The sequence below is a fragment of the Piliocolobus tephrosceles genome, chromosome 17 (genome assembly GCF_002776525.5).
Source record: "Piliocolobus tephrosceles isolate RC106 chromosome 17, ASM277652v3, whole genome shotgun sequence".
Lineage (NCBI taxonomy): Eukaryota > Metazoa > Chordata > Mammalia > Primates > Cercopithecidae > Piliocolobus > Piliocolobus tephrosceles.
In genome coordinates, this window is record NC_045450.1 from 3277613 (window position 1) to 3406748 (window position 129136).

At 45.4% G+C, this 129136-nt stretch overlaps 7 protein-coding genes and 1 pseudogene across 31 annotated transcripts; 3 read left to right on the forward strand and 5 right to left on the reverse strand.

Annotated features, from left to right (window-relative positions):
* Window positions 1-2628: 2628 nt before the first annotated feature.
* ZNF263 (zinc finger protein 263) lies at window positions 2629-12226 on the forward strand. 2 transcript variants are annotated; one of them, XM_023225756.2, is made up of 6 exons: window positions 2629-4708; window positions 5543-5723; window positions 6160-6233; window positions 6503-6629; window positions 9223-9339; window positions 10161-12226. In XM_023225756.2, the coding sequence occupies exons 1-6, from the start codon at window positions 4322-4324 to the stop codon at window positions 11327-11329; spliced, it is 2055 nt and encodes a 684-aa protein (XP_023081524.1). In that variant the 5' UTR covers window positions 2629-4321; the 3' UTR covers window positions 11330-12226. The 2 variants fall into 2 exon arrangements, with proteins under 2 accessions (XP_023081524.1, XP_023081525.1); XM_023225757.1 differs by lacking the exon at window positions 9223-9339 and having other exon boundaries at window positions 2852-4708.
* Window positions 12227-19175: 6949 nt separating this feature from the next.
* TIGD7 (tigger transposable element derived 7) lies at window positions 19176-25646 on the reverse strand. Of its 5 annotated transcripts, XM_031934476.1 has the most exons (3): window positions 25222-25459; window positions 24785-24952; window positions 19176-22334 (listed from the first exon to the last, which is right to left on the reverse strand). In XM_031934476.1, exon 3 carries the CDS (start codon window positions 20956-20958, stop codon window positions 19309-19311), a length of 1650 nt encoding a protein of 549 aa, XP_031790336.1. In that variant the 5' UTR covers window positions 20959-22334; window positions 24785-24952; window positions 25222-25459; the 3' UTR covers window positions 19176-19308. The 5 variants fall into 5 exon arrangements, with proteins under 5 accessions (XP_031790336.1, XP_023081528.1, XP_023081529.1 ...); XM_023225760.2 differs by lacking the exon at window positions 24785-24952 and having other exon boundaries at window positions 25222-25646; XM_023225761.2 differs by lacking the exon at window positions 24785-24952 and having other exon boundaries at window positions 19176-20971; window positions 25002-25459.
* ZNF75A (zinc finger protein 75a) lies at window positions 25406-38603 on the forward strand. Of its 11 annotated transcripts, none has more exons than XM_023225765.3 (8): window positions 25406-25649; window positions 28326-28849; window positions 31678-31873; window positions 32603-32694; window positions 32989-33115; window positions 34178-34358; window positions 36932-37042; window positions 37210-37454. In XM_023225765.3, the coding sequence occupies exons 2-7, from the start codon at window positions 28442-28444 to the stop codon at window positions 36954-36956; spliced, it is 1029 nt and encodes a 342-aa protein (XP_023081533.1). In that variant the 5' UTR covers window positions 25406-25649; window positions 28326-28441; the 3' UTR covers window positions 36957-37042; window positions 37210-37454. The 11 variants fall into 11 exon arrangements, with proteins under 11 accessions (XP_023081533.1, XP_023081537.1, XP_023081534.1 ...); XM_023225769.3 differs by having other exon boundaries at window positions 34267-34358; XM_023225766.2 differs by having other exon boundaries at window positions 37267-37408.
* Window positions 38604-44420: 5817 nt separating this feature from the next.
* On the reverse strand, window positions 44421-45128 carry LOC111551690 (annotated as a pseudogene).
* Window positions 45129-52059: 6931 nt separating this feature from the next.
* On the reverse strand, window positions 52060-53741 carry MTRNR2L4 (MT-RNR2 like 4). The gene has a single exon (XM_023225755.2). It carries the CDS (start codon window positions 52991-52993, stop codon window positions 52907-52909), a length of 87 nt encoding a protein of 28 aa, XP_023081523.1. The 5' UTR covers window positions 52994-53741; the 3' UTR covers window positions 52060-52906.
* Window positions 53742-56689: 2948 nt separating this feature from the next.
* Window positions 56690-74543, reverse strand: ZSCAN32 (zinc finger and SCAN domain containing 32). 9 transcript variants are annotated; one of them, XM_023225746.1, is made up of 7 exons: window positions 74423-74543; window positions 70696-71246; window positions 67020-67185; window positions 63679-63773; window positions 63270-63393; window positions 59071-59553; window positions 56690-58317 (listed from the first exon to the last, which is right to left on the reverse strand). In XM_023225746.1, the coding sequence occupies exons 2-7, from the start codon at window positions 71056-71058 to the stop codon at window positions 57458-57460; spliced, it is 2091 nt and encodes a 696-aa protein (XP_023081514.1). In that variant the 5' UTR covers window positions 71059-71246; window positions 74423-74543; the 3' UTR covers window positions 56690-57457. The 9 variants fall into 9 exon arrangements, with proteins under 9 accessions (XP_023081514.1, XP_023081519.1, XP_023081517.1 ...); XM_023225751.2 differs by having other exon boundaries at window positions 63270-63441; window positions 74423-74477; XM_023225747.1 differs by having other exon boundaries at window positions 57458-58317; window positions 70696-71149; window positions 74423-74534.
* Window positions 74544-74561: 18 nt separating this feature from the next.
* On the forward strand, window positions 74562-82463 carry ZNF174 (zinc finger protein 174). 2 transcript variants are annotated; one of them, XM_023225743.1, is made up of 4 exons: window positions 74629-74746; window positions 75210-75882; window positions 77555-77777; window positions 81422-82463. In XM_023225743.1, the coding sequence occupies exons 2-4, from the start codon at window positions 75481-75483 to the stop codon at window positions 82018-82020; spliced, it is 1224 nt and encodes a 407-aa protein (XP_023081511.1). In that variant the 5' UTR covers window positions 74629-74746; window positions 75210-75480; the 3' UTR covers window positions 82021-82463. The 2 variants fall into 2 exon arrangements, with proteins under 2 accessions (XP_023081512.1, XP_023081511.1); XM_023225744.2 differs by lacking the exon at window positions 81422-82463 and adding an exon at window positions 78035-78173 and having other exon boundaries at window positions 74562-75882; window positions 77555-77774.
* A 24733-nt stretch (window positions 82464-107196) lies between these two features.
* Window positions 107197-116877, reverse strand: ZNF597 (zinc finger protein 597). Its single transcript, XM_023225742.2, has 4 exons — window positions 116597-116877; window positions 116359-116444; window positions 114479-114605; window positions 107197-111316 (listed from the first exon to the last, which is right to left on the reverse strand). Exons 2-4 carry the CDS (start codon window positions 116389-116391, stop codon window positions 110202-110204), a joined length of 1275 nt encoding a protein of 424 aa, XP_023081510.1. The 5' UTR covers window positions 116392-116444; window positions 116597-116877; the 3' UTR covers window positions 107197-110201.
* Window positions 116878-129136: the final 12259 nt, after the last annotated feature.

Here is a 129136-nt window from a genome sequence, read left to right on the forward strand (position 1 = left end):
GGGCTTGCGAGCTGCAGCCCGGAGACCCGCCATTAGAGTCTGGCGATAAATGAGCAGTCCTCCCCTACCTTCTGCCGTGTTGTAATCCCATCTGGGTCGGGTCAAAGGAAAAGCCGCCTTGATGAGGTCAGGATTTGCAGTTGGCTGGCCATCATCTCCTGGAACCAGCTTCCTGGCCTCAACCTGGATCCTTTCCTACTCCTCCGTTGTGAACAGGATTCAGAGGAGCTGTTGACAGTCATCCCAGGTTGGCTGGTGAGTAAACATGACACTATCTAACAATGAGGTTAGATCTTTGGGATTATCTGAGAACCGAGCATTTTGGGACTTCCAATTGTACAAATCACTGGTGGAAAAAGGCCAATAGATGAGATGGGGGAGCCCGGTATCATCGAGCGATCCTATCTCTCTGAGGGGCAGGGCCACAGTAGAGTCGGGGAGTCGGGAAGCTTGGTCACGCTGCACGCGGCCTCAGGTTTGGCCAGCCGGCCCCCCCGGGTTACTTTCGCTTTCGGCTGCTTCTGCTTCTCGGTCCCCGTGTTCCTCCACGGAGGCACCCTGGGGGACCGGGGCCTGTGGGATGGGGTGCGGATATGGAAGTGTGGGTTCTAACGATAGGGGGTCCTGACTATCTGGCAGCACAGGGGCCAGGGGAGCAGAGGGGGTCCTTTGTCTTGCGGGTCGCGTTACTAGGACCTTGCAGGGCTCAGGAATGAACGGGGTCAACCGGGGCGGTGGGTTCTCCACGAGATCCTGCCACACTAGAATATAAGGAATTTGATCGGGATGCCCTGACCGCCCTGGAAGATCTTAGCTTTTACCTCAGTAATATCTTAGCTTTTACCTCAGTAATAGTGGAGAGACAGAAAGTCCCTTCGGAGGGCCACCCTACGCCGAAGGTGGGCCACTCCGAGCGACTGAGAGTAACTAGCTTTCCTTTTTTTAGTTGTACACCTAGGTTGCATCCGCGAGCCTTCACATCTTTGAAATTGTTAACAAGGAGGGAGAGCGGCATGCTCTGGGCGCTGCCCATTTTTGGACTGTTCCTACAAGGAGAAGGAGAGATGAAAATGAATGTTAAGCAGAGGGGAGTATCTGACAGGTTCGGTGCTGGAAGGGAAGAAGAGGTTTTATGTTTCTTTTTGGACTTAACACTTAACAATAACAGACAGACAGTGGTAAACGATGAGCATTCACGAGCGCGTGTCGGACTTAACTCTTCGGACCTGAGTCAGACGGGGCGACCAAGTGTGGAGGCCCCCAGATGGGCACCGGGGGACGTCTCCCACCAGTCCTGGGTGGCTGTCTTTTAGCGTGTCCGCCCAGACCGTGCCACCTACAATACAGGCTAATTCAGATCACAGATTTCGCGAAATTTCAGGAAGACAGCAAGAGACAGAGACAGAGACAAAGACAAAGCCGGCTTACTTACAGATTAAGATCCGTTGACTTGGAGGTCTGGTGGGCTTGGGGGAAATCCCGGACGAGCCCCCATTTGTTATGCCCAGACTGTTTATTCCCCGGAGAAGACCACCAGAGTCCAGAGTCAAAGCCAAGCAGCAAGGATCTTTATTACAGGTTCGAACCTGGAACTCTCACGCACACCCGTGAAACGAGCGGAGCGGGAGAGCTCCCCAACTGGGCTCAGGACAGTGTTATATAGTCTGGGGTAAACAGGCACAGAGTCATTATACAAATCAGATGTATGATTGGCTGATATTTGAACAAGGCGACTTGGCTGATTATGATTGGTTCCCGCCATTTCTAGTATTTCAGTTAATTTTGAAATTCCGATGACGTTTATCAGGGGCTTGCAGGGCAGGGGCAGGGCTTGTTTTCGCAAACCCCGAGGCGGGAAAGCAGTCCTACAGAAGCAGAACAAAGGCAGTTAATCATATTGTGACAGGTTTCACAACAGGTTTTGCAACATGAATGTACCTTACTTAAACGTGTCTTGTGACCTTGCCATGCCACAGAAAGAAAAACAGGAACTTATAAAATCTTTACAAAATGTTTGTGAGAGCAGAACAAAGGTTTAGCAATAGGGTGGGCACACACTTTTATGCCCTTTCAGTATTCCCTCAAAATAGATGAGGAAACTGAGGTTTGGTGAGATTACATAATTTGCCTGAGATTACATAGTAAATGTCAGAAAAAAGTGGTTTTGAGGCTACAGTCTAGAATCTATGTCTCTTGAAACAGGAATGTCTAATGATTGTGCCAGTGCACTTCAGCCTGGGCAACAGAGCAAGACCCTATCTCAAAAACAAAAAAACAGGAATGCCTAAAACCACCAGAATGGTCCTAGGGAGCAGACAAGATTTTCCAAACTGGACCTTGAGTGCTATGGGGTCGCTGGCTCTGCATTTGCCACGACAGCCTGTGGATCTGTCATCTTCCCTGGAATAAAATAAGAAAAAAAAAAAGGCGGGGCGTGATGGTTTACGCCTGTAATCCTAGCACAGTGGGAGGCTGAGGCGGGCAAATCACTCGAGGTCAGGAATTCAAGACCAGCCTGGCCAACATGGTGAAACCCCGTCTCTACTAAAAATACAAAAATTAGCCGGGCGTAGTGGCGGACACCTGTAATCCTGGCTACTCAGGAGGCTGAGGCAGGAGAATCGCTTGAACCCAGGAGGGGGAGGTTGCAGTGAGCTGAGACTGTGCCATTGAACTCCAGCCTGGACAACAAGAGCAAAACTCCGTCTCGGAAAAAAAAAAATGATGAAATAAAATAAAATAAAATATCAGTACTCTTTTCACCTAGTCATCCCAAAGCGACCTCTTCAATCCCATATTACCCTCTACTATCATGGTAACCTCACCTTTGGTGACAGACTAGCTGTGTGACCCCAGGCAAATGACTTATCTCAGTGCCACCACCTGTTGGAAGGGGCTGGTAATAGCATCTGCTTCATACAAACGTGTTTTCAGGATCGATCTACATATAAGCGCTCAACACACGGTAACTGGTTGTCAGATTCAATCCCAGGACGCTTCCATTTGCGGACCTCACGGCCCGGAGGACCTGGGCCGCCTCACAACTGGGCAGCCCCGCTCACCGACACACACACAAAACGCCCACAAGGCGCCCAATAGGGAATCGGCCCTGCGGCCCTCCTGCCACTCGCCCCCAACTATCAAAGTCCAAGGCGGAGCTGGAGGCAGATCCCGCCCTTGCTGGGCTGGGCAAGAGACTGAAACTTGGAGAATGGACCGCAGGCGCCGCACGTCTGGGGCAGGTTTAAAATCCGGTCTAAAATCGGAAGCAGGTGCTGCGAGCCCGGCCCTGAGCACTACTCTGGGACGTCCAGCCGCAGAAGAGAGCCCAAAGCCCAGCAGGGGGTCTCCGAGGGACTCGGGGCTTCAGAATCGCCCAGCTCTTGGGCCCTCGCCCAGGGCGCACGCGCAGTCGCGAGGCCGCGCCGAGGACTGCATCTCCCAGCAGGCCCCGCGCCGCAGGCCACGCAGCGTCACTAAATGGGCGGGCGGCTACCTCCCTAGCCTCCCCGAGATGCCGAGGAGGCCGCAGGGGCGAGTGGCACCATCTTTAGCCAGCCCAGAGTAGCCGAAGCGGGTGGGGCCTGGCTTGGGGAAGGATTCATCGGGGGAAGCTTATTAACAGTTCAGATTTCCAGGCCTCGCCCCGACACGGACGCACTGGAGAGCGCGTGGCCCTGGGATCAGCGTTTTCCCAAGCCCTCCGGAGTAATTCTAACCCAGGGTGCCCGCCAGTCACAACCGCCTTGGGCTTATTTTCTTCGCCTGGATCCAGCGCCCCTGCCCCCAGCCACTCCCAGAATCTCAGGACGCGCCCCGTGGCCACGCTTCTCGTCTCCAATTGGTCCCTCGCTCGTCCCGCCCCCGCTGGCAAATCTTCCCTTCTCATTGGTAGATGGTGAGTGTGTGGCGAAACCTGACCCAGTGGGCGCTGTAGTTCGCCAAACGTGACCCGGAAGTTGGTCACGAGCAGGCGCCGTGGGCTTGTGGACGCCTAACTCCCGCGCTGAGACTTCCGGCGTGGGAGCAGAGGTCTGAGTGCTGCGTGGGTCCCCTGTGGGGTGAGAAGCGCGGCGCTCGGTTCCTGTCTCGGGGAAGTCCTGGCACGGACGGGTACGCGGCCGGCGTGGCGGCGCCTGGGACCGACTGAGGCCTAGGCGCCAGAGCCGGCCGCGCCTGGGCTGGAGCGGGGCTTCTTGGCGTGGACTGGGAGCCTCCGGCCCTGGGCTGCAGCCGGCGCCGTCTATCCTTACACGGATTCAGGGCGCCTTCGTAGGCGGGCACGGCTGGTTTCGGGCTAAGGCGCTCTGGAGACCCGACGATGGCGTCGGGCCCGAGCTCCCAGGAACGGGAAGGGCTCCTCATAGTGAAGCTGGAGGAGGACTGCGCCTGGAGCCAGGAGCTGCCCCCGCCTGACCCAGGGCCGAGCCCTGAGGCCTCCCACTTGCGCTTCAGACGGTTCCGCTTCCAAGAGGCAGCTGGTCCTCGCGAAGCCCTCAGCCGGCTCCAAGAGCTTTGCCATGGGTGGCTTCGGCCTGAGATGCGCACGAAAGAGCAGATCTTGGAGCTGCTGGTGCTGGAGCAGTTCCTGACCATCCTGCCCCAGGAAATCCAGAGCAGGGTGCAGGAGCTGCATCCGGAGAGCGGCGAAGAAGCGGTGACCCTTGTGGAGGATATGCAGAGAGAGCTTGGGAGACTGAGACAACAGGTGAGAGAGAGAGAGAGCTGTTTTATCTGTGGTTTTGTTTAGCCCCGAGGACTGGGACATTGCGCCCCCGGTCGAATTCAAGTAAATTGCCCTGAGTAGACCTTACATGGGGAAGAACACTCATCCTCCAGATTTTCCCCAAATGAACAGAAAGCAGTGAAGAGTGCCCTTTTCCACGCGGAGGCAGTGTCCCTGCAACAGTTAGTGTTAGCCGTGGAGTTAGATCGCCAGCATTAAAATCCTCAATCTGCTAGTACTAGCTTTGTTACTTTGGCAAGTTACTTGATGTATTTCGGCCTGTTTTCCTATTCGTAAAATGAGAATATTAACATACTTTATAGGGCTTAGAGGGAGAGCAGCGTGTGAAGTTGTGATAACACTACTAGCTTATAATGAGTGCTTAGTACTTGTTAGCTGTTGTTATGTTAGGGTCTACGGTCTGGTCTTCTGCAAAGCTGGGCCTCCGTTAATTGTGAACTTTGAAAGATAATTTGGCACCGAGGCCCTGAGGTCATTGGCCCCCAGGGCTACCCCAATTTAGCTTATCCTGTAGTGAGGAATAGAAGCACCTAGGAAAGGTGGGGAGAGCAGAAGGGAGTGAGGTGTATCTTAAGAGCTGTGTGGGGAAGGTGTGCTCTGGGAGTGGGCCCTTTCCCTAATCCCTCCCCCTGCACATGGGATCAAAAAAGCCTTTAGTGTGAACCATTTTTCTGTTGCCTGGGCCCTAAGGGATGGCCTGAGTTCTCTGTTGAAGGCTTGCTCTCAGTATCCTGTACTAATTTCCCTTCCCCTTGGGCCCTGTTGTGATGATGAGTGATGTGGGTTGGTTCCCAGGTCACAAACCATGGGCGGGGAACAGAAGTGCTTTTGGAGGAGCCTTTGCCTCTGGAAACAGCACGAGAGTCACCGAGCTTCAAGCTGGAGCCAATGGAGACTGAGCGAAGCCCTGGCCCCAGGCTGCAGGAGCTGCTAGGCCCCAGCCCCCAAAGGGACCCCCAGGCTGTAAAGGAGAGGGGTGAGGCACAGTTATCTGGGCAGGTGGGAGGGAGGAGGGGCTTGGGGGTTGCCCCCGACACAAGCAGGATGTCGCACTGGTGCGAAGGAGAAGGAATTTCTGGTTGAGGTTCACACATGTGGAATGAAAGATCTGCAGTTGGTGGTGTGGGTTCTCCTGGGGCTGGGGGAAGGGAAGGGAGTCTCAGAGCCCTTTTTTATGCAGAACAGAGGCGATTTAGAACCACTTGAATGATGAGGGGTTTGGAGTGCTACTCTTGGTATTCCTTCCCTCTAACCCTGTCATTTTGGATAGCAGTTTATTAGGCCTCTGGGCAGTTTAGTGTCATCCCCAAAAGCAGAGACTGGGTGTTGGGGAATGGATACTGTGTTTTAATAATCCTTGGGTTGCCAAGAGTTAGGAATGCCATTCTCATTATAATTTCTGTCACCTTCAGCATTATCTGCTCCCTGGCTTTCTATTTTTCCTCCTGAAGGGAACGTGGAAGACAAGGAGATGACTGGGCCCCAGGTGATGTGGAAGTTTCCATTGTCTTCCCCCAGCACCCTTCCTCTGCTGAGTGTTGGGGGCGGGGGGTTCTCCACATGGAAGGTCCTTTCTCCCTTACCACAGTGTCTCCCCCACTGCTTTGGCTCTTTCACACCTCACTTGTAGACCTGACACCCTTCTTCCCCTATGACATGTGCTTGGCATCCCTGAATTTTGCCCCTTTAACCCATGATTCTGCTTGAATTGTTCTTGGTGCATCAGGGGCTAAAGGAGATCTTGTGCTGTTTCAGTTGCCTGAGAGCTTAGAGGACGTGGCAATGTACATCTCCCAGGAGGAGTGGGGGCATCAGGATCCTAGTAAGAGGGCCCTCTCCAGGGACACGGTGCAGGAGAGTTATGAGAATGTGGACTCACTGGGTAAGGACTTCTTTTCCAGGGATGATGACTGCGCCATTTCTGACAAGGGTTCTGCCCCTTATTCATTCACCTCCTGGACACAGACTCTGAGTTTTGCCAAGAAGCCTCCACAGGAGACTTCCCTTTGTCTAAAGTTCCCTGTATGAGAGTCATGTATCTGCCAAGTGGCACAGTTGGCACAGGCAGCCCTGGACTGGAATCCCAGCTGCCAGAGCCTAAGGCGAGTCTGAGCCATATGGACTTCCCAGGGCAGAGCAAATCCAATGCAGTGACAGCCTGCCAGCGTCACACACATGCAGTGTCCCAGGATGCTGGGGGGGGCTCTAAATGGTTAATTCCTTGCAATTTTGAGATGCTTATTCTTCTGAGCTTGCCAGTGTTTCCTGTGCTCCATTACTGTTTTTGGGCTCATCCCCAAAGACAAAAATTTAGGGGTAGTGGGATCAACATTCCAGCCTATCGTCTCTCACAGACCATAAAAATTCAGAAAGCGGGGAGGGTCTTGTGGAAATTTGGAAACAATGTATAGCTCTAAATCATAAATTAGGATGCACCTATGTCTTGTACTGTTACTCAGAGTTTTAAAATTATGCCTGCGGAATATGACACACTGACATATGGTTGGATTTAGGTGGAGGATATGCTGGTATGTATGCACAGTTCCCTCAACTTTTCTGTATGTATGAGAAATTCTTTTAATGAAAAGTTGGGGGAAGTCTTAAGACTGTGTGTACATTATGATTATACCTATGTTGAAACACAGCAGTAGAAGGACTCACTGCAGGCTGGGAATGGTGGCGCCTGTAATCCCAGCACTTAGAGAGGCTGAGATGGAAGGAGTGCTTGATCCCAGGAGTTCAAGACCAGCCTGGGCAATATAGGGAGACCCTGTATCTTTAAAAAAAAAAAAAAAAAAGTATCCTGGTGTGGTAGTGTACACTTTTGTAGTCCCAGTTACTCAGGAGGCTGAGGGGAAAATCACCTGAGCCCCGTAGGTCAAGACCGCAGTGAACTATGATGATGCCACTGCACCTCAGCCTAGGTGAGAGTGAGACTCAGTTTCAAAACAAACAAAAAAGACACACTGCACATTGTTTCCATATATCAGGTTTGCCTAAAAAGTATCACGATTATACATTTGTTGACACTAATTCTGCAAACACAGTCTCGGCTCACCATAACCTCTGCCTCCCAGGTTCAAGTGATTCTCCTGCCTCAGCCTCCCAAGTAGCTGGGATTATAGGCATGCGCCACCATGCCTGGCTAATTTTTTGTATTTTTAGTGGAGACAGTTTCTCCATGCTGGTCAGGCTGGTCTTGAACTCCTGACCTCAGGTGATCCACCCACCTCGGCCTCCCAAAGTGCTGGGATTACAGGCGTGAGCCACCGTACCCGGCCTTTTATTTTATTTTTTTCTGCTGTGATGTCCAAAGTTGAACATGGCCCTTTTAGTGAGAGATTGCTAAATAGCAGAAGATCAGATTACAGCTTGTTGGAATTAAACTTCTGTTGGAGTCCCTGTTTGCTGGAGGTGGAGGTTTTTGTTTTTCTTTTTGGCACAGCACAGAAATGGCACTTGTAGGTTTTAATCTCATGGTCCTCTTAGAGCCCTGGGTCCTTTTCTGATAGTCTGTTATATTTTGTTTCCTTGGAGTTGCCCAGTCAAATTAGTTCTATTTTGTATTTATATGTAGAGACAAGGTTCTTTTATGATATTAAATGGATTATTCAAGGAACTGACCATGTTCATTTTATAGTTCTTTTAATTACAGTAGTGTACATTCTCATTGCAAAAAATCATTCCAGCCGGGCGCGGTGGCTCATGCCTGTAATCCCAGCACTTTGGGAGGCTGAGGCGGGCGGATCACGAGGTCAGGAGATTGAGACCAGCCTGGTTAACACGGTGAAACCCTGTCTCTACTAAAAATACAAAAAATTAGCCGAGCTTGATAGCAGGCGCCTGTATTCCTAGCTACTCAGGAGGCTGAGGCAGGAGAATGGCGTGAACCCAGAAGGCGGAGCTTGCAGTGAGCCAAGATCGTGCCACTGCACTCCAGCCCAGTTGACAGAGCGAGACTGTGTCTCAAAAAAAGAAAAAAAAAAATTTGGCCGGGCTCGGTGGCTCACGCCTGTAATTTCAGCATTTTGGGAGGCTGAGGCAGGCAGATCACTTGAAGTCAGGAGTTCGAGACCAGCATGGCCAACATGGTGAAACTCCGTCTCTACTAAAAATACAAAAATTAGTTGTGTGTGGTGGTGCACGCCTGTAATCCCAGCTACTTGGGAGGCTGAGGCATGAGAATTGCTTGAACCCGGGAGGCAGAGGTTGCAGTGAGCCGAGATGATGCCACTGCACTCCCGCTTGGGCGACAGAGTGAGACTCTGTCTCAAAAAAAATTGTCTCCCTCCCCTAATTTCTTTCTCTAGAGGTATCCACTGGGGACAGTTTGTGTATATTCCAAGCAACTGCTGTCAGATTTATGGAGCATTCTGTATCTATCCACTGAGAGCAGGGAACAAGACTATCTTTGTTTCCCTACCCTGGTAGAGGAAAGTGGCAATACAGAAATCTGTTTCTTTGATTGTGAACAGAGTCTCACATTCCGAGTCAGGACGTCCCAGGCACCCAGGTGGGACAAGGAGGAAAGCTATGGGATCCCAGTGTCCAGAGCTGCAAGGAGGGCCTGAGCCCCAGAGGCCCAGCTCCAGGTAAGGAATGAAGACGAGTGGCCTGCCCAGCAAGCAGCAAGGTTCTCACAGTTAAGAGTGAGGCATGATTTTGTTTTGTTTTGTTTTGTATGGAGTTGCATTTTTGTTGCCCAGGCTGGAGTGCAGTGGTGCGATCTTGGCTCACCACAACCGCCGCTTCCCGGGTTCAAGCGATTCTCCTGCCTCAGCCTCCCAAGTAGCTGGGATTACAGGCGTGCACCACCACGCCCTGCTAATTTTTTGTATTTTTAGTAAAGTTGGGGTTTCTCCATGTTGGTCAGGCTGGTCTCCAACTCCTGACCTCAGGTGATCCACGCGCCTCAGCCTCCGAAAGTGCTGGGATTACAAGCGCAAGCCACTGTGCCCAGCAGAGTGAGACATTTGAGGATTTGGGTGCAGGGCCAGCCCACCACAGCTGCCAGAGAGGTACATTATGTCCTTTCCCCCCTGCCGTTCTCCATCCCAGTGAGGCAAGTAAGGATCCCAGGGTGCAGAGTTCAAGGAGGCCCTTACACTTGAGCTCACTTGTCCCACCCTAGTTTCAGCCCTGCTCCATCCCACCAATTCCTGAGGGGCAGAAGCGAGAGGCTCAGCTGGAAAGGAAAATTGTACGACTGGTCTCGGCTCTGATTTCTTGACCAGTGGCCCCACCCTTTATCCTGATGCTTCTCCAGAGTGTTTTACCTTTAGGAGAAGATGGGAGACTGAGGTAGAAGCAGCCCTTCTGGGCTGCTGACCTAACAGGCAGCAGCAGACAGGTGGGATTTTCTTTTCTCCAGCATAGAAATAATATACGGGTTTGGTTTCTCTCTTTCTACCAGGAGAAGAGAAATTTGAGAACCTGGAAGAAGGTGTTCCGTCTGTGTCCTCTGAGAACACCCACCCTCAGGTGCTGCTTCCTGACCAGGCCAGAGGAGAGGTGCCCTGGAGTCCTGAGCTGGGAAGACTTCGTGACCGGCAGCAAGGGGATTGGGCACCTCCCCCAGAGGGTGGAATGGAGCAGGCCTTGGCAGGAGCCTCAAATGCCAGAGAATTGGGGCGACCGAAGGAACTGCAGCCGAAGAAACTCCATTTATGTCCCTTGTGTGGCAAAAATTTCTCTAACAACTCAAACCTAATTAGGCATCAGAGAATCCATGCAGCTGAAAGGCTGTGTATGGGTGTGGACTGCAGTGAAATCTTTGGTGGGAACCCCCGTTTCCTGTCACTACACAGAGCACACCTGGGAGAGGAGGCCCACAAGTGCCTTGAATGTGGGAAATGCTTCAGTCAGAACACCCATCTGACTCGCCACCAGCGCACCCACACGGGTGAGAAGCCCTATCAGTGCAACATTTGCGGAAAATGTTTCTCCTGCAACTCCAACCTCCACAGGCACCAAAGAACACACACAGGGGAGAAGCCCTACAAGTGCCCTGAGTGTGGGGAGATCTTTGCTCACAGTTCCAACCTCCTTCGGCACCAGAGAATTCACACCGGAGAGCGACCTTATAAGTGTCCCGAGTGTGGGAAAAGTTTCTCTCGGAGTTCACACCTCGTCATTCACGAAAGAACTCATGAGAGAGAGAGACTTTACCCCTTCTCTGAGTGTGGGGGAGCCGTGAGTGATAGCACCCCCTTTCTTACAAACCATGGAACCCACAAGGCAGAGAAGAAGCTCTTTGAATGTTTGACTTGTGGGAAAAGCTTCCGGCAGGGCATGCACCTCACCAGACATCAGAGAACACACACAGGAGAGAAACCGTATAAATGTACCCTTTGTGGGGAAAACTTCTCTCATAGATCCAACTTGATCAGGCACCAGAGAATCCACACAGGAGAAAAACCCTATACCTGTCATGAGTGTGGAGACAGTTTTTCACACAGCTCCAATCGGATTCGCCACCTGAGAACACATACAGGAGAGAGACCCTATAAATGTTCTGAATGTGGAGAAAGCTTCTCTCGGAGTTCCCGTCTTATGAGTCATCAGAGAACTCACACGGGTTAGTAACAGTGGGGTTTCTCTTTGCCCCAGGTGAGGTCGCATATTCAGAGGAGCCTGTTGGCAAGAGCTGGTATTCCCTGCCCAGCCAACCAAATGACCTCTGCATTCTTCAGGTAATTGGGGCTCATTGAGAGGGAGGTGCAGAGGCAGCAGAGGATTGGCATAAAACTGAAAAGGAATTCCGTCTGCATGAGAGAGAATAGCAAGTCTCTGAGGTGACCTCAGGGTGGAATTATCTGTTAAGTCCACACTGCCCCAGGGTGCTCCTGCCCTCTTGGTCTTTTTAGCCAAGGTGTGATTTGGGCACCTGACTGTCCAGTTTACCTTAACAACTTTGGGAATCCATGTGATGATTTTGATACTTCTTCTTCATTTGGGACATTCAGCAGGAACATTTGGGTTTCTGGGGCCCCTGAGACCAAAGAAGAGGGGCCAAGTGCCCTGGGAAATCAGCTGAAGGTCAACAAAAGACTGGTTGTGAGTGGCAGCTGTCCTGAAGGCCCCAGTTGGGAAGCCTTTGGCAGTCCAGATCAAGCCACCAAGTGCCCTACGACGGCCTAACAGGAGTGTGCCCATTGGCAGATCACATATGTAAATGTGGCCTCAGACAAAAAGGAACCAGAGGACCAAGGGCAATAATAAGGTGGAATTTGCAGGTCAGCCCAGGAATTGGCAGAGGAAGTGGGTGTCTGATAACCCTTTGTGGAGAATGAGATTTCCCCACCCATGTGAGAAAAATAAACAGCTCTGGAGTCTTGTTCCTGACTCCAGAGGAACAAGAGCTTCCAGGAAAGAGATTCCCTGGAAAATTGAAAACGTGGATCCTAGGGGGGAAATTAGGGATTGTGTCTTTCCCTGTTGAAAATGTTTGGATAGGAATAAATATCTTCAGGAAACATACATGTATGTGAGTCTTCATTGAAAGCCTCTGTCTGGAACCCCAAGTGTTGATCTGTCTCTCCTCTGCCTTGGGCAGAGGCCCTGCTTTCTCATAGACTTACTGGGTTGGTCAGGAAGATTCTGACAAGGCAGCAGACGGAGAGGCAGGTGAGGGCCTGGCAACCTCCAGGCTGGGACTGCCATATGGTAACAAAGGATCAAGCCAAATGGCTGCTGGGGTGATGCTGTCATAGGGTCTCTAGAAAGTATTCATTCCTTCTGCAGTCTGTAGCAGTAAAAATGTTTCCAATTCTTTGTTTAGAATGTTTCCATTCTTGTTCCGTAGCTGAGGAAGATCTGACTCTTGGAGGACAGGGTATTTTGGTCTTGCAGCTGGTTTCCAGGGTGGAAGCTAAGATGGTCCCAGTATAAATTTTGAGTTATTGATTATTAATGGTGGGAAGATATAGGGGATGGCAACATTATTAAGGGAAAACATTTATTTTTTGGTAGAGACGGGGTCTCACTATTTGCCTAGGCTGGTCTTGAGTTACTGAGCTCAAGCACTCTTCCCATCTTGGCCTCAAAGTGCTGGGATTACTAGCATTACCTTTTAGAATGGCATATCAGAAATAGCAATTCTAGTAATGCGTATCTGTGGGAAACGAGGGAGTATTCTAAGAGCAGGAAATCAGATGCCAGGAAAACACCTCAGGATACGGCCCTGGAGGAAGATATCCAGCTGTTCTTTGGGTGAAAAAGATGAACAAACAGTCCTTTGGCAATAGGTTGACGGATATAGCAACTTGAAGTCATGGAAACAGCACTCCATTGCTCCTCCTCTCAGCCCTGCCTTAGTTTAGTAGGAGTTTTTCTTTGGTTGTCTGAGCCGGTTTTTAAATATCTATTTCTCATTTCTGTAACTTCCTCTTAATCAGCTTGTTCACAGGAGAGGGGCAATGGTGGTGTGGGGGTTGAGGGCAGGGAAGTGGAGGCTTAGGATTAGAGAGATCAGTGTAGGATCAACAGTGGTGGGAGCAGGAACACACTCTAGTGGAGCAGTGCAGGGTCAGCCAGGCTGCTGATGCCATGAACTGGGTGGAATGTAAAGCTGGTGTTCCTACAAAGCACTCTGGTTAAGATGGCAGTTTATGTGGACAGACTGGAAAGTGCCCCTTCCATCTACTCCCCCTCCCTTGGTAACATCACCCACACAGATCTTATGATGTGGTCCAACTGATGCTTCTCATACTTGGAACACTGCAGCTTGAAGCTAGAAAATGACTCGCAGGTATTTGCCCTAAAAAGGCGTTCCAGTGGAACCCTTCACTCAATCTTCAGTCTAGTTCCCCTTCCAGCAAACTTCACATGTGTAGCTGTTCTTGGCTTGTTTTAATGAGATGGCATCACAGAAAATAAATACATAAAGCAACACCATGCCTGGCATGTAAGAAATTTGTGCCAACTGTCGACAGATGATCCAAAAGATTTCCTTCTAAGCACGTAACACTGAGGTCACTAAGAACACACTGGCAGGAATTTCAGGGACTGATGACATCTCCTTCCCTTGTACTCATGTTTCAGAGAGCAGGTCTGATTCCCTTACTGCAGGCCCCCATGAAGTCTGATACGGTTTGACTCTGTGTCCCAAATCTCATCTCTAATTGTTATCCCCACGTCTCAAGGGAGGGACCTGGTGGGAAGTGCTTGGATCATGGGGACGGTTTTCCCCCATGCTATTCTCGTGATACTGAATTCTCCCGAGAGCTGATGGTTTTTAAAATGTGGCAGTTCCCCCTTCACTTGCGTGCTTGCTTCCCCTTTGCCTTCCGCCATGATTGTAAGTTTCTTAAGGCCTCCCCAGCCACACAGAACTGAGTCAATTAAACCTCTTGTTTATAAATTACGCAGTCTCTGTATCTTCATAGCAGTTTGAGAACTAGGTCACTGCAAGAGATGTCCAAGTTAGTGCTTTTTCATACATACTTTTTTACATTAATACTTTACCCACTAGCGGTCTTGTAAAAGAAGCCAAAACAGAGTTTGAGTGGCATTTATGTCAAAGGGAGACTAGCCCTGGGACAATAAGGACCTCTAGCCCCTAAGTCCAAATGGGTACAAAGGGGTCTTGGGAGATGTGGAGTGACCCTGAGCAGGAGCCACACATCCTTAGCAAAGGTATCACATGAAACCAGCAGGAAGACTGGTGGGTGAGAAGCAGTGCCACATCTAAGCAGTGTGAAAAGGCCTGGCAGGGTCAGGCTGGGGAACAATACCGACAAAGCCAGAGGTGGGACAGACTGGAAGAAGTGTTTTAAAAGCACTGAATTTTTCAGAAAAACCCATCAGAAGTCACTTTAAGAGTTTTGATTGCTGTAATGAAAGAACTTTTGGGTCTCAGCACCATAATCTGAAATTTGAGGGCTTAGACGCAGCACTTTTTGTTTTGTTTGAGATGGAGTCTTGCTCTGTCCCCCAGGCTGGAGTGCAGTGGCACAATCTCCGCTCACCACAAGCTTCGCCTCCGGGTTCACACCATTCTGCTTCAGCCTCCCGAGTAGCTGGGACTACAGGTGCCTGCCACCACACCCCGCTGTTTTTGTACTTTTAGTAGACATGGGGGGTTTCACCGTGTTAGCCAGGATGGTCTTGATCTCCTGACTTCGTGATCCGCCCACCTCGGCCTCCCAAAGTGCTGGGATTACAGGCGTGAGCCACCTCGCCCGGCCTAGACTCAGCACTTTTTAAAGAAGAGTTTACTGTAGATTCACTACATTAACCGATACAATTTAGGAATGTGCAAAATCATCACTGCTTTAAAACTTGTAATTGTTGTAAATGTTTCACATGCATTTGAAACAACTAAGTATTTGAAGTGTCTTAATGTGTGTTACAGGAAAACCAACTAGCACATTTCTTAGCACTAGGAGACTTAATTTTGGGGGTCAGGAACTCAGGAATAGGTAGATGAATTCAAGCAAAATGCATTTATTTATTTGAAATATTTTCTTTTACTCTTCAGTCTAGCTTGCGAGCATTCCCAATTAAAAATTGACTTCTGTTCTTGAAAGGGCAGTTAATATTTCCTTCTCATCATACACTTACATTTAATAAGAGCAGCTAAACCTTGCCTGAGTGGTACGGTGAAGAGGCACTGGGATGATCTAGGTGAAGTTCAACAACGACAAAATGGTTGAGGAAAAACGACTCAGATCACAAAAAAATTATGATTTTCCAGTTAATGTTACTGTTCTCAATTAGCTACAGAGACACCTAAAATGTCTCAAAAGATTCCGTCAGAAATCTGGTGGCTCTCAAGCATCCCCAACCTGCTCCAAGGAGAGTAGTATTTCTCCAGGCAGCGAGAAAGGGAAAGAAAAACATTAAGGAGTATCGTTCTGAAGTCCAGGCTATGCTTTTGGACATCATGAGGAATTGCTTGCCCTCCATTCCGTCCAGGGTGGCCAGTTCCCTACTCCTGAGGTGCTGCTGCCCTTGAGGGAGTTCTCGGCTCTGCTGGGCTTCCCGGGAGGAGCCCAGCCCCAGCACCCGGTACAAGGGTGAGTGCCTGGGCTTCTTGGAGGAGTTCCAATCCCCAGGAGTGATTTGCAGAACCAGAGACTCCCTTTTCAGGCTTGGGCAAAGCAGACGACTCCTGTTCCGCATCGGCCCACACGCGGCCGGGCCCACGAGCCTCCTCCAACCGCCGCCCCGGGCCTTCCGGGCTGCCGCTCCCCTCAGCTTCGGCTGTGCCCCCAGAGGCGAAGGCCGCCCTGCGCCCGGTCCCAGCCTTTCCCTCCCCTCTGGCCGGTCCTCCTCCCGCGGACGTCCCGGGACCTGTGCCCAGACCCCTGGGGCCACGATCACGCCCCTCCCCTTCCTTCCCGCGTTCCCGCCCGGGTGGTGTACGGTGGTTCCCGGCCGCACGCACAGCCGCAGGGGTTTCCTCTCCTAGACTTGAGGCGGTGGCGCACCTGCAACCTCTAAAACTCCCGTCCGCCCTCGCGGTCTAGTGGGAGGCTCGGAGGGCCCAGCAAGGCGATGGGAAAGCCGAGCGGGCGCCGGAAAAGCGCGGGGCCGCCCTAGGGGCTGGGCCTTTCTTTAAACAGTGGGAGGCCCACAAAGCGTCTAAAGCCCGAGGCTCCTCTTTTTGTTTGAGTTCGCTCTCTTCTGGTACAGGGTCGGGAAAGAATGGAGAGGGGACAGAAAAGGAAGGCAGGGCAACTGAAGAGGCAGAGTCGAGGGAGAGGGTCAAGGGGGCCTGGACTAGGGCAGGGCAGGGAGGAGGAAGAGTAGAGACGAGAGATCCAGGAAGTGTAGCGGTCAAGACGACGTGGGCCGAGACCCGTCTAAAATCGTAGGATGTCCCCCAAGGACCCTGGCCTTGACCTGTCTTTCCTGCTCTTCTCCGCCAGAGGCCGCCAAGGCAATAGTCCAGGGACATTTCAGCTTGCCTGGGACATCGCAGAGACTGAGCCCCTGCCTCACAAATTTAAAGCCCATCACAAAAGTCACGCACCGTCCTCTCAAGACACCTCCCCTGCTATCCAAGTCTCAAAGGCCCTCCCTATGCTCACTTTGGCTCCCGCCCTTACACATCCCATGGTGGTTTGTTCTCATTTTCTTGGTTATTCAGAGCTGAATCTCCAACAACATGCTTATTGTCTAGTACATGAAACAGTTAACAGCAAGTTTCCAGAATCAATGAGTACTTTTGAAAACTGGGGTGACTTTCGGTCACTCTAGGAATTTATTATCACTAAAAAGAATGATGATGTTTGATGCAAAGACCCAAACTAAAAGGAACTAGAGAACTGCCCAGAGTCCTCATCTGCCATTCCCCTCCACTTCCACAATCCATCCTGTCCCAGGCTTGTAAGGTCTTTCAAAAGAGGCAAAACAACAAGCAAAGAGTAATTACTGTCCTCGCCCGCACCCAACCCCAGCGTGCGGTCATTATGGGCTAATCTGAAAAAAAGAAAAAGTCAAGCTGCTTGATGTGAAAGGTCTCCCACCTTCCACCAGGCTGCAGACTGAATAAGCCAAGGAAGCACAAATCAAGCCAAACTGAATGTAAAAAGGATGATCCCAGTGGCAATGTGGATACATTTTGTCTGTAAGTTCTGGGTAATAAGACAAAAAAGAGATAACTACTGAATTTTCAAGGTGAAAATATCAGCAATCACTACTAATAAAAAAGGATCCCACTTACAGCAACAACAAACCTACCTAGGAACAATAAAAAATATGAGAACTCCATTAAATGAAAACTGCACTTACAATTTGAAAGGAGAAAAAAGGAATGTAAATTCTTCCCAATTTTACTTAATTTATGAATAAATTCCCAGAGGGAGTTGGTATCTGGAGGAGGCTTGAATAAATTTTATGCTGAAGTTGACTCAGGATAGTAAGAATAGCTTGTATATTTTCAAACATGGAAAGTGGGCATTTACTTTCTATTAAAATTCACAGGTTGGGCGCAGTGGCTCATGCCTGTAATCCCAGCACTTTGGGAGGCTGAGGCAGGCGGATCGCGAGGTCAGGAGTTCAAGACCAACCTGACCAACATGGTGAAACCTCATCTCTACTAAAAATACAAAAAATAGTCGGCTGTGGTGTCGCATGCCTGTAATCCCAGCTACTCAGGAGGCTGAGACAGGAGCACTGCTTGAACCCGGGAGGCGGGGGTTGCAGTGAGCCGAGATCGTGCACTGCACTCCAGCTTAAGCAACAGAGTGAGACTCCATCTTAAAAAACAAAGAAAAAAGAAAAAAAAAAGAAAAATTCACATTAACCAGTAATGAAAACAGGAAGATACTACAGCAAGAGTAGACACCAGTAGTACTGTATTTAGTCACTAATTTTATACTATAATTGCCTAGTATTCACCAGTGTAATAGAATATGCATCTCGGAAACAGATTCTTGAATATATGAGAAAGGAAACACTGAAAGCCAATAACTAATTATCCAAAGCAAGCTTATTATTTGCAAATATCAACTCACCTGACATCTTATATTATACTAAATAGGGAACAGCCATAAAGATACCATTCTTTTGGTTACAAAATTAGCAAAAACTAACAGCATAACAATATTCAATGTTGGGATTGGTGCATACGGAGAAGTACTTTCAAAATAATGGCGGGAATGTGAAAGCAATTTAACAGTGTGTATCGAAGTTTTTTCAAAAGTTCATTCTCTTTGACCTGGTAGTTCAACTGATATGTTACATCCCCTGGTGGAGTATTAAAAAACCATCAAATGTGAGGTTAAGAGATTTTAATGACCTAAGGGAAACTCGAAGAAATAGTGCAGCATGAATGATGGTTAAAAGCCTGAGATTTGGCATTAAATAGAATTTAAGTCTCATCTCTGCTATTTACTAGTTTATGTGACCTTTGTTACTTAATCTCTCTAAATCTGTTTCCTTATGTATTTGAAAAGGGAAGGCATTATGAAGACTAACATATATATACAATCCTATATACTCAATAAATGCTAACTTATTAACAAACCATAAAATATGTTAAGACAGTAAGAGGTAGGGTTTTATTTACAATGTAATCTGCCTATTTAAAAAATATATGGTATACACCAAAGTGCTGAGGATATTGTTAGTCAATAGAATTGAGTGCTTTTTATCTTTTTTATATATCCCTATAATCAGCATGCTACTTTCACAATAAGAGGAAAACAAACACTAAATAGGTAGTAAAAGAGTTAAGAAAGCAGAGTGTGTTTTATCATTAAATTGAAAACCTAATCTAGCCTTATCTTACAGCTAACTAGAACTAGTCAGCACAGTTTCCTTGTGGTAGGCTATGATTACAAACTAATGCTTTTCGCAAAGGCATTCCACCTTAGATAATCTGGGACAATACTTCATTATTCAGATCCTTGTGTAAAATTTTAAAAAATGAATTTATGAAACAAATTTATTTAAATAAACTTAAAGAAACACAAATGTGTTATTTTCAAATTGTAAATTTTATAACCATTATATAAATGGGCACTGATATACAAAATAATGTCAGTTGCTAAAACATGACAATTCACAGCAGGCCTACATCATATAATGGCAGAAATCTTTAAACACAAAATCTAATGATTAGAACCAGAAGTTGAAGGCCCACTGAAGGAGTCCTTAATATTATGAGGCCTAGGTTTCAAAAAGCTACCAGTTCTAGAATGGATTTTACTCTGGAACTGTTTCTTGACTATTTCTTGTTGCATCTCTTTCAGCGTGAAGTGGAATCTCTGAAACTCAGGTGTGGCATCAACAAAGTCAAGAAGGTAGTCCAAACTCTCTCTTACAGCAGATAATTTAAATTCAGCAGTCTGCTTCTCTGTTTCTCCTCCTTTTTGAACAACTTCCTTTGTTATTCCACCTTTGGTTTTTAGGAGACAACCCTTTTGTTCATCTCCATTTAACCACACCCTATCATCATCCAACTTAGTTTCCAACTCCCCACATTTTTCAAGAATTTCTCTATAATCCCCATCTTCTAAGCCTTGAAAATCATATTCAGGTTCCTTTTTGTAAAGAAGATTTTCCCATGCGTTTGCTATGGTTATTTGTTTTACTTCATCCCAACTTTTTGCCCAGTTAAAAATTGCACTTTTTATATTGTAGATTTTAATTTTGGAAACTCCTTTATCTCCTTTCTCTTGCTCATCATCACTTTCTTCAAATATTACAAGACTCTCTTCAAGTTGCTTCCATCTATACAGTCGTTTGCAACTCAAGATCACACCTTGATTCATTGGCTGAATCAAGGTTGAAGTGTCATGGGGAAAGAACATACATTTTATTCGACCATCCTCACTGGTTAGTGATTCAGAGGAAGGATGAGCCGGGCAACTGTCCAGAAGTAACAATGCCCTGATGTCCTCTTCATGAAATCTTAGAACATTAAGTTGAAAATGTCGGACCTCAGGAACAAAGTTTTGAAAAAACCATTCTGAAAACAATTCTCTGGTGAACGAAACATCTTTACTGGGTTTATATATCACAGGCAATGTACTTGTGTCCTCTTTCACACTTTTGGGCAGTTTTGATTTTCCAATAATGATTGACTTTAATTTATGAGTTCCATCTGCATTTGCACATAAAAGGGCAGACAACCTTTCTTTGTTTATTTTCTTCCCTGGTAGGCAGATATCCTTCCTACTTGCCTGATAATTTTCTGGCATTGACTTCCAAAAGAGGTCTGTTTCATCCCCACTGTATAGCTGAGCTAGACACAGTTTCTCCTCTTTGATTATCGTGGACAGTTTCTGTCGAAATGGTTCAACATTTTCAGAAACTGAACTTAGGACTTGTTCCCCACATCCTTTTCGGTTCCCAATTGCATGCCGATTTCGAAATCTAAAAAGCCAACCAGTGCTAGCTTTGAAATCTGTTCGCCCAAAACACTGTGCGAATCTCTCTGCAGCAGCCTGAAGCTCCACGCCTCTTACCAGAACGCCAGCTGAGCGTTTCTGTTGGTACCACATGTAGACCGCATCATCTACATCACCATATTTGGCTCCGGTTGTCCTCTTTCTCTTCTCAGCCCCTACTAATGGCATGTCCTGCTTTAGTACAAAGTCTAGAATTAACTTCTTATTTTTTTTAATGTCATAAAATGTTGACTTACTGATTCCAAATTCATCCATTACACTTTTAAGTGATCGTCCAGCTTCAATTCTACTTAGAACCTTCATTTTCTCCTCCAGATTCAGTGTTGTATATTTCCCTCTCTTATTCATACTGAATTTAACTCTGAACAACCAACAGGAAAAAACAAAGGGAAAAGCCTTAATGAACTGGCAAAAAAAAACCCCACATTTTTAAAACAAAACAGCTCAAAGCCCCAGAAGGCATGGGCACTGTATTGGAGGATAATGGACTGAAGGGGATAACCATGGCTGAAGAGTTAGTCTAGACGTGGAGGTCTTACGTACTCAGAAAGCTGCCAGTTCCAAAGCCCTGTCTGGCTCTTGCTCCTGCAAGTCATGAGTGATCATTTTTCGGAATGCCACCTACTTCTCCTCTTTTGACAGATGTAACAGCCTCGGTCAGGAATGACAAGAATACCTGCATACTTTCCCTAACTCAATACAGGAAAAGGGACAATATCAAGAGAGGAGGGATTGAACAAGATGTGCTCACAAGAAAGGACCCAGGTGGAATAAGTTTCAATAAAAACTGAGGCTTGAGAAGGGAGTGTGAAAGACCCAAAGGCAATGACAGTAATCTTGTGTGTAGCAGAGATGCAATGTGGCTTCTCCCCTTCCAAAAAGACCTGATTTTACCTCACTGCCCAAAAAGAGAATGGTGCTCATATTGCTTTGTATACTGTGCTCACTGGGCAGCAGTTCATCTATCTGGATAAGGGCTACAAGGACCCTGCCATTGGGATGTATGGAGAGTTGGAATTTAGAACAGTTGTACCGAATCTTGAAGTGAAGAGGAAAGTAAGTAGTTTTTGTTGTACGTATGAATGAAATCCAACTTTTATTGCATTCAATATAGTATTCTCAAGCACCGTGCTTTAACTTGAGTGTCTCTTGTGTTTGCCAAGGTAATATATAAGTATGTAAATAATTCGTTACTGGCACTTTACCATTCTCAGATCTTCTTTCTTGGGAACATCTGATGTATTCTCAAGTGCTATTTTTCACTGAAACTGTTCTCTGAGAACAAGTTGCAGAATCACAGTAATTCTTAGAGACGAGCCCAAAAGTTTTACAAATATTTCATCATAGTTAAAACATTTTAAAGATATGTCCTTTCATTTGCTTTCCTAAATTTACATTGTAAGTAATTACTTTTCATATTTGAGAGTTTGATTTCTCTTCAGTGTTTATTTTACTAAATTTGAACCAAGACTCAACTTTTCCACAGAAGAAATCTAAAAGGTTTCTCTGCTGCTGTTTCTGATCAATTGTTTCTTATAAATCCTGCTGGCAAATCTTCTGTCCCTCTAGGCCCTCAAATACTCTTTTCGCGTCCTCCTGGTGCTCCCCAAAGCCATTCCAGGTCCTTAGAAATGTCTTAGTCTAGATTAATTTCCTGGTTCTCATTCCAGATACACAACCTCATGGGAAGAAACAAAAACTGCCACTTTTATCCACTCCAGGTGCTATGAAGAAAGAAAAGTATGTCAGAGAAATAAGGGAAATGGCTGGTATCTCACTTATTCTTCCTCTTATTTAGGGCAGAATCTGGCCCATTCATTCCCCAACTACATAGAATTCTCTCTCTCTCTCTCTCTCTCCTTTTTGAGACAGAGTCTTGCTCTGTCACCCAGGCTGGAGTGCGATGCCACTGTCTCAGCTCACTGCAACCTCCGCCTCCCGGTTTCAAACAATTCTCCTGCCTCAGCTTCCTGAGTAGCTGGGACTACAAGTGTGTGCCACCACACCCGGGTACTTTTTGTATTTTTTTGGTAAAGACAGGGTTTCACTATGTTGGCCAGGCTGGTCTTGAACTCCTGAACTGGTGATCTGCCCGCCTCAGCCTCCCAAAGTTTTGGGATTACAAGCGTGAGCCACCACGCCTAGCCCATAGAAATCTCTTGTCTCTCATCTAATAACCCAGAAGAGTCAGACTACTGGTTTTCCTCTAACATTCATTGCAAGAAATGCCAACTATGAGTGATGAAGCATGGAGAAGATTACAAGAGAATATGGTAGTAATTAGGGCGTGGAGCCAATGGCAGGCTAAGATCAAGCAACTTTCTAAATGAGGCAACTATAAGGCAATTAGTAAGTGATAACTCAGAGATAAATCCTGGTTTACTTCTTTCACTTGTAAGTGGAAAAATAAAGTATCTGCTAGCCAATAGCAGCACCATTAAATCCAGCCAGTCACCTAGCAAAAATATTTAGTTCACTATGGCAGTTGTGTGGGTGTCTCAGAATTAGTGTATTTGCTTTCAATGCTTCTCAGCTGTACCGTCGTCTTTTTTTTTTTTTTTTTTTTTTGAGATGGTGTCTGGCTCTGTCGCCCAGGCTGGAGTGCAGTGGCGCAATCTCAGCTGACTGCAACCTCTGCCTCCAGGGTTAAAGCCATTCTCGTGCCTAAGCCTCCCAAGTAGCTGGGACTACAGGCATGCACCGCCATGCTCTGCTAATTTTTGTATTTTTAGTAGAGACAAGGTTTTGCCATGTTGGCCAGGCTGGGCTCGAACTCCTGACCTCAAGTGATCCACCCACACAGGCCTCCCAAAGAGCTGGGATTACAGGTGTGAGCCACTGCGCCCAGCTATGGTCATCATTTCTGAAACAGTGCCCAAGCAAGGGGAGGTGAATGAAACCAAAAGGAAAGGCTCAAGGAACATCTGTGGGCTTCAAAGGATAAGCCACTACGGCAGCCAGCAAACCTCACATAAGGAAAATCATCAGTGGCCCTCATTCACTATTCACAATTTGTGCCTTGCATGCCTCTTTTTCCCATGAATCCCTTTTCCATTTTCTTCTCCCTTTAACCAACTTCCTAACTATGTTATGAATCAGGCCTGTCAGTGATATCCAAGGGCACTGCTTAGCACTGCTAGCAGAACTTCACTTATTCAACTTAATAAATTCTAATTATATATTCAGCATTGGGCCAGGTGATGAGAATCTTAATGCTGAGGGCGTTACTGTCCACTGGTTCTGACAGACTAAGAACAATACTTACTTCTGAAGAAATGAAGTCCCAACCTGGCTGAGATATTAAGGAAATGAACCACTTAGACACATATTCAAGTGACTTAGGCAGATACTTATTATTAAATCTGTTTATCTTTCTCTCTCACTTAAAAAGGATCAAGATCTATGCCTAAGATGAGTTACATCCCATCCCATCCAAAAGCAAAAATAGCATAATGACCTGACAATGGCCTCTCATCTTCATTCTCACCTTAAACTTACCTTAGATGAACTGCCCTAGAAACAAGCTCGGTCAAAAACGCTCAAATGGTGCTCCAGGATTTACTTTCTTAAATGCACTCTTTTCATTCCCATTCAAAGGACTCCAGTATAAGTTCTACATAAACTCATTTTCTAACTTTTAAAACTCTTCCTCTAAATGCAGCCCAACTGAGTAAAAACGTACTCAAGATCCCACACTCTAATAGTTTCCAGCTTTTAAAGCCTTTACTCCCACCCTTCCCTCTGCCTGGAAAGTGTCTCCATTCCCTGCTGTGGACAAAATCCCTGTGGACAAAAGGTCTTTTATAATTTTCCCCAACCCCAAATCAACTTTGATTTTCTTGGAGTTCTCACAGAATTCAGTTTATGTCCCATTCTTACTTTGTGTTAGTGATATTCATGACATTGCCTCAGTCCTTTCAAAAGACTGCTTAAGGGCAAAGACGTCTTACTCAGATCTGTAACATTGGCTACACACAGATGACTTAATAAATAGTCCCTTGACTGGTACAGGCTGACGTTACAAAAACTGGCAATTCGGGAACCACTCATACTGGACTTATTAAATAATCCCTCAACTGGTACAGACTGATTAATTCAGAGATCACCGAACACCCAAAACACTTAGATTCTTATAACTGTGATTCAGTAAACACGTGTGGAATGCCTGTCTTACCCAGGTGACTATGTTACGCGCTGCATGAGACACGAGATGAAAACAAGCTTCCCATTTTTCAGGGAAGAACACTGGAGTGGAAAACGCAGAGGATATCACAACAGGAGAGCTATTTCCGATTAGCCGCCGCCACTGCTGAGTATGTGACCCTGAGGAAGGGTCGTTTCTCTGTCAAGGAGAGATAGAAAAAGTACCTATTTCACAGGTTCAAACCTACCTCACAAGAAAAAATAGTTGTGGGGAATGCGTCACGAGACCTAGAAAACGGTACAAAACCTTCGGGGGACCGTTGTTTCTGAGCTAGCGAGTGGCCCGACCCGGACAAAATGCCTCTACGTCGAGGAGGCTACGACGAACCCAGCAACAGCTCGAGCACTGCCGGCCGGGCCGCCGGAAGCCCGAGGACGCGGCGCCCGCAGCTGGGCGGCGACCCTTACCCGGCGAGGGTCCCGGGCCCCGACGGCCACACAGAACAGACGTGGCAGTGCGACGCCTCCCCCACTGGGGACACCAGACGGCGACAGCCACGCGGTAAGCCGGTGCAAGGCCCTCTAGGCTTCCGCGGGTCTGGAGACTCGGTGGCGTTAACCCTTCCCCACCTCCGGGGCCGGCAGCAGTTTCTCTGGCGATGAAGTAGGCCGGTCTCGGACGCCTTAGCCAGAGGGCGGGCCTGCGCGCGCCCTCGGAAAGCGTCACTTCCACTTCCGGCCGGCTCTCGGGCTCTGAGCCTGGACAGGGCAGCGGTAGGGCAGCACCGCGGTGGGACGGCGGTTGCGCGCCTCAGATCGGCAACTATCCGCGCGGCGGCTTCCGTTTGAGCGTCAGAAAGCGAGGAGCGGCCTCCACGGAAGCCAGGCTGGCCGAGGTAACCGAGAAGCGGCTTCCCCTATGGCTTAAACCCTGAAGCCGCTGGAGCGGCGGCGGCCGCAGGGAGGCAGACATTTTCCGTAGGCGGCGGCCGCGGCGCTTCCGGGCCGCGCGGCTGGATCCTGAGGCAGGGCCACCGTCGGGGTCGAGAAAGCATTCTCTCCCTGCTTTTCGCAGCTATAGTCTGGAGGCGCGGCTGAAGCTTGCTGGGACACTGCCCGCTTGCCTAGTGCCCGGGGGCACGCGTGTCGCAGACACAAGCTGTGGCGAATCCGAGTGCTGGCGGGCAGCAGTGTCTGCAGCTGCGCCCTCAGACCCTTTACCGCCTCCGCTGGCATTTCCGTGTCCGGCCGATGTTACGCGGTCGGTTGAGCCTCAGGGCTAGCAGCTTCTGCTGATGCTAAAACACAGAAAGTGTCTCTGTGCTTCCGGAGCCGGGGTGGGCAGCAGGGAGCTGGCCACTTCTTTGAATACCGGTGGCATCCTGGCCAGAATTTCGGTGACGTTTCTGCTGGCTTACTTCAGGAAAAGTGAGGCTCACGGCTCTCCTCAGCCCCACTTAGAAGTCTAAATGACCTTTGGAGAAATGTAAAGTCAGCAAAAGTTTCACTTTCATCGTCACCAACTCCTATTGGAGTTCATATTTCGTAAACATCAGCGACAAAAAGAAAATACGGCTTGATATTTTGTAAATAAAATATCCTTTCTTACAACGTGATATTTTGTAAACACAGACCAGCTGTGATTTTCTCCAGATCAAGTAAGCACACTTAAAAATTAGTATAGGCTGGGCGCGTTGGCTCCCGCCTGTAATCCCAGCAATTTGGGAGGCCGAGGTGGGTGGATTACGAGGTCAGGAGTTCGAGACTAGCCTGGCCAAGATGGTGAAACCCTGTCTCTACTAAAAATACAAAAATTACTCGGGCATGGTGGCGCGTTCCTGAAATCCCAGTTACTCGGGAGGCTGAGGCAGGAGAATGACTTGAACCCGGGAGGTGGAAGTTGCAGTGAGCTGAGATAATGCCACTACACTCCAGCCTGGGTGACAGGGTGAGACTTCATCTCAAAAAAAAAAAAAAAAATATGAATCATCTGCGTGGCACCATTTATGTGTCTTGCAAAGAAGAATGATGAGCATCTTGTTGCTTACTTGGGAGACATGGTCTGAAAATAGGTTACTTTTTTACCTTCCTTCTGTAGTACTCCCTCCCCCCACTTTATCTAGGTTTCACTTACCCGCTGTCAACTGCGGTACAAAAAGTATTAAATGGAAAACTCGAGAAATAAACAGTTCCTAAGTTTTAAATAACTTTTTTTTTTTTTTTTTTTTTGAGGTGGAGTCTTGCTTTGCTGCCTGGGCTGGAGTGCCCTGGCGCGGTCTCAGCTGACTGCAGCCTCCGCCTCCCGGATTCAAACAGTTCTCCTGCCTCACTCTGCTGGGTATCTGGGACTACAGGCACGCACCACCACACCTGGCTAATTTTTGTATTTTCAGTAGAGAAGGTTTCACCATGTTGGCCAGGCTGGTCTTGAAGTCCTGATCTCAGGTGATCCACCCACGTTGGGCCTCGCAAAGTGCTGGGATTACAGGCATGAGTGACGGTGCCCCGCCAGTTTTAAGTAACTTATTACAGTGTTTTATTGTTAATCTCTTATTGTACCTCATTTATAAATTAAACTATCATAGCCATGTATACATAGAGAAAATAGTATAATGCAGTTAGATGCTGTTGGGGGCTTTAGGTATTCACAGAATGTACTGGAACTTACCCCCCTTGGATAAGGGGGTACTGCTGTATTTTGATCTCACTGTGTCAGCTCTTTTGCCAGTATTCCTACAATGGAAAATCTAAAATGTTGTTTTTTAAGGTGCCTTTATTTTTAGTTTTTAAATTAGAGAGACGAAGTCTTGCTCTAACTCCCAGGCTGGAGTGCAGTGATGGGGTCATGGCTTACTGCAACCTTGAATTCCTAGGCTCACGTGACTCTCCCACCTCAGCCTCCTGAACTAGAACTACTAGTGTGCTCTACCATCCTGGCTATTTTTTTTTTTTTTTTTTTAATTTTGTGTTTTGTAGAGACGGGGTCTTGCTATGTTGCTCAGGCTGGTCTGAAACTCCTGGCTCAAGTGATCCTCCCACCTCGGTCTCCAAAAGTGCTGGGAATACAGGCATGAGCCACTGCATCTGGCCTAGAATGTTTTTAAAGTGAAGGCTTCTGTCTTCACAAGAGGATGAAGGGTCATAAAAGTTGTATTCCCCTTACTAAAGAAAGACTGGAATGATCTGTTAAAATTTAAGAGAATCTCAGAATGTTTTCCTAATCTTATTTTCTCCTATTCTTTTCTTATGGGGAAGATGGGATAGGAGGCACACCAGTTAAATCCTTGGAAAATCCCAAAATACCTTTCAGCCAGTGGGTGCCAATTTTCTTACCCACCAACCTTTCCTAAATTGTTTTGCTTTTTATAAAAAAGACAGTTGTCCACTGACATTTGTCTTCTTTGTGCTGTGCTTGAGCTGAATAATAGAAAAGGAGAAAAACAAAGGACCTGCTAGTTGATTTTGAAGGGAAGACAGGACATCTTTTCTGTTCTTTTTTCTCTCATAAGTAGCAAGTGATGAGGGTCATGTGAGTTTCTTACTGCTATGTACTTTTTTTTTCTTGTCTTTAGTGCTTTTAGGAAGAAGATCCTTTTATTGCTTTTGTAGAAGACCAGACGGGATCTCATTTGTCAAACGTGGTACCAATTGGGTGTCTTAACACAGGAACAGAACTTCCTAGAGCAGAATGATGATGGTAGATCTGAAAGTGGCTGCGTACTTGGACCCTCAGATCAGGGCTTTGTGGGAGACCAAGGAACCTGCAAGAGAGAGCTCCGGTCAGAGTGAAAAATCTCCTCAAATGGACAGTCTCGATCCTAAGAGCTCTTGCTGGCACTTCCGGAACTTCACCTATGATGAAGCAGCTGGACCTCGTGAGGCTGTCAGCAAACTTCAAGAATTATGTCATCTATGGCTGAGGCCAGAGATCCACTCAAAAGAGCAGATACTGGAACTGCTGGTGCTAGAGCAGTTCCTGACTGTTCTGCCCAGGGAGACACAGACCCAGATGCAGAAGCACCATCCACAGAGCATTGAGGAGGCTGTGGCTCTGGTAGAACACTTGCAGAGGGAATCTGGTCAAACATGGAATGGGGTGAGAAGAAAGATTCCTGGCATGTACAGTGAAATAGGATGCAGGTGGATATAGTAGCGATGGTGGCAGTTAGTTGAGAAATTAGATGGATTAGGTCACTTTTTTTTTTTAGGACAGTTAAGGTGGGACTTGAAACTACAGACCCACAGAAAAGTTCACAGGTTTCAGAGATTGTGGCAGATACTTCCCTGGTCTTAGAGAAAGAGAGTTGCTTTTGCCCTCTTTGGAGCCAGGGTGAATTGAGGGTGATGGGCCTAGTCTGGCTTGGCCAAGGATACAGGACTTAAGTACTTAGAAACAGAATAAAAGGTAATAAAGAGTCAGGGAGGCCGGGTGCAATGGCTCACATCTATAATCCCAGCACTTTGGGAGGCAGAGGCGGGTGGATCACCTGAGGTCAGGAGTTCAAGACCAGCCTGGACAACGTGGTGGAACCCTCTCTCTACAAAAATAAACAAATTAGCTGGGCATGACGACGGGTGCCGGTAATCTCAGCTATCCTGGAGGCTGAGGAGGGAGAATCATTTGAACCTGGGAGGTTGCAGTGAGCCGAGATCATGCCATTGCACTCCAGCCTGGGTGACACAGCAAGACTCCATCTCATGGAAAAAAAAAAGGGGGGGCCGGGCACAGTGGCTCACACCTGTAATTCCAGCACTTTGAGAGGCCGAGGCAGGCAGATCCCCTGAGCCCAGCCTGGGCAACATGGTGAAACCCCGTCTCTACAAAAAACATCAAAATTAACCAGGCATGGTGGCACACACCTGTGGTCCCAGTTACTTGGGAGGCTGAGTTAGGAGAATCACCTGAGCCCAGGAGGTGGAGGTTGCAGTGAGCTGAGATCGCACCACTGCACTCCCTTGGGTGACAGAGTGAGACCCTGTCTTAAAAAAAAAGGGCAGATCCACAAGGAGAACACAGGAAAACAAGGACATTTAAAGAAAAGGAGAAATTGCCAGGTTCGGTGGCTCATGCCTGTATTTTGAACACTTTAGGGGTCAAGGTGGGAGGATCGCTTGAGACCAGTCTTGGGAACATAGTGTGACCTTGTTGCTGTGAAAAAAAAAGAAGCCAGGCTAATGGCACATGCCTGTAGTCCCAGTTTCACAAGAGGCTGAGGTGAGAGGATTGCTTGACCCAGAAGTTTGAGGCTGCAGTGAGTTGTTATTGCAGCATTGTACTCTGGCCTGGGCAACAGAGTGAGACCTTGTCTGTTAAAAAAAAATGTTTTAGGCCGGGCACGGAGGCTCACACCTGTAATCCCAGCACTTTGGGAGGCTGAGGTGGATGGATCACAAGGTCAGGAATTTGAAACCAGCCTGACTAACATGCTGAAACCCCGTCTCTACAAAAATTACATAAACTAGCTGGGCGTGGTGGCATGTGCCTGTAATGCCAGCTACTCAGAAGGCTGAGGCAGGAAAATGGCTTGAACCCAGGAGGCAGAGGTTGCAGTGAGCAGAGATCGCACCACTGCATTCCAGCCTGGGCAACTGAGCAAGACTCCATCTCAAAAAAAAAATGTTTTTAAATATTAGGAAAAATCCAGCCTGGGCAACATGGTGAAGCTCTGTCTCTACAAAAAAATACAAAAATTAGCTGGGCGTGGTGTCGTGTGCCTGTAGTCGCAGCTACTCGGGAGGCTGAGGTGGGAGACTGCAGTGAGCCATGACTGCATGGGTGTACCTCAGCCTGGGTGACAGAGTGAGACCCTGTCTCAAAAAAAAAAATAATAATAACTAGGGGAAGACTGCAAAAGAAAAGAAAACAGAAAAAAGGGAAACCAAGATTTGGAAAAAAGAAAAATCCGAACAGAATAGCCAAGGAGAAGAAATGCACTGATGGGTAATGTCCTCCCTACGGTAGATGAAAGCCTCTACTGCCTTCCCTTAAGGGTTGTTCCTTGGCTCTGCTGACAAGTAGGGAGCCAGGGTATGACCTTGGTGGGTGGCGACACATCTGCTGACCTCAGGTCTGCTGGGAAGAATACAGGGCAGGACCTATGTTCGGTGTCAAAATCATCTGGAGGTAGGTTGGAGCCACTCTTTGCCCTTTTTTCTCCATTCTGTCCCAATTCTCTGAAAACCTGTGGCTATAGGGATAATCAGGCTGACAGGAAAACTTTTAAATTCATTTCTTTGAATTTTAGTGAAAAGTAGAAGATAGAAAACCACAATTGTGGGTTTGAAGTCAAGAGAAAAGGCCTGACAAGACAGCATTAGAATGAGTGGCCTGCCCGGCCGGGCATAATAACTCACACCTGTAATCCCAGCACTTTTGGGAGGCTGAGGTGGGCAGATCACCTGAGGTCGGGAGTTCAAGAGCAGCTTGACCAATATGGAGAAACCCCATCTCTACTAAAAATGCAAAAATTAGCCGGGCATGGTGGTGCATACCTGTAATCCCAGCTACTCGGAAGGCTGAGGCAGGAGAATCGCTTCAACCTAGGAGGCAGAGGTTGTAGTGAGCCGAAATTATGCCACTGCCCTCTAGCCTGGGCAGCGAGCAAAACTCATCACAAAACAAACAAAAAAAAGATGAATGGCCTGCCCAACCCTGCCAGTGGCCTGACCTAGACCATATACAGAGGAGTAGAAGCGCTGTGTTGAAGGGCTGGCAGGAACCACGGTTTGTTTCCTTTTACCCTAGTTTTCTCGTATTTGTGTATAGACATTTGTGGAACATTGGTGGCCCAGTATCTTTAAGCCTTTGTCATTTTTTTTAAGTGTCTTATACTACCGACAATGTGGGCTGTATAACTTGCTCTGCCTCCATCCCCACAAACCAAAAGTAAGTTCTGTAGTAACAAGGATGGGAATTATTTCTAGGTTGCAGTCCATGAGCTGGGAAAGGAGGCAGTGCTCTTGGGAGAAACAGCAGAGGCCTCAAGTTTCAGGCTGAAGTCAGCAGAGTCCCAACCAGTGGACGTATCCCAAGATGAAGAATTTTGGAATACATACCAGGGTCTGCAAGAACAGCTCAGCAGGAATACTCATAAAGAGACTGAGCCCGTGTATGAGAGGGGTAAGGAGCTTCATGATAATTTCCTTCTCCTGGGAGCTGTGATAATGGTTGATTCACCCAAAATGTCATGGGCATTTTTTGAATACCGTGCTCTGTGGATTTGTAAAACCAGCTTTGATAGCAACTATGATGTCCTTCCAGACAGCAGTAGAAATGCCAACTGTGGATGAAAGTGGGAGTTGGCCTAGGGAACAGAAATAGCTAAACCACAGAACTCTTCTTGGTAATAATAGCATGAACTCTGTTCCTTAGAAAAGTGGAGAGGAAGGAAAGAAATGGAGTGGGAAGGCTTGGGGGTCACCTCATCCTCATAAAATACAGAAGGAATTGGGATCAGATGGGCTATTAGTGGCAGAATGTGAAAACAATTGTGTACCAGGAAAAACATAATAAAAGACAAAAAACTTCATCTCCTACCATACGGTGGAGTCCCTTAGTACTTCATTTTAAGATATCAAATTTTGGCCTAACTCAGAAAAATACGAGAGGAAAAAGGGATTTCCCTTTTATTTCTCTGATGAAGACTGAGGAAATGGTTAATTGGGGAACTGGTTCTAGGGGCTGGTGGACATTTGGTTCTTATTTATGAAGAGACTGCTTCAGGCATCACACGCACCACACATGTGTAAAGGTGTCCTATCTGTACTTAAGTCAGGATCAGTATTTTAGAAATGAGCTCAGGATTTTATAGATAAAAGAGATTTCTTCTGGCTCTTTTTCCCCCCACAGCTGTGCCTACTCAACAGATTATAGCCTTTCCTGAGCAAACACACACCAAAGACTGGACAGTGACACCTGAGCACATCTTGCCTGAGTCCCAGGTGAGCTGTGCTTTCCAGCTGTTTAGGGCTGTCTTTCTCTGCTACACACGATTCATACTGTCCAGGAGGGGTTCAGAGGTGTGTTAGTCCCGGGTGTTCTCTGGGCAACTGGGTACCTCCCAGGCTGTGGGCTGACCCCTTGGCTCCTTTTTTTTCTGCCTTCTCACTTAAAAAAAAAAAAACATGTTCTGTTAATTCCTTTATCGCCTGGCCTGCCGTGCAGTTCACAGTCAGGTGGCTAGGCTGCTTCTGTATAGTGGCAGGTTCTGAGCTGAAGTCCATTCTCTTCTTTAGAGCTTGTTGACATTTGAAGAAGTGGCCATGTATTTTTCCCAGGAAGAATGGGAGTTATTGGATCCCACTCAGAAGGCCCTCTACAATGATGTAATGCAGGAAAACTATGAGACTGTCATCTCTCTAGGTAAAGATTTTCCCTTCCCTTTATGTAGTTAAGTACTCTATTCTTGGCTTACTGAGAAGGAACCCCAGTGAGGGGTGTCTCACTGTTCCAGGAGCTGGTTGATTCTCAACTAGATGGTGTAGGGGAGGGTGTAGGTAGTGTATCCAGATCACCTGGGGAGCTTTTTCCAAATGTACGTGCTGATTGCTTATCCTACATGGAGTTCTTAATCCCTTCCCTCTCTCTTCCACCAAACTTCCTCTTCCATGTCTTTCTTATCTCAGTAAGGGGCACAACCATTATCCAGTTGCTCAAGGCATACAAAGTAACAGTCCTCCTTTGTTCTGATCTTGTCATCATACCCCACTGTTAATTCAATAGCAAGTTTTCTTAGCTTTACTTTGACATATCCTGACTCCAACCATGTCTCAGCTTCTTGCACTGTTAGCATCCTGGTGTAAGCCAGTGTCATCTTGAACCAGGCGTACATACATGAGTGAGTAGCTTTTTAACAGGTGCCCCTGCATCTCCTTGTGCCTTTACACAGTCTGTTTTCTATACAGAAGCTAGATTGATCTTTTAAAAACCTAATCAGATCATGACATTTCCTTGCCTCAAGAGCTTGTGGTCACTTACATTCAGAAAAAAAAAAGTCTGATATTACCAGGGCTCCAGAACACTCTGCAGTCTGGTTCCTGCTCACCTGTCTCCCCTCATCTGCTACTCAAGCCCTTGCTCAGTCCTTATCAGCCACTTAGCTGGTCTCCTTGCTGTTAACTGAATTTGTCAAGTTCATTTTTACCCTCTTGTTTAATTTTATTTGGCACACTGGGCTTCCTGAGTACTTCATTTTCAAAATGAGTACTTCTAAGTTTTGCTCAAGTCAGAACAATTTATATCATGCAAGGGGGAAAAAAACCATATATATATATGTACATATCTCTTTTTATTAACTTTCCTCATGAAAACCGAGGATAATCATCTGGGGAACCGGTTCTAGGGGCTGGTAGACACTTGGTTCTAATTTACAAAGAACCAAGTGGTTACCATATATACCCTTAAAAAGGTGTCCTATCTTTCCAGAAAGAATCAGGATCTTCTGTATTTTAGAAATGAGCTACGGATGTTCACAGAAACAAGAGAAATGCCCTCTGGCTCTTTTCCACCCACAGCTTTGCCTGCTCAACAGATTTTGGTCTTTCCTGAGCAGACAAACACCAAAGACTGGACAGTGGCACCTGAGCTCCTCTTGCCTCAATCCCAGGTGAGCTGTGCTTTCCAGCAGTGTAGGGCTACCTGAGCATGACCTTATCTGGCTTTCCCTGCTGCCCAAGACCCATACTGCCCAGCATGTGCCCGGAGGCATGTTAGCCCCAGAGGTTCTACCCTGGACAACTAGGCTTGGCCCAGAGGGAACTGGGTACCTCCTAGGCTGTTTGCTGACCCCTTGGCTCCTTTTTTCTACCTTCTCCCCTGCCTTTTTTTTTTTTTTTTATTTTTTTCCTCCTTAAATCGTGTTGTTAATTTCTTTAGCGCCTGGCCTACCATGCAGTTCATACCCAGTTAGGCTGCTTCTGCAGTGGCAAGTTCGGAGCTGAAGTCCATTCTCTTCTTTAGAACTTGTTGACATTTGAAGAAGTGGCCATATATTTTTCCCAGGAAGAATGGGAGTTACTGTAATACACTCAGAAGGCCCTCTACAATGATGTAATGCAGGAAAACTATGAGACTGTCATCTCTCTAGGTAAAGATTCTCCCTTCTTTTTGTGTAGAAGTTGAGTAATCTGTTCCCAGCTGACTGAGAATGAACCCCTGTGAGAGGGTCTCACTGTTCCAGGAGCTGGTTGATTCTCAACTAGACAGTGTAGGGGACGGTGTAGGTAGTATATCCAGATCACCTGGGGAGTTTTTTCCAAATGGACATGCTCATTCCTTATCCTACGTGGAGATCTTGATCCCTTCCCTCCCTTTCCCCAAACCTTCTCCATCATGTTTTTCCCATCTGAGTAAGGGGCATCACCATTATCCAGTTGCTCAGGGCGAACAAAGTACTGTCAGCTTTTTTTTTTTTTTTTTTTTTTTTGAGACGGAGGCTTGCTCTGTCACCCAGGCTGGAGTTCAGTGGCGCCATCTCAGCTCACTGCAAGCTCTGCCTCCCGGGTTCACGCCGTTCTCCTGCCTCAGCCTCCTGAGTACCTGGGACTACAGGCGCCTGCCACCATGCCCAACTAATATTTTTTGTATTTTTTTTAGTAGAGTCGGGGTTTCACCATGTTAACCAGGATGGTATCAATCTCCTGACCTTGTGATCTGCCTGCCTTGGCCTCCCAAAGTGCTGTGATTACAGGCGTGAGCCACCGTGCCCAGCTAGTACTGTCATCTTTTACCCTGATCTTGCCATCATACCCCACTGTTAATTCATTACCAAGTTTTCTTAACTCTACTTTGACATATCCTGACTGCAACCATGTTTCAGCTCCTTGCACTGCCAGCATCCTGATCTTAGCCAGTGTCATCTTGAAGCAGGTCAATGTCAGTAGCTTTCTAACAGGTCCCCCGCCTCCTCTCTTGTCCTCCCACAGTCTGTTTTCTACACAGAACCCTGATTGATTTTTTGAAAACATAATCAGATGGTTGTTTTCTACACAGAACCCTGATTGATTTTTTGAAAACATAATCAGATGGTTGCGTTTCCTTGCTTCAGAAGGCTGTGGTTACTTCTTACCATATTCGAAGAAAAATCTAAACTTCTTACCAAGGCCTCAGGACCCTCCATGGTCTGGTTGCTATGGACTTCTTTGCACATGTGTCCTGCTACTGGTGCGCTTGTGCACTCAGTCCTCTTTAGCCACACTGGTCATCTTTCTGTTACTTGAACTCGCCAGGCTCATTTCTACTTTTCCTTTGCCTTGCATACTTTTCTGCCATGCGGCAAAACTCACTTTTAGGTTTCTGCTCAAGTATTACTTTCTCAAAGAGGTGTCCCACAGGACCTTATCTAAAATAGCTTCCCAGGAGCAGAATCTTAAATACTCTTTACCATGATTTAGTTTTCTTTAAAACATTTATCACTCCCTGACATTATTTTGTTTATTGATTGATTGTGCCACCCCTATACTGCAATGTAAAGTCCATGAAATCAGGGGTCTTCTTCACTGCTATATCCCTAGCCCTCGAGCAGTGCCTAACACACCACAGGCACTCAATACATGTTTGTTGAATGAATGAGTGACAGTTTCATACCTTGCAATCCGTAATTAGAGAAATTTCACGAAGTGATTTTTGGTCTATTTCTTGTACCTGCATAAGAACCAGTAATCTATAGGAATGGTAGAAATCTATCCTAGCTGAGGGCCTGTGGCTAAAGAATAAAGGCTAAATAAAAAGTAACTGTAATTATAATAGTAATCACTCATGCTTATGATACTCAAGTCAGCGTCCTTCACATTGGCTCTGCCGTACCTGGTCTTATCCAGGCTGAGTCCTTCTAAAGAGTTAATAAGACCAGCTTATATTCCCTGCAACTTCTGGAGCTTGGTTCCCCCTTGGTTCGATATAGGGTATTGATGGCAAAAGAGGGAGAATGTGTACTGGATTCCCATTCCCTATATCCTTTTCATTGATCTACCATAGGTTTATTTCTTAGTCTCTGCTTTGCATAGCTACCTATAAGTATAGCACAGTATAAACATGATACTGGATCTTGGAGTCTATCCATTTAACCATTTGGAGTAACAAATTGTGAAATGTCTTTGGTCATCCTGAAACAGTCTGGGATTAGTGGACCAGTTCACTGTTAAGTTACCAGTCCTTGACCTCATTTTGTCCATTTGACAGCATTGTTTGTGCTCCCCAAACCTAAAGTGATCTCCTGTCTAGAGCAAGGGGAAGAGCCATGGGTTCAAGTATCCCCGGAGTTTAAGGATAGTGCCGGAAAATCTCCTACAGGTAAATATACCATGGGAAGTGGAGAAATGTGCCTTGATACGAACTTTTGCAAGGGCTTAACATTTTAAGATTTTGTTCCTTTTTTAAAAAATCATTGAATTTTTCTTTTTATTCCTGTGATTTTCTTGTTCTGGGATACAGATGGGTGATTATGTTTATTCCAACAGGGTTAAAGCTCAAAAATGACACTGAAAATCATCAGCCTGTATCTCTTTCTGACTTAGAAATACAAGCATCAACAGACATCATATCAAAAAAGGCCAAAGTAAAAGTTCCCCAGAAAACAGCAGGCAAAGAAAATCATTTTGATGTGCACAGAGTGGGGAAATGGCCCCAAGATTTTCCAGTGAAGAAAAGAAAGAAACTTTCAACCTGGAAACAAGAGCTGCTCAAACTTATGGATCGTCACAAGAAGGATTGTGCAAGAGAGAAGCCTTTTAAATGTCAGGAATGTGGGAAAACCTTCAGAGTTAGCTCTGACCTGATTAAGCACCAAAGAATTCACACTGAAGAGAAACCCTATAAATGTCAACAGTGTGATAAGAGGTTTAGATGGAGTTCAGATCTTAATAAGCACTTAACAACACACCAAGGAATAAAACCATATAAATGTTCATGGTGTGGGAAAAGCTTCAGTCAAAATACAAATCTACATACACACCAAAGAACTCATACAGGAGAAAAGCCCTTCACATGTCATGAATGTGGAAAAAAATTCAGTCAGAACTCCCACCTTATTAAACACCGGAGAACCCACACAGGTGAGCAGCCATATACTTGCAGCATATGCAGGAGAAATTTCAGCAGGCGGTCAAGCCTTCTTAGACACCAGAAACTCCACCTGTGAAGAGAAGCTTGTCCAGTGTCATTCTGAAGACATTCACCAAATGGAGCTTGACACTAAAATTTATGTAAAACAAAAATCACAAACCTTGAAAAATTTTACATCAGAAAATGGGGGGGATAAACATATGTTTCACAGAAAATAATCAAGACTTGGTCTGCAGCCACTCAGTAGTTTTCTGTGGTCACAGAAGTAAACATTGTTCGTTTTGCATTGATCTCTCCAGTCATTCTTGAACACATCCAATAGATACATTTGGAGTGTGGTCTTCCAAAACAAAAAGCAATAACATGCATGTTTAATTGCATACCATTCTCTTCACAGTATCAGGCTTACCAATTTCAATAGTCTCATGAGGCAGAAATGAATTACAGTGTAAAGTGTTCTAAGAATGAAATTAGATTTTCTTTCTTTAGTCATTGGACACGGTTTGCAAAGTTGAATATCATTTGAGTTCCTTCTTGAACTTTTTGGCAACTTCTGCTCTTGGATCCTGTTATCACAGTGATGAAATCATGTTAACTTCACCACTAGGGAATCTTCAGATGAACTATTAATGCACTAACTTGTGCCGCTCTCATTGGTGATGTTTGGAAAACAGAAAACATCTCTAGTGGAATCATGGGTAAACGGGTTGGAATTTGTAGCCATGGAACATAAGATGTAAAGAATTTTATGCAATAAAAGAAACTAGACTTGCAATGTCAGTAGGATAAAGCAGGTATAAAAATTCGTACTTGCCCAAGGCCTGAAAGAAAATTAGTGGGAATTAAGATCAACTCAGAATTTTGTTTATTTACTTTTTAATTGGTTTTTCTTTGTTATTAAGAATAAGAGACTTGGCCAGGCACGGTGGCTCACGCCTGTAATCCCAGCACTTTGGGAGGCTGAGGTGGGCGGATCACAAGGTCAGGAGATCGAGACCATGCTTGCTAATACAGTGAAACCCTGTCTCTACTAAAAATACAAAAAATTAGCCGGGCATAGTGGTGGGCACCTGTAGTCCCAGCTTCTTGGGAGGCTGAGGCAGGAGAATGGCATGAACCCGGGAGGCAGAGCTTGCAGTGAGCGGAGATCGCACCACTGCACTCCAGCCTGGGCGACCGCGTGAGACTCCATCTCAAAAAAAAAAAAAAGACTTTAACGTTTGTATGGGAGTTGGAGTGTGTGTGCTGCAGACAGGATCCTGTGGCTCATTTGGCATGGAGACCTGGACATCTACTCAGGAGGAGACGGTTCCCTAAATAAAGCATTTGGGAACTGGTACTGAGTGTTGGGCGAGGATAAGCAAATCCATATCCATGTTGTTTTGTCCTACACTGTAAGCTCTACCTGTCTGTTCTTTCCAGCACAGCATTTAACAGCAGTCTCAGGTGATAAATTTGATGGATTGCCAAAAGTCTGTATAGCCTATGGATTTTCTTACAACTTGCTTATTTAGCTACAGCAGTGACTCAGGTGCATTCCTTTTAGAGCTCTTAGGTATATCAGGAAAGGGGTTAAATGACCTCTTCCAAACTGCTTATTTATTTATTTATTCTGAGACAGAGTTTTGCTCTTGTCACCCAGGCTGGAGTGCAATTTTGTGATCTCAGCTCATTGCATCCTCCGCCTCCCAGATTCAAGTGATTCTCCTGCCTGAGCCTCCACAGTAGCTGGGATTACAGGCGCCTACCACCACGCCTGGCTAATTTTTTGTATTTTTAGTGGAGACGGGCTTTCACCATGTTGAGCAGGCTGGTCTTGAACTCCTGACCTCAAACGCCCACCTCGGCCTCCCAAAGTGCTGGAATTACATGCATGAGCCACCGTGCCCAGCCTATACTAATTACTGTTTCTTAAGTACAGCCGACTCTGGAGCTCTGGTCTGCATAGCTCTTACCCAGCACATTTTTTTTTTTTTTTTTTTTTTTTTTTTTTTTTTGAGACAGAATCTCGCTCTGTCGCCCAGGCTGGAGTGCAGTGGCTGGATCTCAGCTCACTGCAAGCTCCGCCTCCCGGGTTCACGCCATTCTCCTGCTTCAGCCTCCCGAGTAGCTGGGACTACAGGCGCCCGCCACCTCGCCCGGCTAGTTTTTTGTATTTTTTAGTAGAGACGGGGTTTCACCGTGTTAGCCAGGATGGTCTCGATCTCCTGACCTCGTGATCCGCCCGTCTCGGCCTCCCAAAGTACTGGGATTACAGGCTTGAGCCACCGCGCCCGGCCCCCAGCACATTCTTAACCTAAGACCTCCGGGATTCTGTTTCTTCTCCCAGATCATGTGTGGCTTGCTTTCTGGCACTACATTCATTCATTCTGGTCAATTTAATGAAGGCCTATGATGTGTCAAGCACTGTCCTATACTCTGAGGACACAGGAGTGGCCAAGAGACAAAATTACATCCCCTCATGGAACTTGTAGTGAACAGTGAAAATAACGGTTTTGCTTTCCTGCTCCTTGCACTAAGACGAGGTTATGAAATAGGTTTGGTCAATGAGTTGTGAGCAGAAGAAGCCTCACTTCTGGCTGAAGCTTTTCTTTTTCTTTTTTTTTTTTTTTTTTTTTTGCTGGTACAAGACCAGTGCTCTCCTTTCCTGCCTTAATCATGGAACCACATACAGAGAGAGGAGCCATGAAATCAAAGCAGTCCAGAACACTGAGCCACTGCATGCAGGGCGGCTATTCCTGAGAGTCTCCAGACCGATAATGGACTTTGTGAGAACAAGAAATAAACATTTGTTCTGTTAAACCACTGAGACATTGGTGGTGTGTGTTTCTGTAGCATAACGTGGCCTATCTTTTTCTTTTTTTTTTTTTGAGACAGAGTCTTGCTCTGTTGCCCAGGCTGGAGTGCAGTGGTGCAATCTTGGCTCTCTGCAAGCTCTGCCTCCTGGGTTCACACCATTCTCCTGCCTCAGCCTCCCGAGTAGCTGGGACTACAGGTGCCCGCCACCACGCCTGGCTAATTTTTTTAATTTTTAATAGAGATGGGGTTTCACCCTGTTAGCCAGGATGGTCTCCATCTCCTGACCTCGTGATCTGCCCGCCTCGGCCTCCCAAAGTGCTGGGATTACAGGCGTGAGCCACCGCACCCAGCCAACCTGGCCTATCTTAATAGAACTTACAAAAGGGCAGTTGGGGGAGTGACTGTTCTGCTGGAGCTCTGGAACCTTTCCATGTTCATTCTACCTAGCCTTTGACCCTCAAAAGAGATCTGGCTTCCCACGGATGCTAAACTGAGCTGATGCAACACTAATGGGACCACGTAGGAGCTCCCAAGACTGTAGATGATAGGGAAGAAAGACATTGCTGTCTGGGTCAAATCTTACGGGAGGTCAGTTCAAGGGGACAAGACAACCCTCCTTCCCTATCTGGCCCACTTCCCTTATTCTTTGTCTCCCGGCACGTTGCCTCATGCACAAAACAGGCATTTCTATTGATGAATGGGCTGTGTTGGGGGGTAGGGGGTAGGGATTGCCTCCCTCATGTGAGTGCAGATTTCAAAGAATGGTTTGTTAACTACCTCTGTCGTATGTTCAGTGAGTTGTGCCTCAGAAAACAGATGAGAGGCCGGGCGCGGTGGCTCAAGCCTGTAATCCCAGCACTTTGGGAGGCCGAGACGGGTGGATCACGAGGTCAGGAAATCGAGACCATCCTGGCTAACACCGTGAAACCCCGTCTCTACTAAAAATACAAAAAACTAGCCGGGCGAGGTGGCGGCGCCTGTGGTCCCAGCTACTCGGGAGGCTGAGGCAGGAGAATGGCGGGAACCCGGGAGGCGGAGCTTGCAGTGAGCTGAGATCCGGCCACTGCACTCCAGCCTGGGCGACAGAGCGAGACTCCGTCTCAAAAAAAAAAAAAAAAGAAAGAAAACAGATGAGATACAGGGCAAAAGCAAATTTGCCCAGATCAGTGTAGACAGTAAGGTGTCTGGTCTTCCTGGACTAAGGGATGATAGACAACTGGGGAGAAACTTGGGCAGGGAGGCAGGAGCAGGACAGTTCCAATTGTGGAGTGAGACTCCTCCAGGGAGAAAGTCATAGCTTAGCCAGTACTCAGCTGCTGCGCATAACATGATGTCTCATAACAACCTTGGAATTTGTGGGGTGGGGAGTGGAAGAAGGGTTTTCTGTAGCTTGAGATGAGACTGGATTACTAAAATGATATCAGAAGATATGAGAACAGATTACTTACACTATGATATTAAAATCTATTGAGGCTTGCTTTAAAAATGAAATATGAGAAACACATAATCCTAGGTTCAGCCTTAAACATTAGTACTAAAGTTGTCACAAATCTATCCTCCATAAACCAGCAGATGATTTCCAGGAAACAAGAAGGATGCTTTATTTTAGCATGTTCAGATAGCAGCCTTACCGTGGCTTCACAGTTATTTCAGAGAACTGTATCATTGACCCCGTCTAGTCTCCTGACCTCTCCCCTGCACTAGTCTAAGTACAGTGCTGGGACCATCCCAGACCTAGAGTTCTCCCTGCCATTAAGCAGACTGGAACCTTGAGCTCACCTTGAGAACCTCAGATACATTTTATTTTTGAGACAAGGGTCTCACCTGTTGCCCAGGTTGGGCTCACCACAGCCTCAATCTCCCAGGCTCAAGCAATCCTCCACCTCAGCCTCCTGAGTATCTGGGACTCCAGGCATGTGCCACCATACCTGGGTTATTATTTTTTTGTTTTTAGTAGGGACGAGGTCTTGCTGTGTTGCCCAGGTTGATTTTGAACTCCAAAGCTCAAGGGATCCTCCTGCCTTGGCCTCCCAAAGTACTGGGATTACAGGCATGAGCCACCATGCCCAACCTCAGATATCTCAGATGGAGGGGAAGAACAGGAGGGCTTAGAATCAAACTAAATCTCAAAACTAAAACTCCTAGGGTTTCTGTTAACTTTTGAAACTAAGAACAGTGTTGAATGTCCCAGGTGAGTCTGTGGAAGAATGCCCAGTAGCCTCTTTTATCCAAATGGACAATTGGTAACAAAAGATTGGAGTTCATAAAGGATTTTCCAAATATTTGTTGAGTCATGCCACTGAAGCATTTACTCCTGCATTTCCTGGTTACTCCTCCCTGTCATGTATAATGAAGGCTGCCCTGTTACTCTTCTCTTAGAGGTTTTCTAGTGCGTAAATACTTGCTGAAACTCTCCCCACATTCTTTCTGTGGACTGAATTCTCTCCTGTATAGACTCTCTGAAGTGCCCTCAAGTGGGAAACAAAGTTTTGCCCATACTTCACGTTTTTACTGTTCATCCCAGTAGAAATCCACCCAAACAAAAAGCATACTTTTGTTTCTGAATCTTTTCTACACTTGTCGCTTTTTCTTTCTTGTGTGGGTTCACTGGGGACCAAGGCGAGGGCACTGTTTGAAACATCAACCAAATTTGCTACGTGCCTAGGATTCCTTCATGTATTAATCCTCCACTGGGCAATGGTAGATGGGCTGTACTGAAATGCCTTCTTCAGTCGAGCATCTGTAAGACTTTTCTCCTGTACAATTCACCCAAATCTGATAATGCATGTACTTTGCCTAAAGCAGTTCCTCTAGTCCGAATCCCTCCTGTGAAAGGAATTAAGCAAGCTACCTCTTGCACTGCATTTGAGATTTTCAGATTTAGGAAAACTATCTGAATCACTTTTCATTTCTGCCACCGTTCGGATAATGAATCTTGAGTTGCACCAATCTTAGTGCTAACATTAAAAATTAAGCTTTACAGTGTTTGGATACGATGCACCTTTTAGGAAAAACCAAGAAAGCTTACTGTTGAATTTTTTTTTTTTTTTTTGACAAGTTAACACTTATTTTTGGGCCTTTCTTCCTATGTGTATTTCAAGTCTTTTTCAAAACAAGTCCCCAGGAATCTGCAGATGCAGTTATGTCCCCGGGGTTGGTCGACTGCTCCAGGAGTCTTAGGGAGCCTTTACAAATGCCAGAGTTACTCATTTACCAACATTAAACCCTAGGATAGAAGATGCAACAAAGCAGGACTCCTTCAGCAGACAAGGCGGCAGCCAATGTAGAAAACGCTGGAATTTTTCCTTGGAACTGGACTGCGATGAGAGGTACTTGCCATGAACATAAGCTACTGTCTTTTCTTTAACCCTTCCTTTCCAGTTTTTGAAGATAAAGCAGGAAATAATCTCTGAAGATACTTGATAAAGAATCTCAAAAACAAACAAATACACATGCTTCCACTTCATTGATACAAATTTACTGCAGTTTTGGCCAGGCGTGGTGGCTCACGCCTGTAATCCCAGCACTTTGGGAGGCCGAGGTGGGCAGATCACCTGAGGTCAGGAGTTTGAGACCAGCCTCAACATGGAGAAACCCCGTCTCTACTAAAAATACAAAATTAGTTGGGCGTGGTGGTGCATGCCTGTAATGCCAGCTCCTCGGGAGACTGAAGCAGAAGAATTGCTTGAACCTGGGAGGCGGAGGTTGTGGTGAGCTGAGATCGTGCCATTGCACTCCAGCCTGGGAAACGAGAGCAAAACTCCGTCTCAAAACAAAATTTTTTTTTACTGTAGTTTGGCACCTGGGTCTAGTTCAGCTGGCAGATGAGCTGATTGATGCATTCACCCCAATAACCAGGTGTGCCCATCTCCTTGAGGAAGCCCACTGTATTTTTGGTAGCATGATGGGCCACTGAGAGGTGGAAAGGGCACAAGAACCGTGAGATCTCCTGGAAATGCTTCCCTGGGAAGGCAATTTCATGAATGAGGTCTTCCAAGCAAATGACACCAAACTTCCCCAGGTGCTCCTCAATCACTGTGTTGTCTGTCAGAGGGATGGTCTTATTCTTGACCTTGGCTTGTCCATGTTTTGGAATGAATTTCCAGAAAGACTTCAGATTTGGAAATCCCCAGATCACATAAGTGTCCACTAAACACAGCATTTTTAGGTTCTGGGGGGTGACTTTTACAAAGACACCACTAAAAATTTTCTTTAGGCGAAGTTTTGCAATGGTTCTCTGCACCAGTAAGTTCACGCCATTAATCCTTTTGATGCCTACAACAAAGGTCAAGGAATGTTTTTCTGGCAATTCCAAGGCACGAGGTTTCACTTTAGTCATGTGAGACACACCTTGTCACATTTCTGGAATCATGTAGGAATGATTCCAGTCGCTTAAACCTGAACCCTTTTCCTTTCCACTGCTCCTTCTTTAAGTCTTCCTATTTTTCAGGAGATTTTCTGGAACCAAAGGGATTTTTCTTTGCTCTTGCTCCGCCATCTTTCTGGTGTTGCAGCTACTGATCCTTACTGTTGAATTTTTAAAACCAATAGATATACTTCCAACATAATTTTCACACTAAGCATTTGTCCGTGATTTGTACAATCAACTGAATGATTTCAAAGCATTTGAAACAAAAAGTAAAGGATCTTTACTGTTCACAAAGACAAAATTAAATATTTGTAACATTAGAAAAATTCCTTAAAAATTTAGTATCATAGGAACAACAGCTCGTTACACAAAAGAGTTAGGAATTTTTTTTTTTTTGAGACGGAGTCTCGCTCTGTCGCCCAGGAGGCTGGAGTGCAGTGGCGCGATCTCGGCTCACTGCAAGCTCCGCCTCCCGGGTTCACGCCATTCTCCTGCCTCAGCCTCCGGAGTAGCTGGGATTACAGGCGCCGCCACCTCGCCCGGCTAGTTTTTTGTACTTTTTAGTAGAGACGGGGTTTCACCATGTTAGCCAGGATGGTCTCGATCTCCTGACCTCGTGATCCGCCCGTCTCGGCCTCCCAAAGTGCTGGGATTACAGGCTTGAGCCACCGAGCCCGGCCTAAAAAAATTTTTTTTTTTGAGATGGAGTCTCGCTCCGTCGCCCAGGCTGGAGTGCAGCCCAGATCGCGCCACTGCACTCCAGCTTGGGCAACAGAGGGAGACTCCGTCTCAAAAAAAAAAAAAAAAAGTTCTAGTCCTTACAGAAAGTCACTTAAACTATTTTGGCTTCCTCGTCTGGAAGATGAAAATGGTAATATAATTGACTTAGTAGGGTTGCTGTAAGTATGAGTTATATAAATGTTTACAATCACGCATGGCACGCAGCAAGCGCCACGTTTTCTATCACGGCTGTTCTCACCTAACCGTAAAACAGGAAGGGTACCCAGCTGGATCCGGGCCCTGGGTTCTCAGGCATTGTGATTGGTCCCAGCATATGACGTAAGGCGGGTTTCATTGATGGAATTGCTGTCAATTAGTGAAGGGCGGAAACCATGCAGAGAGGGCGGTCCTTTTGTGCCACACTTGGCAAGACTCGCTCCTTTCTTTTCAGGCTTAGCTACTGCGCATGCGTCTTGCCCTCTTGCGGTTCCCGGCGTGCCCCGCAACAGCTTCCGGCGTGCTCTTCAACGGCTTCCGGCATGACGCAGTAGAGAAGTTGGCGTGGTAGGCGCGTCGCGCCCCTGAGGGCCTTTTCTGGTGAGGTGGGGCTTAAGGGTTGCGGCTCCGCTCTGTGTCCTGAGGCTGTCAGATTGCACTCTGGGTTCCTGGACGCAAAATCTCGGATTGGCTGCGTGATGCAGAGTGAACTGGGCCCTCTGGGGACGCGTGGAGCACGAGGCTGCCCGGAGTGCCTGTCTTGTTGCCCTTCGGAGGTTCCGTCCCTTCGGGTTCCCCAGTGAGGCCTCCTTTGAAGGGCTCGGTGACTCTTGCTCTTCACGCTAAGAAAACACTCGTTTCTTAAAGCTCGACTGCGGCCTTGTGCTGAGCGGTGGGGACACGAAGACAGCACAGAAACGCTGTTTACCCTCAGCGAGACCCTAAACTGTTGGAGTGGATAAACCCACCAGAAACAAATTACAGCGTTAGGTGAGTTAAGATGGAGTACCCTGAGAAACGTTACAGACAGGACCGGAGAGTTCAGAGGATCAGGATGCTTCAAGAAGATGGGGGTAGTGGTGTCATCAGTCCTCATCCTGGGGTTTTTGTCGTTGATGGTGCACTCCTTGAGGACATGAAATTTTTCTTCGACATTTCCGATACCTAGGCTCAGGGGCCCTTCCCTGGTTAGGCGGGGTAGAGACCAGCTGTCTCTCGTGTTTATTATCTATGGAAAGGATGAATTACGTCTTGGCGACTTCAGAAGGGAAAATTTTGGTGAGCAAAGGCACTAATATGTCCCTAGACCAGGGGTTCTCAACCAGCGCCCCCCTCCCAGAGCACAATTGATACTGTCTGGAGACAATTTTGTTGTCACTACCGAGTGGTGCTACTGACATCTAGTGGGTGGACACCAGGGATGCAGCTAAACATTCTACAAGGTTCACAGGGTTCCTATCCCACTCCCCACCCCCAAGAACTCAAAAAACGATCTGGCTCAAAATGTCAGTGTGCTGAGGTTCTAAACCCTACCCTAGAATGACAGCGGAAATGGAGAGAGCAGATGTTGGAGACATCTGAGCCGGAGACCGTATTGAGTTTTGTCTCTCTCTCTTTTTTTTTTTTTTGAGACTGTATCTCGCTCTGTCGCCCAGGCTGGAGTGCAGTGGCTCGCAATCTCGGCTCACGGCAAGCTCCGCATCCCAGGTTCACGCCATTCTCCCGCCTCAGCCCCTGGAGTAACTGGGACTACAGGTGTCCGCCACCATGCCCGCCTAATTTTTTTTATATTTTTAGTAGAGACGGTGTTGCACTGTGTTAGCCATGATGGTCTCGATCTTCTGACCTCGTGATCGGCCCGCCTCGGCCTCCCAAAGTGCTGGGATTACAGGCGTAGGCCACTGCGCCCGGCCTCATTTTGTGTTCTTAATAATGCTTAAGTATTTGATGCGGAGTTGGTTAATCAGGTCTGATGAGCCCAGTCTTCCTGTTATTTTTTCACCCCTTCATTCATTTGCCAGATATCTATTTAGCACCAAACACTATTCAAGATGCTAGGATTCAGCATTGAGCTGAAAAACCTTACATTCTTGGGCGGGGGAGTTGACAGACATTAAAACTTACATGTCAAGTAGTAATATATGCTATGAAGTTCCTGCAAGATGGAGTTTGTCTTACTACCACCACATACCATTTATTTACTTCCTTCTGAGTGCCAAGCACTGGCCTGGATACTTTACTAATAATATCTCTACTCTTTTCCTGTATCCTGCAAGGTGGGTATTTATTTATTATTTATTTTTTTGAGAGGGAGTCTCTCTCTGTCCCCCAGGCTGAACTACAGTGGTGCAATCTCGGCTCACTGCAACCTCGGCTTCCCGGGTTCAAGCTATTCTCCTGCCTCATTCTCCCTGTGATTATAGGCACCCGCCACCACGCCCTGCTAATCTTTTAATCTTTTTTGTATTTTTAGTAGAGAGGGGAGTTTCACCATGTTGGCCAGGCTGGAGGCTGGTCTCGAACTCCTGACCTCAAGTGATCACCCTCCCCCCCCCCCCTTCGGCCTTCCAAAGTGCTGGGATTACAGGTGTGCACCGCGCCCATCCCTGCAAGGTGGCTGTTATTATCCTCAGATGATGAAAAGCGGATCATAGGAGTTGAATAATTTGACCCAAATCACTTAGTAGGGAGTTGAGCTTGGACTCAATCCAGATTCACCTGAAGTATAAAGTCTGTGTTATTTCCACTAGTTAACATGGTGTTCCATATGCACAGCTGAATTGAATGGGATGAGAAATCTGTACCTTCTTTGCTAGGGTTAAGAAAGTGAAGTAGAAACGAACTCACACTGACCTCTTTGTTTCCAGAGTAGAGTTTTTATCAGAACTAGCAGGAGGTGATTATTCAGAGTTGCAGCAACTGAATTAGGACAATAATTATAAGAGTGTCGTCATAGAAAGTGAGCAGTTCTTGAAGGCCTAACTGAACTGGGTGAGCCGTTAAGACATACAGGGTTTATCCTATATCCTAACTTTGACCAAGTTATGTGATGATTTTACTACTATCGAGAAAGTCATACAGGTTATGGGATTGACTTGAAATCAGTTTCTGGAGGTTCGATTCCTTTTTCTTCTAGGTTGTCACGTCGATTGGCTCTTCGAATGTGTGGTAAGGTGGTGGACAGCCGTAAAGTCAGTCTAAATTAGTAGATGCTTGTTCAATTGTTAGAACTTTTCGTTCTGAAGCAAAGGCTTCTCAGATTATGAAAATTATTAGTATGACTGCTGTTAATGATATCGATGAGCCTACTTATTAGATAACATTTAATGTGGTGTATGCATTGGGTTAATCGGAGTAATGTCGAGGCACACTGATAGGCCAAGGAAGTGCTGTGGGAAAAAGGTTAAATTAACACCTATAAATATAATGATGAAGTGGATTTTAGCATAGGTCTGATTAGGTATATAACCTGAAAATAGGGGAAATCAGTGGACAGCGCCTTCTATGATGGCAAATACTGCTCCTATTGATAGAATATAGTGGGAATGGGCTACAACAGAATATATATCTTGTAAAATAATGTCTAATGATGAATTAGCTAGTATAATGCCAGTTAAACCTCTTACTGTTAATAGGAAAATGAATCCTAGGGGCTCAGAATATTGTGGGAGATCATTTGATACTACTGCTGTGCAGTGTAGCTAATCAGCTAAAGACCTTGACTCCAGTAGGGATAGCAATAATTATAGTGATGGAGGTGAAGTATGCTCGTGTGTCTACGTCCATTCCTACTGTAAATATATGGTGAGGCCATACGATAAATCCTAAGAAGCCAATTGATATTATGGCTCATGCTATGCCCATATACCCAAATGGTTCCTTTTTTCCAGAGTAATATGTTACGATATGAGAGATTATCCCGAAGCCTGGTAGGATAAGGATATAGACTTCAGGATGACCAAAGAATCAGAAGAAATGTTGATACAAGATAGGGTCGCCCCTGCCAGCAGGGTCAAAAAAAGTAGTATTGAGGTTATGGTCAGTTAATAGTATGGTAATGCTGGCAGCTAGGACTGGGAGAGAAAGGAGGAGAAGGACTGCCATAATGAGGACTGATCATATGAAAAGGGGCGTTTGATATTGGGACAAGGCTGGGGGTTTTATGTTAATAACTGTCATAAAGCTAATAGCCGCTAAAATAGAAGAAACACCTGCCAAGTAGAGTGAGAAGATGGTTAGATCCACGGAGGCTCCTGCTAGGTTTCCTGCTAAAAACAACAGCCAGTTCCAGCGCCAGCTTCTACTACTGAAGATGCAAGTAGGAGTAGAAAAGATCGGGGGAGAAGTCAGAAGCTCATATTATTTATCTGGGCGAATGCCGTATCAGGTGCACCAATCAGAGGGACTAACCAGTTGCAGAAACCCCCACATATGACTTTTATGACCATAAAGAAAATTATGATTAATGCATGGGCGATAACAGTAACATTGTAAATCTGATCATCTCCTGGCAGAGTTCCTGGTTGGCCTAATTCTGCTCAAATTAGAAGGCTTACGGCGGTGCCCACTATTCCTGCTTATGCGCGGAATAGTAAATATAGTGTTCTAATGTCTTTGTAGTTAGTTGAAAACAATCAACGATTAGTGAATGTAAGTGGGAAAAGGGTAAAATGGCTGAGTAAGCATTAGACTGTAATTTTTTTTTTTTGAGACAGAGTCTTGCGCTGTCCTCAGGCTGGAGTGCAGTGGCTCAATTTTGGCTCACTGCAATCTCTGCCTCCCAGGTTCAAGCGATTCTCCTGCCTCAGCCTCCTGAGTAGCTGGGAGGATGGTCCCGTGCCACCACTCCCAACTAATTTTTGTATTTTTAATAGAGACGTTTCACCATGTTGACCAGGATGGTCTCGATCTCTTGACCTCATCATCCATGCACCTTGGCCTCCCAAAGTGCTGGGATTACAGGTGTGAGCCACCGTGCCTGACTGGATTTTTTTTTTTAATTAAGATTGGGATAAGAGCTAGTATGTTCATTTCTAGGCCTGTTCAGATGAGAAATCAATGTGAGCCTAGCATTGTGATAAGAGTTCCTGTGAAAATAGTAAGGGAAATAATAAGTTGAGCTAATGGGTGAATTAGTACAGGAAGGGTATAACTAACATTTTTGGGGTATGGGCCCGATAGCTTATTTAGCCAACCTTACTTTAGGACTTGGTGTAATGGGTAGCACAGAGAATTTTGGATTCTCAGGGGTAGGTTCGATTCCTTAGTTCTAGAAATCAGAGGATTTAAACCTTTATTGTTTACTCTATCAAAGTAATTCTTTTGTCAGACATATCTCCTATATTTGGGGTGGGATGCTGGAAATTAGAATAGGCATTGTGATACATCATATGCAGAGTGCTAGTGTAAGCGGTAGGACATTTTTTCATAGAAGATATATAAGTTGGTCGTAGTGGAATCGGAGGTATGCTGTTCGAGTTCATAAAAACAGGGTGGTTAAAGAATGGTTTTGGTAACGAAATTTGTGGTATAGAGTTCTGGTGACTATACAGTGTGTAGTGCTCCTCGAAAAATGGTAGTAGTTATTTATTATGATAATATTCATATATTCTGCTATAAGAAGTGGGCAAATAAACCTGCAGCATATTCGATGTTTAAGCCTGAAACTGACTCTGATTCTCCTTCTGTTAGTTCAAAAGGGGCTCGGTTAGTTTCTGCTAGTGTGGAGATAAATCATATTATGGCTAGGGGTTATGATGGTAGAAGCAGTGAGAGGAATTCTTGCGTTGTGATGATAAGTGCATGTAAGTTAAATGAGCCACTTATTAGTAGAACTGATAAAAGGACAATGGCTAGAGTGACTTCATATGAAATTGTCTGGGCTACAGCTTGTAATGTGATGATTAGTGCATAATTTGAATTAGATGCCCATCCTGATCATAGGATAGACGGCTAAGCTTGATGTGGCTGGTATAAATAGGAGGCCTATATTAAAATTAGAGCATCTGGTATGCGGAGGGGAGTTCACAAGAGGAGAGCGATCAGAACGGCTAGGGTTGGAGCAGTAGCATAAAGGGTAATAGTAGACATTGAGGGACATAAGGGTTCTTTGATGAAAAGTTTTATTGCATCGGCGAATGGTTGAAGCAGTCCGTAGGGACCTACAGTGTTAGGTCCTTTGCGTAATTGTATGTAGCCTAAGATTTTTCATTCAATGGGTATAAGGAATGCTATAGTGATTAAAGTGGTAATAATAAGTAGGAGAGGATTGATTATAGGCATATTATTAAGAAAAGGAGTTGAACCTCTGATTTTAAAGTTTTAAGTTTTATGCAATTGCTGGGTTCTGCCATCTTAAACGCTGTTCTTGGGTAGGGTGTGTGATGATTTGTTAGATTGAGACAGCATCATTTATGGGGGCAAGCATGCTTTGTGGAGTGGGCCCTGTTTCTCTTGTCCTTTTGTACTAAGGAGAAATGTTAAATAGATAGAAACCGACCTGGATTACTCTGATCTGAACTGAGATCACACAGGACTTTAATCACTGAACAAACGAACCTTTATTAGTGGCTACACCGTTAGGATGTCCTGATCCAGCATCGAAGCTGTAAACCCTATTGTTGATATGGACTCTAGAATAGGATTGCATTGTTATCCCTAGAGTAACTTATTCCGTTGATCAAATTATTGGGTCAATGTGTGCTAACTCGCTTAGACTAATGCGGTCTTAGTTTAGGTTGTTTGGAGGTTGAATTATGCTCCGGGGTCACCGCAACCACATTTTAAATATTTTTTATTTTTTATTGTTTATTTATTTTTTCATTTTTTTAAGACAGAGGGTGACTCTGTCGCCAGGCTGGAGTACAGTGGCGCGATCTTGGCTCACTGCTGTCTCTGCCTCCCGTGTTCAAGCCATTCTCCTGCCTTAGCCTCCTGAGTAGCTGGGATTACAGGCACATACCACTACACCCAGCTAATTTTTGTATTTTTAGTAGAGACAGGGTTTCAGCATGTTGGCCAGGATGGTCTCCATCTCCTGACCTCGTGATCTGCCCGCCTCAGCCTCCCGAAGTGCTGGGATTACAGGCATGAACCACTGTGCCTGGCACCTCAACCAAAATTTGTAATGCAGAGATAGTAGGCTAGGGCCTGTAGGTTTTCTTTTAGTTTCTATTTGCATTAATGAATGAAATCTCCATAGGGTCTTCTCATCTTATTTGTTTATACTGTCTCTTCACAGATAGATCAGTTTCACTGATTGAAAGTAAGAGACAGCTGAACCCTCGTGTGGCCATTCATACAAGACCCTATTTAGGGAATAAGTGATTATGCCACCTTTGCACTGTCAGGATACCGCAGCTGTTGAACATATGTCACTGGGCAGCAGTGCCTCTAATACTGGTAATGCTAGAGGTGATGTTTTTGGTAAACAGGTGGGGTAAGATTTCCCGAGTTCCTTATACTTTTTGTAAACTTTCCTTAGAGCATACCTGTGTTGGATTAATAGTATAAATAATAGGGTATTTATTATTTGTTAATATTAGGCTGTTAACTGTCAGTGGATTATTCTGGTTTGATGTAAGCTATACAATGGAGAATATCTTCATGTTACTTATATTAACATTATTGCTTCTATTAAGTAATAATGTAATGTTAGGAGTTCAATAGAGTGATTAGGATTTAAAATAATTGATGTTGAGCTTTAAAGCTTTCTTTTTTTCTTCTTTCTTTGTTTTGAGATGGAGTTTCGCTTTTGTTGCCCAGGCTGGAGTGCAATGGCACAATCTTGGCTCACTGCAACCTCCGCCTCCTGGGTTCAAGTGATTCTCCTGCCTCAACCTCTCGAGTAGCTGGGATCACAGACATGCACCACCACAGCCGGCTAATTTTGTATTTTTAGTAGAGATGGAGTTTCTCCATGTCGGTCAGGCTGGTCTCAATCTCCCGACCTCAGGTGATCTGCCCACCTCGGCCTCCCAAAGTGCTGGGATTACAGGCGTGAGCCACCGTGCCTGGCCTTAAATGCTTTCCTAATTGGTGACTGCTTTTGGGCCAACTCTGGTGGTAATATTTTTTACTCTGGAGGAAAGTTATTTCCTAGGGTCTAAAGAGCTGTTCCAAAGAGGGACAATATTAAGGATGGGAGGTTTGTCTCCTGTAAAATGCATCCTTTCTCCTCTGCAAGTTATGTTCACCTGGTCGTGCTCTGAGTGAGAATGTCCTGGTTCCTGAAAGGCCTGCTCTGTGGTGGAGGGATTGCAATGCCTAGCAAGGTGTGGGTGCTTTAGATAAGTCCTCAGTGTCTGAGTCACACCTCTCCCCCAAACAGATCAATACAACTGGCTTTCTGCCCAAGAGATGACTGAAGGCCGGGCACGGTGACTCACTCCTGTAATCCCAGCACTTTGGGAGGCCCAAGCGGGCGGATCACGAGGTCAGGAGTTTGAGACCAACATGGTGAAACCCCGTCTCTATTGAAAATACAAAAATTAGCTGGGTGTGGTGGCACGTGCCTGTAATCCCAGCTACTCAGGAGGCTGAGGCAGGAGAATGGCTTGAACCCGGGAGGCGGAGGTTGCAGTGAGCCGAGATCACGCCATTGTACTCTAGCCTGGGCAACAGAGTGAGACTCTGTCTCAAAAAAAAAAAAAAAAAAAACGAGAAGAGGGGCTAAAGTGGGGTTGGATACTATGCTGCACGGTGTGACAGAGCTGTCGATCTGGGGTGGGAGGGGCCACAGACCTTCCTGCACTGCCCTAAGCCACCAGGACCCTGATGTGCTCTATGTCCCTATGGTGCTGAGGCCTTGACCACTCTTTTATTTATTTTTTCCTCTTTCCAGCTTTTATTTTAGGTTCGGGGGTAAATGTGCAGGTTTGTTACACAGGCAAATTCCATGTCGAGGGGGTTTGGTATACAGATTATTTTGTCACCCAGGTCATGAGCATAGTACCCAATAGGTAGTTTTCCAGTCCTCACCCTCCTCCCACTCTCTACCCTCTAGTAGGCCCCCCTCTGTTGTTCCCATGTGTATTTGTAAGCTCCCAGTTACAAGCGAGAACTTGTGGTATTTGGTTTTCTCTTCCAGTGTTAATTCGCTTAAAATAATGGCCTCCAGCTCCATCCATGTTGCTGCGAAGGACATGATTTAATTCTTTTTTATGGCTGTGTAGTATCCCATGGTGTATATGTACCACATTTTCTCTATCTGCGTCACCATTGATGGGCATCTAGATTGATTCCATGATTTTGCTATCGTGAATAGCGCTGCAGTGAGCATATGTGTGCCTGTGTCTTTTTGGTAGGATGATTATTCCTTTGGCTATATGCCCAGTAATGGGATTGCTGGGTCGAATGGTAGCTCTGAGTTCTTTGAGAAATTTCCAAACTGCTTTCCACGGTGGCTGAAGTGATTTACATTCCCACCAGCAGTGTATAAGCATTCCCTTTTCTCTGCAACTGACCCAGACATCTGTTACTTTTTGACATTTTAGTAGTAGCCATTCTGACTGCTGTGGGATGGTATCTCATTGGGGTTTTGGTTTGCAATTCTCTTTTGATTAGTGATGAGCATTTTTTCATGTGCTTCTTGGCCACATGAATGTCTGACTGCTCTTCTAATTCTGTTCTGCTCAGCTGCACCTGCCCTGCCTGATGATGGGTGAGGGCAGAGTTCTTAGTGAAGCCTCTCTCACAGTGAGAACACCTGTAAGACTTTCACCAGTGTGGGTTTTTCAGTGGGCACTGAAGTGGGAGCTATTTTTGAAGCTTTTCCCACACTCTGCACAGTTGTATGGGACTGATTTTCAATGTGAAAATAAAATATAAAAACTATTCTTGGAGTTATTTCTAAACAGAACATTAGAATAGCCTGAATCATCAGCATTGTCTTTCAGAAAAATCAGATTCATCAAATAGATCTTTGGCCTACAACTGTTAGAGAATGATGTTAACATCATATGTAAGAATGCTACATTTTCTAGGATTTGACATTTTCAGTGATCGAGAATTACTGTATTTTGTAAAAGGAAATACCACTACTAAATGCTGTAAATAGAATGATGTCCTTTGCTTCCAAATTTGATACACTAGAGCAATGTGAAAATAATAAAAGCAAGATGACCAGGAGCAGTGGCTCACACCTGTAATCCCAGCACTTTGAGAGGCTGAGGCAGGAGGATCACTTGAGGCCAGTTCAAGACCAGCCTGGTCAACATGGCAAACCCCGTTAGTCGGTCATGGTGGTGCAGGCCTGTAGTCATAGCTACTTGGGAGGCTGAGGCATGAGAATTGCTTGAACCTGGGATGCAGAGGGCACAGTGACCTGAGATTGCACCACTGCACTCCAGTCTGGGCAAAGAGAGAGACCCTGTCTCAAAAAATAAATAAATAAATAAAATAATAAAAGCAAGATATTTTGTGGCAAAGTTATCTCAGGGTAAACACTGCAGCTGCAAGCACTGCTGGCAAGTATTCTTGGGGCAGATGCTTAACTTTTCAAAAAACTCAAGAGACCTTGATGCTTGTTTTTCACCATACCTTAGACAACTTCCTGCTACCTTGTGTGCACCAGCCAACAACCGTAGACAAATGTACCTATCTTCTACCACTTTTTATCCATGGCGATTTCATAAAAGTTTAAGTATCTGTGACTCACCATAGATGAATTTTAACTTTGGTTCCTAGTGCTTCTCGTTCCCATCCTTCCTTTCATCTACCATTCTCATCTACCAAACTCTTCAGGAGTCAGAATCTCCTGATGAACCTTGTTTTTCCCTTGCTTCTGTGATCTTCACTCTCATGATGGCACAAATCCTTCCCAACCCAATTCATTTCCTCTTTTCCCTATTTCCTACCCCTATTCCTTCTCTGCATGTCCTACTTCCCTGAAGCAGACTCTACATTTACATATATGTCATTTTCAGGACCCTGCAGGCTTCTGCATGAGTATAGTTTCTAATGGAGAAAATTACAACCAAAGGCCAAGGAAGTGGAGGGAGAAACAACTTTATTTTCATCAGAAATTACTAATCTTTATAAATTTGTTTATAGTCATTTGTAAATTATCATCAGAAATAGTGGTGTCTATAAACCACTTTAAGAGACAATTAGGAACTATGATGAGGGCGATAATAAAAGGATAAGTCTTATAAAAAATTAACCTGGATGTTACGCTTGCTCTAAGGTTAAGTCACTTAGTGAAACAGATTCAGTATTATCCAGTGGTTTAACCTTCCTTCTTTTTGTTCCCTTTTTGGTGGTGGCTGTGTTACAAAGAGTAGTGTCTTCTTCCCTGAAGTTAGTACTAGTATGGCAGGTGCCTAGAGGTCAATTATTGGTTTAAAAGAGATTCAGGCTTTTAATTTCTACATGTGCTTCCCAGGAAAGGGGACACTTTCTTTCTCAGCCCTGTGTGAGGACTACGTTAGCCCAGAACGTGTTCTCAGATCACTGGGTGCCCATTCTCAGTTCTAGGAACAGGAAGACCCTGGTTTCCTGGCAGAATTTATGGACCCTACAGCTTTCTCTCCATCAAACTTTAAGTCACAGTAAGATAGCACTCTGGAGTCACAGGCACACCCAGGAGAGGTCAGCATCCTTATGCTGATTCCTGGTCCTAGACATGGGTCTTAAGATCCAGTAGTCAGTAGGTCTGTTGCCAAGTCACGGACTGGCTAGATCTCTCCACAACAGAAGAAAGCTCTAAGGAACACATACATGCTGACCTGAGGAACAAATCTGACAGTTTTCCTACACACTCATAACACATCTCTTCCTTCCTGTGATGAGAGTAGTACTTTCGTGTGTACTCTCTGATGATGGGTGAGGGCAGAGTTTTTAGTGAAGCCTCTCTCACAGTGAGAACACCTGTAAGGCTTTTCACCAGTGTGGGTTTTTCGGTGGGCACTGAAGTGGGAGCTGTTGTTGAAGCTTTTCCCACACTCTGCACACTTGTATGGGCTCTCCGCAGTGTGGATGCGCCGGTGAGCACTGAACTGGGAACTGTTGTTGAATCTCTTTCCACAGACAATGCACTGGTAAGGCTTCTCCCCCGTATGGGTCCTCTGGTGGACAATGAGGCTGGAGCTCTGGTTGAAGCTTTTCCCACACTGCCCACACTGGTAGGGTCTCTCCCCTGTGTGAGTTCGTAGGTGGGCAGTGAGGTTGGAGCGCTCACTAAAGCCTTTCCCGCACTCACTGCACTTGTGAGGCTTCTCGCCTGTGTGGATTCTCTGATGCCGAACAAGATAAGAACTTCGGCTAAAGGTTTTCCCACATTGTGGACATTGAGATACTTTTTCCAGTTCGAGTGCTGGCTTGTGGGGAGAGTGCACACTCTGAGAGCAGTTTTTCCCACTGAGGATATGTGTACAGGCTTTGTGCCTGGCACAAAAACTCTGGTGACTCATCTTCTCCTGGGATGGGGTTTTCTCCTCACTCTCCCCTGGAGAATTTCTACGTTGCCTTCTTGATGTTGGCTCACTCTCGAAGCCTTTTTGTAGCTCAGAGTGCCAAAAAACTCCTCTGGACTTTCTCTGTAAAGCTTTGTTTATTTCTACTTCCTCTGAATCATCCCATTTTAGATTTTCTTTTTTAATCTCATTCTTGATCTCAAAACCTGGAAAAAAACCCACAGAAATAAAATGGACTATAGAGAAGGAAAACAATGGAATGCAAAGTTATAACTATACTATGTAGAAGAAATATCTAATTGAAATTCTTCATGTGATTAAGTCTCCTGCTAATTAACAGCTTTTTATTTTCTAATTGTAATATTTTTGAGCTCCAAATTATTACAGAAAAATTATGCCCTAAACTCCAACTTTTCTCCTATCTTTTTTCGGATGTTCTGACACAATGACAGACTGAGGCAAGACGTCAAGCTCTATGTCATCTGCCAGTCTGTTTATAGGTGTACCCTCAATTCTTGAATGTTCTAACTTCTGGCAGCAGAACAACAAAAGGCAACCCTGGTCTTGGCCAGCTCAAACAGGAAGAAAGCAAGGTGCTAAGTACCCAGCCAGCACAGGCTCTGGCTGTGAAAGGCAAGACCACGTTACAGGAGGAGGGAGAAGACAGACCTGGTCTGGAGGCCTAACCAGCAGCTTGACAATGCAAAGTAGTGAAACTCCATGGGAAAAGATGACATGAACTTAGTGAAAGAGGTTGGCAAATGCAAAATCAGGGCTCTAAAATGCAAGGGGAATAATCTTTAAACTCCATGAAAACCAAAACTCCTGGCTTGGATAGGGTTACACATCAAGATGATGATGATGCCAGGATCAGTGACAGCTCCCACTCAACTGCTAGACTAATGGCCTCTAAAGTGGACTTTGCCATCCTTTGACTATCAGAGCCAAGGGAGTCTTACCAAGTCTGTTTGGGAACAGCACTGGCAGGTCAAGTTTCCTGACTTCCTGGCCAGGATTCCTGCAGTCCTTTTCATCCCCGTCTGTACCATCCACAGTGCCATCTTCTACCTCCGTGGGCTCCCCGTTCTGGTGATTCAGCTCTCCCGCCTCAATATCACTTCCTTCTTGGCCAGGAACAGCATCACTTGCCATAGGAGGTGCAGAGGCCCAGGAGCTTGAAAGAGCATCCATTTCCTCATAAAAGACACGAGGCTCAGGCACACGGCCTCTCCTCACTTTGCAGCAACTCAACTGTAGGCTTTTGAACTTGGTACGACACTGTTCTGGGGTCCGCAGAAAACCCTGATCCCAGAGTTGTTCCGCCATGGCCCTGTAGATCTGGCTGTTCTGCTGACAGGTCTGGAGTTTTCCATAAAATTGAGAACTACTAAGAATAGCCAGGAGCGTCTTGGTCTCTTCATAGCCCCAGGGCACACCTGTTGCTGGGGGACAAAGAATAGGTCAATCAGATCTGTCAGTTAGATCATGGAGGACTGTACATACTGCAGTGTGAGGTTTTAGCAGCTTAAAAAGTTACATCCCAGGCCGGGTGCGGTGGCTCACACCTGTAATCCCTGCACTTTGGGAGGCCAAGGTGGGCGGATCACAAGGTCAAGAGATCGAGACCATCCTGGCCAACATGATGAAACCCCGTCTCTACTAAAAATACAAAAAAAATTAGCTGGGTGTGGTGCCATGTGCCTGTAGTCCCAGCTACTCAGGAGGCTGAGGAAGAATAATCACCTGAACCCAGGAGGCAGAGGTTACAGTGAGCCGTGATTGTGCCACTGCACTCCAGCCTGACGACAGAGCAAGACTCCATCTCAAAAAAAAAAAAAAGTTACATCCTGGTTTCTCAAACTGTGCCACAACTGGCTATTGTTATTTCTAGGAAGAAATCTCACTGTGGCCTTTTGTCTAAACCATGAAAACTTTTAGTATAATACAAAAGACATTCCCTCCACTGAGAAGGACTTGTAGGGTTATTTACTCAAGCTGCCTTTTAAATGTCTTTAATTATCCTCAGTCCTACTCATTTCTCCTGGAGAGATGGCTGGCAATAAGGGTTGCCTGCCTTGACATTTGTGGGACTTCCTGAAGGTGGCCACATAAGAGGACACAGCAAACAGGTGACGCTCGAGTAAAGCAAAGATTCAGGGGACAGAGGAGCTGGTTGTAAGGATATATCTGCCTGTTCCCTCCCTGATACAGGAATACCTCCTCATCTGGCCCATCTCTTATCTGTTTATATCTCCTGTCATCGTTGTAGATACAAGAAAATGACAGCAGTTAACACAGCAAGGTAAGAATAAGCAGTAAACATCTGAGAAAAGCAGTTTAGGATGACTGGCTACTTAAGAACCCTCACCACACACTCCTGCTGCTCATCTGGGCCAGTTGATGAGGACTGATTTGACTAGAGCTGTCCCAGCAAGTGCATTCCAACATCTGGTTGTGATGCTCTGAAGGGCACCAGCCTCTTCTTGTTACCCCCTCTGCTCCACACTGAGCCACCGTCACCTCATGCCTGGATCACTGCCATAGCCTATCTGGTCTTGCTTCCACTCTGGACCTTTTACAGTCAACTTTCAACCCAGCAGCCAGAGGGAGTCCCCTCCTTTGTTATTCAATTTAACAGTGCCTACAATGCCAGTTTCTAAGAAATATTACATGAACCCTGCCTTCAAGGAGATCATAGTCCTGTAGACGTCTCTCTAGCAAAAAGAGACATGAATAAATGTTTACATAGAGTTAAGTGCCAAATAAAGTGAAATACTCAAAGTGGTCCTTTTAAAACTATTACTCCTCTGCCCAGAACCACACGAGACTCCCCCATTTCACTCAGAATAAAAAAGTCCTTCATGTAGGGCCTCACGATCTTGTATTAGTACTTCTCAAATTATCTATGAAGGACAGGAGTCTTGTGCTTATTTCTTTTGTAAAATACAATAAAAATACAACTGAAAAGTACAGCAATGTTAAATTGTTATAAAAGTTTCTAATTGTTCCCTCTCAGTCTCAGCTGAGACTGAGCACTCATTTGAGCTGGCTTTCTGAGCTCGTTTTCTCATTACTCATGGGTGCACTCTGTGCCAGTGAACTGGCATGCCCACCTCGCTCCAGGCCGTCATTGCGTCTGTCTTACACTCTTCCTCCATGCGGGATATGGCTGCATGGCTCATCCCTCCTCCTTTGGTAAGTCTTTTCTTTTTTTTTTTTTTTTTTTTTTTTGAGATGGAGTCTGGTGCTCTGTCGCCCAGGCTGGAGTGCAGTGGCTGGATCTCAGCTCACTGCAAGCTCCGCCTCCCGGGTTTACACCATTCTCCTGCCTCAGCCTCCCGAGTAGCTGGGACTACAGGCGCCCGCCACCTCGCCTGGCTAGTGTTTTTGTATTTTTTAGTAGAGACGGGATTTCACCGTGTTAGCCAGGATGGTCTCGATCTCCTGACCTCGTGATCCGCCTGTCTCGGCCTCCCAAAGTGCTGGGATTACAAGCTTGAGCCACCGCGCCCGGCCTGGTAAGTCTTTTCAAATGTCATTTTCTCAGTGAGAGTGACCCTGAGGACCCAAACTGAAAACTGCAAACCAGCCTCTGCCCTGGCACTCCCATCACTCTGCTGTTTCTCTCCCATCGTGCTTATCGCCCTCTAACATCTTCTACCGCTTACTGATTATGCTATGGTCTGTCTTTTCCCACAGGGCAGGAATCTTTATCTGTTTGTTCACTGTTGTATTCCTAACGACCTAGAACTAGGTCTGAGATACTATAGGCACTAAGTTAATATTGGTGGAAAGAATGACTTGTCCTTCCACATTCCGTCTCAACTCTTACCTCTAATTTTAAAGGATCCTGAATGGTTGACAAGAAACCAAAAGTGTGTGGGGAATACAAGCCCTCATTCGACAAGCCTAATGTTGTAGAAATTAAAATTACAGGTACCATTACATGAAATATTCAGAATAGTACAATCCATAGAGATAGAATGAAGACTGGTGTCTGCCAGGGGCTTGCAGGGGGAGGATGGGGAGAAATTGCTGGATGGTTGTGGGATTGTACTTTGGAGTGATGGAAAGGTTCTGGAACTGGATGTAGTGGTAATTACACAACACTCTGAATGTGCTAGATGCCAAAGAATTGTTCACTTTACAGTGGTTAATTTTATGTCACGTGAATTTCACCTAATACGTTAAAAATCACAAATACAAAAATATATATCACTTTACTGTATTATCCATATATATTTAGTAATACAAAGCTCAAAAAGACACTATACTCTCCTGCAACTGGACAAAGATAAGGTGCAGCAGAAGCCTGAAGAAGCAAGTAATGGCATATGCTGAAGCCAGGAAACTGGGAGTTCCTGGCAAAGGAGGGGAGGGATGGCAGGGGCAGAGCAGGGAAAAACCACACACCACTGGGGAGGACAACACTGTAGAGTGAGGCAGGGGCAGTGTCACAGGGCCTGCGTTCATGGCCTTGTGTAGTCCCTCCCACCCTGGGCTTGGCCAGGAGAACCCTGCATGTGAAGCAGCAGAGGAGACATCTAGGCCCAGTGAGCTGCAGAGTGTCTGTCCCTGAATCTGGATGGTCAGGGAGGCTGCTCTGAGGAGGAGGCACTTGGCCCAGATGGGACAGAACTGATATGAGAAAGGCAAGAGAGCGGTATGTTTGGCAGAACCTTCCCCAAGTGTCCTGAGATGCTAGGAAAGGGCCTGGAAGGCCTGGGCATAGTAGAATGTCCTAGTTGGGTGGTTTTATTTGTTAATCTCCTCTGCCACTGGAGAAACTCGGGAGTGACTACTGCTACCTGCGTGCATGAGCACACGTTCAGCATGAGCACATCTGCGCTCCTGTTGGCCACCTGTCTGGCTCCAGCTCTGGCCTGCTTGTTCTGACTCTGTCTCGCTATCACTTTTTGCTTCTCCACTCCCTCACCCTTCATCTCCCATGTTCTTGACTGCCTGTCACACATGCTACCCCTTTCTTTTAATTTCTGCCTGTGTCTCTCTTGCCTGCTCTGGTTCCCCATTTACTTCCTCCTTTCCCTCCACCCAACAGTCTCCCCAGTCCCTCTGTCTCCCTTCCTCTCAAGTCCTTTCAGCTTCTCTGAACAACTGAACATATCCACCTGGACCTGGAGGGAAGATGGATCCTTACCCAGCGAGATGTGTCTGTTCTTCCTCTGCATGGCACCCCTGTAGAGGGCCTTTCGTGCAGGGCCTGGGCACATCCATTCTTGCTGACAGAGGGATACAGCTCTGTTGTCACACGTGACTGGTCCCTGTAACAACACTGGAGCTGGCTACCGATAAAATAGCACCACTCTAGCCTGGGGTGAGGGGCAGAGACAGGATCACAGTTGTCAGATCAGGGGCAAGGCAAAGGCAGGGGAGGTCAGCCCCCAGTGGGACAGGTTCTGAGCCATGTGATGATGTCAGAGTGGACAGAATCAGAATAACCCAAGAAGCCCTGTGGACCACACAGCATCCTTCTCATGTCTCTGGAAATGAGGGTTTTGGGGTGAGAGTGGGTATTTAGGAGACAGAAGGCATCAACCACAGCTCACCTGGGACCCAGCTGTCCAGACCACAGCACCTGTCTCCTGGTCGTGGAGACCTGTGTTTTGGGGCAGGTTCCTGGGAGCCTGAGGAGCAAGCCAGGCTGGGGGGAAAAACAGCCGCTATTAGATGGCGGCTTCCACACAACAGCACAAAGCAGAAGCTCTCAAAGTGGGCTCCTGGGCTAGCCGCATCAGCAGCCCCTGGCAACCCATCAGAAATACAAATTCTGGGGCCCCACCTCAGATCTTCTAAATCAGAAATTCTGAAGGTGGGGCCTGGAACTCTCCCACCCTGGATGAGTCTGAGGCAAACTCAAGTTTGAGAACCACTGCCAGAGCCTACGGCCTCTGTGAGTTGAGAAGTTTCTTTCATGAGATTCCTCTTGGCATAAGAGCTTTAATTTTTTTTTCATTTTAAAGAAAAATATACATGTCAGGGAAAAAAGGAGAATCATAGTGGGAAAACAAAAATACCTCCATAGCCCTGCCACCCAAAGATAACCACAGTACTCTTTAAAATACCACAGTGACAGAAACCTTTTATATTTTTCAGACCAAGATAATACATTTTTTCTCAAGTCTCCAACTTCAAGAATTGTACAAATATGACTGTGACATTGCTTAAAAATATAGGAAAAAATTTTAAAACACTGTACAATCCCAGCACTTTGGGAGGCCGAGGCAGGCAGATCACGAGGTCAGGAGATCGAGACCATCCTGGTTAACATGGTGAAATCCCATCTCTACTAAAAATACAAAAAATTAGCCGGGTGTGGTGGCGGGCACCTGTGGTCCCAGCTACTCAGGAGGCTGAGACAGGAGAATGGCATGAACCCGGGAGGCGGAGCTTGCAGTGAGTCGAGATCGCGCCACTGCGCTCCAGCCTGGGCGACAGAGCGAGACTCTGTGTCCAAAAAAAAAAAAAAATTGTACCAATAAAATGAATCATGTTTACTACTTATTAATGGCAACTCAGAGGTATGTGACCCCTGGGGAAGTAACAACACTCCAGATCTGTGAGTGGCCCATGGGCCTGGGAAGCAGAGGGAGCCTAGCCTGGAAGGCAGCGAGTCCTGCTTTTTACTCACAGCCCCTGCTGTCCCAAAGCCTTGGAAATCACACACAGAGAACACAGGTGTTCCCAAGGATTAAAAGGAAATAAATGCTAAGTGGCAAAGTTTATCAAGATGTTAACAAGAGTATTACTTTGCTTAAAAAAAACTTTAATCAGCCGGGCATGGTGGCTCACGCCAGTAATCCCAGCACTTTGGGAGTCTGAGGTGGGCGGATCACCCGAGGTCAGGAGTTTGAGACCAGCCTGTCCAACATAGCGAAACCCTCTCTCTACTAAAAATACAAAAAATTAGCTGGGCATGGTGGCAGGAGTAGGTAATCCCAGCTACTCGGGAGGCTGAGGCAAGAGAATCACTTGAACCCCAGAGGCAGAAGTTGCAGTGAGCTGAGATCATGCCATTACACTCCAGCCTGGGCAACAAGAGCGAAACTCCATCTCAAAAACATAAAATCTCTGAGACAATTTTCTACTTTATCAACACAGTTTGCCAACTTAAACATCATCAAGACACAGTGTTTTTCAGGCTGGGTGTGGTGGCACATGTCTGTTTTCCAGCACTATGGGAGGCTGAGGCAGGAGGACTGCTTGAACCCAGCAGTTTGAGGCAGCAGTGAACTATGATGGCACCACTGCACTCCAGCCTGGGCGACAGTGCAAGACCCTGTCTCATAAAAAAACTTACCTAGCAACCTGTAATGGCAGCTTTCAATTAAACAGAAAAGGCAGCAAGTATCTAGCCAAATTACTTCATGGAAAAAGACATAAAAATATAGACCCTTGGTATATCCACGCAATGGAATATTATTCAGCCATCAAAAGAAACAAAGTACTGACATGCTCAAAACATGAAAAGTGACAAGAAGGCAGACACAAAAGGTCACATAATATATGTGATTCGACTTACATGAAATGTCCAGAACACATAAATCCATGGAGACAGAATGGGGAGCAACTGTTTAATGAGTACAGGATTTCCTTTTCAGGATGATAAAAATGTTTTGACACTAGATAGAGGTGATGGCTGCATAACACTGTGAATGTACTAAGCATAACTGAATTGTTCACTTTGAAATGGTTAATTTTATGTTATGTGACGTTCCCTCAAAACAATTTTTTTTTTTGGTAGAGACAAGATCTTGTTATGTTGCCCAGGCTGGTCTTGAACTCCTAGGCTCAAGCTGCCTCCTGCTCCAGCCTCCCAAAGTGCTGAGGTTACAGGCATGAGCCATCGCACCCAGCTAAGATAATTTTTTTAGGTAAAAAGTTTTCTACGGCCGCGCGTGGTGGCTCATGCCTGTAATACCAGCACTTGGGGAAGCTGAGGGAGGTGGATCACGAGGTCAGGATAACGAGACTATCCTGGCTAACACAATGAAACCCTGTCTCTACTAAAAATACAAAAAATCAGCTGGGCATGCTGGCGGGCGCCTGTAGTCCCATCTACTCAGGAGGCTGAGGCAGGAGAATTGGGTGAACCTGGGAGGCGGAGCTTGCAGTGAGCCGAGATCGTGCCACTGCACTCCAGCTTGGGCAACAGAGCAAGACTCCATCTTAAAAAACACAAAAAGTTTTCTAAAAAAATTAAGACAAGTAAAAACAAAAAATAGAGCTCTGGAAGAAAGGTAAAAATAATAAAAATATATTCTGGAAAAGATTAAGTTGGATGGGGAAGGGGATTTAATGTCTCCAAGTATATGAAGAACTGCTGTGCAGAAGGTGAAGGTAACATGTTCACCTTTAAGGACGCCTGATTCTTTAGTATCAGAACTGTAATAAAAAAGAATTATGCTAACACATAAAGAATCTCTGTTCCTACTTTAAGTGCTATTACCCTCAACTGAAATTTGTAATCTTGCTTTTGGATATGGATATATTTCTCTTTTTTTTTTATTTTGAGGCAGCCCAGGCTGGAATACAATGGTGTGATCTTGGCTCACTGCAACCTCCACCACCTGGGTTCAAGCGATTCTCCTGCCTCAGCCTTCCAAGTAGCTGCGATTACCATGCCTGGCTAATTTTTTGTATTTTTAGTAGAAACTGGGTTTCACAGTGTTAGCAAGACTGGTCTCGAACTCCTGACCTCAGGTGATCCGCCTGTCTGGTCTTCCAAGGTGCTGGGTTTACAGACATGAGCCACCACGCCTGGCCGGTTTTTGGATCTATTTCACAGGCATTTAGTCTGGAACCCTTGAGTGGACCCAGTTCAGACCTTTGTTTCCAGTAAATGATTGTTCCTCACCTGCCTCAGGTGAGGACAGAGGCTTCTGCTTACCTTCTGACTGTTCCCCTGGTCTTTGGTGTGAGCTCTGTGATCCCTTTAAAGTCGGCTCCTCTGGCTGAACCTCCTGTTTCCATTGGGATCTCAGTGATTCTCTGGTTGTTCCCAAAGGGGCCATCTCCTCCATGAGTACTTTCAAGTCCTTCTCAGAATCTGGGACCTGAGAACAGACCCCATCATCCATCACTACAAATTCCTGCCTAAGCTGGACTTTACAACTCCTAGGAGTGGCTTTAAAAAATAATGTGTAACATAAGGAAGCAGAAGAGAAACATCTAGGAGCCACTGTATTGCTGCTGTAATAAAATAAAAATTAATAGAATTAGGTCTTTGAGGGTGCAGTGGTTCACACTTGTAATCCCAGCACTTTGGGAGGCCAAGGCAGGTGGATCATGTGAGGTCAGGAGTTCAAGACCAGCCTGGCAACATGGTGAAACCCCATCTCTACTAAAAATACAAACATTAGCTGGTGTAGTGGTGTGAGCCTGTAACCCCAGCTACTTGGGAGGCTGAGGCAGGAGAATCACTTGAACCCAGGAGGCGGAGGTTGCAGTGATCCAAGATCACGCCACAACACAGCAAGACTCTGTCTCAAAAAAATAAAAGTCTTTGAAGTGGTTAAGATTATTTCTATGACAGCACCTAGTATAGAGCCTGACACACCAGAACTGTTAAAAACTGGTATATATTTGTTAGAAGAATGTCAGCTTTCACTTTAGCATGCCCCCATGACTTCTGCACTAGGCCATTTCCACCCAAATCCAATATCAGTTCTGTCTTCAAAAGAGACCTCCTTTGGTCCTCTCTCTCCACCTCCCGGCTCCATCAGGGTCCAGGACACTTATCTGCTGTCTGTATCCTCTCTACTGCTGGACCCTCCAATCCATTCTCTCTACGTCGAATTCAGTGTGATCTTTTTAAAATCTAGACTCCTATCCCTCCATAGTAACAACACTCTTCAGTGACTTCCCACTGCACACAGAATAAAATCCAAACTCCTCTTCGCAGCCTAAAAGGCCCAGCATGATTCTGCCCTGCTTCCTCCCTTTCTCTCACAGCAATCTTCCCCAGTCTCTCTACTCCAGCCACAAGCCTTCCCTTCCTCTCAAACCTGCCCAGTCCTTTACCACCTTAGGCTCTTGGTATGTGTTATGACCTCTGTCTGGAGTACTCTCCTCCCAACTCTTGGGACAACTGGTTCCTTCTCCTCCTTCAGTGTCACCTCAGAGAGGCCCTGCCTCACCACCTATCTCCCAACACTCCAGTTATCACATCACTCGGCTCATTTCCTTCCAAGCACTCATCTGAAACGATCTTTATAGTTTACTTGTGATTTATGATTGTCTGTTTCCCCCATGGACTGCGGGCTCCAGCAGACCAGGGGCCATGCCTGTCCTGTTCACTGTGAAATCCCCAATATCACAGTCACTTAAAATCAGCTTTTGTCTTTCAGAGCCATCTTCATTCCTTAAGTCCCATGCTTATAACAAACACCCTTAAAGGGAATGAGGAGAGTTACTGAGAGGCAAGTGGGGTCCTAAGAAATTATGTCAACGTCTATTACTACTACCCACCTCCACTTCTTGCTCTCTCCTTCACTTTCATGATAGGTGATATGGTTTTGCTGTGTCCCCACCCAAATCTCATCTTCAATTATAGTTCCCATAATCCCCATGTGTCATTGGAGGGACCCGGTGGGAGGTAATTGAATCTTGAGGGCAGTTTCCCCCATGCTACTCTAGTGATAGTAAGTTCTCATGAGTTCTGATGGTTTCATAAAGGACTTTCCCCTTCACTCAGTTCTCATTCTTCTCTTGCCTGCTGCCATGTGAAGAAGGATGTGTTTGCTTCCCCTTCTGGCATGACTGTGTTTCCTGAGGCCTCGCCAGCCATGCAGAACTGTAAGTCAGTTAAACCTCTTCTCTTTATAAATTATCCAGTCTCAGGTATGTCCTTATAGCAGTGTGAGAACAGACTAATACAATAGGTTTCAAATAGGTGTTTAACCTATACACTCCTGCACTGTTTTATTTTATATTAAGAGTGTGGGCCAGGCACAGTGGCTCACATGTGTATTCCCAACACTTTGGGAGCCTGAGCTCAGAAGGTCAAGACCAGCCTGAGCAACATGGCAAAACCTCATCTGTAATAAAAAAAATTAGTTGGGCATGGTGGTGTGCACCTGTACTCCCAGCTACTTGGGGGGCTGATGCAAGAGGATCACTTGAACCCAGGAGGTTGAGGCTGCAGTGAGCCACATTCATGCCACTGCACTCTAGCCTAAGTAACAGACCAAGACCCTATCAAAAATAAAATAAAGTGTGATTCCGAGAGGGTTAAGGATAAGGAGAGGAGAGAGCATCAGAGTGATGGAAGGGGACCTGGGCTAGGATGACTATTGGCATACTGGCATTCCCACTCTATTTATTTATTTATTTATTTTTTATTTTTATTTTTTTGGCTGTAACTGCATTGCTTTTTATTATTATTATTATTGTCACAGAAGGTGTAAAAGACTTTTTTTTCTTAAGACGATTCTTTTCATTGTTAAAAAACATTTATATTCTGCCAGCCTTCTAGAAGGAAAAATGCACAGCATAGTATTATGTTCCCACTCTATTTATAATAGTTCAATTCTCCAAGCTCTACCTTCATACAAGTGCTACTGCACCTCTCCATTCAATCTTTCTTATGAGTAAGAGTCCCAGTCCCACAGACTTCAGACTGATTTCCTCAACTTTTTCCCTGATGCATCACCATACCAAGCTGCTCTTCCCGTCTCTAAATTAAGTCAAAAGTACTAACTCCTCAATCCTACCAAATTTCATCTACATCCACCTTCACCCATTCCTCTTCCCACAGGCCGTGCACATCCCTACCTCCTCACTGGGAAACACAAGCATATCTGCTGCCTAGGTCCTTCCCATTCCAGCCATGCAGACTCTGGCACCCAGCGAGCTGCTTCCTGCTCTGATCACAGACCCACTCAGGCTGACCAACGTTCCTCTGACCTGTGCCCTCCATTACTCTAGGCCTCTCCCAGACTTACCCGATTTCAATTGCACCAACTCTTCCACAACCAAAGCTGGCGTGTTACTTTTCTCTTCCTGTGCCTTTCCCACCTCCTTGCTCCCAAAAGATACAAGCTGGTTATACTGATCAGATGTCACACCTAGTCCTGACTGTAAGAGGATATTTTATAAATCCATCAGTGTCCCAAACTGAACACTTAATCCCAGCAGCAAGAACCAGGGCAAGGCCTGGCTCTAACATAATTTTGTTGAGTGTATGACGCATGGCACTCTGCCCTCAAAGAAGCTCCTAGCAAGAAACTAGATTTTCGTTCACCAGCATCTCTAGTTTTCCTCCATCCCCTGAGTGATGGATAGTTGTCCTTTCCCTGGCCTTGTTTTGGAGAATTTTTCTGAGTGTTTTTCTACTTTAATTAAGGACTTCAAACATTACTAAATATATGAATGTCCAACAGCTGTATCCACAGATGAGAAATTCTTCCCATACTATAAGGGCACAGGACCAATCCAAGATAGCCAAGACCTTCTGTGGGCAGCAGAGGGCTACTGTGTGTTTCTCAACCAAGCACCTCTCCTGTAACTGGATTCCTCAACTTCTTCATAACCCAAACCACAAAGTTCTGACTTCCTTTTCTCACCTGTTGTCCAGCTCTCTGTACATCCTCAACCAGAGCCACAGCTTCCTCCCCGTTTTCTGGATGCTGCTCCCTCACCCAGGTCTGGATCTCCTCTGGCAAGATAGTCAGAAACTGCTCCAAAACCAGCAGCTCCAGGATTTCCTCTTTCGAGTGCGTCTTCGGCTTCAGCCACTGACAACAGAGTTCCCAGAGTTTGCTAAAAGCTTCATGGGGGCCAGTTACTTCCTGGTAGCAAAACTGCCTGAAGCGCTGACGGGAGGCCTCTGAGTCAGGGCTGTTACCCTGGAGGGCTGATTTCTGGCCCTGTGTGGGTTCCTTGTTTGAGGATGGATGTGCCTCGGGACTCTTTGCTGCAGCCATCATTTGCTTCAATGAACTGGCTGACTCTGGTTGCCACTTCTACCCTGGAGATCAGAGTCCATCTCTTCCCACATCACTGGGAAGCCATGTTCTCCTGCAAGGAATGTCTTTCTGTAATCCGTGGGACAGGAGAGTGTCAGACATGTACAGAGACTCACAGCTGAAAATAAGGGCTCAACTTTCAAGGATGTCTGAAGAGGATGGAAAAAGACAATATAAACCTATCACATTCCTTCACTCTGGTTCTTGTGATTTACTTTCTATCCCTTTTCTTTACTCCCTCCACAAATCTACACCAATGATCCAAAACACTAGAAATATTGAAACTGTCTTTGCAAAAACTGTTAACAGTGAGAAGATTATGACACTAAAAGAGATAGGATCTAACCAACTCCATCCTGCTTTTAACCTCCAAACTTCCCTTGGTCATTCCTGGGCGTGAGCCAAGCTAGCTTTGGGTGAAATTTAGTTTATAGTTTGAATGATAATAACCCTTCCCAAAAACTAAACTCCTTTGTAAAACTAATTAAAGACCACCAGGTTAGGAGGATGAGAGGGGCCTGAATTCTGCTAAGATGTAGGCATAATGAAATGATTATCCAGAGGTCACAAGATTTGCAACTTCCCCAATTAAATAACATCACTATTGTAGAACCCAAGATTGGTCTTTTGAGATGTCGTTTCAGGCCTCTGCTTTCTGACAACCAGATGGCTCCACCCAGACTAGGGACTCCTCTGTGGCTCCCACCCAAAATCGCACTCAGCACACAGGAGCCATTTTCCACAGCCCTATGAGTGCGTCCCCAACCAGTCAGCATTCCCTGTTCCCTACCCAACTGCCTGCCAAACTCTAGCCTCTGAATTTCTGGGGAGGCTGACTTGAGTAATAAAACTTGTCTCCCATTTAGCTGGTTCTATGCGTGTTAAATTCTTTCTCTATTGCAATTCCCCTGTCTTGACAAATTGGCTTTATCTAGGCAGTGGCAAGATGAACCCACTGGGCAGTTACAGTACCAAAAAATAGTTTTCTCCCAGCCAAGATTCTGTGTCTGCTAACAAGTTACTCAAACTGTTCCTGACGATGTAGTTCACCTGTTCCTTCCCTTCTTCCTTCAGATACCTAAGTCTTTTTTCCTGTCCTTCCCTATCCTCAAGAAGCCTGGACTCATGTTCCCAATTGCTACCCTCTCCTCAGGGGAGCACTAGTGTGTGTGTGCTTCTTAATGAACTTCTTCATCACTATTATTCCACACACACACAACGTCGATAAGTGACTGTTTGGGTTTGCTGTATGTTTTTATTTTCCAGCATTCCCTTCCCACTTCTAGTAGCAGCATCTTCTTCCTTTGTGAAAAAGTCCCTCTCGACCGGGCGTGGTGGCTCACGCCTGTAATCCCAACACTTTGAGAGACTGAGGTGAGTGGATCACAAGGTCAGGAGATCTAGACCATCCTGGCTAACAAGATGAAACTCCATCTCTACTAAAAATACAAAAAAATTAGCTGGGCATGGTGGCACACACCTGTAGTCCCAGCTACTCAGGAGGCTGAGGCAGGAGAAGTGCTTGAACCCGGGAGGCAGATGTTGCAGTGAGCCGAGATCTCGCCATTGCACTCCAGCCTGGGCAACAAGAGCGAGACTGTCTCATAAATACATAAATAAATAAATAAATAAATATTGGTTCTAGTGGGGATATTAATTACAATACCTGCCTCCCCAGAAGTGGGCATATGACACACAGCTAGGCCTATTAAAATTCTTTTCTCAAATTTTACGTGAGAAGTAGGGAAAGCTCTTAATTTTCTGGGAATTGCTAAATTGGGCAAATGTAAGATCAGAGTTGTTTGCAACTATGTCCCACTCTGTACTCCACTCTTCCATCACAGGAGCCTGTTCACAAGAGGACAACATACTTGAGTCTTGAAAACATGTTTGGATCTCCAAGGCCAGTTTATGCAAGGCAATATTTTATTTTTTTGAGAGTTAATTTTAAAAAGTTTTATATAATTTAAAATTAAACAATAACTTTTAAAAATTATTTATTTATTTATTTTTTTATCTTTAGAGATGGAGTCTCACTCTGTTGCCCAGGCTGGTCTCAAACTCCTCAACTCAAGCAATCTTCCCACTTCAACCTCCCAAAGTGTTAGGATTACAAGCATAAGCCACCATGCCCGACCTTAAAAATAATTTTAAATAGAGGCTAACTTTTGTATTTTTTGTAGAGATGGGGTTTCACTATGTTGCCCAGGCTGGTCTCAAACTCCTGTGCTCAAATGATCCTCCCACCTTGGCCTCCCAAAGTGCTGGGATTACAGGTATATGAGCCACTGCACCAGTGAAGGCAGCCTTTTTTTCATTAGTTTGTGTTGGTTTTTAACTACTTAAAACACAGATTAAAGCAGATCATAATTCACATTTTCTACAGGAGCTGATACACCCTCACCACGAACCAGCATGCACAACAATATGAATACATGCAGGACTACTGAGCTGTACACTTAAAAATAGTTAAGATGGTAAATGTTTTTTAAAAATTAAAGAAAATTTTTTATATTTTAAAAATGGATTTGGGTTCCCTTTTCTCAAAGAACTTGAACTGCCTTCACTTAAATTCTCTTTACATTTCAGTGCTTCTAGAGATAGAGAAATCAAGGGCATTATTATTGTTAGCACTGCTTTTTAGCCAAAAAGAAACTGAGAGCGATGAAGTATCTTGCCTAAAGCATCACACAGCAGAGCTCTAGGCAGCAAGGCCAGGACTAGAACCTGCACCCCTTGCCTTCATTATGTTCATCCTGTACCTTACCTGGCTGAAGAATAATTTAATAAATGCTCTTCTAACTTCATGCAGAAGGCGGAGCCTGCACCCCTCTGGACCCTTTTTGACCCCTTACATCCCACTCATCGTTAAATTTTAAAATGCTGTTCTCTGAAAATTTTACTTCACTCTAGCGATGGCCCAAACACTGGGAAAAAAACGCAGCATGAGGATGGGGAGCCAAGTGGATAGGTTTTTCACTTAGTAACTATTTATTGAGTACTCAGAACGCACTCGGTGCCAGGGTCAGGCACTATGGATGAGTAGGGAGTGGGCGGAGACAAGGACGAGATAAGCAGGGTCAAGGCCAGGGGGTCCCGGGGCGCCGGCGCTTAGGCTCGGGGTGATCCGCGCGGTGGGAGCGGGGCACGGTGACCGCGGCGCGTCTGGGGAAGCCCGGCCTGAGGGAGGCCGCCTGTCCCACGGAGACGCCCATGGGAGCCGGACCCAAACGCCTCGGAGAAGGCTCTCAGCGGGGAAGGACTCCTCGGCCGTCGCAGGGCCCAGCCGCTAGTCCCGCCGGCCGCAAGAAAGCGGAGCACTCACCGGATACCAGTACTCGGGACTCCACAAACTCCCTCAGCCTCCGGGCCGGAAGTCAGGGGCGCGATTCGCTCTGCCCTCTACGCACGCCCCTGCGCAGGCCCGCAAGTCGAGCTGCCGGACTGCAGCTCCCGGGATGCACTGCGACTATATTGACAGAGGCGGCAGCCAATAGACGGTAGAAGATGCCCTTGACAGGAGGCGGGCCCTCTCGGTAGTTCCTCAGCAGCCAGTGGGCGTCTCCGCGGCGAGTGGAATCGACCCCGCCCCCAGCCCGTGCTCGCAGGTGCCGGGTTCCAAGTCCCGCGGTCCCCGGTTCCCAGAGAGGTGAGTCGGCTGCAGGTGGGTGCGGGGCGCCGGGCTGCTCGGGGTAGCGGTGTCGCAGTCGCCAGTCCGAGCTCGCACCAGCCGTGGAGTTCAGCTGCGCACCGGGTTGCGGCAGCTTCGCCAGGCCTGGGGCTGGCTGGGCCGCGGGGCCGCCCTGGAGGCCGGAGCCACCGGGCCTGCGGCGCCTGGGCAGCGAGCAGCCGCTTCGCTCGCGTGCAGGAGGCTGTTCGCTACCTCACACCCCCGGCCGGCGCTGTGGCCTTGTTCAGCTCTACCGTTTAACACCCGGCGACATGCGCCAGGTCGGTTGCTGCCGTCATGCGGGAGAGTTCGGGCAAGCTGCCTGTGACAGCTTGAACTTTTCCTAGGGATTCCGCTCCACCCGCCGATTAGAGCGTATTGCTCATTAAACCCGAGACCTGTGTGCTTGCTACTGAAGTAAAAGAAGTATTTTTTTCCTCAGAGTCCTTTTAGGACGTTATGACTTTTCTCCTTTGCAAGACTTCAAAAAACTGACAGGAAGATAAAACTCTTCCCACTGCCAGGAACCGCGTTGTCTTGAGTTTGGCTAGTAAAGGCTAGCAAGTGAGGCCTTGTCTCTGCATCCTGTTCTCCCTAACATCCTCAGAGAACCTTCGTTTTTGAGTCTTTCTAGTATTCAGAGACTTATCCAGGGTCATGATCCCAAAGGCTTAACCCGTTTACAAGGAGAGAGTTGTCTCCTGACCCCCAAAATGGCAGCTAAAATGGAGATAACTTTAAGCTCCAACAACGAAGCTTCCTCCAAGCAAGAGAGACACATAATAGCCAAACTAGAAGAGAAACGGGAGCCTACTCTGCAAAAAAACTGCCCCGATCCTGAACTCTGCCGCCAGAGCTTCAGACGCTTTTGTTATCAAGAGGTGTCTGGACCCCAGGAAGCACTCTCCCAGCTCCGACAGCTCTGCCGTCAGTGGCTGCAACCCGAGCTGCACACCAAGGAGCAGATTTTGGAGCTTCTGGTGATGGAGCAGTTCCTGACCATCCTGCCCCCAGATATCCAGGCTCGGGTCAGGCATCGATGTCCAATGAGCAGCAAGGAGATTGTGACCCTCGTGGAAGATTTTCACAGAGCATCCAAGAAACCAAAGCAGTGGGTAAGGAGGGTCCTTTCCCATCATCCTGGGGATTTCTTTTTCATCTAGGTAATGTTTGGTATCTGGGTATCTCCCTATGTAAGGACTGAGTCTCAGAAGTGGACTGGATGGCTTCAGAAGTTGCTTCCAGCCTCTGTCTGGGAACCTATCCTGAGTTGTTAACAGGTTTTTAGAAAATCCAACTACTGACACCCCGTGAGGCAACCAAGGACCAAGGTTCTTGCCATTCCTTTATGCACCTTATGTCACCAGAAGTAAAAATTGTAAGGTTCTTGAATCCCTTCTGTCAGCTCTTCCCACACCCATCTTAGTTTTCCTACAAGCAGAATTCTTAGCAGGCAGGGTCACCCTGTTTGGTAGCAGTTGGACTTTGAGGAACTTCATGTCATTGGAAGTTCTAGCTTATTGTCTTTTTTTTTTTTTTTTTTTTTTTTTTTTGAGATGGAGTCTTGCTGTGTTGCCCTGGCTGGAGTGCAGTGGTGCCATCTCAGCCCACTGCAACCTCTGCCCCCGCCCCCGCCCCCGCCGGGTTCAAGTGATTCTCAGGTCTCAGCCTCCTGAGTAGCTGGGATTACAGGCACCTGCCACCATGCCTGGCTAATTTTTGTATATTTTAGTAGAGAGGGTTTTCACCATGTTGGCCAAGCTAGTCTCGAACTCCTGACCTCAAGTGATCCACCTGCATTGGCCTGTCAAAGTGTTGGGATTACAGGTGTGAGCCACGACACCTGGCCTAGCTTATTGTCTTTGATTTTTTTTTGAGACTGGGTCTCACTGTGTTGCTGAGGCTGGAGTGCAGTGGTGCGATCTCTGCTCGCTGCAGCCTCCACATCCAGCTCAAGTGTTCCTCACACCTCAGCCTCTCAAGTAGTTGGGACTGCAGGTACATGCCACCATGCATGGCTAATTTTTGTACTTTTGTAGAGACAGGGTTTCTCCACATTGCCCAGGCTCTTGGGCTCAGGCAATCCACCTGTCTTGACCTCCCAAAGTGCTGGGATTATAGGAGTGAGCCCCACAGTGCCTGACTAGCTTGTTGTCTTTGGATCAGGAAGTTACAGTTTAACTGGCCAGGGTTGCCATTGCTGGCCACTCTCCTCCCCGAAGTCAGACCCCAGTCAGGATCTAGGCAAGAAGCAAACAGCAGGTACTTCGGAAAACAGAACTTGTTAGGGAATGAGGGTAGGGTAGTCCTCTTAGATCCCTACTACTACTGGAATCTCCTTACCAGGAAAGCCTTTGGTAGAACAATGCATTAGATAAGAAGAGTTTTTAACAGCCTCTCACCATACTGCTTCCTGTTCCTATAGGGCCTATTTCCAGCAGAAGTAGGTGGGGTGGGGTGGGGTATGTAGAGTGGGCATCTGATGGTCCAGTGTCGTGACTGACCCTGATATTTGTGCCAGCAGCTACCCTGATAACTTTGACTCTGGCGCTTGAGAAAGGCCCAAGCTTTAGGGGATGCCACTCGGCTGACTTGTAGCATCCTCATTCCTGTCATTCTTCACATCCTTCCCTTTACTTCTTTTGAGGGTTTCAGTGGTTTCTATGAAAGTTGACCTCTAGATGGTTATCAGCAATTCCCAAGGTAAACAGGTCATTATACAACAGTGAGAGATCAAGCTTCCCTCAGTCCTGATGGATGGAATTAATGGATCGGGCTTGTTCCTAGGTGGCCGTTTGTATGCAGGGGCAAAAGGTGCTCTTGGAGAAAACTGGATCTCAGCTTGGAGAACAGGAACTGCCAGACTTTCAACCGCAGACTCCTCGGAGAGATCTCAGGGAGAGCTCTCCAGCAGAGCCTTCCCAGGCGGAGGCTTATGACCGGCTGAGCCCCCATCATTGGGAGAAATCCCCACTCCTCCAAGAACCAGCCCCCAAATTGGCTGGGACAGGTAAACACTCTGCCTTTTCTCTCCCTCTCATCAGCCCTTTATCTCCATCAGTGTATCTCATGGTTCTGCAAAGGCATAGACCACATGTGTGTGTTTTTTAAAATGTTGTATATAATAGTAGATGATTATTCACTAAACAAATTTCACTAATTAGAATGGTGGTGATACTACAAATAAGTATGTTTTTGTCATTTTCTGTTAATGAATATTTGACAATCCAGTGCATAACAGGGTTGTACCTACTTTTCTGTCCCTTTCGGAACTTCTTATAGAAAAGACAGATCCAAATATGGCCACAGATGAACTTCCATGCAAGCTATGGCTGAGTTTCATTGCTTAAAATGCTCCTCTGTTTAGAAAGGGCCTGGTAGAAAAAATAACTCACCCCATATCATATATCTTTGTCCTCCTCTGTGATGTTGCTTGTACTTTAAATCCTCAAATCTATTTCCCTTTCTCTGGTGTGATATTTGTGTAACTGCTGGCCTTGTTCTACACAGTCCTGTGATCTCTAAGCCTGAATGACAGTGACATTTTGGCCAAGCCTGGTGATGTGAATACAAGATACAATGAGCACGTTAGAGAGGAGAGTTACAAGAAGACACAAATCCTTATTTTCTTAACATTTGCTACATTCAATGAGGTACTTTGTGTTTTAGGCTGTTCAGGCTGCTAATATAGAATGCTAGAGACTAGGTAGTTTATAAACAACAGGAGTTTATTTCTCATAGTTCTAGAGGCTGGGAAGTCTTGAGTACAAGGTGCCAGCATGGTTGGGTTCCAGTGAGGCTCCTCTTCCAAGTCACAGACTGCCTACTTCTCAGTCCTCATGTGGCAGAAGTGGAAGACAGGCTCCCGTGGGGCTCTTTCATGAAGGCATTAATCCCATTCCAGTGAGGGCAGCACCCTCGTGACGTAATCACCTCCCAAAGCCCCCACGTCCTAACACTATTACCTTGGGAGTTAGAATTTCATATGAATTTGGGGGAACATAAACATTCAGCCCCTGGCAACCACAGTCTACTTTTGTCTCTAGACTTGCTTATTCTGAATATTTTATATAAATGGAATCACACAGGCTGGGCACAGTGGCTCACGCCTGTAATCCCAGCACTTTGGGAGGCCGAGGCAGGTGGATTGCTTAGGCTCAGGAGTTCGAGACCAGCCTGGGCAACATGGTGAAATCCTGTCTGTACAAAAAATACAAAAATTAGCAGGGCATGGTGCTGCACACCTGTAATCCCAGCTTCTTGGGGGAGCTGAGGCAGGAGGATCACTTGAACCTGGGAAGTCGAGGCTGCAGTGAACTGAGATCGTGTCACTGCACTCCAGCCTGTGTAACAAAGTAAGACCCTGTCTCAAAAATAAATAAATAAATAAATAAATTGAATCACACAATATGTGGTCTTTCGTGTGTGGCTTCTTTCACTGAGCATGTTTTCAAGTTTTATCCATGCTATAGCATGAATCAGTGCTTCGTTCCTTTTCTGTGGCTGAATAATAGGCATTGTATGGATATATTACATGTTGGTTTTCTGTTCATGTTGGTTCATCTGTTCATAGACTTTTGGGTTGTCTCCACTTTTTGGTTATTATGAAGAATGCTGCTATAAATGTGTGTGTTTTTGTGTAGACATGTTTTCATTTCTCTTGAGTATATACCTAGGAGTGGAATTACCATATGCTAGGTCATATGGTAATTCTATCTTTGACTTATGAGGAACTACCAGACTGTTTTCCAAAGCAGCTGTACCATTTTACATCCCCACCAATACTGTGTGAGGATTCCGATTTCTCCATGTTCTTGCTAGCACTTGTTATTGTCTTCTATCCATCCTATTAGGTTGAGAAATTTTGATTTGAAGTTTTGATTTACATTTCCCTGGTGACTAATGGTGTCGAACATCTTTTCATGTGCTTATTATCCAATTACATATCTTGTTTGGAAAAATGTCTGTTCAGATCCTTTGCTCATTTTTAAATCAGGTTATTTGTCTTCATTTTTTATAAGAGTCCTTTATATGTTCTAGATACTAGACCCTTAAGTGTAATTTGCAAATCTTTTCTCTCATTCTGTGGGTTGTCTCACTTTCTTGATAGTGTCCTTTGAAGCACACGTTTTTCATTTTGCTACAGTGTAATTTATCTATTTTTTTCTTTCTTTATGCTTTAGTGTCATGTGTAAAATACCACTGCCTAATCCAAGGGCACAAATATGTACAGCTATGTTTTCTTCAAAGAGACAGAGATTTACTTCTTACTTTTAGGTATTTGGTCCATTTTAAGTTAATTTTTCCTCCATACATAAAGAAACAAGTCAACTTTTATATAGGATTTGAGGTAGGGGTCTGTCTTAATCTGATCAGGCTGTTACAACAAATTGCCTTAGACTAGGTAATTTATAAACAACAGAAATTTATTGCTCACAGTTCCTGGATGCTGGGAAGTTCAATATCAGCGTGCCAGCAGATTTGGTATCTGGCGAGGTCCCATTCCTCATAAATGGTAGTCTCTTGAATTTCTTTTATAAGGACACTAATCCCATTTATGAAGACCCTGCCCTCATAACCTAATCACCTCCCAGATGCCCCACCTCCCAAGACCACTGCACGGAGGACTGTCAATACATGTGTGTCAGGGGACGGGGGAATAAACATTCAGACCATAGCAGAGTCCAGCTTCATTCTCTTGTATGTGGAAATCCAGCAGTCCTAGTATCATTTATGAAAAAGACTCTTCTTTTCCCATTGAATTGTCTTGTCAAAAAGCAATTGACCCTGATTGTATAGGCTGATTATTTACATTTGAATTTAAATGAATTAAAATTAAATAAAATTTAAAATTAAGTTCCTTAGTCACAGTAGTCACATTTCAAGTACCCAGTAGCCACATAGTCACATGTGGCTAGTGGTTGCCATATTGAACAGCATGCATGTACCTGTGCATGCACGTGCACACACATGCATTTTCCACATCACAAGGGATCCTTCTCCAGATCCTGTGACTTCCCGCAGGCCATTCCCGCTCATCTCCATCCAGACCGTCAGTCCTTCTGTAATTAGGATACACGGCGAAACCCATATTCCAGTTTCTGAACTCATATACTTCAAATTTGTAATGAAAGAAAACATCACAGTCTCTGAACTTACTATCTTTTGAAGAGAAAGTGGTTGTCAATTAGTGTTTACGAAGTGAGGGGTATTTGTCGAAATAGCTCAGGCACCAGACTACAGCAGTAAAATTTACAATGTTGAGATTTCACCTCTCTTCCTTCTTTCATTCATTGGTCGATACCCAGTTCTGATGGGTTTGCTTTTCCCTGTTCTTCCTTTCCTAAACCTTTCCCTAAAGGGAGAAAGGAAGAAGGAGGTTGGAGAACTTGGTTCCTAAATTTAATATAAATCACAATCACCCCAGGAGCCTGCTAACTGTGCAGATTATCAGGCCCAACCCCCAGAGATTCTGACCCAGCAGCTTTGGGGGAAGGGTGAAGAGCCTGTTTGTTTAACAAGTGCCCCAGATGATTCTAATGCAAGTTGCCAATGGAGGGCCACCCTTTGAGAAACTTTCAGAGTATTTCATAACTCTTGCTGAAGTTATTTCTTCCAAGTGCAGAAAATGAAGCATTTTCTTTCTAATTATAGAGGCCCCCAGAATGAGAAGTGACAACAAGGAAAATCCACAACAGGAAGGGGCTAAAGGAGCAAAGCCATGTGCAGTGTCAGCTGGCAGATCCAAAGGGAATGGTCTGCAGAGTCCTGAACCGAGAGGGGCAAATATGAGTGAACCTCGGTTATCACGGAGGCAGGTCAGCCCCCCAAATGCTCAAAAGCCATTTGCTCACTACCAGAGACATTGCAGGGTGGAATACATCAGCAGCCCCCTAAAAAGCCACCCACTGAGAGAGCTGAAGAAAAGCAAAGGAGGTAAACGGAGCCTGAGCAACCGTTTGCAACATCTTGGTCACCAGCCCAACCGCTCAGCAAAGAAACCCTACAAATGCGATGACTGTGGGAAAAGCTTCACATGGAATTCAGAGCTGAAGAGACACAAGAGAGTCCACACAGGAGAGAGACCCTACACGTGCGGAGAATGTGGAAACTGCTTTGGGCGGCAGTCAACCCTGAAGCTGCACCAGAGGATCCACACTGGAGAGAAGCCATACCAGTGTGGCCAGTGTGGGAAAAGCTTTCGCCAGAGCTCAAACCTTCACCAGCATCACAGGCTCCACCATGGGGATTGAAAGGAGCACTCCATGCTTTAGATTCACAAGGAAGGTGTTTGTGTTTCTCCTCCCCCTTACTTGCATGTAAATCACAAAGACTGTGTGACTTACAAGGAAAGCAAGAGGCCCATGAGGAATGATGATGCACATTTTGCTGTGAGGAGGCCCAGAAAAGGCCAACCAGGGCCCAACCATGCATGATGACACGGTGAAGAGATGGCAGTTCTAGGTATTGGGGCAAAGGGAACTTAAGTCTCTGCAGAGAGCAAGGAGTAACTACTGAGAGAGAATCAGGACAATCCTGCAGGTGGCCTGCTTATTGTTAAATCGTCCTTCTGTTGCTTTATCCTCTAAAATATGTTAAGGGATAAATTCTATATATAGTTATGCATTTGCTGTCATACCAGACAATTTTTTATCATGCACACGCTTCTTTAATAAAGATGAGTGATCTACCAGAATTTCAAGGCAAAGTTCATTGGAAAATAGATCTCTCATATTCTTTCTGTAATTACTAGCTGTTTATAGCAAAGGATGAATTAAATGAGAATATGCATGTTTGTGTGAGAAGAGTTTCCAAGTAATTAGATGCTGCTTTTACAAAAAGAAAAGAAAATTACATTTGAGGGATCTTTTTTGTATCAAAGCATCTTTTATTTTTATTTTTTGAGACAGGGTCTTGCTATGTTGCCCAGGCTGGTCTCAAACTCCTGGACTCAAGCAATGCTCCTGCCTTGGCATCCCAAAGTGCTGGGATTACAAGTGTGAACCACCGTGCCTGTTCTCAAAGCACCTTTGATTGAGGGAAACAAAAACAAAAACAAAAACCAAACCAAAACAAAACAAAAAACATCTATACAGTTGCTGCAATCCCAGCCTAACACATAAGGAAAAGCTACAGTGAGAAGCAAGTGGCGGGCAAAGAATACTAAGGAGATATAAGAGGGAATTCTTCCTACTCTCCTTTCTCACTTAGCCCATTAGCTTTAAGAATAACAAAATGCTGTGAGGGTACAGTGGCTCACACATGTAATCCTAACACTTTGAGAGGCTGAGGCAGGATGACTGAGCTCAGGAGTTTGAGACCAGGCTGAGCAATGTAGCTAAACCCTGATCTACAAAAAATACAAAAATAAGCCAGGCATGATGGTGCATCCCTATAATCCCAGCTACTCTGAAGGCTGAGGCAAAAGTATCGTTTGAGCCCAGGAGTTAGAGGCTGCAGTGAGCTATGACTGCACCACTCCACTCTAGCTTGGATGACAGAGTGAGACTCTGTCTCAGGAAAAAAAAAAAAAAAAAAAGCAAAAGGATTGGGGTAATGAAAATATTCTAAGACTGGATTACGGTGATGGTTGCACAACTCAGTAAATTTACTAAAATCATTGAAATGGGCTAATTTTATGATACGTAAGTTGTAACTCAACAGCATATTTTTAAGTGACAAAATATATTTGTATAAAATGAATCCTGGAACTAAGCCTGAGAGATCAGCTAATGCCACCTCCTCGTTTTCTCAAAGTGGAAATTAAAATGCAAATCAGTATATAATTCCTAGCTCATTGCTCAGCTTAGAGAAAACATTTGGCAGATTAGTGCATTCCTGATGCGGCAAATAGAACCAGGTAGCAATTTTTTTTTTTTTTTTGAAACAGGGTCTCACTCTATTACCCAGGCTAGAGTGCAGTGGCGTGATCACGGCTCACTATAGCTTCAATCTTCTGGGCTCAAGCAATCCTCCCGCCTCAGCCTCCCAAGCAGCTGGGACTACAGGAATGTACCACCATGCCTGGCTAATTTTTCTATTTTTTTGTAGAGACAGAGTCTCACTGTGTTGCCCAGTCTATCTTCAAACTCCTGGGCTCAAGTCATCCTCTCACCTTAGACTCCCAAAGTGCTGGGATTACAGGTGTACGCTCAGCAAGGTAGCATTCTTCCCAAAACATCAGTATCATCAAGTGACTACCAGTCACCTCAGGGCTGTGGACTGAGCTCTTCTGTCCTCCACAAGGAATCTCTTGTCCCTCCTAACTGCCAAGGGACATGTGCACACCTACAAGTCCTCTTTGGGGTCTTGCACACAATTGTTTCCTTTGCCTTTGGTTCCTGATGCTTCCCACTCCCTCCTGCCTCCTCTCTCTCACAATAGTTTCCTTCTCTCAAAGGCTTCCCTGAGGAGCCCTAGGCAGACTTCTGTTAAAATTGGGGTCCAGTCTCTCTGCTAAACCCCATACATCAGGGGTACTAAACTGGGAACCCCCCAGGGGATGTCGGACAATGTCCAAAGACACTTTTGGTTGTTATGACTGGGGGAGGGAGGGTTGTTGCTGGCCTCTAGTGGGTCCTACTGCACCTCCTGCAGTGCTGGGCCAGCCAGCCCCCACAGCAATGACCTGGCCCAAAAAAATCAGTATCACCAAGGCTGGAAAACTACCATGCACTACAAAAGCTCTTTCAAAACAAGAACATTGTTTTTCCATAACTTTAGCTTTGCCAATGCCCAGCCAAGAGAAACAGATGTTCAATATGTAAACAGTTGAGAATCCCCACTGTATCCAAGGGCCTATTTCTACCTGAATTCAGAGATCCTCGTGACAGTCTGTTGAATGCACAAGTGAGCTTCTGTCTCTTGGGCAGAGGCTTACTGAAGGCCCAGCGGCCTTCCTTATAGCTTTTATGGTCCTTTAGGTCCTTTAGGCCCTGATCCCATTCCCATCTGTTGTGTTAAATCATGAATTTAGCTTCTGTATCCGACCTGCCCCATACCTGGCTCCATCCTGATACCTCTCCCTGGTCAAGGCCTCTTTCTTCCTTATTGTGTTTCCACCTCACCCTACTGAAACCAGGCTGATTTCACTGTTGTCCCTTAACCTCCAAGTCATAGTCACATCTGTATTAGGTACCTGTTGGTGTGGTAACAGATGACCACAAACTTAATGCTTTAAAACAACACAAACTGGGGCCTGGCATAGTGGCTGACACCTGTAATCCCAGCACTTTCGGAGGCCACAGTTGTCAGAAGTTCACCTGAGGTCAGAAGTTCAAGATCAGCCTAGCCAATATGGTGAAACTCTTTCTCTACTAAAAATACAAAAATTAACCAGGTGTGGTGGTACATGCCTATAATCCCAGCTACTCGGGAGGCTGAGGCAGGAGAATCACTTGAACATGGGAGGCAGAGGCTGCAGTGGGCCGAGATTGTGCCACTGCACTGCAGCCTGGGCAAACACAGTGAAACTCGGACTCAAAAAAAAAAAAAAAAAAAGAAAAGAAAAAAATACAAAACAAAAAAACTCCCACAACCTTATCGTTCTAGAAGTCACAAATCCAAAATTAATTTCACTCAGCTAAAATCAAGCTGTCGGCAAGGCTGGTTCCTCTGGAGGCTCTGAGGTGTGAATCTCTTGCCTTGACTTTTTCAGCTTGTAGCAGCCACCCACATCCTTTGGCCTCCACCTTCAAAATGCATCACTCCAATCTGATTCCACCGCCTTCTCCTCTATGACCTTCCTGCTTCCCTTGTATAAGGACCGTTATGATGTCGGGCCCACCGGGATAATCCAGAATAATCTCCCCATCTCAAGATCCTTCCCCTTTTGCTATATAAGGTAAACTTCATGGATTCCAGGGATTAGGATGTGGAAATATTTGGGGTGCCATGACTCAACCCACCACACATACCCATCTTGAATCAAGTTAGTCAAAGAGCATCTGTCCTAAAAGAGAAGGAACATAGACTTCTACTTAATTATAAGGGTTGGGGCCAGGCGCAGTGACTGACACCTGTAATCCCAGGACTTTGGGAGGCCGAGGGAGGTAGATCACTTGAGGCCAGGAGTTCAAGACCAGCCTGGCCAACATGGTGAAATCCCGTCTCTACCAAAAAAAAAAAAAATTAGCCAGCTGTGGTGGTGCGTGCGCCTGTAGTCCCAGCTACTCAGGAGGCTGAGGGATGAGAATCTCTTGAACCCAGGAGGCAAGGTTGAAGGGAGGTAGAGGTTGCAGTGAGCTGAGATCGCACCACTGCACTCCAGCCTGGGCAACAGAGCATCTCCAAGCATAGCTTTCCTTTGATAGAAGGCTCAACTCCAGGCCGGGAGGACCAGGAAAGCTCCAATGGCAAGAAGAACCCAAGGTCCTGTATTCAGATGTAAGTTTCCCCTCAGTCCCCACACCCATGCATGGTCTGCCAGAGGACCTCAACTGCTCCAGTAGATTGTGATTCTCTGTATCCACTGGTCTGTCTCTACAAATTTTGGGGTGGCTGTTTGCCCTGGGACCTCACTTCTCTTACAGAAGAATTGTTGGGTTTTTCAGGTTTTTCAGCTTTTTATTTGTCATTAGAATGGAGTGACAACTTTCAAGCTCCTTATATTTGCAGCCAGAAACTGGAAGTCACAAGAGTGAAACTCCTGTCTCAAAAAAAAGAAAACAGCCGTGAGTCAGTGACTCCCTGACCTCACTGGCTAGATGAATTTCTCTTAAACCTTCTCAAAGCAAAACATGACTACTTGGCTGCAGTTGTCCTCTCAATGCAGACTGCAATGATACCCTCTCAGTGCAGATCCCTGCCTTCCCGCCTCAACACTGCACCCGGGAGCCCCTCTTCCGAGGGTCAATGCCCAGTAGGTTTGAGGGCAAGCGCCCGCCAGGGTGAACCCACCTCCTCCTCTGGGCCTGGGACATGCTGGGAAGGAGGGAACAGGGTCCCCCAGGGAGTCACATGCCCCTATCCCCAGGGTCACCCAGGACAACAGGCAGGAATGGACAGGTAAGGACACTGCTGTGGAGAGAGCCCTGGGGCAGGATGGTCCAGGTAGGCTTTTCCGGAAATCTCCACGGGAGGGTAGAACACGCCTACGATGAGGGGCGGGGCCTCGACAGGAAGTACCCAAAAGATTCCCCTCTGATTGGGCTGCTTGGCGCCCAGCCCGAGGACTCCTCACCTTCCATTGCCTGGCACCATCTATCAGGGTGAAGAGGAGGCTGGGCAGCCACGGAGCCCTCTGGGAATTGTAGTTTCCGGGGCTCCGCCTGCTACTCCGCTCGGGAGACAACGCACTGTTGCTTGCCTGAGACTGCTGAACCTCAAAGGGTGTCCTGGGGTTCATTCATTAAGCTCGTTCACGCATATGACAAATATTTATTGACTGTCCATGACACGCCAGGCACCAAGAGGGGGTGGAGGCAGTATGGTGAACCCAGACAATGCTCATGGTCTCTTAGAAAGCCCAGTCTCCAGGCCAGGGGCTGTGGCTCACGCCTGTAATCCCAGTACTTTGGCAGGCCGAGGCGAGCGGATCAGCTGAGGTCAAGAGTTCAAGACCAGCCTGGCCAACATGGTGAAACCTCGTCTCTAGTAAAAATACCAAAAAAAAAAAAAAAAAAAAAGCTAGTCGTGATGACGTGCGCCTGTAGTCCCAGCTACTCGGGGAGGCTGAGGCAGAAGAATTGCTTGAACCCAGGAGGCGGAAGTTGCAGTGAGCCAAGATCACACTACTGCACTCCAGCCTGGGTGACAGAGGGAGACTCCAACTCAGAAAAACAAAAAACAAAAAACAAACCCAGTCTCCAGCAGGGAACAGACCTGAATCAAATAATTACACAAAGGCAAAACTGCAACCACACAGCTCCTGAAAGAAATGTTAAAACAGAAATGGCGCAGTAACAAGTGACTGGGGAAGGATCCAATTCATAAAGATAGGAAGGTTTTTGTTTTGTTTCGTTTTGTTTTTGAGACGGAGTTTCGCTTTTGTTGCCCAGGCTGGAGTGCAATGGTGCGATCTCGGCTCGCCGCAACCTCCGCCTCCCGGGTTCAAGCACTTCTCCTGCCTCAGCCTCCCGAGTAGCTGGGATTACACACGCCCAGCCAATTTTGTATTTTTAGTAGAGACGGGGTTTCTCCATGTTGGTCAGGCTGGTCCCAAACTCCCGACCTCAGGTGATCCGCCCACCTCGGCCTCCCGAAATGCTGGGATTACAGGCGTGAGCCACTGCACCCAGCCAAAGATAAGGTCTTTATACCACCCCCAAGCATTCTCTTGCCAGCGCGATCACTTGATGACGACAGCAGTTCCTCACAGAGATATTCCTGACAGCATCTGCTTTGACTAGCATATTTGAGACAGACTCTATGATTATCTTCTTGGCATTTGAGGAGAATGAGATTCAATAATGTTTCTGGAGTTTGTACAGCTCATAGGAAGTTGAGAGATGTAACAACATACACCTCCAGTGCACCTTCCATCCTATCTCCTACTGTCTGCCCAGCATACCCTACAAGCCGGTCCTATTTTCTGATGTGTGAAATGTGATGATAATGGTGAAATAACCCATGAAAAGTGCTTAGTATAGAAGGGCTGGCATGGGACCCGCACTTGAATGGTGTTAGCCATTTTTATAACTATTCTAATTACCTGATTCTTTTTTTTTTTTTTTTTTTTTTTTTGAGGAGTCTCGATCTGTTGCCCAGGCTGGAGTGCAGTGGCACGATCTCGGCTCACTACAAGCTCCGCCTTCTGGGTTCATGCCATTCTCCTGCCTCAGCCTCCCGAGTAGCTGGGACTACAGGTGCCCACCACCCCACCTGGCTAATTTTTTTTTGTATTTTTAGTAGAGACGGGGTTTCGCCATGTTCGCCAGGATGGTCTCGATCTCCTGACCTCGTGATCCCACCCGCCTCGGCCTCCCAAAGTGCTGGGATTACATGCGTGAGCCACCACACCCGGTACCTCTCTGATTCTCTACTCTGATTTAACTATTATTTTTAAGCCAAGCATCCATCCTCTCGTTTGTTTTTGTTTTTTTGAAGTAGGGTCTGACTCTGTACTCTGCCCAGGCTGGAGTACAGTGGTACAATCATGGTTCACTGTAGCCCTGAACTCCTGGACTCAAGTGATCCTTCTGCCTGAGCCTATCGAAGTAGCTGGGTCTACAGGTATGTGCCACCACACTTGGCTTATAATTATTTTTTATTTTATTGTTTTCCAGAGACAGGGTCTCACTATGTTGCCCAGGCTGGTGTTGAACTCCTGGTCTCAAATAATCCTTCCACCTCAGCCTCCCAAAGTGCTGGGATTACAGGCATGAGCCACTGTGTCTGGTCACCTCTGATATTCTTGTGATAGTATGCTAAATATTCCTTGCAGAGTCCTACTCTTCCTTCACACTTAATCCTTGAGATTTTGGTAGAACTGATCCCAACTCCAGGACAGCACATGAGAATCCAACCTGAACAGTCTAGTTCATCTTCCTGGCCACAGTGTGTACAACACTTAAGATGTACAACATGATGTTCTGATATACATACACATAATGAAATGATTAATATAGTCAAGCAAATTAACATATCCATCTCCTCACAGTTACCTTAAATATTTTTCCTGTAGTAAGAATACGTGAAATCTACTCTTATCAAATTTCCAGTACTATAACATTAAGTATAATCATCATACTGTACATCAGCTCTCTAGACTTAGTCATCCTATATAAATTGCAACTTTAAACCCTCTCACCTACATTTCCCCATTTCCTCCCCCGCACCTGCCCCCAACACCATTCTACTCTGTTTTTTGTCATTTTTTTTGGCGGGGACGGAGTCTTGCTCTGTTGCCCAGGCTGGAGTGCAGTGGTGCAATCTCAGTTCACTGCAGCCTCCACCTCCCAGGTTCAAGCAATTCTCCTGCCTCAGCCTCCCAAGTAGCTGGGATTACAGGCATGCACCACCATGCCCAGCTAACTTTTGTATTTTTAGTAGAGATGGGGTTTCACCATGTTGCCCAGGCTGGTCTCGAACTCCTGACCTTGGGTGATGCACTCACCTCGACCTCCCAAAGTGCTGGGATTACAGGCGTGGGCCACCGTGCACGCCCTACTCTGTTTTCATGTATTTGACTTTTTTAGATTTTGTATATAAGTGGGATCATGAAATATTTTTTCTATGTCTAGCTTACTTCACTTAGCACAATGTCCAACAGGTTCATTCATGTTGTTGAAAATGGTAGAATCTTTTTCTTTTCTTTTCTTTTCTTTTTTTTTTTTTTTGAGACAGAGTCTTGTTCTGTCACCCAGGCTGGAGTGTAGTGGTGCAATCATAGCTCACTGCAGTCCTGACCTCCTGGAATCAAGTCGTCCTCCCGTCTCAGCCTCCCAAGTAGCTAGGACTACAGGTGTGTGCCACCACACGTGGCTTATTTTATAAAACAATTTTTTTTGTACACACGGGGTCTCACTATGTTACCCAGGCTGGTCTCAAACACGTGGGCTCAAGCAATCCACCCACCTTGGCCTCCCAAAGTGCTCGGATTACAGGGGTAAGCCACTGCACCTGGCACATAGATTTCCTTTTTAAGGCTGAATAATGTTCCGCTGTGTGTGCATGTGTGTGTGTGTGTGTGTGTGTGTGTGTTTGTGTGTATATATATCCATTTATCCACCAGTAGACACTTAGGTTGCTTTCAAGTCTTGGCTACTGTGAATAATGTACCTTAGGTATATACAGTATCCTCATAAATATTGCAGTTTTGATTCTAGACTCCTACAATAAAGTGAATGTCCCAATAAAATGAGTCACACAAATGTTTTGATTTCCTGGTGAATATAAAACCTCTATTTACACTATACTGTAGTCTATTAAGTGTGGAAAAATATTACATCAGATAAAGCTAATGCTGATAAGGATGGTGGCTGCAGAGGGTTGGGGTGGCAGTGACAATTTCTTAAAATAAGATAACAATGAAGTTTGCCAAATCAGTTGACTCTTCCTTTCACAGAAGATTTCTTCATAGCATGTTATACAGGGTGATAGCATTTTGGCCATAGTAGAACTTTCAAAATCTTCTCAAATCCTGCTGCTGCTTCATTAACTAAGTTTATGTAATATTTGAAATCCTGCTGTCATTTCAACAACATTCACAGCATCTTTACCAAGGTAGATTCCATCTCAAAAAAACACTTTTGGGCTGGGCAAGTGGCTCATGTGTGTAATCCCAGCAATTTGGGAGACCAAGGTGGGAGGACTGCTCTGTGAGCCCAGGAGTTAACACAGGGAACACCCCATTTCTACAAAAAAAGTTTAAAATTACCTGGGCATGGTGGTGCACACCTGTAGTCCCAGCTACTTGGGAGCCTGAGGTGGGAGGCTCACTTGAGCCTGGGAGGCTGAGGCTGCAGTGAGTCGTGATTGTGCCACTTGTACTTCAGCCAGAGTGACAGAGCAAGACCCTGTCTCGGAAACAAAATGATTGGGTGCCATGGCTTATACCTGTCATTCCAGCACTTTGGGAGGCTGAGGCACCCAGATCACTTGAGGTCAGGAGTTCCAGAAAAGCCTGGCCAACATGGCGAAACCCATCTCCACAAAAACAGAAAAATTAGCTGGGTGTGGTGGCATGCTCCTGTACTCCCAGCTACTCAGGACACTGAGGCAGGAGAATCACTTGAACCCAGGAGATGGAGGTTGCAGTGAGCTGAGATCACGCCACTGCACTCCAGCCTGGGCAACACAGTAAGACTGTCTCAAAAAACAAAAACAAAAGCAAAAGCAAAACAAAACACTTTTGGCTGGGAACAGTATCTCATACCTGTAATCCCGGCACTTTGGGAGGCTGAGGCGGGAGGATCACTTGAGCCCAGGAGTTCAAGACCAGCTTGGGCAACATATCAAGACCCCATCGCTACAGAAAAAAAATTTTTTTTGAGACAGTCTTGCTCTGTTGCCAGGCTGGAGTGCAGTGGCAATATCTTGGCTCACAGCAGTCTCCACCTCCCGGGCTCAAGCAATTATCCTGCCTCAGCCTCCAGAGTAGCTGGGACTACAGGCTCGTGCCACCACGCCTGGCTAATTTTTTGTAGTTTTAGTAAAGACAGGGTTTCACCGTGTTAGCCAGGATGGTCTTGATCTCCTAACCTCGTGATCTGCCTGCCTTAGCCTCCCAAAGTGCTGGTATTACAGGTGTGAGCCACCGTACCCAGCCTACAGAAAAATTTTAAAAATTGGGCAGGTGTGGTGGCACATATTGTAGTCTCAGCTACTTGGGACGCCAAGGCAGGAGGATTACTTGAGCCCAGGAGCTAAGCTGCAATGAATTATGATCGTACCACTGCAGTCTAGTCTGGGGGGGAGTGACAGCCCATCTCAAAAAAAAGAAAATAAAGAGAAAGATGAAATTACTCTTTGATCCATGGGCTGCAGAATAAATGTTGTGTCAGCAGGCATGAAAACATTAACTTCCTTGTATATCTCCATCAGAGCTCTTGGTTGTCCAGGTGCATTGTAATAAACTGTAATATTTGGAAAGGAATCCTTTTTTTTTTTTTCTGAGCAGTAGGTCTCAACAGTGGGCTTAAAATATTCAGAAGACCATGCTGTAAACAAATAGGTTGTCATCCAGTCTTTGTTGTTCAATTGATAGAGCACAGGCAGAATAAACATAATTCTTAAGGTCCTCAGGATTTTCAGAATGGTAAATGAGAACTGGCTTCACCAACTACATTCGTCCCTAACAAGAAAACCAGCCCTTTAAAGCTTTGAAGCCAGACATTGACTTCTCCTCTCTAGCTATGAACGTCTTAGATGGCATCTTTCCCCAGTAGCAGGCTGTTTTGTCTACATTGAAAATCTATTCTTATTGTAGCCACTTTCATCAATGATCTTAGCGAGATCTTCTGGATAGCATGCTACAGTTTCTCCATTAGCACGTGAAGCTTCACCTTGCACTTTTATGTTACGGAGATGGCTTTTCTCCTTGAACCTCATTTTGGCCATAGTAGAACTTTCAAAATCTTCTCAAATCCTGCTGCTGCTTCATTAACTAAGTTTATGTAATATTCGAAATCCTGCTGTCATTTCAACAACATTAACAGCATCTTTACCAAGAGTAGATTCCATCTCAAAAAAACACTTTTGGGCTGGGCAAGTGGCTCATGTCTGTAATCCCAGCAATTATGAACCAACCTTTGTTAGTTTCCAACATTTCTTCTGCACTTCCTCACATCTCTCAGCTTTCACAGAACTGAAGAGAGTTTGGGCCTTGATCTGGATTAGGCTTTAGTTTAAGGGAATGTTGTAGCTGGTTTGATCTTCTATCCACACCACTCAAACTTTCCTCATATCAGCAAAAAGACTGTTTCACTTTTTTATCATTCATGTGTTCACTGGAGTAGCAATTTAAATTTCCTTCAAGAACTTTTCCTTTGAATTCACAATTTGGTTAAACATTTGGCACAGGAAACCTAGCTTTTGGCCTGTCTCAGGTTTTGACATGCCTCTCTCACTAAGCTTAATCATTTCTACCTTTTGATTTAAAGTGAGAGATGGGCTGAATGGTGGCTCATGCCTGTAATCTGAGCACTTTGGGAGGCTGGGGTGGGCGGATCATGAGGTCAAGAGTTGGAGACCAACCTGGCCAACATGATGAAACCCTATCTCTACCAAAAATACAAAAAATGAGCCAGGCGTGGTGGTGCACACCTGTAGTCCTGGCTACTCAGGAGGCTAAGGCAGGAGAATCACTTGAACCCAGGAGGTGGAGGATGCAGTGAGCAGAGATCACGCCACTGCGCTCCATCCTGGGCGACAGAGCAAGACTCCATCTCCAAAAATAAATAAAGTGAGAGATGTGTGACTCTTCCTTTCACTTGAACACTCAGAGGTCATCATAGAGTTATTAAGTGGTCTAATGTCAATATTTTTGTGTCTCAGGGAAAAGGAAGGCCCAAGGAGAGGAAGAGAGATGGGAGTATGGCTGGTCAGTGGAACAGTACTGAAAGTTCCATGCAGGCCGGGTGTGGTGACTCACGCTTGTAATCCCAGCACTTTGGGAGGCTGAGGTGGGCAGATCATGAGGTCAGGAGTTCAAGACCAGCCTGGACAGTATGACAAAACCCTGTCTCTACTGAAAATACAAAAATTAGCCGGGCATGGTGGCATGCACCTATAGTCCCAGCTACTCGGGAGGCTGAGGCAGGAGAATCGCTTGAACCCAGGAGGCAGAGGTTGCAGTGAACTGAGATCCTACCACTGCACTGCAGCTAGGTTGACAGAGTGAGACTCTGTCTAAAAAAAAAACAAAAACAAAAAAAAAGAAAGAAAGTTCCGTGGAGTATTTTCTGTTCCTGCTAGTATTTTCTGGCCTCCAGCTCCATTGATATTCCTGCAAAAGACATGATCTCATTCTTTTTTATGGCTGCATAGTATTTCATGGTGTATATGTATGTTTTCTTTATCTACTCTGTCACTGATGGGCCTTTAAGTTGATTCCATATCTTTGTTACTGTGAATGGTGCTGCTGTAAACATTCATGTGCATGTGTCTTTACAGGAGAATGATTTATATTTCTCTGGGTATATACCCAGTAGTGGAATTGTTGGATCAAACTTAGTTCTATTTTTAGCTCTCTGAGGACTCGCCATATTGCTCTTCACAATGGTTGGGCTAAATTTATACTCCCACTAACAGTTCCCTTTTCTCTGCAATCTTGCCAGCATATTTTTTGACTTTTTAATAATAGACATTCTCCCTGGTGTGAGATGGTATCTCATTATGGTTTTTATTTGCATTTCTTTAATGATTAGTGATATTGAGCTTTTTTTCTTATGATTGTTTGTTGCATGTATGTCTTCTTTTGAAAATCGTTCATGTCTTTTGCCTACTTTTTAACGGGGTTGTTTTTCTCTTGAAAATTTGTTTACATTCCTTATAGATGCTGGATATTAGACCTTTGTCCGATGCATATTTGTAAATATTTTCTTCCATTCTGGAGGTTGTCCATTTCCTCTGTTGATAGTTTCTTCTGCTGTGCAGAGGAAGCTCTTTAGTTCAATTAGGTCCCATGTCTCAATTTTTGCTTTTGTTGCAATTGCTTTTGGAGTCTTTGTCATGAAATATTTTCTGATCTTATGTCCAAGATGGTATTGCCTAGGTTGTCTTCTAGGGTTTTTATAGCTTTGGAGTTTACATTTAAGTCTTTAATCCATCTTGAGTTGATTTTTGTATATGATGTGAGGAAGGGGTCTAGTTTCAATCTTCTGCATATGGCTAGCCAATTATCCCAGCACCATTTATTGAATAGGGATTTTTTCCCACTCATTGCTTGTTTTTGTCAGCTTTGTTGAAATTCAGCTGATCTTAGGAGTGTGGCCTTATTTCTGCTCCATTGGCCTATGTGCCTGTTTTTGTACCAGTACCATGCTGTTTTGGTTACTGTAGCCCTGTAGCACAGTTTGAAGTCAGGTAATGTGATGCTTCCAGTTTTGTTCTTTTTGCTAGGATTGCCTTGGCTATTCAGGCTCTTTTTGGTTCCATGTGAATTTTTTTTTTTTTTTTTTTGGAGCCAGAGTCTTGCTCTGTTGCCCAGGCTGGAGTGCAGTGGTGCCATCTCAGCTCACTGCAAGCTCCGCCTCCTGGGTTCACGCTATTCTCCTGCCTCGGCCTCCCGAGGAGCTGGAACTACAGGTGCTTGCCACCACGCCCGACTAATTTTTTTGTATTTTTAGTAGAGATGGGGTTTCACCGTGTTAGCCAGGATGGTCTTGATCTCCTGATCTCATGATCTGCCCATCTCAGCCTCTCAAAGTGCTAGAATTACAGGTGTGAGCCACTGCACCGGGCTGGTTCCATGTGAATTTTAAAATAGCTTTTTATAATTCTGTGAAGAATGTCATTGGTAGTTTGATAGGAATAGCATTGAATCTACAAATTGCTTTGGGCAATATGTCCATTTTAAGGATATTTATTCTTGCTATCCATGAGCATGGGATGTTTTTCCATTTGTGTCATCTCTGATTTCTTTCAGCTGTGTGTTGTAATTCTCATTGTAGGGATCTTTCACCTCCCTAGTTAGCTGTATTTCTAAGTATTTTATTCTTTTTTTCTTTTTTTTTTTTAGATAGACTCTTGCTGGGATTACAGGCATGAGCCACCAAGCCCAGCTCGGTATTTTATTCTTTTTGTGGCAATTGTGAATGGGATTGCCTTCCTGATTTGACTCTCGGCTTGGCTGTTGTAGGTACATAAGAACGCTAGTAATTTTTGTACATTGACTTTGTATCCTGAAACTTAGCTGAAGTTGTTTATCAGCTGAAGGAACTTTTAGGCTGAGACAATGGGGTTTTCCAGATAGAAACATGTCATCTGCAAACAGGGATAGTCTGACTTCTTTTCTTCCTATTTGGATGCCTTTTATTTCTTTCTCTTGCCTCATTAATCTGGCCAGGACTTCCAATACTATGTTGAATAAAAGTGGTGAGAGAGGGCATTATTGACTTGTGCCAGTTTTCAAAGGGAATGCATCCTGCTTTTCCTCATTCAATATGTTGGTTATTTTATGTTTTCTTTAGAAAAATGTCCATTCAAGTTCATTGCCCATTTTTGAATTGGGTTATTTGGTTAATTTGTTATTGAGTTGTGTGATTTCCTCATATATTTGATAACTTTATCAGATATATTATTTGCAGGTATTTTCTTTTAATCCATAGTCTACCGTTTCATTTTGTTGACTGCCTTCTTTGCTTTGCAGCAGTTTTATAGCTTGATGTATTCCTACTTGTTTCTTGTGTCTTGCTTTGTTTGTTTGTTTTTTTGCCTGAGCTTTTGGTGTGATATTCAAAAAATCATTGTTGGCTGAATGCAGTGGCTCACATTTGCAATCCCAGCACTTTGGGAGGCTGAGGCGGGCAGATCACCTGAGGTCAGGAGCTCGAGAGCAGCCTGGCCTACACGGCGAAACCCCATCTCTACTAAAAGTACAAAAATTAGCCGGGTATGGTGGCACACACCTGTAATTCCAGCTACTTGGTAGGCTGAGGCAGGAGAATTGTTTGAGCCCAGGAGGTACAGGTTGCAGTTAGCCGAGATGGCACCACTGCACTCCAGGCTGGGTAAGACAGAGCAAGACTGTTTCAAAAACAAAACAAAACAAACAAACAAACAAACAAAACAAAAAATAAAAAATAAGGAAAGATTTACTACTGACATTTCATTAACTATTTTGTTAGTCTTATAGTCCTTCTGTCCCTCTTTTTTCTCTGTCTTCTTTTGTATTTCACTGTTTTTTGTTTTGTTTTGTTTTGTTTTTTGAGACGGAGTCTCGCTCTGTCACCCAGGCTGGAGGGCAGTGGCACGATCTCAGCTCACTGCAACCTTCGCCTCCTGGGTTCAAGCAATTCTCCTGCCTCAGCCTACCAAGTAGCTGGGATTACAAGTGTGCACCACCACACCCGGCTAATTTTTGTATTTTTAGTAGAGATGGGGTTTTGCCATGTTGGACAGGCTGGTCTCGAATTCCTGGCCTCAAGCAATCTGCCCGCCCCAGCCTCCCAAAGTGCTGGGATTACAGGCGTGAGCCACTGCACCTGGCCATATTTCATTGCTTTTGTATTTACGTTTTCATTCTTTTCTCTTTTTCTTTAATTCTATAGGCATTTTCTTTGTAGTTACCAAGTGTTTACATAAAATCTCTTGTAACAGTCTACTTTAAGCTGATAACTTCCCTTGCACGTCAGAACTTTGCTTTTCTCTTTCCTCCTCTGGCTTATATGCTATTGATACCACAATTAACACCTATTTATATTGTACCAATTAACATAATATAGTTGTTTTACTACTTTTGTCTTTTAAGTTTTATAAGAAAACTAAAATTGATTTACCCACTACTATTATAGTAATACAATATTGGTTTTGACTATATATTTACCTTTGTCAATGAGTTTCATACTTTGTGTGCTCATGTTGCTGTTTTCCATACTTTTGTTTTAACCTTAAGAACTCTGTTTAGCATTTCTTGTAAGGTTTTTGTTTGAGAAAGTCTTTATTTCCCTCTCATTTTTGAAGGATGGGTTTGTTGGATATAGCATTCTTGACTGGAATTTTTTTCTTTCAGCACTTTGTATCTATCGTCCCACTTCATTCTGGCCCACAAGGTTTATGCTGGAAACTCTGTTGATAGTTTTATTAGGGGTCCCTTGTACACAGAATTTGCTTTTCCCTTGGTTGCTTTCAAAATTCTGTTTCCGACTTCTGACAATTCAATTGTAATGTATGTCAGTGTGGGTCTCTTTGGATTCATCTTATTGTTGTTGTTGTTGTTGTTGTTTTTGAGACAGAGTCTCGCTCTGTCGACCAGGCTGCAGTGCAGTGGCACGATCTAGGCTCACTGCAACCTCCACCTCCCAGGTTCAAGCCATTCTCCTGCCTCAGCCTCCTGAGTAGCTGGGATTACAGGCACATGCCACCATGCCTGCCTAATTTTTGTATTTTTAGTAGAGACGGGGGTTTCACCATGTTGGCCAGGCTGGTCTCGAACTCATGACCTCAAGTGATCCACCTGCCTCAGCCTCCCAAAGTGCTGGGATTACAGGCATGAGCCACCGCACTTGGCTGGATTCAACTTATTTCATGTTCATTGAGCTTCTTGGGTCTCGACTTCTATTTCATTCCCTAATTTTGGAAGGTTTTCAGCCATTATTTGTTAGAACATGCTTTCTGTCCGTTTTGCTCTCTCTCTTTGCCTTCTGAAAATCCAATAATGCATATATTAGTCTACTCGATGGTGTCCCTTAAGTCCCCTAAGCTATTCTCTTTTTCTCATTTCTTGCCCCTCTGATTGGATGATTTCCAATGACTGGTCTTCAAATTCACTGACCCTTTCTTCTGCTTGATCTAGTCTGTGGGTGAAACCCTCTAGATAATCTTTCAGATGAGTTATTACATACTTTAGATCTACAATTCTGTTTGGTATGTTTTTATATTTTCTCTTTTTTCTGAGACAGGGTCTCACTTGGTCACCCAGGCTGGAGTGCAGTGGTATGATAACAGCTCACTGCAGCCTTGACATCCCAGGTTCAAGTCATCCTCCCACCTCAGGCTCTAGAGGAGCTGGAACCACAGGTGTATGCCACCATACCTGGCTAATTTTTAATTTTTTGTAGAGATGGGGTCTTACTATGTAACCCAGGCTGGTCTTGAACTCCTAAGCTTAAGCAATCCTCCCACCTTGGCCTCCCAAAGTGCTGGGATGACAGTGTGAGCCACCATGCCAACCCTGTTTTTGTATTTTCTCTTTGTTGAAAGTCTCGGTTTGTTCATACATTACACTCCTGACATCAGTGAGCATATTTATTATTATCTTTAATTCTCTTGTTTTGTTTTTTGTTTTTTGTTTTTTTTTTTTTGAGAGGAAGTTTTGCTCTGTTGCCCAGGCTGGAGTGCAATGACACGATCTCAGTTCACTGCAACCTCCGCCTCCCAGGTTCAAGCAATTCTCCTGTCTCAGCCTTCTGAGTAGCTGGGATTACAGGTGCCCGCCACCATGCCTGGCTGATTTTTGTATTTTTAGTAGAGATGAGGTTTCACCATGTTGGCCAGGCTAGTCTCGAACATCTAACCTCAGGTGATCCACCCGCCTCGGCCTCCCAAAGTGCTAGGATTACAGGCATGAGCCACTGCACCAGGACTATTTTTAATTCTCTAATAGGTAAAATCACGAATCTGCATTTCATTGGAATTGGTTTCTGGAGATTTATCTTATTATTTTGTTTGAAACATATTTTCTATTTCTTGATTTTTTTGTTGACTGTGTTGATTTTCATGCATTAGATAAGACAACTCTCTTTCCAAGTCTTAGTATCTGATTTTTTGTAGGAGATGAACCTCACCAATCAACCCAACCAGAGATTCTAGGTGCCTCTCAAACTTCTGTGCTTGTACAAACTGCTGTGTTTGTTCTTAGTAGCTGCAAGAGATTGGGGTGCACCAAATGCCATCAGTGCCCCAAGACTAGTGATATTGAGGACAGTTCCTGAAATTTAGCTAGAAAAGTTGGGGTGTTATATGTTTTCCAATTCCTTCTACCCTCAAGGAGAAGCTGGGAACTGGTGTTGATCTCCCACTTGCTCTGTACTAAGCTGGGGAGACATGTGGCAAATGCATGCATTCTCATTCAGACCGCATACTCTTTCAACCCATTGCCTAACGTGTTGTTACCCCCAGGGGCCTAGTGAATAGTAGCTCCTATCTGCTGTCAGGGACAGATGGATTGTTCAGAGGCTTGGCTCCATCTCTCGAGTGAGCCTGCAAAAGGAATTTCAGAAAGCGACTGCATGTCTATTCAGTCTCCCAGAGGACTACTTATTGTCTGCCTAGTCAGTGCCCAGATATAGGCTAGAAGATACAGGCTAGAGGCTTGACTCATGGACAGCGGCTGGGAAAGTTGGGACGTTAGGTGTGCAGTCAAACTTCTTCCTGGGGGTAAACTGGGAGCTGGGTGTTTTTTTTTTGTCTGCTCACTTTGTACTCAGGGGAAACGGATGCTAGAACTGCTCCAACACCCTTTTAAAATCACCTTTCTTCTGTGTAGTCTAAGGGGACTTGTGAATGTAGTCTCATTAATTCCCAGAGACAGATGATTTAGGAGCTTAGGAGCTGGTCCCTTGGGTGGAAGCTGTAAAAGTTGGGGTACACCATCCAGGAAGAAGCTAGAAGTCTAGTTTTTTTTCTTTCGTTGTTTTATTTTTGAGACAGAGTCTCACTCTGTCACCCAGGCAGGAGTACAGTGGTGCAATCTCAGCTCACTGCCACCTCTGCCTCTCGAGTTCAAGCCATTCTCCTGCCTCAGCCCCCGGAGTAGCTGGGACTACAGGCACACCTCCCCGACACCCCCCAACCATGCCCAGGTAATTTTTTGTATTTTTTTTTTTAGCAGAGACAGGGTTTCACCATGTTGCCCAGGCTCATCTTGAACTCGTGACCTCAAATGATCCACCCACCTCGGCCTCCCAAAGTTCTGGGATTACAAGGGTGAGCCACCGTGCCTGGTCCCTAGTTTTATCTCTGAATGGAGCAGCGGCAGAGGGGAGAACGCCAGCGAAGTTCCCACATGCCTGTTCATGCTCCTGGAGGTCTATTGTTTACCAGCCCTATCAGCTACTAGATGTAGGCTACTTAGAATCCTAATGTTCAGGCAGCAATTGGGGAAAATGTGTAGACAAATCCCTTTTAGGAAGACTGTGAAACTGTTTTTTTTTTTTTATTCTTTTTTTTTTTCTCTTATTTTCTTTTTTTTCAGAGACAGGGTCTCAGTCTGCCACCTAGGCTGTAATGCAGTGGCTCCATCATAGCTCACTGCAACCCTCAATCTTGGGCTCAAACAATCATCCTGCCTCAGCATCCTGAGTAGCTAGGACTACAGGCATATGTCACATCTGGCTAATTAAAAAAAAAAAAATTGTAGAGACAGGGCATTTGTATGTTCCCCAGGCTGTCCGCAAACTCCTGGCCTCAAGAGATCCTCCCGCCTCAGCCTCTCAAAGCACTGGGATTACAGGCATGAGCCATGGTGGCCAGCCAGAACGGTGCCTTTCTGCCTGCTTGCTCTGCATTGACCCTGGGGGACAGCCACTGAAAGTGCTCACATATCTGTTTAAAATGTCCTCTTATGGCCGGGCATGGTGGCTCACACCTATAATCCCAGCACTCTGGGAGGCCGAGGTGGGTGGATCACAAGGTCAGAAGATCGAGACCATCCTGACTAACACTGTGAAACCCCATCTCTACTAAAAATACAAAAAATTAGCCAGGCATGGTGGCACGTGCCTGTAGTCCCATCTACTCGGGAGGTTGAGGCAGGAGAATCGCTTGAACCCGGGAGGCAGAGGTTGCAGTGAGCTGAGATTGCGCCACTGTACTCCAGCCTGGGCGACAGAGCAAGACCCCGTCTCAAAAAATAAAAATAAAAAATAGAAAAATAGCTGGGTATAGTGGTGCATACCTGTAATCCCAGCTACTCAGGAGGCTGAGGCAGGAGAATCACTTGAGCTCGGGAGGCAGAAGTTGCAGTGAACCAAGATTGTGCCACTGCACTACAACCTGGGCGAAAAGAGCGAAACTCTGTCTCTAAATAAATAAATAAAATGTCCTCTTTTTTCTCAGGGGACTCACAAATGCTGAACCCTGTCCCTTCCCAGAGTAAGACGACTGAGGATCCAAACTCTCAGGTGGAAACTGTTTAAGTTTGGGAGTAGTATGTCTGGCCTACACCCTTCATTCTTCAAAAATCTGGAATTTGGGCATTCCTTCCCAATTGTAAGATACTGTGCCCAGGTTTGTGGTTTACATTGTGTCTCAACTTGTTGGTACCCATTTTGATGTGGATATATTCTCAGTTGCCCAGTGTGCAGGAGTCTCAACTAGTTTCTGTATTTCTCTCACAGAGAACTGATCCATGTGTAGATATTTATTCAGTGCATCCATGGAAGGAAGCAAAGTCGGAAGTCTCCCATTCTGTATCTTGTTGATGCCCAATCAGTGAAATGAAACTTTTTTTGCGCAGGGAGGAGGTTCTCATTCTTTCAGCCAGGGTGAGTGCAGTGGAAGAATCACAGCTCACTAAGGCCTTCACCCAGGCTCAAGCGATCCTCTCCTGAGTAGCTGGGACTATAGGCATGTGCCACCACGCCCAGCTTTTTTTTTTTTTTTTTTTTTTTTTTTGAGACGTAGTCTCCCTCTGTCCCCCCAGGCTGGAGTGCAGTGGCGCGATCTTGGCTCACTGCAACCTCCGCCTCCTGGGTTCAAGCATTTCTCCTGTGTCAGCCTCCCAAGTAGCTGGGACTACAGGTGTGTGCCACCATGCCCAGCTATGGTTTTTTTTTAGTAGAAATGGGGTTTCACCATGTTGGCCAGGATGGTCTCGACCTTTTGACCTCGTGATTTGCCCACCTCGGCCTCCCAAAGTGCTGGGATTACAGGCGTGAGCCACTGTGCTCGGCCTAATTTTTAAATTTTTGGTAGAGATGGGTCTTATTATGTTGCCCAGGCTGGTCTGGAACTCCTGGCCTAAAGCAATCCTCCTGCCTTGACCTCCTAAAGTGCTGGGATTATAGGCGTGAGCCAGTGCACCGGCCATCTTTGCTAAATTATTCCCTTCAAGCCTATAGGGCATCATTATATATTTATCCTGAAAGCTTTCTTCGTTTTTCTTCTAAACTCCTTACAGTTTCTTTGTATACACTGTTACACCTCTTGTCTACTAGTAACTGACAGCACCAATGTCTTTTTTTTTTTTGGACAAAGTCTCACTCTGTTGCCCAGGCTGGAGTGCAGTGGCACAATCTCAGTTCACTGAAACCTCCACCTCCTGGGTTCAAGCAATTCTCCTACCTCAGCCTCCTGAGTAGCTGGGACTACAGGTGCACACCACCATGCCCGGCTAATTTTTGTATTTTTTTAGTAGAGATGGGGTTTCACCATATTGGCCAGGCTGGTCTCAAACTCCTGACCTCGTGATCTGCCTGCCTTGGCCTCCCAAAGTGCTGGGATTACAGGCATGAACCACTGTACCCGGCCCTCTATCAGTCTTTAAGCTGAAACCAACAGTATAAAAGTGACAGCTGTAGTAGTTTCATTCAGTGCATAATTTTAAGGATCTACCATGTTCCTGATCTCTGCTACTATAGAGACAATGAAATTTTATTAGTTACATAATTACTATTCAATTACAAGCATATTGCTATAAGGAGGGTAAAACAAAGAATGTAGGAATTGAGAGGGTTTTTCCAAGTAAAAGGAAATGTATGTGCACAAAGGAAAAGTAAAGAGCTTGGTATATTTGATGAACTGATCGAAAGTGTAGCTGGAGAGGGGTAAGAGAAAAAGAACAGCTGGAGTTGATGCTGGCACAGAAGTAATGACTAGGAAGGTCATGTTGAAAATTTAAATGTCCCTAAGGACAATGGGAAGCCAATGGAAGATGTCAAGTTGGATGAGATAATCATAATCATCTGGTACCTGGCCCTCTACTTCTGTGCAGCAAAGACTGGAAAGATCAACATCTAGTGTTGTCTTCCCTCAATAATGCTGAAATTTTCTGCTGAGTTTCAGGGAGCAAGCAATTTTATAATACTTCTTTTATTAAATGGCAGTGTGTTAGCTGTGTTGACAGAGAATAAGAGTGATATGAAAGTCATCAGCAGGCTATTTCAGGTAACCCAGGTGAGTATCGTTGGACAGGATGGGGACAGTGGAGACAGAAACATTCAGGTTTTGGTGATACTTTTGAGGTAGAATCCATGAAACTTGATGATTGAGTGGATATGATGTCTTAGTCTGTTCCGGCTGCTATAAAAAATTATCGTCAACTGGGTAGCTTATAAACAACAAAAATTTTTTTCTCATAGTTCTAGAGGCTAGGAAGCCCAGATCAAGGCACTGGCAGATTCAGTGTCTGGTGAGGGCCATTTCCACGATGGCACCTTCTTGCTGGGTCCTCACAGGCTCAAGTACAGTGGCCCAATCACAGTTCACTGTAACCTCGACTTCTTGGACTCAAGCAATCCTCCTGCCTCAGCCTCCCAAGTAGCTAGGACTACAAGCACCAGCCACCACACCGGGCTAAATGTTTTGTAAAGACGGGGTGCCATTATGTTTCCCAGGCTGGTCTTGAAGTCCTGGCTTTAAGCAATCCTCCCATCTTGGCCTCTCAAAGAACTGGGATTACAGACATAAGCCACCACACCCGGCCTTCAGTCTCTTTTATGAGGACACTAATCCCAATCATGAGGGGTCTGCCAAAGTCCCCACCTCCTAATAACATCAGTTAAAGCGTTAGAATTCAAACACATGAATTTTTAGGGTACACAAATATTCAAGCCATAGCAAGAGGAAAGAGGAAGTGTTTGTTGATATCATGAGCAATTGTATGGATGTGGCCCCACATACTGGAGGCAAACAGATGAGGCGCTAAAAGCATGAGTTAAGGGCACATGTTTTGATGCCTGAGAGACATCCAAAGGACGATCTCCTGTAGGTACTTGAAAGTAGGAATCTGGAGTACATAGAAGAGAAGTTGGAGTTTGACCTAAAGTGAGGTCTTTGTAGCCATGGAAGTGGCTAAGCTCACCTGGGGAGATACCATTTATCAAAGGTAAGCCGAGGGTACAGTCCAGCTAACCAGAAGCATGTTAGAATTTGGCTGCAGAGCATGCCAAAAGCCTAACAGATTGGTACTGGTTCTAAAGAAAAGACACTCTATCCAGCACAAGTGAGATGCGCAAAGTATCCAATTCAACAAGCCAGAGACACACATGATAGGCCCACAGCTCTGCATTGCCTAAGTGGGACTAGAGCTGGGACGATGGCGCACAGCTTCTTCTCCAGTCCTAACACTTAGAATCATGGGATGGAGATTCGTGTTAGTGCCCGACAGTCACACCCGTGTTACCCTCCTGCGGATGTGGAGGAAGAGACCTGAGGAGTTCCTCCGCAAACGCTCTTACCCGTACTGCTAGATTTACATGGAGATCACCTATCCATATGCAGTAGACATGGCCAGGCACATGGCCAAACCCCACTGCTGGATCTCCACCGTTCACCACATCCCACTTGCCCAGGAATGCGCAGGCGCTGCCGGAACCGGGCACCGGAAGTGGCTCGTGGCTTCCGGTTCCTCACCAGTGTGCCGCTGTAGCGCAAGTCATCTCGTTGGCACTTCCGCTGACCTGTGCGGTTGGTGGCCAAGCGGAGACTCAGGATCTCCCTGAGGCCGCGCGAGGTCTTCTGGGAGTCCTACTCACCACATCCGCTACTCGGACTCCAAGCTTTAAGTGGCGACCCGCGCCATGCAGTAGCTGCTCCGTGAAGACGGAGGTCCTTGGCCCTGTACTTCCGTGTACAGCAAAGATGAAAGGAAATGGAGGTCTAGCGCTAGCTTCCCAGAATGACGCCAGAATTTTCTGCTGAGTTCCAGGGAGCAAGCGATTTTACTTCCCTTATTAAGCAGCACAAAGTCATTCACTTACTTTCTAAACCACAATCCTAACAGTCTTCAAAATTAACCTCATTGCCACCTAAAACCACTTAAGTATTTTTTTTTAAAAAGTTCACTTCATTGCCATCATCATAAAATATCATTTATTAGAAGCCAAATTGCACATTAGACGTAATCAATAACTTTAGAGCTTGCAAACTAGAGCGAAGGCTGATGAGAATACGTCAAAAACAGTAAAACCAACACATTAAACAAACAGTATAAGTGTATACAATAAATATAATTCTGAGGTATCCAAAGGAACTGGGGATTACAGCACATTCTTATGTTTACACAGAAGAATATTTATATTGTATTCTCCCCTACAGACTTAATGCAAAGAGGAATGTCAATTTTAAAAGACAAAACACCTGTACTACTTAGATGGGCCTTGGAAAGATGGGTAATGGTCATCTTTGAATCAGATAAATAGCTCTCCTAAATTACAAAAGTAAACCACATGAATATATACACTTCTAATGTAATGAACATCATTTTGTTAAACAGATGGTCAAAGCAAAAACACTTTCCTACTAAAATCCCACAGGGATAACAAGTTTAATGAACATTCAAAATAGACTATTCATGTAAACTATAACCTGCTATGTCTCCCTTTGTACACATAGGCAGTAAATTGCAGATTACTTTGATCAGACTCTGCAGTTTCAGATTGTATGACATCTTATGCTGCAGTCACTAGAACATTGCCACTTAATTATATATGGAAACTCAGGAGGCAAAGACTCAAAATGGCATTTACTGTGAAATGTCATTTGAGTTTTAACTCCCTGAATTATTGGGTTAATCATTTTCTTTTTTTTTTTTTTTTTTGAGACAGAGTCTTGCTCTGCCACCCAGGCTGGAGTGCAGTGGCCGGATCTCAGCTCACTGCAAGCTCCGCCTCCCGGGTTTACGCCATTCTCCTGCCTCAGCCTCCCGAGTAGCTGGGACTACAGGCGCCCGCCTCGTCGCCCGGCTAATTTTTTTTTGTATTTTTAAGTAGAGACAGGGTTTCACCGTATTAGCCAGGATGGTCTCAATCTCCTGACCTCATGATCCGCCCGTCTCAGCCTCCCAAAGTGCTGGGATTACAGGCTTGAGCCACCGCGCCCGGCCCCGGGTTAATCATTTTCTATGTCAAATGAGGAGGTGTCAATAGACTACCACCTGTAGCAACAAAGCTCTAAATAAAACTATTTTGAGTCCACCTCATTCAAGAACAGCTACATTCCACAATTTCTTAAATTACAAAATGTAAACTGCTGACATGTGAATTCCATTGGAAAAATGCTGTTTCCATCAATGATGACTGTTTAACAGACTGTTTATTCCAGCAATCATGTTAAGGAACTGTTGGAAACACATTTTCATCACTGCATCAACAACAAAAACAAAAAAATTTGTCTGAGTCAATTTATTCAGCATCAAGTTTTCACTCTCATAGTGTGTTGATTTCCATGCTGCAAAATGCAGTTAACCAATCATTCATAGCAATAAACTCTTGCATTTAGTTTTTCATTCCCATATTAACTTTTATCCAGTATTTGTGAATAGCACCTAACATGGTAGGCTAGTATCTCTGAGTTAATGACAATTTTATGGAATTTATCTCCATCAACTGACACTGTAAACAGAAGGGTGAAAAGCCATCATCATAAAAAACCTGAAGCTCACCAGCAGGTATATCTTTTCCTTCAATTCCCTGGGGGCAAAGCAGCTTGAATTACATCCAGCAAATGTATTTAAGTACAAGTGCACAATAAGCAAACAACTGAAAATTATGCCTATTTCCCAGTAACTGACACTTAGGGGATTTTCATTTTTTCTGCATACCAATCATTAACAGTATTATACCAAAAAGCCATTTTAGTTATACCCACATGTATGTTAATGTTTCTGAAAAGGGCTATTTTTTCTAATCTTTTAGGGAAGTTTGTCATAATCTTCCAAAATCTGGAGAATAAAACTGTAAAAATTAGAGGTTAATTGTGAAGGAAGCCTCATGTGGAAAGGCAAACTTCCCCATTAAGGTGCAAAACAGGATGTATGGCACAAACTCTCGCTTTCTGCTATGTTTTCTAGGAGCCAAAACAAAAATGACAGCATCCATCTTTTATATCACCCCCATTCTGTCCAAGTGCCTTCTAAGATATTCCCCTCTACTTCTTTCTGCAGCAACTCGGCTAATCCAGACCTTTCCCAATTTCATCCCCCATCCTGTGACTCATTAGATCTTTGACTGAAATATTAGGGCCCCTGATAAGTGCTGAGGCACCTGCCAGTTTCTCCCACTGAGGGCAGAAGCAGGAGAGCAAGGAGATGGTGTTCTTGTTGTTATTTAACAAAGATCATGATATCTCAGAGTTGGCTAATACGTAATCTAACTGGAGACCATCTTGCTACACATTTCTAAGCACCTCAGAGAAACCTGGAAGCTGGTGTCCTGTCTCCTAAGAGTGGAGACATCAGAAACAAAGAGCCAAGTCTGACCTTGACATACAGAGCAGCACACAGTCTCAACTGTGGATCTGCAAACCAGAAACAAGACAAAAATGACAAACAGAGAGAAACTCTCTCTGGGTTAAGGATGTTTTTGTTAGTTTCAGTTTTCCTCTCACCTAAACAGTATCTTCCTGCCTCTACTCAGTAATAAGAGCTTAGCTGAGTAGCCAGCATCTTTTTGTATATTCAGTCCTCAATCTGCTGTTCTGTAGGACCACCTTCTGCTACCTTCCATACAATTAGTCCTCAAGAGTCCTTTACCTTTTCTCATGATGATTCCCAGCAACAATTCAATTTTAGCAAATATTATACTTTTATACTGTCTATTTAAGTAGAATGAGAGCATTCTTCCATCCTAATCAAAACCCATGTAAATACTGTTTTGCTGACAGGCATACAATCAACTTTAATGAGAAATTGTATATGAATCTATATTTACAACATTCTGTGGTTCTTAAACATTAATAACCATACTATTTAACAATATTTTGCTCCAATATTTATCTATAATAGCAGTATGTAAAGATCTACATATTATTAAGTATTTTGGTTAAAATCTAACAATTTTCTATATGCATTTTCTTTGGAGATGGAGAGGAAATATTAAGGGTGTTTTTTAAAAAAGCAAAACCCAACTAAGACCTTCAGTACTGTACTCTGCAAAGTGTGAAATCTCTTATCTGATTAGAGAGACAAGAATTCAAACCTGAAGTCCTGGAAAGTCTTCTGCTGCTTTACAACTGTATATGTAAGTCAGGCTTTGGGTACAGCACAAAGGGAATGAAGGGGTTCCAGGATGCAAGCAAAATGAATCGCCTCCATGATGACCATTCTCACCTATCTCAGCTCCCCTTTCCCTGGCTGCTTGCAGTGTTACTACGTGGTGCAAATGCCAACAAATGCTGCAGTCTTGCAGACTGCATGGCCTTTGGAGTCACAGAGACCCAAGCTTAATGTCAGTTTCACCACAATGTGATTTGTGTGCTGGGCAAAGTACTGACTTTACCCTCTGAGGACTTCAGTTTCCTCGTTTATGAAACAAAAGTTTTTTTTTTCTCTGTCATAGATTTATTCTGAAGATTAAATTAGATAATATATCTACAGTAGCTAGCATGCTCACTGAGAAACAATTACAATTACTCATAGTAAGACAGGTAATGTGCTTCAGAAGCGATTTGGAGGCAAATCTTAGAAAGGAGCAAGTACTTTTTCCCCTCCCCAAGTCAAGTCCAGCCTCCAGAAAAGGGCTGCAGTTAGACTTCCAAAATTCTTGCAAACAATTGGGTCCTAAATGCCAGTACCTGCCCCTGGCATCAGAACCATGACAGAGAACTCTGTGGATACTAATGGCCATCAAGATATAAACTAGTCCACCCATTTGAGAACTTTTACAGGGCAGAAAAAAAACTTCTAAATGCCTATGGGAATGCACATGTAAAACAGCAATCTTATACAAATATTACATTCAAATAGTTATAGCAAAAAAAAGTATAAAACATATAAAAGCATTTACTTTCCTAGATATAGCTGCAGAACTGGCAAAATATAAATAAATTCTCCTCCTTCTAAAAGTTAGAAACTACGTAAACAAAATTAAAAGAACTCTAGCAAGAGCCTTCATTTTAACGAAAATTCAATTTAAACAAAAGTTTTTATCTTTTCCTGGCTCACAGTTGAAGAGTAACCGAGTTACTGGGTTCATTCACTAGCTTTGTGGCATGGATTTTGCGTCCCTAGTTATAAAATGGAAATGATACTGCCTAAATCAAGGTTGTGGTAAGAATTAAGTATTACATGGGAATGTGTGTAAAGTGCTTAGCACATTGCCTGGGACACATACAGTAACTGCTTCCCACCATACAGATACTGAAAAGCCCAATCACTGATAACAAGTTGTTATATTTATGTGGTGTTTTTTATGTGAGTTCGCTTATGAGTAACGAGATGCAAATTCGACCTGAAACTTTTCCCACACACAGTACATTTCAAAGTTTCCTCTACCATGTGGCTCTTCTGGTGGCATGCAAGTTCTGAGTCCAAAGCAAAACTTTTCTCGCATATTTTGCATGTATGGGGCCTTTCCTCTGTATGAATGTCCTGATGGGAAATAAGCTCAGAGAAACAAGGAAAGGTCATGTCACAGTCAGGACATTGTAAGGGCTTGAATTTTGAGAATGAGAAGAAATTGTCCCCATCATCGCTGCAGCGTTCAGAGTCCTCGTCGTGGCTCTTCTCGGAAAGGGCAGGATATAAGGACTGCCTGAAGCTCTTCATGCACTTAGTGTGCTGGTACTGGGGGCCTGATATGAATGTTTCCTCAGGCAAAGCAAGTTTTGGTTTATCATTAAAATGTTTATCACGGTTAGTAGATTCGTAAGCTTTTTCAGCACTGTGGCTTTTCTGATGCTGTACCAATCCTGGGAGCCACATAAAACCTCTACCACATATGCTACATGTATAGGGCTTCTCCTTTACATGGCTATTCATGTGTCGGGACAGATGCGAGTGCTGGCGAAAGCTGGCACTGCACTTGGCACACTTATAAGGTTTCTCACCAGTATGGATTCTCCTGTGTGTCCTCAGGTTGGCTCTATGATTGAAGATCTTCCCACAGTCACCACATTTATGTTTTTTCTCTCCTGAATGAACTTTCTGATGCAAAACCAGGTATGAATGATCGCTGAAGTTTTGGTCACACTCAGGACATTTATACACATTTCTGGCTCCTTCCCAGGAAGAATCAAGAATTTCAGAAAGTGTGTTGGTTCCTAAATATTCAGAGAGTTCTACTAACGGGGTGTGGTTTTCAATGGTAACTAAAAGGCTGATGACCCTTCTCTTGCAAGTGGGAGTTCCACTTAATATTTTCCCTTCAGGGTTTCCAACTCCATCCTCAGAGAATTTTTCTGGGTAAGGGACAAGGGGTGCAGCAATGGGGTACTTTTCTAGGGCAAGCTTGTCAAATTCCATAGACTCTAGGCTTAACTGCTGATTAATCTCTGGCTTGCCTTCCTCTCCTGTTGATAAAAACAAAAGAAAGCAAAACATAGACAATACCTTCAAGGGATACTGGGAAAAAAGTAAGCTAAAAGGTAGTTACAAAGAGGACCAGGAAAATTTAGAAGGGTTACTCTATAACCCAGACATGAAACACACAAAATCAGGACAAAGCAGACTCTCCTGGCCTCCCAGAAGATCCAGTTTTGGGTGAATATCCAAAGGTAAGGAGGAGAGAATAGCTATAACTAAGTCATCCAGTGGAATAGGTACTAAGGACAATCTCAGTAGTGGCTGTCTAGAGGTGAACTTTTCCAGCTTGTCTATTTAGACGTCAAGAGCCTTTCATTTTTAAGCTATCTCAAGTGACAGCAGAACAATTAACAATTGGAAAAAAAGATTAGGATTCATATTTATCAAGAAAGAGAGGGGTTGGGCAAGTGTCTCAAGCCTGTTATCTCAGCACTTTGGGAAGCTGAGGTGGAAGGATCACTTGAGGCTAGAAGTTTGAGACCAGTCTGGGCAACATAGTGAGACTCCATCTCTACAAAAAATAATTTTTAAAAATTAGCCAGGCAAACTAGCCGGGCGAGGTGGCGGACGCCTGTAGTCCCAGCTACTCCGGAGGCTGAGGCGGGAGAATGGCGTAAACCCGGGAGGCGGAGCTTGCAGTGAGCTGAGATCCGGCCACTGCACTCCAGCCCCGGCGACAGAGTGAGACTCCGTCTCAAAAAAAAAAAAAAAAATTAGCCAGGCTTGGTGGCACATGCCTGTAGTCCTAGATACTCAGGAGGCTGAGGAAGGAGGATCACTTGAGCTCAGGAGTTTTGAGTTGTGCCATTGCACTCCAGCCTAGGTGACAGAGCCAGAACTTGTTTCTTAAAAAAAGAAAGAAAGAAAAAAAAGATAAGATGACAGCAAGAATGAGGGAGAAAGAAAATATTTTTTAAAAAGCAATGAAGTGAGCATTTTTCTCCTATAACAGAGAAGCACACAGGTTATCAGAAACAGTTTTATTATCACCAGGAGAACTCTCCAAAATTTCTTTATCCCTCACTGAGGAAAGATCAAGGTAGAAGGCTGTGTGTACTGCATGAAAATAACACCCAATCTACTTACAACGATGGCTGACAAAACTAACATTCCTTTGTAATATCTTCCAAGAATTCTTCAGTTATAACGCAAATATATCAATACAAAAGGAACTTTTCTTTCCAGAGAAACAAAGTTCTATGATTTTCCCAACTCACTGACTAGAAAGGGCTGCAGTATAGTGCATGGGAACCCAAACAGTACCAAGTGCTTTTGCTGATTTGAGGAGACTGAGTTCAGAGATCAGGGATGCCAAGGCAGCTAGAATTTGAAAGCAAAACAGCAAAGAGGCAGCTGCTCAGAAAGAGAGCTCAGGTCATCTACATGGGGTCCTCTTAAGACTTTCCTGAGGCTAGGTAGAGTGACTCACACCTATAATCCCAGCACACTGGGAGGCTGAGGTGGGAGGATCACTTGAGCCATGGAGTTCGAGACCAGCCTGGGCAATATGGCAAAGCCCTGTCTCTACAAAAAAAAAACAAAAAACAAAAAAATTAGCTAGGCATGGTAGTGCATGCCTGTAGTCCCAGCTACTTGGGAGGCTGAGGTGGGAGGACTGCTTGAGCCTGGGAGGTCAGCGCTGCAGTGAGCCCTGATTGTGCCACTGCACTCCAGCCTGACTGTCAGATCAAGATACTGTATCAAAAAACAAAAACAAATATAAAAAAACCACAACTTTGGCTAGTAATCTACAGTGCATGAAGAAACTACCCAATGCTGTGGAAAGAACCGCCTAAAAGGAATAACAGAGCAATAACCAGTCCATGTTGCCTCCAGCCAAAGTGGAAAGACATAAGACATTGAGCAGCAATGTCCACGGAAAAATACTGCCTTAGCAGTAACTCAAATAAGCCCTAGCAGAAAGGTTGATCTGAACCCATCCTAACAAAGCAAAAAAAAAAAAGCACACCTTGAAACAATCAAACTGACCCCAAGTAACTTAACCACCTCCCACAACAAAATCCAAAATATTTTTAAAGATGCAACAAAATCCTGGCTCCAAAAACATAAAATTCTTAATCCAACATCCAACCAAAATTTACCAAGCAAGTAAAGAAAATATAGAAAATATAACCCATAACTAGAAGACAAATCAATCAATAGAAACAGACCCAGAAACCACATTAATGATAAAACTAGCAGGAAAAAAAAGTTTAAATAACCATTATAAATATACTCCATAAGTTTAAGCAGACAGAAGACAACATGAACATGATGAAGAGAAAAGTGGAAGATAGAAAAATGAGTTATTTAGAATAACTAGTTATTCTAGTTCTTTTCTGACTAGGATTGAGTATCTAAACTATTCCAAACTATTTAGAATAACTACTTAGAACAAATAAATAGAATAGTTTAGATACTCAACCCTAGTCAGAAATAAAATCTACTGAGGCACAAGAGTCCATCTGTGTATGCTTCCCCATAGGTGAGAAAGGCATAGCACCCCTTAAGAGTAAATCAATTTCCAGTCTTTAGTGAACGATAGTCATCGATACTAACGGGATTTCCCAAGTAAAATTGTAAACTAAGTGCAATAAATGTTTGTGAAAGTACCAAATACTGCCATCTCTTGTACTAAACCACAGGCACTGTACTAGACTGAAGTTTTGTTTTTAAGAAATCATCATGGCCGGGCGCGGTGGCTCAAGCCTGTAATCCCAGCACTTTGGGAGGCCGAGGCAGGCAGATCATGAGGTCAGGAGACTGAGACCATCCTGGCTAACACAGTGAAACCCCGTCTCTACTAAAAATACAAAAAAGTAGCCAGGCATGGTGTTGGGCACCTGTAGTCCCAGCTACTAGGGAGGCTGAGGCAGGAGAATGGCGTGAACCTAGGAGGCGGAGCTTGCAGTCAGCAGAGATCGCGCCACTGCACTCCAGTCTGGGAGACAGAGCCAGACTCCGTCCCAAAAAAAAAAAAGAAAGAAATCATCTCATATTTTAAAACTTTTTATCTCATACAATTATCATCTCCACTTAAATTACTCAAGGACAGGTCCCACTCCACCATACCAACATGTGGAAAAAGCATTAAGTTCTCATCCTAGAACTGACAAAAGTTCCAGATGCAAGAAAAACAACTGCCTTACCCATCAAGGCTGCATCCTCCAAACACTCCTTTGTAGCATCTCTGCTGAGGGACATCTGGGCAGGGTGCAGAGTCACACACTCCTCTTGGGAAAAATACACAGCCAGATCCTCAAAGAGTATTGGTCCCTGAAACATAAGAGCCTGTGTCAGTACAAGAGGGTGGAGGGTCAGTCCCTTACTTAACCTAGGAAGGATGAGAAGAGCTAGAAACATCAGATGCACAGGATAAAAGGGCTTGGTGTAAAAGGTTCTTGAGTGCAGGAGTGGGGTAAATGGGTTCTAAGGGGTGGGGTGAGGGTTGGAAAGAAGAGAGTAAACATGGATATTTTTAGGCAGTGATATAAGGATGTTGGACTGTGACAATTACAGTCTATCTTGGAAGAGAAAAGATGAGAGAACAGCTCTTGGGGAAAAACCATTAAGTAAGGATGCTCTAAGAAAAGAAGAAGGTTGGGGCTGGGTGCGGTGGCTCATGCCTGTAATCCCAACACTTTGGGAGTCTGAGGGGGGCAGATGACTTGAGGTCAGGAGTTCAAGACCAGCCTGGCCAATATGATGAAACCCTGTCTCTAGTAAAATTACAAAAATTAAGGCTGGGCACAGTGGCTCATGCCTGTAACCCCAGCACTTTGGGAGGTGGAGGCGAGTGGATCACCTGAGGTCAGGAGTTCAAGACCAGCCTGACCAACATGGTGAAACTCTGTCTCCACTAAAGACAAAAAATTAGCCAGATGTGGTGGTGCATGCCTGTAATCCCAGCTACTTGGGAGGCTGAGGCAGGAGAATTATTTGAACGCAGGAGGAAGAGGTTGCAGTTAGCTGAGATTGTGCCACTGCACTCCAGCCTGGGCAACAGAGCAAAATTTCATCTCAAAATAAAATAAAAACAAATTAAAATGAAAATAGCTTGGTGTGGTGGCATGTGCCTGTAGTCCCAGCTACTTGGGAAGCTGGGACAAGAGAATCGCTTGAATCCGGGAAGCAGAGATTGCGAGGAGCTGAGATTGCACCACTGCACTCCAGCCTAGGCATCACAGCGAGACTCCATCTCAAAAAATAAAAAAAAGAAAAAAGAAAAGAAAAGAAGGTTGGGCAGCCCAGGAAGAATCATAAAGAGATAAAGGTTACAGGATTCTCCCAACATCCTTCCCTTTGCTATTTCCTCTCTCTAGTCCCCAAGACACTCATTGCTAAGCTCACTCCAGCGCTTCATCCAGGCCTACCCCACCTTCCCTAATGGTGTGATAATGAATCACCTGGGATTTACTATCACTCTACAAGTGCGGAGTCTAGAAATGTGCTTAATTTAAAAATTCATTCAAATTGGATAAGTACCAAATCTGTACTTTTGGGAACCAGAAAGTCACTTTTAAGCCTAGCACTTTGGGAGGTCAAGGTGGGAGGACAGCTGGAGGCCAGGAGTTCCTGGGCAAAGCCGCAAGACTCCATCCCCATAAAGAATTTTTAAAAGTGGCCAGACACTGTGGTAGGCGTGCCTCTCAGCTACTGGAGAAGCTGAGGCGCGAGGATTCCGAGTTCCAGATGGAGCTATGATCTCAGCACTGCACTCCAGCCAGACAAGCAACACTCCAGCGACAAGGCCAGACCTTGTCTCCAAACAAAACAGATAAGACAATGAGAAACTCTCTCAGAGATTCCTCCAAGGACCCTGCTCCCAGTTGGCACTTCTGAAAGAAGGAAGTTAGTAAACCACTTCTATATGCCTGGTCTTGGAACGAAGAATGCTTGGTCAAAGGGCTATTTGGGGCTCAGGCGCACTCCTACCACAACATGAATGCCCAACCCTCCTCCAAAGGAGGGGGTCAGGAAGAGACCGAAAGCAGCAACAAATTTGGACGAAAAAGGTACCTCCACTCACCTGGACCTCGGGAGTCGGGGGCATGGACGCCATTTGGCGGGTGGGGAATGCCTTCTTCCAGACGCCACAGGGACTTCGAGACGAAGCTGCGCGGGGAGAGAACAGTCTTTAAACGGACCTATTCTGCGGCCAAGCTCCTCCAGTACCCCTAGCCTCCCTCGATTCCCTCCGAACCCCCCTTAAAAACCTACGCTGACTGCTCCTCCTCCTGGCCCGGCCTCAAAAGGGGCCCACTTACCGCTCGGCGGCTAATGACAGGCCTCGCGCTCCCGGACAGGAGCTGCAGAAAGCGACGCCCGACCGGGACGCGACGAAGAACGTCACGGCTGCTGCAAAACTCCCACGCTCTCATGCTCGTCTACGCAGGAGCTGAGGGAAAAGCCGCCGGAAGCGACCCGCCCCCAGCCCTATCCGCCATCCTGCCCTCTGATTGCCCGGAGTTCTCCCGAAGGGGAAGTCCTTCTTTTGTGTTGACCAATCGAACACCTTAACCGAGGACCTGTAGCTACTGGGCAGCTGCGAGAGGTAGTTTTCGTCCTTTTCTCTAAGCAAGCATTTCCGCTTCCGCTGGCAGGGTCTCCCCTGTGAGCTCCGGGCCTGTTTACCCGCTAAAGTAGAGTCTTAGGGTGACCCCAGAGGGACGTAATGTTTCCGAGGAGAAGGGCAGAAAGAAGACTGGGAGACACCGGAACTCGAAAGAAAATCGGTAACACTGGCCGGGCGCGGTGGCTCAAGCCTGTAATCCCAGCACTTTGGGAGGCCGAGACGGGCGGATCACGAGGTCAGGAGATCGAGACCATCCTGGCTAACATGGTGAAACCCCGTCTCTACTAAAAATACAAAAGAAAAATAGCCGGGCGAGGTGGCGGCGCCTGTAGTCCCAGCTACTCGGGAGGCTGAGGCAGGAGAATGGCGTGAACCCGGGAGGCGGAGCTTGCAGTGAGCTGAGATCCGGCCACAGCACTCCAGCCTGGGTGACAGAGCCAGACTCCGTCTCAAAAAATAAAAAAATAAAAAAATAAAATAAAAAAAAAAAGAAAGAAAATCGGTAACAAAATGTGGGTTTGGCCAACAGTGCCCTGTAGGGCTGAAATTTCGGTTCGGCCAGAGCGGGGTGATTGAGAGGCCAGGGGTTCGGGCCTAACGTGGGCTTGAGCTGTCCTTTGTGTCTTGGGCGGATGGTGGGGCCGTAGAACATGAAGGAATGTCTTTTTGTACGTTCACAACGTTGACATCGGTGTAGGCCAGGTTGCTAGGCTCCTACTCAAAGTGTTCTGGAGGCATTATGTATTGTACCCGTAGCTGCAGCCTAACCGAGCCGCGTCAGCTCCATAGTCACAGAGGACCCCACGCGGGTATAGAGCCCTAGGTTTGCGTCGCGGGGCATTGTTCGCCCCCAGATACCTCACATTCAGCCTACCCTAGAACCAGTCATTTCCTATTGTGTGTTGGTGGAAGAGGGAGTGCCCTAGTGTAGAGATTTGGAATTGGAAAATTGAACTCCGTCCCAAGCTCTGACACTGATTGGTTGGTAATCTTGACCAATTTACAACTTTGCTTTTCTCAGCTGCAAACAGCTCAGGATGCCTCTCTGGGCTAACTCAGAGGGTAGTTTCAGATTATAAGATAATGTAAGTGAAAGAAATTGTCCATTTATAAAGGTGTTTGGGGGAAAAAAAGACGAAAATGATAGGTACCTTGATAAAAAAGCCTGAAAAGTGTCAACATACCTCCTTATTCTAGTGCCAGGCACATCCCTGTATCTAAAAGCTTAATGAATGGCTGCATGGTTATTAAAACAATATTAGGAGATTTGACAACTTAGGTAATGTGATTTTGTGGAATATCTGATAGGATAGTTTCAGCTACAAGTAACAGCAAACCCACCGAAATGATGTTCAAAGAGCAGTTGCAGGTTGGTTAATTTGGTGGCCCAGTGACAACATCAAAGTCCCAATGCTTCTCCTCTGCCACCCTTAGCATGTTGGTAAAGTTGACAGTAGAATCTAGGTAAAATATGCAGACATGTATTGTGTCATGTACCCATCCTAAACTAGTTATTACCAAGAATAAATATCATAATTATTTGGGGCCCATCATGCTTCAGCCCTTGTCACTAGGGGAAGGACCCAGCCTCCCATGATAATATACCTGCACAAAATCAGGGCTTTGTTATCAATGAAAAGAGATGTGGAAAGTAAGTTAGATAAGAACCAGCAGAATCTGCCACAGATGACATCTCTTGACAGCTAAGAGCTAGACCTTGTGGGGATGGATCACAAAAGAGGTACCTGGGGAGTCCCAGTAAAGGTGCTTCCAGGACAGGTGGAAGAATGGTAGGAACAAACTTCCCTACAGGCTAGACCAGTTCAAAGCTACATGTTGAAGAAGAACTAATAGCCTGTGTATGAAGGTGTAAGCCAAATAAATGTTCATTATTGAGTCACTGCGGTGTTCACATAGTCATCTTTCCCTTCTCGGTTTGTGCTTATCTTTTTTTTTTTTTTTTTTTTTTTTTTGAGACAGAGTCTCACTCTGTAGCCAGGCTGGAGTGTAGTGGCACAATGTCAGCTCACTGCAACCTCTGCCTCCTGGGTTCAAGTGATTCTCCTGCCTCAGCCTCCCGAGTAGCTGGCACAGGCACCTGCCACCACGCCTGGCTAATTTTTTTTTTTTTTTGTATTTTTAGTAGAGATGGGGCTGCATCATGTTGGCCAAGATGGCCTCGATCTCATAACCTTGTGATCCATCCGCATTGGCCCCCCAAAGTGCTGAGATTACAAGCATGAGCCACCGCGCCCGGCCTATTTAATACTATTTATTTTTTTGAGACGGAGTCTCGCTCTGTCGCCCAGGCCAGAGTGCAGTGGCCGGATCGCGGCTCACTGCAAGCTCCACCTCCCGGGTTTATGCCATTCTTCTGCCTCAGCCTCCCGAGTAGCTGGGACTACAGGCGCCCGCCACCTTGCCCGGCTATTTTTTTTGTATTTTTTTAGTAGAGATGAAGTTTCACCGTGTTAGCCAGGATGGTCTCGATCTCCTGACCTCGTGATCCACCTGTCTTGGCCTCCCAAAGTGCTGGGATTACAGGCTTGAGCCACCACGCCCGGCCTTTAATGCTATTCTTACATCAGCGATGTCTCGTTGTAGTCTGAGATTCTCCTGACCTGGATTTGTGGCTCTTTCACCAAGAACAGGAGACTCCCATGGCTCTCTTCTTTAAATCCTGTTGCCATAATTACAAAGAAATAAACAAAGTTTCCAAGGCTTTGAAATGAAGCATGTGATGTTAACTCAGTGGATTACCAGAGAGAGGGATATACCTGAAATGGGAGAGGAAACAATCTTCCCTAGACTATCTTTCCTAAGAGCTATCAAAACTATAAACAAGTAGACCAAGGAGGAGGAAGCTTGAAAGCTTTATCTTCCTGAAAATAAAGAGATGACATACAAAGTCCAAGATAGACCAAGATTGAAAAATTAGACCGCATTATACCCCTAACTCAGTTTTGTAAAAAATCACAAATGCTTGACTGTATATCTTTTTTTTATTTTATTTTTTTTTATTTTTTTGAGACGGAGTCTCGCTCTGTCGCCCAGGCTGAAGTGCAGTGGCCGGATCTCAGCTCATTGCAAGCTCTGCCTCCCGGGTTCACGCCATTCTCCTGCCTCATCCTCCCAAGTAGCTGGGACTACAGGCGCCCGCCACCTCGCCCGGCTAGTTTTTTGTATTTCTTAGTAGAAACGGGGTTTCACCGTGTTAGCCAGGATGGTCTCGATCTCCTGACCTCGTGATCCACCCGCCTCAGCCTCCCAAAGTGCTGGGATTACAGGCTTGAGCCACCGCGCCCGGCCGACTGTATATCTATTATATGTTCAAGTAACATATTTTAATCATCAAAATTTAAAAATCCTTCCACCACAATCTTTTGCAAGTTTTTCCATTTCTGTCTCTAACATGGAACCAGTAATAACAACCACAACATGTTTGTATTGAAATTCTTTGTATGGGCCAGCATCTGCTTTCTCTGAAAATTATCTTTTTAAAAATATTAAAAATAACATAATTACAAAAGCAGTATATGTGCATTTTAGAAAGTTAGAAAATACAGGGGAAAAAATGGCACCACATTCCTGTAACCCAGAGATCACCACTGTTTACTATTTATTTGTCTATTTATTTATTTATTTGTTGAGACAGAGTCTCATTGTTGCCCAGACTGGAGTGCAGTGGTGCAATCTCTGCTCACTGCAACTTTCGCCTCCCGGGTTCAAGTGATTCTCATGCCTCATCTACCAGAGTAGCTGGGATGACGGGCGCATGACACCACACCCATTTAATTTTTGTATTTTTAGTAGAGATGTGGTTTTGCCATGTTGGCCAGGCTGGTCTGAAACTCCTGGCCTCAAGTGATCTGCCCACATCAGCCTCCCAAAGTGCTGGGATTATAGGTTTGAGCCACCACACCTGGTCTACTCACTGCAACCTCCATCTCCCGGGTTCAAGCAATTCTTCTGGCTCAGCCTCCCGAGTAGCTGGGACTACAGGTGTGTGCCACCATGCCCAGCTAATTTTTCTATTTTTAGTAGAGGACAGCATTTCCCCATATTGGCCAGGCTGGTCTCGAACTCCTGACCTCGTGATCTGCCCACCTTGGCCTCCAAAAGTGCTGGGATCACAGGCGTGAGCCCCTGCCCGTGGTTACTTTTTCCCTAGTGATTTTTTTATGATGATGCAGCTATATGTTGAAATGGAAAGATACTCGTTTTGGGGAGTAAAATTGGTTATGAAACAAAAATAATAACAAAGTTGCTTTTGAAGACTATGTATTAAAATGGTAGTGGTAGTTATATTTTTAATTTTTATGGGTACATGGTAGGTGTATATATTTATGTGGTACATGAAATATTTTGATGCAGGCATGCAATGTGTAATCACTTCAAGGTAAATGGGGTATCTTCCCTGGCGATGTTTAACATGATTTCCAAAATGAATTGCTCACTATGTTTGGTGTGTTTTCCATTCCCAGATGGTACTGCCTTTTAAGGTCTATTACTTAAACGTAAGTATGGCTCTGGTTCTTATGGCCTTTACTGTATCCTTCATGAGAAGTTGATACTGATTGGAAATTGACACAGCGCCTTCTCACCTACACCAAGGGAGTCTAGGTAAGCAAGATTATCTTTATTCCAAATTCAGCAAGACGTTTTCTTATTGGTGTTCAGAATGCTTGATTGAGCAGTTAGAAAACTGTTGCTACCTAGTCTCCAGTCTTATCAAGGAAACAATGGCTGCAACTCATGCCTGCAAGAACAAGAGGCTCACACAGTTTTGAAATTAGTGCAACTTCTAGCTGGATAGGAGTCTTTTTAGTTTCATTTAGCCTTGACTTGAAACTAATAGGAGTCTTAAAATGAGAAAAAGGCTCAGGGCTCTAAATGTACCTTCGACATGTTAATTCTGTTGCCAAAAACTGGCTTTGCTCTGTATTAACTCCAGCAGAATTCTTTTTCAGTCACTGAGGCCAGAGGTGCTTCCAGAGAAATGTTCCTGACCTACTGATACTGAATAATTATTGTTACTAGAAGCTGCAACTAAAGACTCCTGGAGGGTAGTAAGAGGTATAGAGAATGCAGGTTAGATACAGTGAGGACAGAGAAGAAATGATGGGTTGGAGGCTGGGTGTGGTCACTCACACCTATAATTCCAGCTACTCTAGAGGCTGAAGCAAGAGAATCACTTGAGTCCAGGAGTTCAAGGCTGCAGTAAGCTAGCATTGCGCCACTGCACTCCAGCTTGGATGACAGAGCAAGACTTTGTTTTTTTTTTTTTTTAAAAAAAAAGATGGGTTGCTTTGTAGTTTAGAGAACTACATGTTTAGATAGTTATTATTTCCCCAAAAGGGCCCATGAGATTGAAATTCTGAGATCCAGGGTTTGTCTGACACTAGCCTATGAGTTGTAGAGATGGGATGGCCAGGGAGTGAAGTGATGGCCTTGTGTCTTTCTCCCCTGCAGCATACAGAACGGCTGTACCTGGAAGAAGGAAGTGCGGAGCCAGCCTGAGTTAGGAGTAGAGCTCCATAGAGTGAGTCAAAGCCCTCTGTGTCCTGCTGTGAATGATGCCCTCATAGTCAGAGGAAGCCTACTTACGTGAAATCCATTTTTGACTTGTCAAGTATTAAATATTTTCTTAATTTTTAGTACTGAACAATCGAAGGCATCTAGTGAAACAAATGCTTTCACTTTCTTACTAGGAGGGTAAATGAGTATATTCTTACGTTAGGTACACAGGGATACAGTACAAGTATACCAGCCTCTCTGAACTATAAACAAGTAAACAAGATTTGGTTTAAACATCAGTCTCTTGTAAGTCTGATTGATAAGCCCAGTCTCAGGGCACATTGACAATGTTAGTGGAGAACGAGACTCTCCCAGTGTGCTGCCCTGACCCCCCCGAGATTGGTCTGTGTAGCCATGTGGTGGTCATCCTGTACCACTTCTGGTTTGGTTCTAATCAAAGGAAGCAGTATCATCTTTGGTGATCCATCTTACACACTTGCATCATTTTATACCAAAGGAGAATTTCTTTTGTTAAAAATTTATTTTTCATTATCTACTCATAAAGAAGGAACCAAAGGTCTGGGTGCAGTGGTTCATGCCTGTAATCCCAGCACTTTTAGGAGGTGAGGCAGGCAGATCACTTGAGGTTAGGAGTTCGAGACCAGCCTGCCCAACATGTTGAAATCCCATCTCTACTAAAAAACACAAAAATTTAACCAGGCATGGTGGTGCCTGACTGTAGTCCCAGCTACTCGGGAGGCTAAGGCAGAAGAATTGCTTGAACCCAGGAGGTGGAGGTTGCAGTGAGCCGAGATCATGCCATTGCACTCCAGCCTGGGTGACAGAGTGAGAGTCCATCTGATATGGTTTGGCTGTGTCCACACCCAGATCTCACCTTGAATTCCCATGTGTTATGGGAGGGACCCGGTGGGAGGTAATTGAACCACGGGGCAGGTCTTTCCCGTGCTGTTCTTGTGATAGTGAATAAGTCTCACAAGATCCATTGGTTTTTAAAAAGGGGAGTTTCCCTGCACAAGCTCTCTTTTGTCTGCCACCATGGGAGACGTGCCTTTTACCTTCCACCATAATTGTGAGGCCTCCTCAGCCACGTGGAACTGTTAAGTCCATTAAACCTTTTTTTTGGTAAATTGCCCCGTCTCAGGTATGTCTCTGTTAGCAGTGTGAAAATGGACTAGTACATCATCTCAAAAAAAAAAAAAAAGGAACCAAAGAAGAATTTATTTGGAAGTAAAATATTTGGCATCCAGGGTTTTGATCCATGCATACATTAATAAACCCTTCAGAACCATGAGTTGGGATAATTCACTGTCCCTCATGTCAGTCTCATGGAACTTTGTGCTTTTCTGGGAGTGCTCCCAGGGTAGTCTGGAGGCCTCTCAGGCAGAGCAGAGGCTGGTCAGCGAGCAACAGGGCTTGCCATAAAGTGGTTTGTTGATGATTTGTTTCTGGGACCCTGGGAAACATGTTTTCAGGGTCTGCCTGGAAAGGCTGCTTTTGGAAACTCGGGGATTTCTTCCTGGGTGAATCAGGAAAGTTGTGATTCTGCCGGGCGCGGTGGCTTAAGCCTGTAATCCCAGCACTTTGGGAGGCCGAGACGGGCGGATCATGAGGTCAGGAGATCGAGACCATCCTGGCTAACATGGTGAAACCCCGTCTCTACTAAAAATACAAACAATTAGCCGGGCGTAGTGGTGGGCGCCTGCAGTCCCAGCTACTTGGGAGGCTGAGGCAGGAGAATGGCATGAACCCGGGAGGTGGAGCTTGCAGTGAGCCGGGATTACACCAGTGCACTCCAGCCTGGGCAACAGAGCGAGACTCCATATCACAAAAAAAAAAAGAAGGAAAGTTGTGATCCAAGGGAAAGCATATGGGTTTTAATGATGAACCTGTTTGCTCCTTTGTTTCCTGGCTTTCATTCTTCATGGCATGTGCTCAGGGCGGCTACTGGAGAGAGGCATCATTCTGTATGGTATAGAGGCCTTGGGTGGGTGTTTCATCATCTGTAAAATGGGGACAACAATACTGAACTTTCAGCGCCATTGTAAATCAGAATATACAGTACAAGCATTGTAAGGTAGAAGTAAATTAGAACATACAGGAGGGATTATAACTCAGTGTTTAGCGTATAGCAGACACTTAGTAAATAATGCATTCACTCTGTTCCATTCTAGAAGCTCCACTGTTGTTTGTACAAAACACCTCTGTTGCAGTGCTTATCAGATCGTCTTGTAATCACATAACTCCTCAAAGGCAGGATGTTGTGTAATCACATATTTCCTTGGTCACCATTTGTACCCAGAATGGGGAAGGAAGAAATGAAAAGAATCCAGTATCTAAGCTCAGCCTCCATTTCACTTGCACTTGCCTTTTATTTATGAAAATATAGTACTTGTCCATGTAAATAATATCTCTGAATGGATTCCAGGAAAATGGTAAGATGAGTTAGCTGGAGAACTTGGATACTGAGTTGGAGGGAGGGAAACTTATTTTTCACCGATGTATCCTTTTGTTCTGCTTTAAGATAATTTATCACAGGCATGCATTACTTATAAAAATGTTTAGTGTCAGAAACCTCCCAAGTTAAACCAAAACCAAAATATGTTTTGATACATCTGTAACACTCATTATAAAAGATGACATATAAATGACTCAAAAATAGAAAAGGCGATCGAACTTACTGAGAAATGTGCATTAAAACAATGAGCTCTTTTTCACTTAGATTGCAGAAAGGTAAAGAATAATACCTGGCCAGGTGTAGTGGCTCATGCCTGTAATCCTAGCACTATGGGAGGCCAAGGTGAGTAGATCATCTGAGCTCAGGGGTTGGAGACCAGCCTGGGCAGCATGGCAAAACCTTGTCTCTACAAAAAATACAAAAACTAGTGAGGCTTGGTGGCAGGCACCCGTAGTCCCAGCTACTCAGGTGGCTAAGGCAGCTGAATCACTTGAGCCCAGGAGGCAAAAATTGCAATGAGCTGAGACAACACCACTTCACTCCAACCTGGGGGACAGAGCAAGACCCTGTCTCAAAAAAAAAGAAAAAAAAGGAATACTTGGCTGAGCATGGTGGCTCATACCAGTAATCCCAGAATCCCAGCACTTTGGGAGGTGAGGTGATCAGATCACTTGCACCAGGAGTTCGAGACCAGCCTGGGCAACATAGTGAGACTCTGTCTCTAGAAAAAATAAAAAATTAGCCGGGTGTGGTGGTGCATACCTGTAGTCCCAGCTACTGGGGAGGCTGAGGTGGGAGGATCACTTGAGACCAGGAGGTTGACGCTGCAGTATGCCGTGATCACGCCACTGCACTTCAACTTGGATGATAGAGTGAGACCTTGTCTCCAAAAAATTAAAAAAGACTAATCCCCTATGTTGGTGAGGCTGTGGGCCATTTGTCCTGCTGTAGTGGGTGTAGAGTCTTCACACTCTTGGCATGAGAATAAATTGGTAAAACTTTCTGGCAGGCAGTCTAGAGTTTGTTTCCAAAGTTAAATGTGGTTAATTAAAAATAATTTTACTTGTGCCTATAATCATAGCACTTTGGGAGGCTGAGGTAGGCAGATTGCCTGAGCTCAGGTGTTCAAGACCAGCCCGGGCAACATGGTGAAACCCTGTCTCTACTAAAAATACAAAAAATTAACCGGGCCTGGTGGCAGGCACCTGTAATCCCAGCTACTCGGGAGGCTGAGGCACGAGAATCACTTGAGCCCAGGAGGCAGAAGTGGCAGTGAGCCGAGATCGTGTCACTGCACTCCAGCCTGGGGAGCAGAGCAAGATCCTGTCTCAAGAAAAAAAAAAAAAAAAAAAAAGAATGCTTGGTTGAGCATGGTGGCTCACGCCAGTAATCCCAGCACTTTGGGAGGTGAGGTGATCAGATCACTTGCACTAGGAGTTTGAGACCAGTGTGGGCAACATAGTGAGACTCTGTCTCTACAAAAAATAAAAAATTAGCCAGGTATGGTGATGTGTGCCTGTAGTCCCAGCTACTGGGGAGGCTGAGGTGGCAGGATCACTTGAGACCAGGAGGTCAACGCTGCAGTGAGCCGTAATCATGCCACTGCACTCCAACTTGGGTGATAGAGTGAGACCTTGTCTCAAAAAAAATTAAAAAAGACTAATCCCCTATGTTGGTGAGGCTGTGGGCCATTTGCCCTGCTGTAGTGGGTGTAGAGTCTTCACACTCTTGGTATGAGAATAAATTGGTAAAACGTTTTGGCAGGCAGTCTAGGGTTTGTTTCCAAAGTTAAATGTGGTTAATTAAAAATAATTTTACTCATGCCTGTAATCTTAGCACTTTGGGAGGCTGAGGTGGGCAGATTGCCTGAGCTCAGGCGTTTGAGACCAGCCTGCGCAACATGGTGAAACCCTATCTCTACTAAAAATACAAAAAATTAGCTGGGCCTGGTGGCGTGCACCTGTAGTCACAGCTACTGGGTAGGCTGGGGCAACAGAATCACTTGAACCTGGGAGGCGTAGGCTGCATTGAGCCAAGATCCACTGCACTCCATCCTGGGCAACAGAGCGAGACTCTGTCTCCAATAATGAAATAATAATAATGAAAAAACAATTTTTTTGAGACAGAATTTCGCTCTTGTTTCCCAGGCTGGAATGCAATGGCATGATCTCAGCTCACCACAACCTCCGTCTTCTGAGTTCAAATGATTCTTCTGCCTCAGTCTCCCAAGTAGCTGGGATTACAGGCCCACACCACCACGCCTGGCTAATTTTGTATTTTTAGTACAGATGGGGTTTCTCCATGTTGGTCAGGCTGGTCTTGAACTCCCAACTTCAGGTGATCCGCCTGCTTCAGCCTCCCAAAGTGCTGGGATTACAGGTGTGAGCCACTGCACCCAGCCAATAATAATAATTTGAACCAACACTCTAGGAATTTTCCCTAAGGAAAATTTCCTAAGGAAATAATCAGAACGTATGCAGATTTGTGTAAAAGATTGTAAATTGCAATATTGTTTTTGACCTGAATGTGTAGGTTTCAGTGGGGAAACCTGGTCCTGTCCTCCTGCTCCAACCCCAGTCCATCTGCTTACTACCTTTCCCAAATAGAGCTTGAGTAGGGCCACTGGTGGCCAGGATCCAGAACAGGGTATGGGTTTGGGGGAGGTGGTGGTTGGAATCACCTGGGGTTGGATACTGGATTTAGTTCTATAACTCTGTGGGTAAATGAGAGCCTGGGGATTGTGGGGAAGAGGCCTAGGGTGAAAATTAAAATGCCTTAATTTCAGGAGCAGTCTTGGCCTTGGAGATTCATGGGACTTCAGAGAGGAAGGGCAGAGCTGACCATGTAGATGGTAGGTTGTTGCTCTCCCTGGGCCAGAGGGGCCTGCTTGCCTCCCTGTCTCCAAGGCTGAAAGAGGGTTGTGCAGCTGAGGATATAGGAATTGAGGATACAGGCAAGTGCCACGGCCTGGCAGCTTGGTATGTGACTGTACTATAGGAGCCTGCTGGCTTCCCACCATTGGGAGTGCCTTTAGGTGTCTCTGCTAGACCCATGGCCAGAGGGTGAAAGGAGGCATGAGTAAGTAGGCAAGAGAAAAGCGATAATATGCTGAAAGAGGCCTTAGAGCCAGAGGGAGAAGGAGCAGACAGACTCTCATAAATAGGGGGTTCTGGTGAAACAACTTCTGCAAGAGATTCAATTATAGCAAAACTTTCTGGAACCAAAAAGCTTAAAAAAAAAAAAAAAAAAAAGAAACTCAGAAGTTTAATAGATATACTGAAGGAGAGAATGGTCAGCACAAATGGAGTAGCCTGTTAGATCAAGTGGAAGAAACACTCAAACATAGCAAAAAGAGAAAGGAGAGAGAGGAACTAGGAAAGCAAAGAGATGGAGGACCAATCGGCCCTAAAGTCGATGGTGATCAGCCCATTCCTGAGCCATCCCTGTGACCTGTAGATGCCCCTCTGTTTGACTTGCTTAGGCAGAGGTCCTCTGAACTCATCAGTGAGCCAAGGGAGAATGGGATGACCTTAATGGGTTAGAACACTTAGTGAACACACTGGAACAAGGGGTAGAGTCTGTGCTACAAACACACAGAGAAAGGGTGGAATTTTTTTAGGGTACAAATAACCTTGAATATCTCCTGTAGTAACACATGGTGCCTAACTGAACTGTTGTGAAGATAAAAGAGATCTTACATAACATGTTTAACACAATGCCTCACACGTAAGCCGTGGAGAAATAGTTATTTTCTCATTTGTGTTTTAAAAGAGTATTTTTTTCTTTTTTGAGACAGAGCGTCACTCTGTCACCCAGGCTGGAGTGCAGTGGTGCAATCTCGGCTCACTGCAACCTCAGCCTCGCGGGTTCAAGCCATTCCGATGTCTCAGACTCCCGAATAGCTAGGATTACAGGCATGTACCACCATGCTCAGCTAATTTTTATTTTATTGTATTTTATTATTTTTAGTAGAGACAGGGTTTCACCGTGTTGGCCAGGCTGGTCTGCTGGTCTTGAACTCTTGACTTCAAGTGATCCACCCACATCAGCCTCCCAAAGTGCTGGGATTACAGGCTTGAGCCACTGTGCCCGCCCGGCACCGAGTGTTTGGTTTTTCTGTTTTGTTTTGTTTTGAGATGGAGTCTTGCTCTGTCCCAGGCTGGAGTGCAGTGGCACGATCTTGGCTCACTGCAACCTCCATCTCCTGAGTTCAAGCGATTCTCCCACCTCAGCCTCTGG

Coding starts and splice junctions, on each gene's coding strand:
- ZNF263 (XM_023225756.2), top strand. CDS start 4,322: ATGGCGTCGGGCCCGAGCTCCCAGGAACGGGAAGGGCTCCTCATAGTG. Junction 5,724..6,159: donor CCAGGCTGTAAAGGAGAGGG/GTGAGGCACAGT, acceptor TGTCACCTTCAG/CATTATCTGCTCCCTGGCTT. Junction 6,234..6,502: donor AGGAGATGACTGGGCCCCAG/GTGATGTGGAAG, acceptor GTGCTGTTTCAG/TTGCCTGAGAGCTTAGAGGA.
- TIGD7 (XM_023225760.2), bottom strand. CDS start 20,958: ATGAATAAGAGAGGGAAATATACAACACTGAATCTGGAGGAGAAAATG.
- ZNF75A (XM_023225763.2), top strand. CDS start 28,442: ATGATGATGGTAGATCTGAAAGTGGCTGCGTACTTGGACCCTCAGATC. Junction 28,850..31,677: donor CTGGTCAAACATGGAATGGG/GTGAGAAGAAAG, acceptor AATTATTTCTAG/GTTGCAGTCCATGAGCTGGG. Junction 32,695..32,988: donor ACATCTTGCCTGAGTCCCAG/GTGAGCTGTGCT, acceptor TCTCTTCTTTAG/AGCTTGTTGACATTTGAAGA.
- MTRNR2L4 (XM_023225755.2), bottom strand. CDS start 52,993: ATGGCCACACGAGGGTTCAGCTGTCTCTTACTTTCAATCAGTGAAACT.
- ZSCAN32 (XM_023225746.1), bottom strand. CDS start 71,058: ATGATGGCTGCAGCAAAGAGTCCCGAGGCACATCCATCCTCAAACAAG. Junction 59,554..63,269: donor GAACAGACACATCTCGCTGG/GTAAGGATCCAT, acceptor TTTGTCCCCCAG/CAACAGGTGTGCCCTGGGGC. Junction 58,318..59,070: donor GCTGTTCCCAAACAGACTTG/GTAAGACTCCCT, acceptor GTTTTTTTCCAG/GTTTTGAGATCAAGAATGAG.
- ZNF174 (XM_023225743.1), top strand. CDS start 75,481: ATGGCAGCTAAAATGGAGATAACTTTAAGCTCCAACAACGAAGCTTCC. Junction 75,883..77,554: donor CCAAGAAACCAAAGCAGTGG/GTAAGGAGGGTC, acceptor GCTTGTTCCTAG/GTGGCCGTTTGTATGCAGGG. Junction 77,778..81,421: donor CCCCAAATTGGCTGGGACAG/GTAAACACTCTG, acceptor TTCTAATTATAG/AGGCCCCCAGAATGAGAAGT.
- ZNF597 (XM_023225742.2), bottom strand. CDS start 116,391: ATGGCGTCCATGCCCCCGACTCCCGAGGTCCAG. Junction 114,606..116,358: donor CCCCGACTCCCGAGGTCCAG/GTGAGTGGAGGT, acceptor CTTATGTTTCAG/GGACCAATACTCTTTGAGGA. Junction 111,317..114,478: donor GGAGGATGCAGCCTTGATGG/GTAAGGCAGTTG, acceptor TTTTATCAACAG/GAGAGGAAGGCAAGCCAGAG.